This window comes from Mobula hypostoma, chromosome X1 (assembly GCF_963921235.1).
Source record: "Mobula hypostoma chromosome X1, sMobHyp1.1, whole genome shotgun sequence".
NCBI classification, from domain to species: domain Eukaryota; kingdom Metazoa; phylum Chordata; class Chondrichthyes; order Myliobatiformes; family Myliobatidae; genus Mobula; species Mobula hypostoma.
The window spans coordinates 13,202,376-13,319,730 of NC_086128.1; the positions used below are offsets into that span (position 1 = coordinate 13,202,376).

At 40.7% G+C, this 117,355-nt stretch overlaps 4 protein-coding genes across 8 annotated transcripts; 1 reads left to right on the top strand and 3 right to left on the bottom strand.

Moving 5' to 3' along the window:
- Positions 1 to 3,682: 3,682 nt before the first annotated feature.
- LOC134340367 (zinc finger CCCH domain-containing protein 10-like) lies at positions 3,683 to 24,121 on the bottom strand. The gene is made up of 4 exons (XM_063037533.1): positions 24,045 to 24,121; positions 23,121 to 23,181; positions 21,810 to 21,977; positions 3,683 to 17,033 (listed from the first exon to the last, which is right to left on the bottom strand). The coding sequence occupies exon 4, from the start codon at positions 16,983 to 16,985 to the stop codon at positions 15,339 to 15,341; it is 1,647 nt and encodes a 548-aa protein (XP_062893603.1). The 5' UTR covers positions 16,986 to 17,033; positions 21,810 to 21,977; positions 23,121 to 23,181; positions 24,045 to 24,121; the 3' UTR covers positions 3,683 to 15,338.
- Positions 24,122 to 46,047, top strand: zc3h10 (zinc finger CCCH-type containing 10). Of its 5 annotated transcripts, XM_063037536.1 has the most exons (5): positions 24,122 to 24,431; positions 27,594 to 27,754; positions 29,024 to 29,178; positions 35,918 to 36,072; positions 38,403 to 46,047. In XM_063037536.1, exon 5 carries the CDS (start codon positions 38,448 to 38,450, stop codon positions 39,648 to 39,650), a length of 1,203 nt encoding a protein of 400 aa, XP_062893606.1. In that variant the 5' UTR covers positions 24,122 to 24,431; positions 27,594 to 27,754; positions 29,024 to 29,178; positions 35,918 to 36,072; positions 38,403 to 38,447; the 3' UTR covers positions 39,651 to 46,047. The 5 variants fall into 5 exon arrangements, with proteins under 5 accessions (XP_062893606.1, XP_062893604.1, XP_062893607.1 ...); XM_063037534.1 differs by lacking the exon at positions 27,594 to 27,754; XM_063037537.1 differs by lacking the exon at positions 27,594 to 27,754 and having other exon boundaries at positions 35,983 to 36,072.
- A 4,534-nt stretch (positions 46,048 to 50,581) lies between these two features.
- Positions 50,582 to 61,886, bottom strand: LOC134340372 (lens fiber major intrinsic protein-like). Its single transcript, XM_063037548.1, has 4 exons — positions 61,527 to 61,886; positions 54,380 to 54,544; positions 52,701 to 52,781; positions 50,582 to 50,767 (listed from the first exon to the last, which is right to left on the bottom strand). The coding sequence occupies exons 1-4, from the start codon at positions 61,884 to 61,886 to the stop codon at positions 50,582 to 50,584; spliced, it is 792 nt and encodes a 263-aa protein (XP_062893618.1).
- Positions 61,887 to 80,747: 18,861 nt separating this feature from the next.
- On the bottom strand, positions 80,748 to 92,780 carry LOC134340371 (aquaporin-4). Its single transcript, XM_063037547.1, has 5 exons — positions 92,733 to 92,780; positions 89,571 to 89,927; positions 87,566 to 87,730; positions 87,019 to 87,099; positions 80,748 to 80,966 (listed from the first exon to the last, which is right to left on the bottom strand). The coding sequence occupies exons 1-5, from the start codon at positions 92,745 to 92,747 to the stop codon at positions 80,748 to 80,750; spliced, it is 837 nt and encodes a 278-aa protein (XP_062893617.1). The 5' UTR covers positions 92,748 to 92,780.
- Between the last annotated feature and the right edge of the window lie 24,575 nt (positions 92,781 to 117,355).

Sequence of the window (117,355 nt, forward strand, 5' to 3'; positions counted from 1 at the left end):
TCCGGCGCTGATGTCATTGTGCCACCAGCCGGCCTTTTAAAAATTGAAGAACATTTAAAACATTACCTGCAGTAAAACCTTTAAAAATATTATTAGGACAAGGCTTATGCTAAGTTTGTTAAAATTAGTTTTATTAAGAAAAGCAAGACTAGATGGCATTAATAAGTGGTGACTCTTTGCTTGCTGGAATATCATCAAATGTTCCTGTTTAGGACTACTGCAGCTGAAATCCAGTCACAGCGATATTCAGTAAGTAACATCGTTACAACCAACACATCACCTGTGGATCCAAAAGAGCCAACACACTTGACCACTGTTATACCACTATCACGAACATTTACTGTGCCATCCCAGCACATTCCTGCATACAGTCAGAGACCAAAGACCACAGCGCCAGTGGTGAGGACCAAGGGAGGCAGAGGAGCGTTTACAAAGCTGCTTTGAGTCAGTGGATTGGGTGATATTCCAGGATTAAGAAAGCAGAAGCGTGGAATGAGGGCCAATTTGCATGTCCGTTTGAACTGCAGAGGCCTTGGACCATCACCCTGATTTTCCCGCTGGCGAATGTACAATTTCTGGAAAATAAAATTGAAGACCTCAGAGCAAGATTGCTGTACCAGACGGACATTATGGACTGCTGTGTACTTTGCTTCATGGAGACGTGGCTGTACCCCACCATTTTGGAGATAGCACTGCAGCTCGATGGCCTCACCATTCTGTGCAAAACCAGGACAGCTCAGTCTTATAAGGCAGAAGTGGAGTAGCTTCATGATTTACTCATTGTGGTGCACAGACGTGGTGGTTCTGTGTCAGTCCTGCTCACCCAACCTAGAACATCTAGTGGTCAAATGTCATCATTTTTATCTGCCAAGGGAGTTTTCTGCCCTCATCCTGGAAGCGGTGTACATTCCATTTTAGGCCAACGTCAGACAGGCACTGGAGGAGCTGAGCACTGCAATCATCAGTCACAAAACAGCATATCCTGATGCCTTCCCAATCATTTCAGGGGATTTCAACCATGCCAGCTTGAAGAAGTCTCTGAACAACTACCACTAACGTATCACTTGTGGAACTATAAGCGCCAACACACTTGATCACTGTTATACCACCATCAAGAACACCTATTGTTCTATCCCACACTCACACTTTGGAAAGTCCTATAACCTGGTTGTGCTCCCAGTGTATAGGGAGAGACTAAAGAATGCAGCACCAGTGGGGAAAACCAAGCAGGTCTGGTCAAGCAAGGTGGGGGAGCGGTTATGGGACTGCTTTGAGTTGGTGAACTGTACAATATTCAGGGATCCATTTTTGAATCTGAACAAATGTGCCACAGTTGTCACTGACTTCATCAAGACCAGTGTGGGTGAGTTTGTGCCTTCAAGAACATACTGGACATACTCAAACCAAAAGCCATGGATGAAACAGGAGATTTGTAGTCTGCTAAGGGCTAGATCTGTGGATTTCAAGACCAGTGATCCAGAACTGTATTATAAGTCCAGGTACAACTAATGGAAGGCTATTTTAATTGCAAAATAAACAACTCCAGTTGAAGTTAGAGTTGGAATCGGATGTACGTCAGCTCTGGTAAGGTTTGCAGGGCATTACTTCCTACAAGGTGAAACCTAACATCATGAATGGCTGTGAATGACTCCCATATAAACTCAATGCCTTTTATGCAGGCTTTGAAAAGCAGAATAAAACTACAGTTGTGCAAATCCCTGCAACATCTGGTCACCCCTGTAATCTCTGTCTCAGAGGCTAACCTCAGAACATTTTTCAAGAGTGTGAACCATTACAGGATGCCAGGCCCTGATGGTGAACCTGGTAGGGCTCTCAAAGCTTGTGTCAACAAACTGTTGGGAGTGTTCAAGGACATATTCAATCTCTCACTGCTGCAGCTGGAGGTTCCCACCTGCTCAAAAGGGCAACAATCATACCAGTGCCCAAGAGCAGGATAAGCTGCCTCAACGACTATTGCCCAGTTACACTCACATCTGTGATGAAGTGTTTTAAGAGGTTGGTCATAGCCAGAATCAACTCCTGCCTAAGCAAGGACGTGGAGTCACTGCAATTTGCCTATCAGCACGATAGATTTACAGCAGATGCAATCTCACTGGCTCTCTACTTGACCTTGGATCACCTGCGCACTAGCAATAACTACCTCAGGCTGCTGTTTATTGATTACAGCTCAGCATTCAACACCATCATACCCTCAGTTCTAATCAACAAGCTCCCAAACCGGAGCCTCAGAACCTCCCTCTGCATCTGGATCTTTGACTTCCTCCTTGGAAGATCATAGTCAGCGTGGATTGGAAATAACAAAGTTCAAAGTAAACTTATCATCAAAATACATATATGTCAGCATATACAACACTGAGGTTTATTTCATACTCAATAAATATTTGGGCATACTTAAGACATCCAATAACCATAACAGAATCAATGAAAGACCGCATTAACAGGGTGGACAACCAATGTATAAAATTAACAAACTGTGCAAATACAAAAAGAAAAATTAATACTAATAAGTAAGCAATAAATATCAAGAACATGAGAAGAATCGTCCTTGAAAGTGAGTCCATAGGCTATAGGAAGAGTTCAGTGATGCGGCAATTGAAATTAAATTAAGTTATCCCCTCAGATTCAATAGCCTGGTTGAGGGATAATAACTGTTCCTGAACCTGGTGGTGTGAGTCCTGAGGCTCCCGTACCTTCTTCCTGACAGCAGCAGTGGAAGAGAATAGCCCAGGTTTTGGAACTCGTTGATTTGAACTGAGGGTACGATGGTGTTGAACACTGAACTGTAATCAACAAACAGCAGCCTGATGTGGGTATTACTATTGTCCAGATGATCCAAGGCAGAATAGAAAGCCAGTGAGATTGCTTGACCTGGGTGACAACCAACACTGACAATTAACACCAGTGCAACTCACAGATGCATGCTTACCCCACTGGTCTACTCTCTCTAACTACACCCACAACTGTGTGGCTGGCTAGGCACAGCTCAAACACCATCTATAAATAGCCAATGACACAACTATTGTTGGCAGAATTTCATAGGGTGAAGAGGAGGCATACAGGAGTGAAATAGATCCACTGGTTGAGTGGTGATGCAACAACAACCTTGCACTCAAATGCCTACAAGACCAAGGAATTGATTGTGGACTTCAGAAAGGGGAAGTTGAGGGAACACACACCAGTCCTCATCAAAGGACTAGCAGTGGAAAGGTTGAGCAGTTTCAAGTTCCTGGGTGTCAACATCTATGAAGATCTATCCTGGCCCCAATGTATTGATGCAACTACAAAGAAGGCACGACATTGGCTATATTTCATTAAAAGTTTGAGGGGAATTGGTATGACACAAAAGACTCTCGCAAATCCCTACAGATGTACTATGGACAGCATTCTAACTAGTTGCATCACCACCTGGTATAGAAGGGTAACTACACAGGATCAGAAAAAGTTGCAGCAAGTTGCAAGCTCAGCCAACTCCATTATGGGTATGAGCCTCCTCAGCCTCGAGGACATCTTCAAAACGCAATGCTTTAAAAAGGCTGCATCCATCATTAAGGGTCCCCATCACCCAGGATATGCCTTCTTCTCATTGTTACCATCATGGTGGTGTACAGCAGCCCAAAGCCATACACTCAACATTTTAGGAACAGCTTCTTCCCCTCCGCCATCAGACTTCTGAACGGATAATGAACCAATGTACACTACCTTAATTTTTTTGCTCTTTTTGCACTACTTATTAGAATAATTAAAAATACATTTCACATTGTAATTTATAGCATTTTATTATTATTTATTACAATGCGCTGTTGTCGCAAAAAAACGAATATTACAAAATTTGCCAGTGATATTAAACCCGATTCTGGTAAGATTTAAAATGTTTTTCCAGACCATCTATTCTATGGGGTGAATCTCCTCCAGAACCATTTTCTGCCAAATGGGAGCTCGTTTTGTGGCCGTGTGACTTGCAAGCTGTTCAGGTTGCAAACAGTTCTTAGGTGCCTTAAACTGGTGAGGACCTGCGATCTGAAAATTGGGTCTTCATTCCCCAGAGGGTCAAGCCTTTGAAATTATGTCGTCAGTTTGTCTGGCCTCTTTGGATAAATTCAAGAGTCAACTGTTCTTGACTCAGAGATTACACCATGTAAAAGATTAGTTCAACAGTGACCAACATATGCAATGATCTCATAGACCGGTTTTGATCAGCAGGGTGGGAGAACAAACGGGAAAAACATGGTGGAGTTAGAGAAGTCTTCCAGAAGCTGTTTATTTATTTTGCTTTCTTGCCTTTCCCAATATATTAAATGACTTCTGGGTATGAACTTATATTGTTGTGATACTCCTGGCATCACAAGTACAAACCTGGCTTGATAAAACAACTGGCCTTTTCCCAAGTCATTTGCATAGTATCATAGATAACAAAATGGTTTGTGCTATTTTTCTCTATATGATGATCTGCTCTAGCATAATACTCCAATTGTGGCATTACAGGAAACAATTTTTCCTCTGCTTATCAAACTTCCCATGCACCAGTTTAGGCAGAACAAATTCCTTCACACAATGATATCCCATAAAAATGGTTAATATACAACATTTAGTATATTAATGAGGGCTCCTGTGATACCTCACATGGCATGATTAGGAGACTAAACAGGAATATAACTGGGAAAAGGCTTCAAAGGTCATGGTTGGGGGGGGGGAAGTGAAATGATGGTAAACATGAGGAAAACTGCAGATGCTGGAAATTCAAGTAACACACACAAAATGCTGGTGGAACGCAGCAGGCCAGGCAAAATCTATAGGAAGTACAGTCGACGTTTCGGGTTAAGACCCTTCATCAGAACTAACCGAAAAAAGAGATAGTTAGAGATTTGAAAGTGGGGGCGGGGGAGACCCGAAATGATAGAAGACAGGAGGGGGAGGGATGAAGCCAAGAGCTGGGAAGTTGATTGGCAAAAGGGATACAAGGCTGGAGAAGGGGGAGTATCATGGGACAGAAGGCCTTGGAAGAAAGGGGGAGGGGAGCACCAGAGAAAGATGGAGAACAGGCAAGGAGTTATTGTGAGAGGGAGAGAATAAATAAATAAATAAGGGATGGGGTAAGAAGGGGAGGAGGGGCATTAGCGGAAGTTAGAGAAACCAATGTTCATGCCATCAGGTTGGAGGCTACCCAGACGGAATATAAGGTGCTGTTCCTCCGACCCGAGTGTGGCTTCATCCCGACAGTAGAGGCCATGGATTGACATATCGGAATGGGAATGGGACGTGGAATTAAAATGTGTGGCCTCTGGGAGATCCTGCTTTCTCTGGCGGACAGAGCGTAGGTGTCTCCCAATTTGTGTCGGGTCTCAGCAATTTCTAGAAGGCCACATCAGGAGCACCGAACGCAGTATATCACCCCAGTTGACTCGCAGGTGAAGTGTCGCCTCACCTGGAAGGACCGTCTGCGGCCCTGGATGGTGGTAAGGGAGGAAGTGTAAGGGCATGTGTAGCACTTGTTCCGCTTACAAGGATAAGTGCCAGGAGGGAGATCGGTGGGAAGGGATGGGAGGGACGAATGGACAAGGGAGTTGCGTAGGGAGTGAAATGATGGTAATATTTTTGTTTTGAAAGAGCACTGCCACAAGGAAACAGCACCTATCTTCAAGATCCCCACCATCCAGGCCATGCTCCCTTCTCACTGCTACCATCAGAAAGGAGCTACAGGAGTCTTAGGTCTCAATTATCACCAGGTTCAGGAACAGATATTACCCTTCAACTACCAGGCTCCCATACCAGTGTGGGTAACTTCACTGACCACAAAACTGAACTAATCACTGAACATAATCTGTGGGCTCACTTTAAAGGACTCTACAAATCATGCTCTCAGTACTATTTATTATTATTATTTTGAATTTGCAGTTTGTCTTCTTTTGCACATTGGTTGCTTGTCAGTGTATGTGCATAGTTATTGCATGCTGGCAAGAAAATGGATTACAGGGCATATGCGGTGACATATGCATACTTTGATTGTAAATTTACTATGAACTTTAAAAGTGTATTTCCATTAAAAGCAAGGGTGGGCAGAGACAGCCTTGGATGGCTAATGAAATAAAGGAAGGTATCAAATTAAAAGCTCATGCATGCAGTCACCAAGAGTAGTGTGAAACTGGAAGATTTGGAAAACTTTAAAAAGCAACTTTAGGAATAACCAAGCAAACAATAAGGAAAGGGAAGATAGATTATGAAAGTAAACTAGCACAACATATAAAACAGTAAGTTATTTATAAAGCAGAAAGGGGTGGCTAAAGTGATTGTAGGTGCCTTGGAAGATGACAAGGGTAAATAAATATTTGGTAATGTGGAAATTGCTGAGGGTTTGAATGACTACTGTGTGTCAATCTTCATGGTGGAAGACACATCTAATGTGCCAAAGAGAAATGTCATGAATGCAATTGCAATCACTAAAGGGGTAGTACTGAGCAAACTAGTGGGCCTAAAGATAGACAAGTGCGCTGGTTCTGAGAGAATGGATTCCAGGGTACTGAAAAATATGGCAGAAGTTGTAGCAGAGGCATTTGTGATAATTACCAAAATTCTCTAGACCCTGGAGGATTGGAAGACAGTGAAATGTCATGTCACTGTTTAAAAGCTAACATTAAGGAAGTAATGGTGAATCACCTGGAGAGAAGTAGCTCCATCAGGCAGATACAACATGGATTCAGGAATGGCAGGTCCTGTTTGACACTTACTGGAGTTCTTTAAGGATATAATGACAGTGGATAGGGAGAAGCAGGTGAATGTTGTATACTTGGATTTCCAGAAGACATTCAATAAGGTGTCAGATGAAAGACATCCATAAAATAAGGGGGCAAGGAGTTGGGGCTAAAGTTTTAGTATTTATAATAGATTGGTTAACCAATGGAAGACAGAGTTGGGATGAATGGCTATTTTCCTCTGGCTGGCAGTCAGCAGTGAGTAGAGTGCTACAGGAGCTTGTGCTCAGCCTGCAACTGTTCATAATGTACACTAACATTTTGGAAGAGGGGACAGAGTGTAGTGCATCTAGGTTTGCTGATGACACTAAATTAAGTGGGAAAAAATTGCACAAAGGATGTGGAGAGTCTACAGAGGGATAGAGATGGGTTAAGTGAGTGGGCAAAGGTCTCGCAGATGGGAGTACAATGTTGGTAAATGACAGTTTATTCACTTTGGAAGAAAAATAGATCATATTATTTAAATGAAATACTGCAACATGCTGTTGTGTAGAGGGGCTTGTGCCTTAATTACAAAAGGTTGGTTTACTGATGCAACAGAGTTATCAAGAAGACAAATGGAATGTTGGCCTTCACTGCTTGAGGGATTGAATTTAAGAGCAGGGATGCTGCAAATGTATCGGGTACTGGTGAAGTCAAACCTGCAGTACTGCATGGAATTCTGGTCTCCTGACTTTGTAAAAGATAGAGGCCATTCACCAGGTTGATTACAGAGATGAGGGGGGTTAGCTTATGAGGAGAGATTGAGTTGCCTGGGACTGTATTCACTGGAATTCAGATGAGATCTTATTGAAACATAAAATTATGAAAGGGGTAAGATAGAGGCAGGAAAGTTGTTTCCACTGATAAGTGAAACTGGAACTAGGGAACAGAGCCGCAAGATTCAGGGGGAGTAGATTTAGGATGGAGATGAGGAGGAACTGCTTTTCCCCAGAGGGTGGTGAATCTATGGAATTCTCTACCCAATGAAGCAGTGAAGACTAACTCAGTAAATATATTTAAGACAAGGTTGGATAGATTCAAGGGTTATAGGGAAAAGGCAGATAGGTGAAGTCGAGTCCATGGCCAGATCAGCCATAAGCTTATTAAATCAATGGGCAGATGGCCTACTCCTGCTCCTATTTCTTATGTTCCTATGTCTTAAGGGGAGGGGCATGTTTAATAGAAATAGATTGGAGAGAGCAAACTGTTGAACAACCCCTTTTTCTTATGAGTCAGTAGAGAGTCAAGTCACAGCTTGGAATGTAGGCAAATTCCTATGGAAAAATGTATTTAGTACAATACTAAAGTTAATCATTTTCATTTTTAAAAGTGGCACAAACAATAACTTGCACATACACAACAACTTTCAGGATATCCTGAACACATTATAATCGATGAAATACTAATGTCATTTTTGTTGTAGAAAATGCAGATTCCCATTTGTACATAGCAGGATCCCTCAAATCATAAACAATGAACAGATGTTCTAAAAAAAAATCCAAACAGCAGTAATTTTGTACAGTACACAATAGTTTTTAAATTTAAAAAATTCAATTGCATTCAGTGGACCAGAACACATTGGAATTTATGGTGTGTATTTGGAGGCTATCAGGTATGTCAACATAAACAACCTATAGTACATTTTGCTGTCACATACTAAATTGTAATGTACAAAGCCCACACTATTCAGGTTTTAACTGGGGGGAGGGGGAGAGAAGAGAAAGGAAGCTGTGTTGGCATTGATTAAGAGGGGCCCCAAACTTATCAGGTCCACTGTTATGGATCCCAAGGCATCCAATTAAAAAAAAATCCTCTAGAGTTTCTTAAACGTTGCTTCCATCTGCAACTGTCCCCACTCATTTTACTGCCAATGTCTGCAGCCCCTGAATACTTGTCCAACAATCTTCTCTGTGCTTTCCTGTCCTGCCCCCAACCCCCTCACACTTCCTCCAGTAGCTCCACAATTACCAATAGAAGTCGAATTTCTGTTGGGAAGCCCTCAGCAAAAATGACACATCACACCATGTTGTTTTAATGTGCCTCTTCAGTGAAATACATTGTTGTGAGGTTGGCTGAGGACAGCAGGTAGATCTCCCAGCTCTTCTATGAAGAACAGTTTGGGATCATTAGAGCAGGCAAATCCCCAGTTTTACCCTTCATCCAAAAGACAACACACTTGGGAATTGCATTTGTTAACATTCAGGAGTCAGCCAAGATTGTGCACTTAATCTTTAAGAATGGCGCTTTAACTCTTACCTGATTTGAGAACATTAAGTATAGACTACATAGAAGAATATTTTGTATATACATATGTGGACATTAACCATATTGATATACAAATATCGCCAGTTAATTCCTCTGGGAAATACCCCAAGGTACTTTGTGTTGTTAAGATAACAACATAATTTGGTCAATCAAAATGAATCAGAATGAGTTATGAATGTTGGAACAGAAACATTAATGTGCATTTTTATGCATACTTGGATTTTCTATAGTTAAAGGTCACAACTAGTCAATGTTTCAGAAAATAAGGTGATTGTAGGTGTTTCTCTGCAGTTTTGTCTGAGATACTCGAGACGCAACAGCACCACAATTGGTAGCCGGATACAATGTACCAAGATTCCTATAGGAATTTATAATCAAGGAAAAAAGTTCATACAGAAAGCCAAATATGTGACAAATGTTTTGTACTAAGAAACCAGAAGAGAAACTACAAACGTTTGTATTTAACAAATTAATGAATTTCTATATGGAGGCTCTCTTTTGTTGCCGATTATACTGTAGGAAGTGCTTGGTGTTTGATTTATCTACTTTAATCATTATCCTCACAGCATTAGTTACAGGAGTTTAAAACATGCATAATTTATGGCAACAAGATTAGGAAATGGACACAAAAGGTCCCCATGGCAATATTTTAAGGAACAGAAAATTAGTCCCATCGTTCTGGCCAACATTTAAACCTCTGCCAAAATCATAAATGAAAGCAGGCTATCTGATCATTATCACATTTATTTTAGTTTACACTAAACAGGCTGCATTTACTTTTTAGAAGGAAATGCATTCTAACTTCCAGCACTGTGATGTTCCTGTGTTGCACAAGACACAATCTTTCTTAGTTGGGACAATACCTACCATGCAATACTTACTTTTATGCACATCCTCCAACTTCCAATGTACCAGTTATGGAATCCAAGTTGTACAGTAAAGTAAAACACTATTTGGTCTTTCAAAAGAGCTTGACATCTCACTCATTCCCCGCATATCTGCAATTTCTCTCCATGTATTTACCCTTCTCCCTTTTGAAAGGGATGAATGAAACTTTTTCCATTTTCACAAAAACCAGGGAATACCTTTGCTTAACCACTTATTGCACACAAAGATATTTTTCTTCCTGTCTTCTCCAGCATTATCTATGACATCTTAATTTGGTTTGATTTCCCTGCCTCCACCTCAGAAGACAAGCCACGAAGTCAGAGCACATATTCCAACAGTGGCCAAGTTTAGTTTCACACACTAATTACATTTTCTACAGAGGCAGCTATTCAAATAACCTGATTTTGCTTCAGGCATTCAGAAAAAATTTGATTCAAAATTATTTGCATTGCAGCTCCAAAATGTTGTCATCATCTACCAAGCCCACCTGTTCTGCATTCTCCTGCAAAATTGAAGGTCTTAACAGATTTGCAACTGCAGTAAATTCAAATCAACAAACAAGATAAAATCTGCAGATGCTAGAAATCCAAGCAACATACACAAATTGCTGGAGCAACTCAGCAGGCCAAGCAGCATCTATGGATAAGAGTATTGTTGACATTTTGGGCCGAGACCTTTCATCAGGACCCTTCCTCCAGCAATTTTTGTGTGTTGCTAAATTCAAGTCAATCTGCTTTAATATGTTAGCTATTGGCAACATTACACAGGTAATGCACCAATGTGCAAAGACAAAAAACAAAGTATAAACATTGCATATTCAGGTAAGTCAGGGGAAAAAAGACACCTCCTAGAGTCTTTTGTATTGGATTTACTTTATTCCAAACCGAAGTTTATTGAGCAGATATTGACATGATGTGTTACTAAATCTGTAATAAATAACAGAATTGATGTTCTCTTCTGACTTCCTACTTGACCACTTGCAAAGATTTTTTGATGCTTTGATTTCAATTCTATACACGTAGAAAGCAAAGATTATGAACAAGAGCAGGATCAGTTAAAACCTGCTCGATCATGGCTGCATTTTGCCATTCTATCTGGTCGTATATATCTGAATGCAGCTCAGAGCATAAAGCAGATGAATTCAAACAATGTTAGAAATCATCATCAAGCAAAATGGGGAAAGAGCTATAACCTTAAGCCAAGCTACAAATGGAGTCAATCCTCTGACGCTGACTCTGGCTCAAGCTACGATTCAAGCTGACCCCAGACAAGTCAGTTTAAGCAAGTTAATACAAACTAGTGGATTTCATAAGCAAAGCGGAAACCCAAAAAAATATCTAGGAACACTGCTAAATGTAGTTCATTATTTAGAACTATATCTTTTAAATCCAGTGAAAATGATGTGATTAAGAACTGAAAATGTTCAACAAAGAAACATCACAATGCACACACACAATCCAACAGTACAATTACTTCCCCCATTTGTTCAGCAAGATGCAGATATTTTCCCTCTATAACTAATTGCCCTGTGCATGACATTACCGAACCTATAGGTAACAAACTGGCTGTCCTTCACCCAGCATTATACTGCTCTGAAACTGGTGCTGCTGGCAGAACAATTCCTTCTGCGGCCCCTCCCTATGCTTTCAATGTGAGGAAGTAGTTGATTTTCTGTCCAGCTCTTTCCCTCATAGACATAGCAAGTTTGCAGCTTTATATCCCTCTTCATACAAAATACTTGTTTCCCAATTCAAATTCAAATCTTCCACAGTTGTTGGGTAAGACAATGAACCATAATAGGTGTTTCTGTTGGACGCCCACACTCCGCACAAAATCTATTGTATAAGTTATTCTGGCGAATTATGACCATCCAATATGTATGAATGACAGACAAAAGGTCTTTAAGTACTTGCTAAACTGCCTAGATTTTTCTGAGCACTTAAGACTAAAAACCCTTAGTGAATACTTAAAATAATTATTAACGTCAAGAGTTAAAACATTAACTGATGATATACGATATATACAAGTTATACACTATTGAAAAAGTGCTTTTTAAAAATTTTATCACAATATGATTTTAAAAATCTACAATTTGCACAATATATCAATTAAACAACATACAAAAGAAAACTGGGAGTTTAGGTTATATAAAAGTTAATTAGAAAATAATATTACATGCATCCCAATTGAGAAACACAAGAAAGATAAATTTTTTCCAAGTCCAGTAGCTCCTTCAAAAAGAACATGAACTCACCAGTTCTGGTCCTGAATCAGTTTTAATCCCAACAATATAAGCAACAACACTACAGAACATTCATTTTAATATATTTTGTAGTATTTACACATAGTGTTTAACCAATCGTACTAACTAGAGGGTAACCAACAGTAAACATTTACAGATTCCCAATAAATCGCAACTTCTCATAAACATCAGACAGCATTGACATTTGGTATCTACAGTAACAACTTATTAGTTAAAAAATGGACAAAATGAGCTTTCTGGGCCTTTAAAACATATCACAAATTGTTACACATTTTGGATTTTTTTTGGCTGCAATGAACAAATCTTGGAAGTTAGCTACTATGTTGTACAATCTCAGGGATTCTTAAAAGAGTAAAGTGTTAGCTGTATTTTAGGACCAAGGCTTACAGAAGACTCGTGCCAAATTTCTCACTGTTGGTGTTGGCCTTATAAATCCTTCCCCACAAAGTGCATTTTCAAACTGTTCACGATGACTCAAAAAGAAACTCCCATGTTCATTGCAGTAGGTTAGAAATCTATTGACTTCCAAACAATAGATTAAAAATTTAACGTAAAAAGTTGTAGAATTATCATTATGACACTAATATGCAGGCATAGGTTTATCTTCCAAATGTCACTAACTTTTACCTCCTCTTTACAGCTCACTCAAGATGCCCCAAGAGTGCAGGACATTTATGCATCCAATGGTGCATTTTGTTTTAAGTAAAGGAAAATGAAATCGGCACAATTATGTACCACTCATGCAAATTACATTCAGAAACACTTAAACTGTCAAGCATTGGGACTCTATGTCCTCAAGTCTTTCTTGCTGCATTTCACTTTTCTAATCTATGTATAATTGCAAAACTTCCCCTTCCTCTTTTGCCTTTGCCAATTTTTTTACTGTCATCTTTCTCACTCAAAAGGTCCAGACACAATGTGGTCAAGGTGCTATCTGATAATTAATGAGCCCATGTAGCATATTATGCTGAGTCAGACTTTATGCTTGACAGCCACAAGCATTTTCAGCAGGGATACTCAGATAATATACTTCAATGCACATTTATACTATTCATGACTAAAATGTATTTTAGTCAAATCACTTACATATATATTATGTATACAGTAGCATTTTGCATGTGTTTTTATCTTGTGCAATTGGTTTTGCAACTTAAAGCATCAGACATCCCCAAAACCCTCCGATTGAAAATGAACTAACTGCACAGTGGGGCATCTGACTGGTGAGTGCCCAGGTCAGGTGTGAAAATGGCATGGTATTATACAAGAGCTGTGCATCAACTTTCCAATAATGCAACAGCATATATATGAAACCAGCAATTTTTCCTTTACATCTTCTGCTGCAATACTTGACATGCTTATTTACAGACCAACACCCAGTTTCCATACCTAGGCACGAAATGAAATCTATATGTATTATATATTCATTTATCTTCGCTTCACAAGCTTGCATCACAATTACTTGCATGTTCTAGCTTCACTTTAATATCCTTGGTGGTTACAGCAACTGTTAATGGTGAAAGTATATTAATTTTTATTTCTAAAACACTTTTTGTATTCCATTTTCAGAGGACTTCTACAGTTTTGAAAGAAAAATATAGAACATGAACAAATGCTTTATCAGAAAAATCTGTTTTTAAGAATACAAAAGAAAACATGTTAATTGATGGCTTAAAAAAGAGGCAGAGTGCATGCTTAATTATTAAAATACTTTGAACTAAATAAAATGACTCTCAATTTTTTTCTCCATACACATTTGCTTAAAAGTGGGATGGATACAAAAATTATTTTCTCACATACCAGAATACTTATGCTTAGCAAAAAGTAGGGATATTGCTAATTAATTTCTAATAACGATCCCAAATGTAATTTCTGAATAAAAAGGAAAATTTGTGGCACAGGATCACTATTTAAAAATACACTGTAATCAACCAAAAAATGTGATAAATTAACACGTTAAGGGGATGAGGAAGTGTGCTCATTATCCCATTTAATTGTTTGTTTTGTCAGAACCCATACTCATTACTGTTCTTGCAGCAGATTTTTATATTTCATACAAGTAGAGGAAGTCTTGCCATCAACACCCCTTCTGGAAAAAACCTAATTTTTTTATTACATAATACAATTTGAACTTTTAGAGTACTCAAATCTGAGTATTTTTTGGAGTGAGACAGTTTGAAAGAGCTTAATAATCAGTAACTGCCATCATTAGCCCAAGGTGCTTCTGTGACCTTACTTCCAAATACCCTCACCCTTAAGTTAGCCCTATGTTGTTGCCCAACTCATTACTCTAAAGGAAAACGGCCATTATGTTATAGATTTGCATTGTCCTCCATTAGTGGGTGAAACTGACTAACTTATCTCACTTGTGCTACAAGAGTTTCACCAACAAGGAGAAACGGGAGCTATGGTGTCATTTTCCGCACACTCTTACTTCTGCTCTGATCACAATCAAAGCAGCAGAGGATGCTTCTTCAGATAGGTGGGGTGAAGAGAAAGAGGGTAATTTACTATACTTTCATTTTAAAAAATTCCTGGGTTTAAAAAAAAAGATAAAAAAACATCAATGACTGAAAAGGCACAAAGCTCTTTAAGCGCATACATATGTGCTTTTAGGAAGCGTTTTTAGATGTTGATTGAAACCAATTTTATATGAGCAAGCAAAGCAGCCATACTTGCAAACAAAACCTATTCCCACTGCTGCAGCAGTCGGAGAGCTCGAGTTGGTGTGGGAATTGCAATGCGCTGTCAAAGACTTTGCCTTCATTAGCACCAGAGCTTACAATGTGAGCAAATCAAAACAAAAATCAAGGTTTCTGCTGACACCAAATGTTAAAGGAATTCAAAAACATAAGTCCTATTTAACCCTTTGTCCCCCCCCCCAAAATATTTGCGACATATGTAATGGCAAATTGTTTTAACTTCCATTTGCTACTATTACTGAATTACAATTCTGCGCAGACTTCTCCTGGTGAGTTCAACAGCAATTGCTACTTGAGACAGGAAACAAAAAAAGAATTCTCATTATTTCTTTTTTTTTTTGCTTTTGCAAAAGGGTTCGTGATGGTGAGACTCCCTCTTTAAGAATCATACTTGACTCATTTTTCACAATTGCCCTAGGAAGCAATGAGAAATAGAAAACTCCTGTAAAGCTTCGAATGAAATGTCCTCTAATCTCAACTCTCCTCCGCACGACAGAGGAACCTCATACTCTGTGATGCATTTGGATAACTGACCATTTGAGTGGTGGTATAACTCATGGCAATTCCAGGAAGTGATTGCGTTACTGCCACTGGTGCAACTGAAATGGCAATTGGTGCCACTGAAACTGGTGAAGCCATCCCTTGGGCATAAGGTGTAGAGAGAGCAGCACTAAGGTGGGGTGGACTTTGGGACGTAGCTTCAGAACACAAAGCATTGTGAGCTCTCGCTTGCGCTATCAATTCTTGATGAGAAATAGGCTGTGATCTCAAGGATTGGTTGCTGAGGGTGGTATGAGTCTCCACTATGCTATGATTATAATTGGTAACACTGTGCATAGCTGGTGACTGTGTTGGGTCAGTTCCTGTGGTCAGGATTCCTAGCTTCACTTGTTTGCGGAGATCAGCATTTTGTTTCAGAAGTACCTCATTTGTAATCATTAGGCTTGATACCTGCTTCTTGAGCTCTTCATTGCGCTTTCTAAGCATATGGTTTTCCTCCTCCAGGAAACTCCTTTCAACTGGCCGCAGACTGGGTGTACTGTAATCAAATACTTCAAACCGCAAGCCCTCCATTCTTTTCCTTTTTGGATTTTGGTCATAAGCACATTTCTCAGTCTCATAAAGGTCATCCAAACGGTCATATCTGCAGATCTCAGGGGAAGCCTCTCTATTTTGCGACACTTTTTCTGTGCTTTTCTTATCATTGTCATCACGTTTCAAGTGCTGAAATTTACACTTGGATCCTCTTCGACATTTGCCTTTGAGAAAGTCACGGCAGAATGGGACTTCCTTTGTAATAAGGGGCAAATTGGAGGGCGAGAGCCCAAATGTCACAGCCACTGTCTTTTGCAAGTGGGCAGGAAGCTTACCTGTTTTATTGTAATAATTTTCTTCAGCCTTTGTCCCGTGAATGAACGTGCAGTTTTCACGGGTACACTTACTATTCTGAAAGTACTGACAAAATATAGACTCATGCCGCATATCACCTACATCATAGGCTTCAACATTGTCTGGGTGAAAGTACCTGCAATTCTTACCACGACTGCAGACATTGCGCAGAAAATCACGACAAACATTCCGTTTGTTCTTGCTAGCATCATATTTGCTATTATTGACTAAGTTATCAGCATCATCACTTAGGTCAGCATGGTTGGATACCTCAATATCATCTGGGTGAAAATATCTGCAATTCTTACCACGATTGCAGAGATTGCGCAGAAAGTCTCGGCAAATGTTCAGTTTGTTTTTGCCAGCCTCATCATTGCCAACGTTGACTAAATTATCAATGTCATTCCTTATGTCAGCAAGGTCTGAAGCCTCAATGTCATCTGGATGGAAGTACCTGCAATTCTTACCACGGCTGCAGATATTGCGCAGAAAGTCTCGGCAAATGTTCTGTTTGTTTTTACCAGCTTCATCGTTAGCAATGTTGACTATATTATCAGTGTCATTCCTTATGTCGGCGAGGTCGGAGGCCTCAATATTGTCGGGGTGGAAGTACCTGCAATTCTTACCACGGGTGCAGACATTGCGCAGAAAGTCTCGGCAAACATTCCGTTTGCTCTTGCCAGGCTCATATTTGCCGCTGTTGACTAAATTATCAGTGTCGTTCTCCGACATGCTTCCAGATTATTTCTGCGCTAATCAGCCAAGGCTCTCAATAAACAACTGTAAAAGAAAAAGAAGCCAGGTCTTTTACAATGAATAAGAGATTAATCTACAAAGTAATTTAGGTTAATCCCTTTCTCACAAAATATTGTAGATTTATGTACATTGGCAAATCACTAGAAAATACTTACTGGAAGGTATGAGCAGAACATTGAGGTTTACATTAAAATCATAAAGGGATAAGTAGTATTGTCTGTTTTTTAAAAAACTTTTACAACCACAGATACCATTGCTTTGTGTTTTTCTGAAAAAAAATACTGGCATTGTACATAAGCATGCCTTTGTGAATGTTAATACTCCAGGTAATACAGTTAGGAAAAATAGAATGCATACTGCAAACGTTTTAATAGAAATTTGTAAATGCAGTGAGATAGAATCAGCACAAGAAATAATTACTAGGGAAACAGGTTAAAGAAAGATTAGGGAGGAGGTGCTGATTTAGCTCACCAGAATCCTTCAACCACAATTAAAAGATACCATAAGTATTGGGTAAATGAATACTGAAAGCCAATCTTTGACTTTTCACAAGGAACTCCAACAAGAATAGTTAACTACTTTGGAATTTTTCTATCTGCAACAGACATGTTTTTTTAAGCCAGAATTGGTCACTTAAATTCAACCTTAAAAATAGCAACACATATTTTGTTCTGCCATCCATGTGTAAACAATACCAGAGACTGCAAGGTAAATGTTTGATATCAATTTTATCAGTAAAAGCAATAGGTATGTTTTAGACTGTATATGAATATCTCTAAATACACAAATTAGCATATTACAGACACAATCAAGACATGTCGTTGCAATATGCGTAAATAAAGAAATATTATTGAAGTTACAACCATGAATGTGAGGTTAAAATTTTCATTTGTAAAAGCCAATTTTAAAGAAAACATATGCTTAATAGTAATGTCAAGATAACTAAAATAGCAATTTTGAATGGATTTTAAAACAGACTATAGAAATAACAAAATTCCATCAACATATATTGTCAACTTCATTGCAAACTATGTAATTCTCAGGAATTAAAGCTGTGAGTTCTAATGTGGTAATGCACATTCCTTTGGCATTGTAATGTTGACTCGCATTTATTGCCTCCTTTAGCACCATTTTACATTATTGCCTCTGATCTCAAACAATACCTAACCTCTCTCTATGATTCCCAAGAAATTTCATCATTTTGAGTTCAAGTCCTTACCCCTTTTAAATCTTTAGGAAAATAACGTGTATCAAACAACTTCCAAGTATTGATCTCGTATTCCAAAACTAGCAGTTGGTTCTTTCTGCACTATTCTAAATGATGCAAAAGCTAGCTATTTAAGAGAATTGACACTCATTTACTTTTACTGAATAAACACCAAAATTTAGATTGATATAATCATCACTCTTCTAAGCAAAATCTCCTGCCTCTCCATGAGTCCCAGAGTCTTTCGATATCTTCCTTGAAATAAAGAAAAACTTATGCTATTGCTTATTTTAATTAATTCTTTCTCAGGGTCTCAAAAATTGAAGAATTTGTTACCTCACTTTCTCTGATTGAATTATCATTTCCTAGCTTTGCCGATCTTTTGATCTCCTAATTTATTTTAGTCATCCTCCAGAAAAGGACTTATTATTCAAGTTTTTCTATTATAGTTTAGAAAATTCAAATTTAAGGTGTAGGAGGTCAGCATTCAGTCCACTGTGCCCTCACTAACAAAAGGAGGACATTGGGTTAATCCTAGTTCCCAATATTTGGTCGAATTTGGTCGCGAGTCTTACTCATCAAGTGCTCATCCAGATACAATTTAAATGTGGGGAAGGTTTCTACCTCCATTACCCTTAAGATATAGTATGGTTGAATTTTCAAAACATGTTTGACGAGGTGCCATACAAAATCAGATAAGACCTTATGGCATTAGAGGTAATTTACTAGCATGGATAGAAGATTGGCTAATGAACAGGAAGCATCAAGTAGGGACCATTTTTCAGCTGGCAATCTTGAACAATTGGAGTGATATAGAACACAGTTGTTATTGATTAACAGTAGTTCAGAAACAGGCTCCTCAGCCTACCATATCCATGTTGAAAAGTACACCCACCGTAAGTAAATTTGTAAATGATAAGCAACGTGGAAAGATGAGCTGTGAGGAAGATGCAGTTAATTTACTAAGAGGTATTGATACAAAGAATAGGCAAAAGGAAGTACAATATGAGGAAGGTGCAAATTGTTCACTTTGTAAGGAAGAATAATTAAACAGATTATTCAAATGGAGAAAGCCTGAAGAAAGCTTAGAGAACGAAGGATTTTTGAACATGAAACACGGAAGATTAGTGTATAGGACAGCAGGTAAAAGGGAAGGTTAATGGAATCAACACACACAAAATGCTGGAGGAACTCAGCAGGCGAGGCAGCATCCATGGAAGTGGATAAGCAGTTGGTGTTTCGGGCCAAGACCCTTCTTCAGGATAGTTCATTCCCTTCATAATGGAATGCTAGTTTTTAATTCAGAGGCTTTAAGTATAACAGTAGAGAAATCTGACTACAATTGTACAAAGGCATCAGTGAGACCACATCTAGATTCGTGTACAGTTGGTCCCTTGACTTAAGGAATGGTACATCATTGGAGGAAGTTCAGAGGCTTCAACAAAGTGATCCTGGAAGTAGAGGGACTGTTTTATGGGGAAAAGAGTGAATAGATTGGGCCCACTCATTGGAGTTCAGAAGCATGAAAGCCAAACTTATTGAAATATCTAAGGTTCTTAGGAGACTTGAAATGATTTCCTGTTTATGAGTGTTGATGAAATTTGTTTTCAGATAAAAGGTGTGTCTATTTAAGACTGTGATGAAAAATCTCTCCAAGGGTTGCAAACTATTAAAATTCCTTATCCCAGAAAGCTGTGAAGGTTATATTGTTGAATATATTAAAAGACTAAGACAATTTAAAAAAAAAATCAGTCAGGGAATCTAGGGCTAGGGAGAAGTGGGCTTGACAGAAGTGGGATCAGCCATATTATTGAAGTAGGTGAATGATCTACTCCTATTTCTAATGGCCTTTCATGCATTGAATTCTAGACCATCACCACTCATTTAATGATTAATGAAACAAATATTCCTCAAACCTTTCTATTATCTTAAAGCCATTCTCCTGTTATTGGTCTCTCCAAGAGAAACACATCCTTCTAGTGTTTACTCTCTCTATGCCTCTCATGAGTTTAATAGATCTAAGTACTGAGCCCTATGGAGTCTGATTCTGTCAGTATATACTTTCTTGATCAACCTGCTAATTGACATTAATCTAACACCTTTCCAAAATTCATTTATATTACATCAAATGCCCTTCAAGCATCTCTGCAAAAGTTTAATTAAGTGTGTCTGATTTACGCAAATTTCCAACAACAATCCATGCTATCAAAATGACTGGCCTGTGGATATTCATCTATCTCATTCCCCCTTTTTTTCCAAAATAGTACCACATGTGTAACTTTCCAGTCCTCTGTCACCACATTCGCAGACAAAGAACAAAAGAAAATTATAGCCAAAGCTTGCACTATATCCTCTCCTGCTTCTTTTGAGAGCTTGGAATACATTTTATCTAGGCCAAAGCAATTTATCAATTTAAAAAAAAAGATGCCAGGTCTCTTTAATGCATCCTCATGTCACTTCACAATGCCAATACATATAATCATACCCCACTTCTTTAAAGACAAATACAAAATTTTCTTATAGAACTTTACACATCCCCTGGCTTCACACTCAGGCTGTTATTTGGTCTCTAATGCGACCTACTCCTTCTTTTTACCTTGAACTAGTTCTAATTTGTACTCAGGAGGAGGAGTCTGATTACATATCTAAGAGGCAAACAACAGGAATTCTGCAGATGCTGGAAATTCAAGCAACACACATCAAAGTTGCTGGTGAACGCAGCAGGCCAAGCAGCATCTATAGGAAGAGGTACAGTCGACGTTTCAGGCCGAGACCCTTCGTCAGGACTAACTGAAGGAAGAGTTAGTAAGAGATTTGAAAGTTGGAGGGGGAGGGGGAGATGCAAAATGATAGGAGAAGACAGGAGGGGGAGGGATGGAGCCGAGAGCTGGACAGGTGATTGGCAAAAGGGGATACGAGAGGATCATGGGACAGGAGGTCCGGGAAGAAAGACAGGCGGGGGGGGTGACCCAGAGGATGGGCAAGAGGTATATTCAGAGGGACAGAGGGAGAAAAAGGAGAGTGAGAGAAAGAATGTGTGCATAAAAATGAGTAACAGATGGGGTACGAGGGGGAGGTGGGGCCTAGTGGAAGTTAGAGAAGTCAATGTTCATGCCATCAGGTTGGAGGCTACCCAGACGGAATATAAGGTGTTGTTCCTCCAACCTGAGTGTGGCTTCATCTTTACAGTAGAGGAGGCCGTGGATAGACATGTCAGAATGGGAATGGGATGTGGAATTAAAATGTGTGGCCACTGGGAGATCCTGCTTTCTCTGGCGGACAGAGCGTAGATGTTCAGCAAAGCGGTCTCCCAGTCTGCGTCGGGTCTCACCAATATATAAAAGGCCACATCGGGAGCACCGGACGCAGTATATCACCCCAGTCGACTTATCTAAGAGGAATATGCTGCTCTACTTCCAACTGTCAGAGGTTTGTTACCACCAGTACCAAAAAACAGAATCTGAATTAAGTTCAATAAAATATATAAAAGTTATTGATCTATTTTCTCAAAGCAGAATACCAAAACGTGACAATTGTCAGAAAAAAATGGTTTCAAATATCATTCAGCAACCTTACAAGAGCAGTATACTTACTTGTTGAATGGTTTTGCCACAATAACTGGCAAATTGGATCATGCGATTTTAAGTTGCGTTGAGCCCTGAGTTCTGAACTTTCAGTACTTTGGTAAATAATCCTAATCAATTTCTGCTCCAATTTGTGATGCTGAACTCACGCCAGGCAGGGGAGGATCATTTTCTCACCTGAGAAATATAGATAAGAGCAGAACTTGGTACTATTGTGCTTTCTTGTTACTGGCTTTTAAAAGTAGCAATACAACCTAGTCAAAATCATACAGAAATTTCTCCTCTTCCCACCCTCATTCCTGCCAAAAACTCAAGCAATACTGTGCAACAAACAACAATGCAGAATAGCACAGTGTCAGGATCTTCCCACAGTATGCATTTTACTAACTGATCTCAACTACCTGTATGTCAGGAAGAGAAGAACAAAAACAGTCTTTGACTATTAATATCTTTAGAATGGTAGGATTCCAGTTCAAACAGGATTAAAGAATACCCTTTCAGTACCTTCCAGTTGGACAAGGTCACTCTAGAGATCCTGGGGTACATTTAATCCATCAACAAACATTCATAACTAAACTAATATCTTCAGTGGAGCTACCAAATTCATCAGATGAACGATAGCCACATTCCTAATGATATTCTGATGGTGAAATGGCTTCAGGGGTCACAGTCAGCTGGATGCCCATATTTCCAATAAACAAAGACAACTGTAAGTATGATTGAAGAAGGTGTGTTCTGGCAATTAACAAATAGTCATGAACAGTCATAATCTCTAGAGTTTGACTGTTCAGGAGGGCATTGAAGGAAAAAAACAAATTTCAACTAACAGAAGTCAGAGAAAGCAGAAATAAGCAAATTTTCACTTCCTTAGCCCATGGCATTCATCTGCAGCAAGCGTGACAGAGATATTCAGGCGAAAGAGGAATTCTAGGCCACACCAAGCAACGTCCAATGAGTGACTGACTATCAAAGAACAAATCATCACCCTATAGATTAGAAGGCTGCTATCCAGATGGACACTGGGTAACTGTAACTGTGGACCCCTACAGCAGTCAAAATTTACAGTTGGATCAAACTCCTAATTGGCTGGTGCAACCTCTAGACTACATCTCACATATCATTAGCTCTAGGAGGGTTAAGGAGACAAAACTGGGCAGGACAGAAAGGGAGGAAGACTGGAATTTTAAAAGTACGGTATTTACATCATAAATTGGTTGCAATGTTGCAATATTCAAAGTTGATTGCAAAATAAAAATTCCATAATTCCCTCACAAAATAGCAAAGAGAAAGGAAAATCTGATAATTTGGCCTCCCACATACCTGTAAATGGCCAAGTGCACCTCGCTGATTATTCCTTTTGAATGACAAAAGATGCAATGACCTAAGGAGGAAAATGTTAAATAACATAATGGCAACAGTAATTTGGAAATAAAATATTTTAAAATGCAGTCAGTATTATTTTTATAAGTCAACTAGTTAACACACTTATTTTAAAATCACACGCACACTCTTGAAATCAATTGATTTAGTAGTTGAAAGTAACCCGGTTGAGTATTGTACGACATGGCTTCAGCTTCAATCTCCAGGATAACAACGCATCCTAGATCAAACCGAACTGCGATTATCTCTTTTCCCAGACTCAGCGGCCTTTCGATACCCCCAGAACGGGCACAAAATGCTGCACACTTGGTTGAAGCTGGGCCACACCGTTGGTCCGTAATATCAAAAGAAAATCGCTTTCTGAGGCAATTAGTTTAAAATTTGAGATTTAAAATCAAGGACTTTAAAATCCCGTAGGAGCATCACGATTGAAAAAACTATAAATTCAGCTTGGACGCTCTTTTATGGTTCATTCATTTTGACATTGTGTATTTTCTTTTTGTGTATCCGGAATACACAATTCTATTCCTTCAAGACGGCCATAAGTTTTAATCTAACCACTAGATGTGACTTTCTCCACAAACAATTTTTGTTCCTCGGCCTACCGCCATGAGGAGACTCGTCGAAAACGGGCTATTGACAGTTTTGGTGGCGTCGCGGCGGAAAGTTCTCGAACTTGCTGCGAGGCTTCGACTGCGTTCCTAGGCCTCAAGTGTTTTACACAAATTGATAAAATTCCAGCACGCAAAGGAAAGCAAAACCGTTATTTGATTTCTAAAGACGTAAATAAATAATCTCACTTTGCCAGTACTGGGAATAAACTCGATAAATAAGAAACGGAAGGCAAGAAACACATTTACTTACACTATTTAGCCTTTCACCCCTCACTTGGTCCTCCAAGCACAACCAGCTTCGATTCAGGTCCTCCGAGGCAAGAGCAACCGTAGAAGACGCTGTTTGGAGCGACTCTACGAGCATCTGTCGATGAACGGCAATCTGTTCAGCTGTTGACGACGAGTGTGTAGTTCGGGACTGTTTTCTAACACAATATTTTTAGATGTTTAATTTCAAAATTTATATTTAGGCTATTCGGTTTACACAACTTTTAATTTGAAATACTGCATCTCATTGCGAATTTGATCAAAGAAATTAAGCGTTCGAACCTGTTATTTGGCTCTAATTCGCTCTTGCCTAAGAGGACCTGTTCGGTGCTCGTTGTGTTTGGAGGAGCGAGTAAGGGAGCCGAACCATGTATGTAAATAAGCCCCAATTTTCTATCAATTTTATAATAGTTCCAATCCGTTCTTTTAATTATGCCAAGAGTTTAAATATTCTTAGTCAACATTTAGTTCTGTTAATACATGGATTTGTTCCATGCAACGGAACGTTGAGGCCTACAAATCCCGTAACAGCCTTCGAAGTTTGTTACTGTATATCGCATGATTTACAGTAATAGACATTGTTTTGACATTCTTGGATTGTTTTTGGTTCTATGTCTATTATTAAGAAGTGGATTTAGACTTTGTTTCCGTGCAAAATGCTTTAATTTTCTTTTTGTTAGTACTTTAGTTTATATTTGTATAAAACCTTTTTAATGTAACAAAGTATCTGAATAAACTTGATAGATAGGGAACTAGTCTCTCAGGAAGAATTGTGTGGGTGACTGAAGATGTGATTGAAACAAAGTATTTATAGTTGATTGTACCAGTAGGATCAGTAGGCCGTGGGAAAGTTGTTTGAAGCTTAAGTATGTCAGGGTTAACAATTCTGATGTTATTTGGATAGATGTTATCATTTATTTCATACAGTTGAGTTGAACCAATCCATATAAAGTATTCTCTCAGTTACATAAAGTAAATCATATTCTTCTGCATTACATTGATAGAATCTGTCTAAGGCAGATTAGGTATCCATAGTAAAAGAGATGGATCCTTAATTTGTGTCCTGAAGTTAATAATGGAATACAATAATATCATGCTGCATATTTGTAAAGTGTTTTTGAAACTTTTGTTTTACCTTACCCTCATAGTACCATAGAACAGTGCAGCACAGGAAGATAGAATGCAGTTTATTCTCCCTTTGCCATCCCTCCAAAAATGAGCTTCTTGTTTGTTTTAATCTGTTTTTTTTCATGTTTATCGGCCTGTGGATAGTAGCATTGCAAGTGCACCTCCAGGTGCATTTTAAATGTAAAGAAATCTGTCTCTTCCACCCTTTCAGGCAGTAAGTTTTAGACTGTCAGCAATCTTTGATTTCAGAAGAATCCTTTCAGCATTACCTTGAATGTTTCTCTCTCCCTGGTTACTGTTCTTGCTGATGGGGAAATTCATGTTTTCTTATCTGGGCCTTGCACGTTATACATTTTGATTCTACCTCTTCCTGGCTTCATCTATTCTAAAGAAAATAACCCCATTTTTGACAATCTTTCTTCATAACTATCCTTGTATGGGACCCAATTCTTAAAGCAATGGATTATTTGGATATACTGTGTTCCATGGCTGGAACCTTTTAATGTCCTACCAAAAGTGACATTCTTCATCAGTGAATTGACCTTAGAATGTCAGTAAGGTTTTTGTCTTTGAACCATATTGAAGCTGCATCTGCAAATTTCTAGCAGCTTAAAAGAGTAATATTCAAGGGTAGGAACTTAGTCACACAATTCCTCCATTCTGGAAGTGGTGCTATCTATTATAGTATAAGGATTGAAACTGGGACATTATTGTCTGTGTGTTGTATCTACTTTATTTAATTTTTTAATTTTACTTATTTAGATGTACAGCACAGAATAGGCCTTTTGAGTTGCACTGTCCCACCACCCACCAACAATGCCAATTTAACCCCATACTAATTGTGGGACAATTTACAATGACCAATTAATCTACCTGGTATGTTTATGGACTAAGGGAAGACATGGGAGGACCCAGAGGAAATCCACACATTCCACAGGGAGGATGTAAAGAGGACGCTGGAATTGAACTCCGAAGCCCTGAGCTGTAATAGCGATGCACTAACTGCTACACTACTGTGGCACAAGTAGTGAAAGATATTTTCCTCTAGATCTAGGGTAATGCATACAAAATGCTGGAGGAGCTCAGCAGATCAGACAGCATCTATAGAGAGGAATAAACAGTCGATGTTTCAGGTTGAGACCCTTCATCAGGACTGGAAAAGTAGTGAGAAGCCAGAATGTGGGGTGAGGGGAAAGAAATACCAGCTGGCAGATGATAGGTAAGACCAGGTGAGGGAAGGAGTGCTGAAGTGAGAAGCTGGCAGGTGATAGATGGAAGGGATAAAGAGCTGAAGAAGAAGGAATCTGATAGGAGAGGAGAATGGGCCATAAGAGGAGCAGGAGGGGCACCAGAGGGATGTGATGGGCAGATGAAAAGAAGAGAAGGGTTAAGACGGGAGCCAGAATGGGGAATGGAAGAGAGAAGGGGGAAGAGGGAGAAATTACTAAAAGTTAGAAATTGATGTTCATGCCATCAGGTTGGAGGCCACCCAGCCGAAATGAGGTGTTGCTCCTCCAAACTGAGAATGGCCTCATTGTGGCAGTAGAGGAAACCGTGGACGGACATGTCAGAACAAGAATGGGGATGGGAATTAAAATGGTTGGCCACCAGGAAATCCCGTTTTTTGCAGATGGAGCAGAGGTGCATTGACAAAGCAATTCTCTAATCTACATCAGGTCTCACCAGTGTAGAGGAGGCCACATTGGGAGTAGATACAGTAGACAATCCCAAAAGATTTGCAGGTGAAATTTTGCCTCACTTGAAAAGACTGTTTGAGGCCCGGAATGGGAGTGAGTGAGGCGATGAATGGGCAAGTGTAGCACTTCTGCCACTTGAAGGAATAAATGCCAGGTGGGAGATTAGTGGGGAGGGATGAATGAGGGAGCGATCCCTTGAGAGAGTGAGGGGAGCTAAAGATGGGTTTGGCGGTAGGGTCCTGTTGAAGATGGCAGAGGTAGAGGTGGCCATGGACCGACATGTCAGAATGAGAATGGAAGACAAATTAAAATGGGTGGCCACCAAGAAATCCCACCTTTTCTGGTGGATGGAGGAAGGTGCTCAATGTAGCAGTCCCCCAAACTATGTTGGGTCTCACGGATGTAGAGGAAGCCACACCGTGAGCACCAGATCTCCCTTCTCTCTTTTATCATTTACCCATTCTGGCTCCCCTCTTATCCCTTTTCTTTCCTTTGCCTGCCCATCTCCTCCCTCTGGTACCCTTGCTCTTTCCCTTTCGCCCATGGTCCACTGTCCACTCCTATTGGATTCCTTCAGCCCTTTATCTCTTTCACCTATCACCTCTCAGTTTCTCAATTCATTGACTCCCCCCCCCCACCGTCACCTGCCAGCTTGTACTCCTTCCCCTCCCCCACCTTATTCTGACTGCTTTCCTCTTTCTTTCCAGTCCTGATGAAAGATCTCAGCCTGGAGTGTCGACTGTTTGTTCATTTCCATAGATGCTGCCTGACCTGCTGAGTTCCTCCAGCATTTGTGTGTGTTGCTCAAGATTTCCAGCATCTGCAGAATCTCTTGTGCATATGATTTTCCTCTTGTGCTGCTTAAAAGGTTGGCAGCTAAAATTCTATTTTGATAAAATTGCAGTTCCTGTGTGAAATTCTGTGCTTAATTCTGTCCTTTGTTCCTTGCTTCTAAAATGGTAGCTTGATGTTTTTGAAGGAATCTCATGGAAAATGTAGAGGTCTGAGGCGGAAGTGTATGTTAAATTAGTGTACAATAAAGCTATGAACACCCAAACTTTAGCAGGTTTCATTGCTTTGATGGATGTAATGATGATTTATGTCCTGAGTTTTCTTCCCCCCCACCCCTTTTCATTCTGAGGAAGACCCTGGCTTTTGCTTGGTGATACGTCAGGAAACTTGATTTTTGGAGCATTAACATTTTGAATGAGGAACTGAGTCTACATTCTGTGTTCAACCTGTTGATATTCTATATGTCCACCAGTAACTGATTTTGCCATTTTCTGAGGTCAGTTATACCAAATTTTTGTTGTTCTCCTGGCTGGGAACAGCTAACAAAGAACAAACTAGGGAGCAATCTTAAATCTTGACTGATCAGTGGATTTAGACAGATTGGAGGAGTCCTTAGTCTTTGTACCCAGCTTGTTTAATCAAAATTTCAGGCCTTTTACTTGCTGGAAATATATATTTGCTTACATGGCATATCAAAATGTAATAAATTTATTAAATAGTTACTTGGCAGAGTATTGTATATTTCTGAATTATAATGTTTTTTAATATATTCATGTGGAAGGTGTGGGTACTAGTCAAAGTTGCAAATTCACTATGTCTTGGGCATTGTGGTTGCTTCCTTGAGTGATGCTTAGGTTGGGTGATGTCTTGATGGACTTTGATCCTTTTTAGAAATCACTGCTGATATTATGGGATTTAATTGTATATGATTTCTTTCTTGGTATCAAGACATGGTCTAAAATTAAAGAGAAATTTCTTTCTGAAGTGCAAAATGTAGAATAGTTATTGTCAATTTATATATTATTTAATTGGCTTACGTGTAAGTTTAATTTTAAAGGGTGCTCATAGAATTTTCACTCACATGAACCATCAGTTCATAACCCTGATTTAGCACAGGATGACATGTATTATTTTGGATTTGTCTTCTCTCCCCCCGCCAAACAAATCTGCATAATTTAGCATTTTTAATGCAGATAAATTCATAATCAACCATTTGGTTCCATGTTTCAAGCTATTGTTACCATTGGAACTCTTCATTATAAAAACATGATTGTTAAATTTATGGGGATTGCATTTCATCACGTTGAAAGCTGACACCTTCTTTCTGCTACAATGAATCTCGCAGTGAGGGAATGAGGGCGCAGAATCACAGGCCCCGAATTTACTGACCTCTCAAGTGGCTGCACTCAAATGTTCGACTCCTCATGGAATCCAGCAGCAGAGTGCAAATTTGCTGTAAATTTCCCAGCATGGGGCTGCAAGGGACCAAGGCAGTATAAGGTAATTTATAATATTTTGAATTAATTGGGTGTGCTAAGTGTTGTGTTGTTTAATTTATTTTAATAGCTTTTGAATGTTTCTGAATGCTAGTGGCATTCAAAAGCCTTTAATTCTTGACAGATTTGACAGTCAGCCAAGCCTGGATATGTGGTTTAGCTGGCTGCCATTTCTTAGCCGTTTCGTGACTCCATGTCCTGGAAGAATATATTTTGTTTTCTGTTAGAAGGCTTCATGCACTCTATTAAGACAATAATACAGGCAAGGGAGGCAGATCAGCCCACCTTGGCCACATGACAGCATTACCTAGCTCACTGCCCTTCTGCTACATGCAAACTCATCATTTTGGATCAGGACAGTTTTGGACAACACCTTTAAATCCATGACCTCTAATACTGAAAGGGAAAAGGACAGCAGGCTAATGAGAACACCATTGACTGTAGGTTCTCTCCAATTCGCACACCATCATGACTTGTTCCTTCAAAGTTATTGGGTCTAAATCTTGGAACTCCCTACCCTAAACATTGTGGGAATATTTTCACTAGAAGAACTGCAGAAGTTCAAAAAGACTTGCTTCCTACCTTCTCAAGGACAATTAAGTATAGGCAGTAAATGTTAGTCTTGCAAGTTGCCATAAGTGATTCCAGAAGGGGTAAGTTTAATTGTGCCACAAAGGTCAGCAGTGTGCACAGTCAGCTTGTCACTGCCAGCAAGTTCTAACAGGTTTCAATTTTCAAGCAAATGCTTTTGACATTTTTGTGGATCTTGTATTCTGGTGTGCTGTTTATTTTTACAGAAATGTGGGGCTTTACAGCAACTTCTTAATTTTTTTATTTCCAAAAAATGTTGTAAATATTATTACATGATTCATTGAATTCTTAATGATTGATGTGCCAGGATTGGATATAGTTGGCTTGTTTGACTACAGTCAGCAAGGGAAGAGTACTAAATAGTGGAATACTTCTGTGTATTCTGGGAAGGCTTCTTGCAATGCACTTGGAAGTCCAGATAAGGAAGGTAGATCTTGCAGCATGTTTTGTAGAAAACCACAATTCCAGCCACTTCAGAATATCTCACCACCTCTTGAATGAATACAAAGGGGTTTGTCTTCATATCTTGAAGAACTCAATTCTTGATCTCTGTGCAAATGATTTCTGACACGAGTCCTTTTATCATTTTATAACTTTTGCTTTCCTTGTTTTTGAATCATAGCTTAATAAAGCATTGTTCAAAAGAATCTTTAACATTCCAGTTAGTGTTTTATGTCGCACCATCTTACTTGCCTCCTTTGAAAACTGACAAGTCTGTTTTTCCAACTTTTTTTGCTCATAATTTCTTCCTTCTCCTCTACATCTGTTCCTACACTCTGGTTCCCCTCCCCCCTTGTATCTACTTTAAATCCACTGGAGCCTCTCTAGCGAACCTACCTGCAAGAATATTAGTCACCTTCCAGTTCAGAAGTAAACCGTCCCGCTGGAACATGTCCCATCTTCCCTGGAAAACTGCCCAATTATCTATAAATTTGAAGCCTTCCCTCCTGCACCATGTCTACAGCCACATGTTGATCTGCGCTGTCTTACTATTTCTAAACCCGCCTGCACGTGGCACTGGTAGCAATCCTGAGATTGCTATCATAGAAACCATAGAAACTACAGCACAGAAACAGGCCTTTTGGCCCTTCTTGGCTGTGCCGAACCATTTTCTGCCTAGTCCCACTGACCCACACACGGACCATATCCTTCCATACACCTCCCATCCATGTATCTGTCCAATTTATTCTTAAATGTTAAAAAAGAACCCACATTTACCACCTCGTCTGGCAGCTCATTCCATACTCCCACCAGTCTCTGTGTGAAGAAGCCCCCCCCTAATGTTCCCTTTAAACTTTTCCCCCCTTCCCCTTAACCCATGTCCTCTGGTTTATTTCTCCCCTTGCCTCAGTGGAAAAAGCCTGCTTGCATTCACTCTATCTATACCCATCATAATTTTATATACCTCTATCAAATCTCCCCTCATTCTTCTACGCTCCAGGGAATAAAGTCCTAACTTATTCAACCTTTCTCTGTAACTGAGTTTCTCAAGTCCCGGCAACATCCTTGTAAACCTTCTCTGCACTCTTTCAACCTTATTTATATCCTTCCTGTAATTTGGTGACCAAAACTGAACACAATACTCCAGATTCGGCCTCACCAATGCCTTATACAACCTCATCATAACATTCCAGCTCTTATACTCAATACTTTGATTAATAAAGGCCAATGTACCAAAAGCTCTCTTTATGACCCTATCTACCTGTGACGCCACTTTTAGGGAATTTTGTATCTGTATTCCCAGATCCCTCTGTTCCACTGCACTCCTCAGTGCCTTACCATTAACCCTGTATGTTCTACTTTGGTTTGTCCTTCCAACGTGCAATACCTCACACTTGTCTGTATTAAACTCCATCTGCCATTTTTTAGCCCATTTTTCCAGCTGGTCCAAGTCCCTCTGCAGGCTCTGAAAACCTTCCTCACTGTCTACTACACCTCCAATCTTTGTATCATCAGCAAATTTGCTGATCCAATTTACCACATTATCATCCAGATCATTGATATAGATTGCAAATAACAATGGACCCAGCACTGATCCCTGTGGCACACCACTAGTCACAGGCCTCCACTCGGAGAAGCAATTCTCCACTACCACTCTTTGGCTTCTTCCATTGAGCCAATGTCTAATCCAATTTACTACCTCTCCATGTATACCTAGCGACTGAATTTTCCTAACTAACCTCCCATGTGGGACCTTGTCAAAGGCCTTACTGAAGTCAATGTAGACAATATCCACTGCCTTCCCTTCATCCACTTTCCTGGTAACCTCCTCGAAAAACTCCAATAGATTGGTCAAAGATGACCTACCACGCACAAAGCCATGTTGACTCTCCCTAATAAGTCCCTGTCTATCCAAATGCTTGTAGATTCTGTCTGTTAGTACTCCCTCCAATAACTAACCAACTACCGACGTTAAACTTACCGGCCTATAATTTCCCGGATTACCTTTCGATCCTTTTTTAAACAACGGAACAACATGAGCCGCTCTCCAATCCTCCGGCACCTTGCCTGTAGACAGCGACATTTTAAATATTTCTGCCAGGGCCCCTGCAGTTTCAACACTAGTCTCCTTCAAGGTCCGAGGGAACACCCTGTCAGGTCCCGGGGATTTATCCACTTTAATTTTCCTCAAGACAGCAAGGACCTCCTCCTTTTTGATCTGTACAGTTTCCATGATCTCACTACTTGTTTCCCTTAATTCCATAGACTTCATGCCAGTTTCCTTAGTAAATACAGACGCAAAAAACCTATTTAAGATCTCCCCCATTTCCTTTGGTTCTGCACATAGCCGACCACTCTGATCTTCAAGAGGACCAATTTTATCCCTTAGAATCCTTTTGCTCTTAATATACCTGTAAAAGCTCTTTGGATTATCCTTCACTTTGACTGCCAAGGCAACCTCATGTCTTCTTTTAGCCCTCCTGATTTCTTTCTTAAGTATTTTCTTGCACTTCTTATACTCCTCAAGCACCTGATTTACTCCCTGCTTCCTATACATGTCATACAACTCTCTCTTCTTCTTTATCAGAGTTGCAATATCCCTTGAGAACCAAGGTTCCTTATTCCTATTCACTTTGCCTTTAATCCTGACAGGAACATACAAATTCTGCACTCTCAGAATTTCTCCTTTGAAGGCTTCCCACCTACCGATCACATCCATGCCAGAGAACAACCTGTCCCAATCCATGCTTTTTAGATCCTTTCTCATTTCTTCAAATTTGGCCTTCTTCCAGTTAAGAACCTCAACCCTAGGACCAGATCTATCCTTGTCCATGATCAAGTTGAAACTAATGGTGTTATGATCACTGGAACCAAAGTGCTCCCCTACACAGACTTCTGTCACTTGTCCTAACTCGTTTCCTAACAGGAGATCCAATATTGCATCCCCTCTAGTTGGTCCCTCTATATATTGATTTAGAAAACTTTCCTGAACATATTTTACAAACTCTAAACCATCTAGACCCCTAACAGTATGGGAGTCCCAATCAATATATGGAAAATTAAAATCCCCTACCACCACAACTTTATGTTTCCTTCAGTTGCCCGCTATCTCTCTGCAGGTTTGCTCTTCCAATTCTCGTTGACTATTGGGTGGTCTGTAATACAATCCCACTAATGTGGCCATACCTTTCCTGTTTCTCAGCTCCACCCATAAGGACTCGGTAGACAAGCCCTCTAATCTGTCCTGCCTGAGCACTGCTGTAATATTTTCCCTAACAAGCAATGCCACTCCCCCACCTCTGCCTCGATCACATCTGAAACATTGGAACCCTGGAATATTAAGCTGCCAGTCCTGCCCCTCCTGTAGCCACGTTTCACTAATTGCTACAATGTCATAATTTCACGTGTCAATCCACGCCCTCAATTCATCCGCCTTCCCCGCAATACTCCTAGCATTGAAATATATACACCTCAGAAGATTTTTACCACCACTCACAACCTTTCTATTAGTGGATTTGCTTAAACTTTTAACATCATTATCCTGGAGGTCCTGTCCTTTAACTTGGTGCCTAACTCCCTAAACTTGCCTTTCAGGACCTCCTCACTCTTCCTACCCAGGTCTTCTTGCTTATCAAGGATCTGTCAATGTCTATCTTGGAAAAAATATTCAAAGACTGCTTTCATTGCTTTTTGTAAAAAAAAAAGTTTCAAAGATTTGTGCATGACTCTGCAAGAAAATAATTTCATTTTATCTCTGCCTTAAACGGGTGGCACCTTATTTTTAAACAGTGACCGTGATTACCATAGGAGAGAAACATTAAGGCTACTTAAGACATTATCTATTTCAAGCATTTTTTTTCCCTGTTCTAAATTGCAATGTAAGCCTAGCCTGTCCAATCTTGTAGGACAACCTGCCCAATCCGGATATTAGTCTAGTAAACCTTCTCTGTATTCACCAATTCCCCACATAACTGAAGTTAGTTTTGTGTTCAATCCTCCTCACAATACATAATGACATTCTGTTAAATTTTCCAAGGAACTTCCTATACCTGCATGTTAGCCTTTTGTAAATCATGTACCAGGACACCCAGATCCCTCTGCATTTCAAGAGCTTTGCAGTGTTTAACTATTTAAATTATATACCTTTACAAATTTTTCTTGACAAAATGGACAATTTCACATTTTCAGAATAAAGTATTTCTTACTGAAATCGTATAGATTCTCGTGAGACTGCAGTGAGAGTATTGCCTACTTAATGAAAGTATACCTGCAACAGAGCAAGTGCACCAAAGGTTCATCAGATTGATTCCTGAGATGACAGGTTCCTACTGTGAGGAGAGCTTAACTAGATTAGGCTTTTACTTGCTTTGAATTCATAAAAATGAAACATTCACATTCTTATAGGCCTTGATAGGATAAGTGCAGAATTGATGTGGCCCCTGGCTAGGATGCAACAGTCTCAAAATAAGAGGTCAGGCCTTTAGATCTGAGATGACAAGCAATTTATTCATCCATATTTTTGCCATTCTGTACCTAGAGGGCTGCAAAGCATACTCAGGATAGATAAAAGATTGATTTTTTTCGATGCTAAGGGATATGGAGTTTATGCACGATAGTGATGCCAAGGTAACAGATTAGCCATGATGTTAATGAATTACAGAGCAAGTGTAATGGTCCAAATGGGATGTACCTGCTTCTATTTTGTATGTTTCTTATGCCAGATCTAAAATAGCCCATTCCCTGAATGTACTGATTGAGAAGGTTATATTGGATGCATCCATGAACCTATCCTCCTCATCAATACTACTATTTTGGTTTGCCTAGTGCTGATGTGGACTAAAGTCCTACGTGACTTATGTGCTACCCTTGTTATGTGAGCATCTAAATTTCCTTATTTGTATCATGCTCTGCCTACTGTCTTAGGGTTATAGGCGACTATCAAAACGTCTTGCCCCTTGTGTTTCTCAGGTCCATCCAAACTGGTACTACTATTTAAAGTTCAGATCTAAGATTCTTTTTCTCCGAATTCTGACCTTATTGACCCCATGCCAAATTACATGTGACTTGGATGTTAAACAAGAATTGTTCGTGGCACTGAATATCAGCAGAGTAAAGCTACCTTCTGCACCTCCATACCTACCATCAGCCTTTTCAAAATAAAACTTTTTGATCATGTTGTTTTATGAAGCAGTGTGATTTTTTTTATTTTAAAATATTTTATTTACAAAAATCAACCCCCCAACCCCCCACACAGTACAGTTTACAAGGTGACGCATCGTGTCTGTAGATATCTGGAGAGCTACTGATGTCACACTTTATTCATCATACTAGTTTGGAATCCTCTGAGAAAGTCAGCAATTTTGTTAATAGTCCAGATTCAGTCATATTAATTATAACATTCTGGGTGTCTATAGTTAATTGGAGGGAGGAAGCTATACATTTGGTACTGAGGATGTTTTAATTACTTTGGCTTTTCAGCTATATGGGTTTGTTCAGTTGTCTGGCTGAGCAACTGGGACTTCATGTGAATTTCTTATTTAATATCAAATGTGCCCACTATTTTGAGAAATGATATACCAAAAAATCAAAGCAATGTTCAAAGGTAATTTAAAAAAATTTCTTACTGGGTTTCTGTTACTCACCATTTTAATCATTTGGCCTTTCATTGCATTTCTAGTTCTATGATGTTTTAATCTTTTCTTTTTTCTTAGGTTAATACTTCTTGATCATTATTGCAAATATTGGATCCTATTCTCAATTTTGTCTCTTCTAAAAGTGCAGACTCTTCCTGGGGTAAACTTCCGATTGTCTCATCTTTCCCAGTCGATGGGTTTCCTTGTACGCGAACCAAGATGAGTAATTATTGGTAGGTCATTTTGCAGTGGGTGGCATCACATCTGACCACAGCCTATGTATGACTATCTCTACATAGTGTTTTCCAAATTCTGTGTCATGACCCCAAATTGTTTGCCGCATGAGCTGTTGGAATCATGATTCATGGGCCACATAGAGTCCATCGTGTTCCCACGATAGTGGTCTTGGCTAATTTTGGAAGCAGTCAAACTACACCTTGTAACTCCTTGCTGAAGGACTAATGATTTACTTTGCTGACATGTTACAACTGCAGGTAATGGTTCTTTCGAAATAAAAAGAACCAACCAGTTCCCCTCCACCACCACACTCCTCCGTCTGGCAGAACTAATCCTCACCCTCAATAATTTTTCCTTTGGCTCCTCCCACTTTCTCCAGATTTGAGAGGTAGCCATGGACACGAGCATGGGCCTTAGCTATGCCTGCCTCTTTGGCTAGGTAGAACATCCAAATTCCAAGCTTTCTCTGGTAATGGTCCCCGACTCTTCCTCTGCTACATTGACGACTGCATTGGTGCTGCTTCATGCACCCATGCTGAGCTCATGGACTTCATCAACCTTGCCTCCAACAGCCACCCTGCTCTTAAATTCACTTGGTCCATTTCTGACACCTTTCTTGATCTCTCTGTTTCCATCTCTGGAGACAAGCTGTCAACCAATATCTTTTATAAACCAACCGATTCCCATAGTTATCTTGACTATACTTCTTCCCACCCTATCTCCTGTAAAAATGCTATTCTCTTTTCTCAGTTCCTTCATCTCCACCGCATCTGTTCCCAGAATGTGATTTTCCTTTCCAGGACATCAGAGGTGTCATCCTTCTTCAAAGAACGGGGTTTCCCTTCCTCCACCATTGATGCTGTCTTCACCCACATCTCCTCCATTTCCTGGACATTTGTGCTTACCCCATTTTCCCACAGCCTTAACGGTGGTAGAGTCCCTCTTCTCCTTGCTAACCACCAACACATCCTCTGCGACCTCCACTATTTCCAAAGGGATCCCACCACTAACTATATCTTTACTTAACTTCCCCGGACTAATCTCCCAACTGGCTCTTATCCCTGCAAGTGGCCTAAGTGCTACACCTGCCCAGTCATCTCCTCCCTCATCTCCATTCAGGGCCCCAAACTGTCCTTCCAGGTGAGGCAACAAATCTACTGGGGTTGTCCATTGTGCCTGGTGCTCATGATGCAGCTTCCTCTAGATTGGTGAGACCCGTCATAAATTGCTTTGTTAAGCACTTCTGCTCCATCCGCCCACAGTGGAACCTTCTGGTGGCCAAACAATTTAATTCAGATTCCCATTCCTGTTCTGACATGTTGGTCCATGGCAGCCTCTTATGCCAAGATGAAGCCACCCTCAGGAGGAGCCACACCTTATATTCCATCAGGGTAGCCCCCAGCCTGGTGGCATGAATGTCGATTTCAAGCATTAGATTGGAAATAAAGTATTCAAAAATACTTTGGGAAGCCCAAATCTGTGGAGAAACACTTTCCAGCAGGGATCATTGTGTTGAAATCAGAAATAGGAGCTCTTGTTATGTTTCCTTCCCCCTTTACTTTGGCTGAAGGGCAACTGTAATTAAATCAGTGCAAGTTGGCTTCATTTTATTTCATTATATCAGTTTTGCACCATCATTGGACTTGCTACCATTATATTAGGAAATATTTGTTGGCTGAAGATGGATTTGTTATCTCCTAAAACTGTATCAAGCCTGTATCTCCAGAGGTGTGAAGTTATGGAGGGTGGGGGTTGGTGAGTAGAAACAATGTGATTGCTGCCTGCTATGTTTGAAAGCATGCATATACATTTAGTAGTGATACATATTTAACAGTTCACACTGGAAAACTTTAACCTAAAAATTAGTCTTCCAAAAATCTTACATTGGCATTCATTTAACAGCAGTTGTATAATGTATCCCACAGTGATAAAGGGAGCACTCTTTTACTCTTTTGGTTGTAATCGCAAAACAAAATAAGTTTGGCAAATTTTCAACAGAACCTTAATGGGCCTAAGTAATTGCACAAAAATTTGAAATTTACTAGGGAGAAGCACCCAATATATTCCCAGTCTTAAGCCCTAGGGATAAATTATTGGGGAATGAAATTGTGTCACTGGTATGATGGGTCCTATTTATCTTGGGTATGATCAAGGGGAAGTGTATTACAACTAACCTTATAATATTTGATGTCAACACCAGCCAAACACTGTTCCCAGTCAACATTGTTCAGCTTGCTGAGCTCAAAATGCAGTAGTTCAAGTAACGTTTACTTTGTGGGTTAATTCCTCCTTCTCTGTAAAGACATACCTTGATTTTCTTTTTCAGATGTTTTAATGTACAGTTGCTGAGAAACAATAATAGTCTGTGAAGATGCCGGATAAAGATAATTTATTTAACAGTGGTAATGACGAGGCTGGCCACAGCTCAGATGATATTTGCCGTGACTTCCTGCGCAATGTCTGCAAACGTGGCAAGCGCTGCAAGTTCTACCACCCTGACATTAATGAGGTATCCGACTTGGGCGTTAAAAAAAATGAGTTTGTCTTTTGCCATGATTATCAGAACAAGGAGTGCACTCGTATCAACTGCAAGTTTATTCATGGGACAAAGGAAGATGAGGAACATTACAAAAAATCAGGGGAGCTTCCCCCACGTCTGCGCCTTACAGTAGCCATGGGTCTTGGCCTTTCACCATCTGACCTTTCCTTTAAAAAAGGCGAGGTTCCAATCTGCCGAGATTACCTGAAAGGGGACTGTCAAAGAGGATCTAAGTGTAAATTTCGGCACTTAAAACGTGATGAATATGAGTATGAAAACAGAACCTTAGAGAGATTGGCACGAGACCAAGTGCTTTCTCCTGTAGTGCGGCGATATGACCCATTTGATGACCTTTATGACTCTGATCGCTATACTGATTATGACCATATACTAAAGAGGAGAAGAGTGGATGGCTTACGATTTGAAAGTTATGATTTTAGTATCTCAAATTCGCGTCCAGTGGACTATAGATTTCTAGAAGAGGAGAATCTGATGCTTCGAAAACGTGTTGAGGAACTTAAAAAACAGATCTCAAATTTGATGGCAACTAATGAGGTACTTTTGGAGCAAAATGCACATTTCCGCAACCAAACTAAGGTGGTGACGCTGACTTCCACTCCCACAGCAACAGAGCAAATACTGGCAGCACCAACTGTGGCCACACTGACCAATTACAACCATGGTGTAGCACAGACTCATACTACTTTAAGCAGCCAAGCACTTCAACCACGACCCGTCACCCAGCAAGATCTAGTGGCAACTGCTGCAGCTTCTGCTGCAGCGCCTACCAATGCTGCACCAACAGCACAGCATCTTAATCCTGAAATTGCTTCTCTCCCTGCGGCACTTGCCCAGACCATTGCTCAGGGAATGGCACCTCCAGTTTCCATGGCTCCGGTGGCTGTCTCTGTTGCACCAGTGGCAGTATCAATTGCACAAGCTCTGCCAGGAATTACCATAAGCCATGCCACCACTCCAATGGTTACTTATCCAATTGCTTCGCAGAGTATGAGAATTACAGCAATTCCTCACTGAGAAGCCATGATCAAAGAAACACATAAAGGTTTTAGAAGAGATTCTGTTCCCATGTTGCTTTCCATGATGTGTGTTATATAGATATGCACGCCAAAGCCAAATTGGATTCTGACCCATAATTTATTTTTATGTCGATTAAATATTCCTCTTCAATTCATTGCATATTCTGAACACTTATTTTACTCCTCATAATTTGTGCTCACCTCATCCTCTTGTAAATCCATTGTCTAATTTAACTTAAAATGTGTGCAAATGACACAGAAGTTTTTCTATAAAGGTTTTTGTGTTAGAACAAATCACTGGGCTGCGATGCTGCGCAAATATTCCGATCTACTTTTCTCCTTTGTCTATTTGCTTTCTTGACGCAAAACTGAAGTTTAGCAGCAGATGAAATTGTAAGTTTTTCTGGCAGTAATGAGCAAAAAGAAGTAGTGGAAAACTTTTTTTGTGGCTGTTGTTGGCGCTGAATGACTGCTGAATTTCCCATATAGAGGCCATTGCACCACAGAGTAATTCTCAGTGTGAAACATTTTTGGGGCATCTTGAAGATGAGGTGGCGCTCGCTTAAATACAAATACTTTTTTGAACTTTCTGAACCATCAGATTTTACAATTTAATCTTCACAATATGAGAAAAATGCATTGCATTACCAAAGTGTCTAATTAGTTTTGAAGCTATTAGAATGACTGAACCTAAAGTGTACTTTCAGCTTTGTCATTCTTGTTGCACTGGGTGCCCAAGGTATGAAAAAGTCACAAATCCACAATAATAAGATTAAACTCTTACCTTTTTGCTAGCTGCAAGAGCAATGTGAGCTAAAAGAATTTGAATTGCTTTTTCTGCTGGACACCAGAGCCCTAAACAAAAATGTCCTTGGTTTGGCATTTTACTTGAATTAGTTTATTGGAAGAAATGGGAAGTGGATGGGGAACACACATATTCAGGAAGGATGTCATGAGGTCAAGTGTTGTAGGTAGAAAGTGACTCTGGATCTAGCCTGCAGCTGTTGTTGCTCTGGCGTCTCTTCTCTTGAGCTGTGAATGCACCAAAACCGCAGCAAAGCACATTTCTTAATGTTGACTGGTGACAATAATTGAGGATGGGACTGGATAAAGATAGTTGAGTAAAATGGATGAAAAACAAGTGTCAAAAACAGTTCCTCTGCATACAGCTTGAGTCAGCAATACAAATCTTTTTCAAATCCTTGTGTGAAAATGCATATTCTATTTAATCCAAATATTGTAATTTGTATGCAAGTTCAAGAAATGTACAAATTCTTTGATAAATTGTGTAGAGCTGATAATTTACAGTATACCGTAAAGTAATTATAAAGACAGTCTTACCTGGGGCCAGAATAGAAGTGTTTGCACACCATCTTTTAAGTTTGCTGAGCTGAACTGTTGCAGGTAGGGAATGTGCACATTCATGTTGAAAATATCTTTTCTCCCTTTCAAGCTTGTGTCCATCTCCATTAGGAGCAGGACATTCCTTTCCTGGCTAGTTGGCTTCAAACCAGATAATGCCCTTAAAGACATTTTGAACACAGTTTATCTTTTTTCTTAAACTTTGAAACTCTTGAAAATCCACAGATCATGGTAAAAATCCATTGGGATTTTATATTCAATGTTCTGACCACATGATTCATTTTCCTGAAATTTGCCAAAATGATCTTCTAATTAGTTAAATGTGAATGGCTTTTGTTTATTCACTGTTGAAATTTAACTGATGTCACTGTAACAATTCAATTTCATTGGACCAGGTGCTCAATTTTAAAGGAGTGGTTGTGACATTTTACCCAAAGTTTGATTACATTGTTGTTTAATTAGCTAGTTATTGGGGGCACTTACCCTCAATTGTTGCTTTTCTGTTAACCTTATCTTCAACTTGTATATAGTAGCTGTGTAGTCTTTTCAGATATGCACGTGATGCTTGTCAGGTTCTTGTGTGGTCGAGAAATTAGAACCAATGATCTAATCTTGCACAATTGAAAGAAACTTAAATGATCAAATTCATTTGCAATGTTCCCATTATTATTCTACTAGTTATTTGTAATAGCTCTTCAGCTGCTTTGCTGTAATTTGTATTAAGCCAGTGAGGGTGGGAAAGGAATATACATTTCTCTGGACAACTTTCTCCCACAGCTCCTTATGCTACCATTATGAACATCCAGGATTCCCTTGACTGAAACTAACACATACAATATTGTTGGTATGCTTGTAAAACATTTAAGAGCCATTCAAAACCAAGCCCTTTCCAGTTTGGTTAAGAGCTATATGGACGACAGTATAGTAAACTAAGTAAATACCATATATCATGGTGATAGCACCAATTAAAATGGTGCAAATGCTAGATATTGGACCCTTTTCAAGGAATTTTCAAACTAGTCTGTATATTCAGTTAACATAGGTGAGTGAATAAAAGCATTATTTAATGTGTCACAGAATCCTGGTGAATGTAACGTGTTTGAATATGACATATTTGCATAAAACAGGAATCTCTATCACTATTGGGTCAGGAAAAATTCAAAATTTAAGATAATTTTCTTATAGTTTTATGCATATTTATAAAATTGATTCTGAGGTGTCTTAAATTCTGTCAAAACTTAATTATTTTAATATTGTCTGTTTATGAAAAACAGTTGAGCTATCATTTTATAAAATAATCTTTGGCTCCAATATTGGCAATTTTTGTCTTTCACATTTGTTGGGTTGGGGAGGTATCAATAACTTCAGATATTTGTATAATTTTTGAAATTTTCCTTGGCATGAAGTTCACCAATAATTTGGCAATGGATGATGCACTGAACAAAAATGTGAATTACCCCTTAAAATCAGCATTGCCAAGTAAGCTAATTTTCTGCTCAAGATTTATTTAGTCTTGTGTATAAAGTGAGAGAATTCTTTTGCTAAATGGTCATTATGAACCATTAGTGTTTTGTTAGCTTACAAACATTAAGGTATCATTTCAATGAGACATAGACTTCTCTGGAATATAAAGACCAAAAACACAACACAAATGTGTAATTGATATGTAATTTGTGTGAAATTTTCAAATTAATTTCATGCTTTTTCACGTGTTTTGTTTTACAAATTTCAATGAAAGATGTGACATACTGCAACCTTGGTGAACTATGCTATAACATTGGCACCTGTAATCCTTTATCCAGTAAATTGATCTTAAAAGACCTCCTCACTAGTGTGATTCTCATGGTTAAAAAAATATTTGGATGGTCCATTTACCTGCTTGATCAGTAACCTGGGTCTCCATTCACCACCTGCATTCCCTTGCCACAGATGCTGTTCAACATGCTGAGTTTCTCCTTGCAGATTGTTGCTTCAGTTTCCAGCATCTGCAGTCTCTTGTCTCCCCACTTTATTTACTCTTTCAGGCTGAACTCTTTCACACTTTCCCCCAAATAACAGGAGTAACCAGGAGAACCCACGTGTGTTTTCACTGTGTCAGATTTTTTAAAAATTACCCATTGAATACTCCTCCAATGGTGGTCTGCCCTGATGTACTGTATCCCCAGGATTTTTCTTCTATTTCTGTCTATGCTGGAGAAATTCATAAATCAATGAATTTACCTTTACATTTTGCTTACATTTTTTGACACCGTCTATCCTTGACACTTATGTTCTCTGTCTAAATGTCTTTATCTCCAATCTGGCTAATAGTTTTCCATTGATTATTATGAGCCCAGTGACTCTCATAGCTACTTCAATTATATATTCCACTGAGTCTTTTTTTTAAAGTTGTATCCACCCAGTTGATGCCACCAGAGCTTCTGAAGTGTCTTCCCACTTTTCTCAGCAGTGATTGTGTTGTTATATACTGAATACTTAAAACCAAATCCATCTTATTTCCTGTACTTACCCACTTAGCTATCTCAGAACTATTACTGTTTATCTTGCATCCCACCACTATTTGACAGATCAGTCTTTACCACTTCTAACACGATCTCACATTCCCCCAACCCCAAATTACCAAAAATATCTTCACTTTTTTTGTCATTATCTCACCACATTCCAAAGGAACGATTTCCATTCGGCCTCTAAACCACAGTGCTTGAATTCATTTATGTTTCCATTCAACTGTAAGAAATTTGAAACCTGATCTATGGCTCAGGATTGCAAACATATTTTCAAGGGAGATGGTTAGTTTTTGTTTGCACAGTGGGTGGGGTGTTGGAAAGACTTGAACTGGGTTACAGTCATTTGTTGAAACTTCCATCTTACTCCAACTTCGATCTCTATGCGCTTGGCTTCTTGCGTTGCTCCATTGAGCTCAATACAAGCTCAAGAACATATTCTCATCTTTCTACTCCATATTTTACAGTCCTTTGCATTAAAAGTTGTCTCTTAATTTCAAAACTAAACCACTGCTTTGATTTTCTCTCAGACGGTGTGTACTGGTAATTTAGGGTGGGTATACTGGTACTTCCAAGAATGAGGTTGGCTCTGACCAGCTTCTTGGAAAAGGAATCCCTCTGTGTCTACATGACCAACGTGGGTGTCTCCCTACCTTTTTGTTCTATTATTTTTGTGAGCTACTGGAGTGCCTTTTCTGCATTGCCAGATCTTCTATTCTCTCCCTCTCTGCAATTCTGCTTTAACTTTTTATGCATACTTGGGTCCTAGAAACATCATTTTTCATTTGTTTTTTCTAATATCTTACATTGTTTTCTCTTATTGCCTTACACTTCAAGATTTTTTTTAATCAGCACCGTCTCCAGATAAATTAATCTACAGTTGATCTTTATGTATAAGGACAGTACTTTTTCTCTTCATTTCCTATTCCCTGGCTCTGTTCCTCTTCATGAGCTCTGTTCTGTGGTGCCCTTCAATTGTGATGAATGATCAGAGATGTAAAACATTAACCCTTCCTCCCTTTTTCCACTGATACTGCCTGACCTGCTGAGTGTTTCCAACATTTTCTGTTTTTTCCAAGTCCCTTGCTCTCAGGTGCCACACTGAAACTAGATACCTCCTCATAAGAAGACCGGTCATCACATTAACGTCCCTTTCAAATTCTGAAGTTCAGTCCTCAATGTTCATTTGTTCAATTATTCTACCATTTCCATGTAGTTTATTTGTAAATGTAAGAATGAAGCCACAGACTATTTTGATACGTTTATTCTTTGTTGTATTTAAGAATATTATTAAAATGATCAACCAGTGCTGCAAACGGCTTCCTTACAAGTTGATTGGATTAGTATTATGTACATATTGTTTGCTATGCTGTGTTTGGCAGTTTTTACCCTGTGATTGTCCTTGAGAAATTCTTCTAAACAGGTTAATGTTTCGATTAATACACGTTTCCTGACCATTGGAGCTTAATACTGTTCAAGTGACTATTTAATTGAAAAGGAAATAAGTCTTTGCACTTATTTGTATGGAATCCTGACAATGTAGAACAAAAAAGAACGAAGGGTCTGACGAAGTCCTGACGAAGGGTCTTGGCCCGAAACGTCGACTGTACCTCTTCCTAGAGATGCTGCCTGGCCTGCTGCGTTCACCAGCAACTTTGATGTGTGTGGCTTGAATTTCCAGCATCTGCAGAATTCCTTGTGTTTACAACAATAAAGAACATTTAACTTTAAGCTTGCACTTTCTATTGAACTCTCATTTACTTTTAAGTCCACGTTAAAAATTTGCTGGGTAAAATGGTTTAAGTAACACTACTGTTTTGTTGAAGGGTCACTTGACAGTGTGTATTGTATCTAAATACAGTTAAGCCTGACATAGTGTTAGAGTTAAGGGGAAGCTCTTCACTGGTTTGAGTCATACCCATCACATAGGGCTTTTTGAGCTGAGACCCTTCATCAGGACTGGAAAAGAAGGGGGAAGATGCTAGAATAAGGTGGTAGAGGGAAGGAGTATAAGGTGATGGAAAGTAATAGATGAAACCAGGTGGGTGGGGGAGAGGGGAATGAAGTAAGTAGGGAGGTGATGGGTGGAACAGGCAAAGGGCTGCAGAAGGAGGACTCTGATAGAGGAAAATGGACCATGGGAGATCTCACTGATAATTACCGAATGTTGAAAGGACTAGAAAAGGTGGATGTGGAGAGGATGTTTGATGGGGGGTCCAGATCTAGGGGGCACAGCCTCAAAATTGAGGGGTGACCCTTTAGAACAGAGAAGGAAGAATTTTTTTTTCAGCCAGAGAGTAGTGAATTTGGAATGCTCTGCTACAGACAGCTGTGGAGGCCAAGTATGCGGGTATATTTACAGTGAAAATTTATAGATTCCTGATTGGTCAGGGCACCAAAGGTTATGGTGAGAAGGCAGATGTATGAGGTTGAGTGGGATCCAGGATCAACCATGATGGGCTGAATGGCCTAATTCTCCTATGTCTTATGGGAGGGGTACCAAGGATAGGCAGGTGATGAGAAGAGGCAAGAGGGTGCCAGAGAAGAGGGAAAGGGGGGGGGGGGGGAACTACAGACGTTGAAGAACTGGATGTTGATACCATCAGGTTGGAGGCTACCCAGATGGAATTATAGGGTGTTGCTCCTCTAATAACCTTTGGAGGAAAACCCTTCTCTCCCCCCCCCCACCTTCTTATTCCAGCATCTTCCCCCTTCCTTTGCGGTCATGAAGGGGTTTGGCCTGAAACATTGACTTTATTTATTTCCATAGATGCTGAGTTCCTCTAACACTTTGTGTGTGTTGCCCTGGATTTCTAGCATCTGCAGAATCTCTTGTGTTTGGAATTGGTCAGATTTGTTTCAGCTCAGATCCTACCACTGCATTCCAAAATTGACAAATAGAGGTGATTCCCTTTGATTTGTACTCAAGTGGAGGTATCAGAGCCAGAGCAGCAATCTTGTAACTTGGTGTTATTGTGAAATTTTTACTATAGCAAGGTATTGGAATGATAAGTTAGTGTGGTTCTTTAGTGAATAGTAGGGCAACTGGTTCTTATTTTTTGATTATATTATCTTGAAGAGTCTCTTGGGAAAAATTAAAAACAAACCCTAAGGACATCACATCAGATACCTCCAACAGAATAAGACTAGGAGCAAGTTATTTCTTTTGCCAACAGTTATTATTTATGAAGTTGTATGCTGTGGAGAAGAGGAATAGATAGTACTGAATGAGGGTTTAAAAATCAAGGTTTTATGTGAATAAATTCCTTTTTGGTGTTTGGATAAAACTATTACAGACTTTGAATATTCTTATTATTGCAGGTTGCCACACGCTGTGGATCAAATACACAACATGACATTTGTCTATTAACATGAGAGGAAAATTGTCACAATTTCAAGTTGTGTAGGATTGTTTTTCTTTCCTCATCTCTATGGGTTACAAACACTAGTAAACATGAAGATAAATGTAACCTTTACATTATCCTTTATAGTAATCACTGAAAAATACATAAAAGTATATATTGTAAAGTCTTACAAGTACATAATTGTGTGGTGCTTATAAAGAGCTGGTATTGTGTTTCTGTAACTTGTGGAAGAGGATCCAATTTGGTTGCAACTTGCTATAGCAGTCAGATGGCATGTGTCTGAGCACATTTTATTTTAAAACAGACAATTTAAAAAACTCAATCTCATTCAATTTAAGTTGACCTTGAATTTAATAGTTTCAAATTAAAAAAAAAACTATTAAATTAACTGCAAATTTTTGTTTCCAAGTGATGGGTTGGATATGAAAATTTCATAGCAGCATCCATTCACCACCTTTAGTGTGTTGCCCTTGAAAAAATTAGTAAGTCTGTCCAGTCTGTTTTTAGTTGGCTTCTGGCTCCTTTAGCATCTTGCTTGAGAAGGCACAAAATTATTATAGTGGTATGTTTAAAAAAAAGCGTTTATTAGTTGCAACTTGATTTGTTTAATGGACATTTTTTGGAAGAATCAAATCTGCAAGTTTTCCAATAAACGTGCCCTATTAAAATACTTCCATTATCCTCCTAAAGCAATCTACAAAAGTTGTAAAAATAAAGGGAAGTTTAAGCACCAAGCAATTCAGAGTTCAAATGACTGACACACTTTAATGCTATTTCAGTGCAAAGTGTGAGCTAAGAAAGCATCCTGCATTCTTTCTTACATCTTGAATATTTTAAGAATGATCAAATTTTTACTGAACTTGCTATTTTAAGTCTACTTCCATTTGATGCACTATGAATTCACCAATACAATCACAATCAATTTAAACTTTTACTGAAATAATGCTGTGCCACTTTTCAAAATTTATTTATTCAAAATATAATGCCTTAACAATACTACAAAGATGCACTATTTTAACAATATAGCATCACTCCCAATTCAAAAAAAATCTTGGTCAAAAAGACCAAAGTGAATACACACAAGGAATTGCTCTTAGTGGGCAAAAAAGAAGTCCAAACTGTTTGCCCTTAAGTACAAGAACTAATCCTAGTAATGGTGCCAATGTTAAATGAACATTTTATTTCAGGTGACTAGGAGGGGAAGAAAATCTCCATTCCAAAACAAATAAGGACAGTATTCTTCCTTCTAAAAACCTCACCACAAAGCATAAATCTCACACAGCTTGTAAAAAAAAAATCCTTGTGTGTGGATCCAGAACTTTGTTACAGGGAAGCACATTTACAATAATACCAATTGACTAATTGTTACTGGAATATTCCCCTAATTAATTGTTTTCCAGCTACCATTCACTGTAGCCAAAGGAATTTACAATAGGGAATAAATTGACAAATCAGGTGAACATATCGTATTAGGTTTAGCACAATTCAGAGTGTGAAATAGACAATATTCTTTCAGTTCATTAATTGTTATTAAATAGCTATTTAAATTTTTTTTGTACCTTTTCCTTTCCCTTCTGCCTCATTGTGTTGTTTTTTACTGGAGTCAAGTGATTGATAAGGTCTGTACTCTTTATATGGGTGCCACCAGTGCAGTCCTAGTGATTAATTTTATGAGGTAGAAGTATTCATTCATACATCCCTTCATCTTTTAAGATGCTAATATTTGAACTATGTAACAATCTTATCTAGCAGCTTCAACAAGAAATGATAAAATTTATTCAATGTTGTATTTGTATGTTAGTGTAGATATGGAGTTGTAACGTTCAGATTTGGGAGCCCCATGCTCCATCATTCATAACAATACAGTATTAGGACCATTTGAATTTCTAAAAATGTTGAAATTTAGTTTGGAATTTACAAAATAAGGTTTAAAAGAAAACAAAAATGAGGAACAGAACTCTGCTACCCCCCCCCACCCCAAGTTGTTCATAAACTTGTGTTCTTCACACAGAGCAGAAAATCTTGAGGAATGGTTGTAACTGCGTCCGTATATATTAATAGTCTTCCTGGTGTACCAAGCAGAGTGGAATTCTTGGACAACCCTACAAATGAACAGTGAAGGACTGTAGGCAGATTTTGTGAACTTTAGTTTACATTATGTCTTCAAGAGATTATGCAGCAAAATTACCAAGTACATTGTGGTGAACATTCAGAACTTGTTCTTGTGAAATTCAAATTTTTAGATTTTGATTAGGCATTCTACAACCATTAAAGATTTAAGTCTTTCATATCCCCATAATACAAATTTTCATCCCAACCCATTAATCTTCAAAATTGTATTTCCTGCTGCCTCTTGGTTTCTCACTGACTAAATGGTGCCGAGTTACTGATAATTGTGAAAGTGTTTAAAAAATTAAAAACCAGTGTTGTGTTGTATTGTACACACAGATCAATTAGACACTTTTTATCCACTTTGAGGCAAGTTCTGCAACATGTTTTGTGAAAAAAGGCACTGGCACCTCTACTGGAAAATAAAATTGCCTATGGTCTTTATAACACTGCATCTTGAAATTTCATATTCTCTAAATTCTAAATTCAACTCTAAATTCTATGCTGGTACAACATTAGAATGCAGGGCATATACCCAAAATCAGCTTGTGAGTGGGCAAGGCAAACATAGAGGGTCAATCCAAACTATTTTAAAATTAAAATACTGAATTTTCTGGTGTTTATTTTGCAAAGTGAAAGGACTATAATGATCAGTTGTTGTATGTATAACATTTCATAAAGCAGAAGATTATACTTTGTCACAAAATCAATTTGCTCCCTTGTTTAATAATTTGAGTTAAATTGTCTTGAATGACAATCTAATCTATGTAAAAATACTTTTAAGTTGCAGGGTTTTGATAGTAAGAAAAATGTCTCTGAGGTTATGTAAATACTATAAACTACTTAGAATGGTGGGGAGGGTTTTAAGTTGCACCAAGTGACCCAATACTATCTGTGTGATAAAACCTATTGGCTACAAAAGAAATTTTCCAAAACGCTAAGTTACCAGCAAAGTTCCACTTAATGATACCTCCTTATTTGGCGATTTTTTTCCGAAGTAAACTTCAATTTTATTTTGGAGGGATGGGGTGGGCGATGTTATGGGGAGCTGTTTGCTTTTTTTTTAAACAAAAAGGAAGTTATAAGATCTATAAAAATCCATTCTACTTCAGAAAAGGTAGATTTAACCAGCTAGATTGGACTTCCACTGCTGTAAAATGTAAACTTGCCTACGTTTTTCATGAACTTAAAGAACTTAAAAATATATTTTTGTCCCATCAAAACAGCCCATTATATTATTAAAGCATGTGCAATTAGTACTTTAAAGATAGCAGGTTATAATTTCAATTTAACTTTTGTAAAATATGATTATATATAATATTTTTCCAATTAATGAAATTCAAACCCTGAACTTGAAGAATCTTAGAATGTTGAAAATATCTGAGTAATTGATCTCCATTTGTTTTTTTAATTCCTTTTTATCTGTACTGTAATTTAGATATTATAATTTCCTGCCTAGGGACATTGACAGCATTCATATTCTTTCAAGCACACCTTGAGTAAAAACACAGAAAATTTCACAATATATCTTTGTGATGATAGGATAGATCTTGTGTTGTAGACCACTTTCTTTAAAGAGAAAGCTACTTTTATAAGGCTTGTGTTTTGAGTTCAATGGGATCACTCCGAGGTTCCTGTTGTCCATCAGCTTCAAGGGGATGAGCTCCTTTAAGAATAGCCAATCTCTCTGAGATCCCTCTCATTCTGGGGAACAGGATAAAATCATACAGCAGAGCTGCAATAGAACCTCCTATCAGAGGGCCTACCCAGTATACCTGCAAAGACATAATTGACATAAATAACATAAGTGAAAAACAAAGTGGTGTTAACTAATTAGAATTGAGCATTTCCTCCTAAGGCTTGTGACTGAGACAATGCATGATTCCATAGGTCCTAATGTCCCACCTGAACCTTACCCAAGTGAATATCTTAATGTATGAATCTAAGCAACCCAGCTATTTCTTCAGGGATACATCATAGATGAGCCAGTTCCTAAAGTTATTCAACATATGTATTTTCACCAACTGTTACAAATGTTCCAGTTCATAGCAACCTTGCATCTGGACAATACAAACTCCACTGAAGAGACCGGAGTATGAAAATCTTAGTTAGTGCTCCAGTGCAGTATTTCTGGGCGTTCTACTCTGTTGAAGGTGTCTTTTGGGTGAGACATTCATCTGAAGGAACAGATGATATCAGATCTGCTCTTTCAAATCTATATCATTTTTCAAAAAAAAAGGCAGGGGTATTATCTCAGCTGTCAATATCTCTATAAGCCAGTATCTGGGTTATTATTGTGTTGATGTTTGTGTGAATTGCCTGCTTAGTTTCCTATCTTATAACTGTAATTGAACTTTGAAAGTACTTTGACTGTAAAGTGCTTTACAGCCTGAGGCCATAAATAGAGGATTTTGTATATGCCCATCTACACTTTTCTACGAGAGTCACCAGTAGTAAATATTGCACCATGGTAGTGTAGTGGTTAGCATGATGCTATCACAGCTCTGGGCGTTGCAGAGTTTGGAATTCAATTCTGGTGCTGTTCTGTAAGGAGTCTCTGTATGTCCTCCCCGTGGAATGCGTGCGTTTTCCCCGGGTGCTCCAGTTTCCTTCCACAGTCCAAAGATGTACTGGATAGGTTAATTGGTTATTGTAAATTGTCCCGTGATTAGGTTGGGGTTAAATTGGAATTGTCGGAGATTGCTGGGGCGGTGAGGCTCAAAGGGCCTACTTCGCGAAGGAAAGAAGAAAAGACTATTTTTTTGGCATCCCAAGTCTGAGGATATTTGACACCCAGTTGTGATGAGCTAATTCAACTTGAAATATGGAGCTTGGTGTTTAGAAGCAACACAATGCTCGGCATCTTAAACAGATCTTAGAAAGTTTGGCAAAATGCAGCAATGATATGTAACTGCATCAGTCTGATAGAAAATTGGACAGGAATAGCTATGGAAAGTAGGACAATACCTTGTACCTTCCCTCACCCAGAGCAAGTAAGTTTCCTGACATACACTTGCAGCATTGTTGAGTATTTGCCTGTTGCAACTTCTGCAGTAGGATCCAACCTGCTGCAATGGAACTTTATATCTATTCAAAAAAAAAGTTAGTGAGCAAATAACTACTTTAAAGCACCTTTTAGTGCTCAGTGAGTGCTTTCCAGTTCCCATCACAGACATCCTTATCTCTGTTTTTAGAGATTGATAACAAAGCCAATTTCTGCTGAATTATAAATGATACTGCTTTTTAAATATGTCAGTTCTTTAAAACCTGCAGCTTAGGACAAGGACATTTGACCTTCTAAGATAGTGTTTTGGATTACTTTAGAATCAAGGGCATGCTAAAAGATGCATGCTTTATTAAAAATGGGAAAGGCTTGCTTATAATGAGCATATACAGTCTGATAGATCCCCTTTAAGAATTATGGACAATTTTTAACCTTTTTAAAGTGCTTTACAAATAAGCAGAATGTATGATCAGACAGGAGAACTTGAACTTATTTAGCTGCATTTGAATTATCTGTTATCTACCAATTATAAAAATATCCTTGAGGTACAAAAACCCCATAGTTCCTAACTTGAAAGATTCTGTTTATGTGCGATTGAAGAAATGTTGGTGCATTTTACAAGCACCTTTAATGTTTTCATTTCTTTGTAAATGAGCTTTGTTCAGTTGCTCACTTGGTTTGCATTGAATACAGTTTGTGCTTACCCAGTGATTTCCAAAATTTCTAGTGAGTACGGCTGGTGCAAAGGACCTTGCTGGATTCATTCCACATCCAGTGTAATAAAGCTGGAGAAAACAATGTGGTATGCTATAATTCTGATCAGACATAATTGAATGCATAAAAAGTTTTAACAGATAATTTCTAAGAAGCAGTACTGATTACTACTCATCACCAATAAAGTATTCAGAGCCATGAGCTTAAAATATCTGTCAACAGTATGCATGGAAATATTAAAGAACATAAAACCTTTTGCTAATTAAGCTGAGTTCTTCATACAGGATCACAATTGACTTTTTTGACTGTGTTTCTGACTCTGGCTTCAGTTGTATTCTTGAGAACTACAAAATACCATCCCAACAATTCAGAGCCAACAAAGAAAACTTTCTACACCAGGCAGCAGGATGAGCTGGAAATGGAGAGTAATCACAGAGAGGTGGGCAGAGCCAGATGCGACTTGCAACTCTAGCACATATACATTGTTAGGATGCCTATGACTTTTGCATAGTACTACAGTAATTTTATGTATTGCACTGTACTGCTGCAGCAAAAAAAAAATTCATGGCATACATGAGTGATGATAAACCTGATTCTGAAATGGGTCTCTATTGTGTACTGAGAGTGGAAAGGGGAAGGGAGAGGGGAATTGTGGTTGGGGAGAGGGGAGGAATAGAAATCACCAGAGAGAGAGATTCTGTAATGATCAATAAACAATTGTTTGGAATCAAATGACCTTCCCTGTTGTCTTAGGACTGGCCCACACCACCCCCTGCCCCAGCACCCCTTCTCTGCCACCTGTCCCACACCCCTCCCGCAGTGCTCCACCCTTGCTATTCCCAACATCCTTTTGTCCTGCCAGATTTACAAACTTGCACTCTGCTCCACATTGACAAATACAGTACTATGCAAAAGTTTTAGGCACCCATATATAGTTTAAGTGTCTAAGGATCCCTGATCTCCACTATAAAGGGGTTCTTGCCCAGGTTTATTAGACATTAGAAGACCTATTACTCCAGACCTGATGTGTAACTCACAGAAACTTAAGAACTGACAAATTTAAGCATAGATGGAGATTCGTGCGGGCTAAAGTCATTCTGTTTAGGTTAATCAGTTCCCAGTTGTTGGTCTACAGCCTTGCTCATTAAACAGCAATGAAATTGGTTTCATACCAAGGTGACAATGATCCTTTTAATGCTGGTTGATCTGAATGAAAATCAGTCATTGCATCTTTTGTGATGATCTGGACTCAGGCTAATTATTCTGATTTTGGGTAAATTTTCCAAAGTGACAATGACATGTGGTTTGATAGGGTAAAAATAATCAATTAAAACTAGTGCCTTAAAGAGGCCAATGCACATAAAATAATCACATAGAGGTGGTGTCTGTCTTTGCTTCATGTTTATGTGTTTGTACTTTCCAGTAGGAATTGCTGAATGAAGGTTAACAATGTAAGGCTTAATTATAAACCCTTCCTGCTCTGAGGGTTCATGGCCATTTTGAGCACCTCAGCTGGACATCTTCCTAGCCTGGATGTGGCAACAACACAGAGTCACATTTTGCAAGTCAGCTGTCAGGGGAACGCTTGTTACCTTTTAGTCTGGAGCCAAGTACATTTTCCACACCAAACCTAGTCCTTTGGCAAATGAAGTGAAAATTCCAGACTTACCCCAAAGAAGTGACCTACAGTGAGTGAAAAGCCAATAATCATGGCTGCTGAACCCATGAATCCATTTCTGCGAATGTCTGTTGTGGCAAAAATACAGAGGACAAACTGAAGAGTAAGGAATATCTCCACGACTGTGCCCTGGCCAATACCCACTCCGGCATGCAGCTAAAGAATAAAAACAATATTGCTATTAGAAATGGCAACAATAGATCAGAAAGGAATCTAAAGGGTTGTATTTACAGGCACTTCTAGAGATATAATTGTCTGCTACCAAAAGTCAAAAACCAATACTATTCTTTAGATTCTACTTAATTCTAGATTTTACTATTCGTTCCTGGATCTGAGCTTATGATAGTGTTTGAATGCCATCTCAACCCACAGATTTACTGGGTACGATGTGATGTAAATGTGCACACTTTGCAATGAATGGCTAAGAGAGGGATCATTACTGTGTCATGACTTCATTATGTGTTATTACTTCAGGAACATGATAACTAATTTAATGAAACAACCCAATTTCAAAGCATTTCTTTGCTGGCTGGAGAATGGAGTTGCTCCAGTTTTGAAACCATGAAGTATCTGAGTAAAACTGATGCTATTGCTACTTTGCCTAACAGTATAATGTCTTGACCTTCAAGTGATTTTATTTCATTTTCCAAACAATAGCTTTGCATTGCAATGAAAGTGGCAAGTAATTCTTAAGTATCGTTCAGAGATGTAGAACCATATTCATGTGAAATTGTATTGAGCTGTTCTGTGTTTCAAATAGGAAAGCTAATAGCTTGCAGTCCTGCTGAAGGGTCTTGGTCCGAAATGTTGACTGTACTTTTTTCCATAGATGGTATCTTGCCCACTGAGTTCCTCCAACATTTTGTGTGTGTAGTTTGTGATAGGTCAAGATTTCAGGGAGAAGGAAGCAATATTTGGGATAAAAGTAAATATTTAAAAATATTGCTTTCACCTACCTCCCACTGGGAAATTAGTTGAATTATGACCTTTCTAAAAAAAAGTCAATATTTAAGTTTGTGAATTCAATGTTTGAATAATATATTTAATGATAAACTGGGATTTTGTTCAGCATTGAGGAAGTTTAACATCCTATAATTGAATTATATCAATGATGAAATTTAGCCAAGTAATTGCGAACTTTTACTATATCTCCCATCTGGTCTCTGAATCACCACCTCACTTCTGTTTACCTGTACATTCCACACAACACTTGAGGAAGAATTCTTTTGTTTTCTGTGCATGCGCTAAATTTTCACATTTAACAACACATAATATCCTTGTGAATCTAATTCTTCGTTTAACCATACTTAAGAATCTAATTCTTCATTTGTCTTCTGCATTTTGTATATACAGTGCATGGAAGAAATCAATGCCAAGTTGAATTGGAATTTTGAAATGATCCAAATAAATATGAAAATTATGTTTTCCTTGTTCATCATTTTACTCAAAAATATCAAACTGCAAAACATACAGTGGTGCTAGAAAGTTTGTGAGCCATCTATTTCTGCATAAATGTGATCAGATCTTCACAAAAGTCATAAGACTAGATAAAACCAAATTGAATAAACAACATTAAAAACATTATACTTTTATTTATTGAGAAAAATGATCCAATGTATTTGTTGGAAAAAGTATGTGAACCTCTAGGGTAATGCCTTCTACAAAGGCTATTTGGAGTCAGGTATTCCAATCAATGAGATGAGATTGGAGGTGTGGGTTGTAGAGCCCCTGCCTTATAAAAAAAGGCACACAAAGTCAGGTTACTGACAGAGCCTGCCCTTCTCAAGAAAGATCTGTTTATGTACACCATGCCTCGATCAAAACAAGGACCTTAGAAGAAGAATTGTAGAGATGCATGAAGCTTGAAAAGGCTACAAAAGCATTTCTAAAAACCTGAGTGTTCATCAGTCCACAGTAAGAGAAATTGTCTACAAATGGAGGAAATTCAGTAACTGTTTCTACTCTCCCTAGGAGTGGGCATCCTGCAAAGATCACACCAAGAGCACAATATGCACTGCTGAAGGAGGTGAAAAAGAACCCAAGGGTAACAGTAAAAGACCTGCAGAAATCTCTAGAACTTGCTAAAGTCTCTGTTCATGTATCCCCTATAAGAAAAACACTGAACAAGAATGGTGTTCATGGAAGGACACCATGGAAGAAACCACTGCTCTCCCCAAAAGGAACATTGCTGCACATCTCAAGTTTGCAAAAGACCACCTGGATGTACTACAATACTTCTGGGACAATGTTCTGTGGACATGAGATAAAAGTTAAACTTTTTGGCAGAAATGCACATTGCTATGTTTGGAGGAGAAGGGGCACTGCACACCAACACCAAAACCTCATTCCAACTGTGAAGCATGGTGGAAGGAGCATTATGGTTCGGGCTGCTTTTCTGATTCACGGCCTGGACGGCTTGCAACCATTGAGGGAACAAAGTTGTATCAAGACATTTTACAGGAGAATGTCAGGGTAGCAGTCTGTCACTTGAAGCTTAATAGGTCAGATAATGCAACAAGAAAATGATCCAAAAGATCAGAATAAATCAACAGCAGAATGGTTTAAAAAGAAGAAAATGTGTGTTTTCGAATGGCCGAAAAGGAGTTCTAACCTTAATGTTGTGGTGGAAGGACCTGAAGCAAGCAGTTCATGCAAGGAAGCCCACCAACATCCCAGAGTTGAAGCAATTTTGTAAGGAGGAATGGCCTAAAGTTCCTCCAAGCTAATGTGCAGGACTGATCAAGTTACCGGAAACATTTGGTTGAAGTTGTTGCTGTACAAGGAGGTCATACTAGTTACTGAAAGCAGAGGTTCACATAATTTTTCCAACAAATACATGGAATATTGGATCATTTTTCTCAATAAATAAATGAACAAATATAATGTTTTGTGTTATTTATTTAAATAGGTTCTCTTTACCTAGTTTTAGGACTTATGTGAAGATCTGATCACATTTTAGGTCACATTTATGCATAAATAGAGGAAATTCTACAGGGTTCACAAACTTTCTAGCACCACTGTATAGTGAGTTTGCACAGGAAAATCTGTACACCAGAATGCCATAGACAACAGTTGTTAATCTGGTTTTGATGAAGTTTGTCTGAGGAAGAAAGTTGATAGGTGAGTGGGACCTCTTTGTCTTTGAAGAGTGCTATGGGATTGATAGCAATATTTGAAATACCAGAACAGGTAGATGGGCCTTTTTGAGGATGTGAAACACTACAGATGCATTAGGAAATATCTTAACATGCCTTACTGTAATAATATTAATCTGAATGCATTAATATGGCACAAAATTAGAAGAGGAATTTCAAATACTGTATGCAATTGATGTGTCTACTTAGAAGGGCAAAACATATTTCTTGTGTCTGCAACTTACTGCTAAAACTAAATTGTATTTTAATTCATTACTATTATTTAATTTTAACTTTTCATATTGGAAATGATTTTGGGGGTATTGTCCCATTTGTCCTAATACCTAGTTGGTGCTGAATTGCGTGTTTGGAAAGGTCTAAAGTCTTAGTGATCTATTGAAGCATTGCTTTGCAATATACAGTAAAGTACAATACAGTAAAATACACAACTGTGCCCTGTCATGGAAATAGTGAATTTTGCCTGTAGCCCCTGGTGACTAATGGCCAACTGTATATTTAGTCTAAGGAAGGCAAGTGACAGGTATTTATTGTAGCCCTGGCTAGCTGTTCTGAACTATATTTTGGTTTTGACAGACTAGCAGAAAATTATCCATTTCTTGGAAGACTGGTGGTGATAGTATGTCACCATTAACTGAAGTTTAGGTAGTCATCTAAAGTAATAGTGATGAGTCTGTATGTGAATCCTGGGGAGGAGAAGGAAGAATTTTAGCCATTATTCCTAGTAGCCATGAAAGAGCTGTTTCAGTCACTCAATATATAAAGCTTGGATAAAATACTTATTCCTGGTTACATCTTTGCAGAGTATCATTAACAGATAGTGCTCAAAAATACATCTCAAAATGCTTTAAAATACAGTAGTCTGACTTCATTCAACATTACATAAATGCAACATCACATTTCTATTAGATTCCACAGAGGACAAGATGGTCAATGTACAAAGTCTTTTGCCAATAGTTTGAACATATAAGGATTCCTGCAAGCAGAAAAGCGTTTAATTATCTCTCAGTTGGTTTTAGTTTCACACACACAAGTCAGCAATGACTCAGTGACGAGATAATGTACTGCTAGTGATTTGCAACCCATATCCTATAGTCAAAGGTATTAGATTTGATATTCTGTTTTGGGCAAGAGAAGTTAGATCAATTACAACCTAGCCTGCTTTGGTGGTGCTTTGCTCACAGCGAGATCCCACAAGCAACAATAAGGGCAATAACCAGAAAGACTCTTTTTACGGTGGTTTTGCGCTCAGAAAGATGTAACGGAAAAAAAAACGATGGATATCCAATCCGTTTTGCGCACAGCAAAGACCCCTGTTTAAAATGTAATTAATGGCCACCTAGTCCATCTTGGCGATGTTCTGTGCTCAGCAAAGTTTCGCTAAAATTAATTAGTGGCCACCTAATTCATCTTACCGATTTTTTTTATTGCGCTCATCGAAATCCCACAAGCAGCCTTGGTAACCCTGTTTTGGTGACGTTTGCGCACAGCAGGATCCACAAAATATTTGAGCAACGGACACTTACTTTGTTGGCAATGTTTTGCGCATAACTGGACACCACTAGCAACCACAATGCCCCACCGTTCGTTTACTTTGATGTATTGCAGATAGCATGTCCCACAAACTACAAGATTCATTACCACCTTGTTTTCGTGGTGTTTTGCGCACAGCAACATCCCACAGGCAACAACATCAGTGACTAGTAAGTTTGTTTTGCTAGTTTGCACACAACAGCCATACTTAAAGAGAAACGAGATCGGTGACTTGTTCCCTCTGTTTTCGATGAGAAGTGTGGCCCAGATCATACTGAGAACTCTGCTCAATTAGCGCAGGGGATTGTTTTGCCAGTGCCATAATTGACAGCGAAACTAAGATATGCCAGCAATAAAGTCTCGGCTGCAAGCGAGGATTTTTTTTGTTGCCATTTTTATGTCATGGAATACGGTTGCAACCCTGAATCACAGACATTGGGTATATTCATATAAACCAGTCCAGTCAGAAACCGTTAAAATTTTATTCTTTACTTCACCCTAAATCAAACGCAAATTCTAAAAGCGATAGCTGCCAGCTAGGTACATATTTCTAACTGTAAAATATTATAGCACACCCATGGTATGCCTTTCATGCTTCTCCGCTTGTTTGTTCTGGAGCAAGACAAAATGTAATTCTATTTGCAACAATATGAGCTTTCCCCAAGTTATTGTGACCGAGATCGCGATCTCGACCGAGTGACTGAAGCATATAATTTGTGGTGTAAACAGTGGGCAACAACAAAAAAAAATCCCTCATAATATGGTATCTAGATTTACTAACAGATAGCTGGTCTTCGCTCTGAACTCATATTGGGAGGGGTGTTTGTACCCTTCCGTATTAAGAGTCAATTCTCAAATATAGGTTTGACACCTGTAATATTAGAGGGGCGTCCGTCTTAACGTGTTTCCCCAATCACGAAGATTATTTACCATTTTAACTGCTGGCATCCTTTCGTGCGTTGATGTCGCTGAACTTTAAAGGTCTGGGGCTGTAGTTGCACAACTTATAGCCCAAGTACAATCACTATAGCTAAGAATGCAATCAATCACACTGTGGACACGGAGCGTTTGAACCCTGGTAAGCTGTATCTGCAGGACAACCGTGAAATCACAGCTGAGTGAGCTTTGCCATTTTCCTCCTTTTAAATGTTATTCCCCAAGTTTGACACCCGCAATTTAGAAGCATAACAAAATGTTCGGAAAATCGAAAGTTTAACCCTTAACTCTCATGCAAACTGGAAGTTACATAAAGTCGCGACACATTTCGAGAAGTTTTTAAATCTCTGAAAATGTTACCACACAGAACGTTAAAATAAAATTCCTTGTTAGGTCAACACGCAAAGTAAAAGTGATAAACCAAACAAAACCTCACCTATTTAAAAATATATTGAATACGAATTGAGACAGAAAATAACTTAACACGAATTACTGCTAAAAATCCAATGAACATACCTTTAAGCTGATGGGAAACCTACCATTTTGGATTATTCGGATAAATATTCTGCTCAGAACCAGTCCAAAGCAACGAACCTTTCAAAGTCCACCAGATCTTGCACTATAAATATAAATTTTCCTACCCTTGCCACATTGGTCTGTAGATTAAATTGCAGTTGTACAGAAAGTTTTCAAAAGCACTTTTCAAAAGTAGTCGGCTATTTTCCGAAAACAATACAGAACACTAAATGAAGACTAAGTAAAACGAAAAAGATAATTTTTTCATTAACCTTACGACCCTTCATGTTTTGTTTTATCTCCTCAGTTTTCACGTTGCATACACGATCTGACTTGACATCGTTCAACAAATCTCATGGAATTAATGACCAGGAGTTCAACGCGGAAAAACTCTAGACTCCTGTTCCCCATTATTATTATTTATTAATCTTAAATTATGGTGGCGCCACAAATAAATAATTCTGGGAATAAGCCACTGAAAAGTACTTTAATAATAGCACGTTATTTCCAATTCGTCTGTCCAGCCATTTTAAAGGGTTCATTAATATGGGGAACTTAAATTCGAAATGATTTATATTCTTGGAACAATATCGTTTATTTTAATCCATTTAATTCCCAGCGAAAGTAATGTCATTTAGCTTCTCGTTTACTTAACTTTAGTAAATGTTTAAGTCCCAAAGTTTAGACACACCTTAATCATTTCCGAATAATGTAACCCATCACTTACTAAAATGTATTAATGCTGCTTCAATTCATTCTCTATTATATTTTTATCTCAAACCTATTATATAGATATCCTTTAAACGTAATTTTTATAAATCTCTACACCTTTACACTCGTTATATTTACTAATTACCTTTGTTACTATTTTTATACATGATTTTCCAAGACATTTATCATTTTGCTTCAAACTTTAATATTGGCTTTCAAAACAAGATTTTAGTTTGTACAAGATCATACTTTAACTCCCTTTATAGCGTACTATTTGCAGACATATTTACCGTGTTGAGCCCTAGGTTGCCCCGTACAGCAGGAGGGGTGACCCCGAACAACACAGCTGCCCCTGCCACTGCCCCGAGGAGCTGAGCTGCTATGTACATCACACAGCGGAACATGCTCAGTTGCGCCCCCAGCAGGTAAGCGAAGGTAACAGCCGGGTTGAGGTGCGCCCCGCTGACATGTCCCACAGCCTGTACCAGGGCAGCCAGGACAAAGCCAAACCCCAGAGAAACCAGCAGCACGTTGACGGGGCCCGGAGACCATCGCATCGTAAAGCCCAGTCCAAAAAACACGAAGAGCATGGTGGCAAAAAATTCTGCAAACACTGCCCTCCAAAAGGCGATGGATTTCAGCTCCCACATGATCCCGATCTTCCAAAGAGCAGACTATTACAAAATAACAGAAAAAAATTTAAAAAAAAGATGAAATTATCTCCCAGCTCCTCAAATGTTTCCCCAAATTTAATTGCTCAGAATGAAGTATTTATAAGGGGCTCTGGATCTGGGGGAGGGACTTGGCCAGTTGGTCATTGTATTAACTGTTTCATCCCAGGACATCAAGCATGTTCTAATAGTTTCTGTTTCCACCATCCTCGGTTTGCAATGCATTTTGAAGGCAGATGTAAGTCAAAATACGAATATACAGCCGCATAAATTTCAAGCTATTAAGATAGGGACAGGGATGTGTGTGATGAACCCACAGTAATGTCAAAGAAGTGGCAAAAAATTGGGAAGTTACTGAGTCTCAGGTTTCACCTGTGCAGTAGCAACATGGACAGGGCGTTTGAAGATGTTAAAACATTTTAGATTGAAGGGAGGGTGATACCTCAAACAAGACAAACAAAAAGAATAAAATTCCAAGATTGCAACCGTGTATACGAAAAGAAGCTGGGAAAGATACAGAGGAGGCACTGTAACAGAAGAGGGAAGTAATATTATGTAAATATTCAAAATAAGATGGAACAAATCCTGTTTTGGAAAATGGAGATTATGGATTAAAGGAGACTCCTCAGAATGTGGAAAGCAATGACCACAGAATTAATGCTACAATCACTGTTTTTCATCACTAGGCAAACAATTTAGACTTGGGATGGTTGTAATTATTGGAGGCAAATTGTATTAGATCCAGAACATTACCCCAAAATTTCCTCAGGCCCTGAGGATTATACAATGTTCAATTATATTCACAGCTCTTTGGATAACGAAAATCAGAAATGAAACAGTAAATGCCAGAAATCTGAAATAAACAAAAATGCTGGAACCACTCAGCAGATCAGGTAGCATCTGTGGAAAGAGAAAGAGTTCTGACAAAGAATCTTCAAACTGAGCCATTAGACTGCTTCTCCCTCCATAGGCACAACCTACCCTACTGAGGTATTTTCTGTTTGTATTTCCTCTGTCTTCATTTTCTCTTTGTATTTCCTATGATAATTAAGTAGTCTGACCCTGCCTATTGGAACATAAATGCTGCGGCTTCAAAAGCAGGTTGAAGGCTAGTTATTTTATGGTGAATGACACACCTGCTGAGATCCCAAAGCCTTTCCACCATCTCCAAAGCACAAGCCAGAAGTGTGATGGGACACTTTCCACTTACTTGGATGTGCGTGGCTCCAACAACACTCAAGAAGCGTGACACCATCCAGGACATAGAAGCCCACCTGACAGGAATGCCATCAACCAGCTACCAGTTTACTCACTCCACCAGCAGCACACTATGGCTGCCGTGCGTATGCTCCACAAGCTTTGTTGGATTCTCTCGCCTGGATTTTTTTCAACGGCACTTCCCAAGCCTGTTATCAATGACCAAGAAAAACAAGGCCACTAGGCACAGGGGACCATCACCATCACCTGCGGGTTCCCCTCCAAGTCACACACCATCCTGACCTGGAAATATATTGCTGGTCCTTATCATTGTTGCTGGGTATAAATGCAGGAACTCCCTTTGCAATGACACCGTGGAAGCAATGGTTCAAGGAAGTGGTTTACCCCACCACCTCAATAGTAGTTAGGGATGGGCAATAATGCTGACCTTGTCAGTGATGTCCACAGCATGTTACTGAATAAAAACAAAGATCCCTGCATACATGGCACTCCAAAAGTTATTTTATGTTTTACTTAGAGTTACAACACAGTAACAATGAGCCCATGTCACCCAATTACACATGTGTGACTAATTAACCTACTAACTCATACGTCTTTGCAATGTGGGAGGAAACTGGAGCAGCCAGAGGTCACAGGGTGAACGTGCAAACTGCTTACCGACAGTGTTTGGAATTGAAACTGGATTGCAATTATTTTAAGATGTATCCAATATATGCAGTGAGCACACTGATGGAAAGATCCTTTCCTGGATGATTCAAAGGAACATTGGTTTCAAATCTGCTGTAACTACATTCAAGCCAGATTTTTGCAATATTTTTTTGAAAACTAGAGCTGTGTATGTTAATCCATTATATTATGACCAAAAACTGTAGATGCTGGAAACCTGAAATAAAAATTGAAATAGCAGTAATGCTCAGCAGGCCAGGCAGCATCTGTACATAGGGAAACATTTGGTGAAAAAAAAACTTCTTGTGTTGAGATTCCTTTCCTCAAAGCTTTGAGAGCACCACTGAAAATATATTCCACTAGACAAGTCAGAGGACCACAGAGTCTAATCAATGACCTGCCACAATGTCTGTTTTACTGCCTGCTCTCTATATTCTCTGATCTCCTTAGTGTCCAAAATTTATCATTTGCAAGCTCAATATCCTCAATATCTGAGCATCCATAGATTTCTGAGGTAGGGAGCTTAAAGGTTTACAATCCTCTGTGTTAAGAAATTAGTCCCATCTAGTACTAAATATTTTATCCCTAATGAATTCCAGTGAGTAAAAGCCATTCTTACTGAATCTCTCCTCATGGGGAAACAATTCCTAAATTATTAAGGTTAAGGTAGTTTCAGTTTGGTTACTAGCTTTTCAAGATCTGAGCAGAATGCATTCCTAGTTCTACCTCTATCAGATGTCAGCCCTCCCCCCCACCAATGACACTCCTTAATAAAAAAGTAGCTCACTCATAACAATGCAGGTAACTAACACAAATCACTATAACCACCCACACAGATTTGTAGCAAGTGAGGTTTATGGATCTTCATGGTAAGCTCAATTTGGCCTTTGGGGTGATAGAGCAACTATTTGCATAGGCAAAGGGGAAATGAACCGCATGGGAGGCTGTAAATGTCCTCTGTCCTCAAGGCAGCTAGTCATTGCTGAGGCCAACTCATAATCTTGACATTGCATCCATAAATGGAAAGAATTGTCTCTACACCCCATTCAGTGTTGGATCCGGAGCTCATTTTATGTGGAAAGAATCATCTTGAAAAATCTAAACAGAAAACCTAATCCTATATCTCATCCTTTGTTAACAAACTTGATGCACTAATTCGGGAGTTGGTACCTGATCCCTGAAAACAATGACTGTTATAGGTGTCACTTAAATGGGTCTTCATTATGGCTGCCTTTCTTGAGCCAGATCAACTTTCTTAATATTAGGAGACTCACCTGGAGGAAATCACAGTAAATGCTGCTCATCACTACTTCCCCATAAACCATCCCCAATCTGGTAACAGGTTGAGGAACTTAAAAATATCCCCCAGACACTTTTAAAACAGTACCAAGTGCATGGACCAAGATAACCTAGCAAGTCAAAATCTTCATCTAGGACCCTACATCCAAATGCCCAGGTTATGACCTGAAATGGAAGCAAATGTCCATGTTAAGCAGGCTCTGATTTGGTCAGTGTAGGTGTAGGTCAACTAATGCACATCCGGCACACAAACAAATGCCTAAATGTGATTATGGGCATTCAATCCAATCCATGAAATACATTCCCCACCATATCTCAATGCTGTCTGTTGATGATCCAATATCTGAATTTGCTGAATGAATCCTCAATTCATTAAAATGACCGAACAACATAAATGTCAAACTTTAGTCAGTGCTGATCACCCTGCAATTCTAATGTTAAATCATTGTCGCAAATACTTCATTCCAAGATATGTTAAATAATCTTGACATATACTTTATATTGACCTCTGTTGAACAATCTCAACATAGATTTCACATTGTTAAATCAGAGACGCAGGGTTTTCTCGGGCAGGTCCTGGTTGACAGTCTGAATTACTAATGGAGATCACTCATGCAAAAGTCCAAACTTGCTGAGTGGTTCTTCCTGCAGTTATTCCCACATTGCTCCCTTGTTGGATGCCTTGTGAAGTTCAATGGAGGAGCACCAAATTCCCAATGTTTACAAGTGGGATCTGCCCATTAACGTTGTATCAATCAGGCAATTTCAGTGACTACTCACTACCATGGAGACAAACAGATTCAAGGGGGAAAGGCAAGTTTCAGTTAATGTACATTAGTTTGAATTTAAATATATTTCATTCTTAACTGCACTTAAAAAAGTGAAACATCAAAAGTGATCACTGGAAGTTCCAAGAAGCTTAGACTGAAAAAGCTATTACAATTAAATTTCCTGGGGGCATACTGGAAGTACTTTGGATTGTCAATCCTCTGCCCCTAACACAAAGTTGTGCACAATGTCACATTGATTTATATTAAATAATTCCGACATCTCATGTTCAACTCTGTTAAATAAGAATGCAAAAAAGAGCAATTTATATCTAGTGATTGTAATTTCATTAGCTTCAAGGTAATTGTGAAGAAGGACAGTTCTGTTCCTTGGGTTGAGATTCAGAAATGGAGAAAGGCCAATTCTGAGGGCATCAGAAAGGATCAGGCAAGTGTGAATAAGGATAGCTTGTTTTCTGGCAAAAGGATGCTTGGTAAGTAGAAGCATTTCAACGTGAAAATTTGAGAGTATAGAGTTTGTATGTTCCTGCTCAATTAAGAGGCAAGGTTTAGGGAACCTTGGTTTTCGAAAGATATTGAAACCCTGGTTAAGAAGGAGGCACATAGTGGGTATCGACAGCAAAGAACAAATTAGGTGCTTGACGAGAGTAAGAAATGCAAGAGAACACCAGCAGTGCTAAAAGAAGGCATGAGGTTGGGATAGCCGACAAGGTGAAGGAGAACCCCAAGGGCTTCGACAGGTACTTTAAGAACAAAGGATAGCAATGGAAGATCAGTGGTTCATCTATGCATGGAGCCAAAACAGATGAGGGAGAACTTAAGCAACACACATAAAAGTTGCTGGTGAACGCAGCAGGCCAGGCAGCATCTCTAGGAAGAGGTACAGTTGACATTTCGGGCCGAGACCCTTCGCCAGGACTCGACGTTTCGGGCCGAGACCCTTCGTCAGGACTGCTGCCTGGCCTGCTGCGTTCACCAGCAACTTTGATGTGTGTTGCTTGAATTTCCAGCATCTGCAGACTTCCTCGTGTTTGCAAGGGAGAACTTAAAATGGATTTTTGCCTCTGTATTTACTCAGGAGATGGACACAGAGTCTATAGAACTGAGACAAAGCAAGGTCATGGACGGGGGCTGATTGGGGATAGTCAGCATGGCTTTGTGTGCAGTAGGTCATGTCTAATTAATCTTATAGATTTTTTTGAGGAGGCTACCAAGAAAGTTGATGAAGGAAAGGCAGTGGATGTTGTCTACATGGACTTTACCAAGGCTTTTATCAAAGTCCTGCATGGGAGGCTGGTCCAGAAGGTTCACTCGCTTAGTAATCAGGATGAAATAGCAAATTGGATTCAATATTGGTTTAGCAGGATTATTCAGAGAGTGGTAGTAGATGGTTACTTCGCTAACTGGAGGCCTGTGACTAGTAGTGCAGGGATTGGTGCTGGTTCTCTTGTTGTTTGTCATCGAATGGACGACATCAAGATTGGGACCGTAATGGACAATGAGGAAGGCTATCAAAGCTTACAGCAGTATCTGGACCATCAGGAAAAGTGGCTGAAAATTTAATGCAGACAAGTGTGAGGTGTTGTATTTTGTGAGGACAAGCCAGGGTAGGACATATACAGTGAACGGTAGGCCACTGAGAAGTGTGGTAGAACATAGGGATCTGGGAATACAGGTACATAATTTCTTGAAAGTGGCATTGTAGGTCGATAGGGTTGTAAAGAAAGCTTTTGGCACATTGGCCTTCATAAATCAGATAAGTACATGTATGGTCTGGGTGCAGATCGATGGGAATAGGCAAAGTAACAGTTTGGCATGCATTAGATGGGCTGAAGGGCCTGTTTCTGTGCTGTAGTGCTCTATGAGTCTATGGTCTTTTGCATTAGCCATATGGTCCCTTGAGGATGATCAAGCTTTTAGCTTCAAGACCATTTACCTTCTGGATCCCCATCACTCTGAATTCCCCTGTACTCCTAATATTTATCTTCATCAGGCTCATGACCCAGCATTCATAGTCCTCTGAGGCGGACAAATTTCATCATCTCAAGTGGCGAATGTTTAATTCTCAGATCATGCCCCCTACATCTAGACTGTTTCATCAGGGCGCAAAATTCCAAAGCCTCTATCCCCTCAAGATCTCATGTTTCAGTGAGATCACTTTTCATTTTTTTTAATCTCAAGAGTTTTTACATTCATTTTGCTCAATCTTTTCTCATAGGCCAATTGTCTTATCCATTTGTGGGAGTCAGTCTAATCTATCTTTTCTGTACTACTACCCAGACAAGTATCCCCTTCTGTAAATAAGCAGCCTAAAATACTCCAGAGGTAGTCTAGCTAATATCCCAAACAGTTTTAGCAAGAGTGCCTAACTCTTGTGTTTCATTCTTTTTGTAATAAAGGCACTTCCGTGCTCTGAATATTGCCTGCATACCGTCCCATGTCTGTATGTTGTTTAAGCAGGCACCATCTGCTTCATTTGCTCCACAATAAGTTTGGTTCAATCATCTCTTTCCATACTTCAAATATACAAAAGCAAATTACTACTGATCTAGAAATCTGAAATAGAAGTAGAAAATGCTGAAAACCCGGCAGGCCAGGCAGTGCCTGTAGTGAGGAAAACCATTTCAGATTGATGAGCTTTCATCAGGACTGGGTAAAGAAAATTAAACAGGCTTTACAATGCAGACAATAGAACAAAAAGCAAAGTAGGTGACTGGGCAAATTGTTGGAATCAGAATTAGGTTTATTAACTGTCTTATATGATGTGAAATTTGTTTTGTGGTGGCAGTTCAATGAAGACATAAAATTGCTATAAATTACAAAATAAATAAATAACACAAAAATAAATTAATACTGAGGTAGTATTCATGGATTCATAGACCGTTCAGAAATCTATAGTCTTTAGTCCTCAAACTCTTAATGAAGTAGAGCAATTGGAGTGCTTTGTTCGTGTTTGCATCAATATGTTGGGTCAAGGACAAATCCTCTGACATGTTGACAGCCAGAAACTTGAAGCTGCTCACTCTTTCCACCACTGACCCCTCGATGAGGACGGGTGTGTGTTCTCCCAACTTCCCCTTCCTGAAATCCACAGTCGGTTCATAGAAACATAGAAACATAGAAAATAGGTGCAGGAGTAGGCCATTCGGCCCTTCGAGCCTGCACCGCCATTTATTATGATCATGGCTGATCATCCAACTCAGAACCCAGCCTTCCCTCCATACCCCGTGACCCCTGTAGCCACAAGGGCCATATCTAACTTCCTTTTAAACATAGCTAATGAACTGGCCTCAACAGTTTGCTGTGGCAGAGAATTCCACAGATTCACCACTCTCTGTGTGAAGAAGTTTTTCCTAACCTCGGTCCTAAAAGGCTTCCCCTCTATCCTCAAACTGTGACCCCTCGTTCTAGACCTCCCCAACATCGGGAACAATCTTCCCGCATCTAGCCTGTCCAATCCCTTTAGGATCTTATACGTTTCAATCAGATCCCCCCTCAATCTTCTAAATTCCAACGAGTACAAGCCCAGTTCATCCAGTCTTTCTTCATATGAAAGACCTGCCATCCCAGGAATCAATCTGGTGAACCTTCTTTGTACTCCCTCTATGGCAAGGATGTCTTTCCTCAGATTAGGGGACCAAAACTGCACACAATACTCCAGGTGTGGTCTCACCAAGGCCTTGTACAACTGCAGTAGTACCTCCCTGCTCCTGTACTCGAATCCTCTCGCTATAAATGCCAGCATACCGTTCGCCTTTTTCACCGCCTGCTGTACCTGCATGCCCACTTTCAATGACTGGTGTATAATGACACCCAGGTCTCGTTGCACCTCCCCTTTTCCTAATCGGCCACCATTCAGATAATAATCTGTTTTCCTATTTTTGCCACCACTGACATAATGAGCAAACGATAGAAAAAGTGTTGATAGCGCAAGGTAGAAGAGACTGCTAATGAGATAAGAAAGAGGCAAAAGGTGGACTTGGGAAGCTGTACATAAAATGTATAATTTGTGTTGTTTTTCATTTGATTAAAACTAAACTTGCCTCACTCTGATAAATGATTTTCTGCATACCCCTATCTTTTTGCAGATTGTTTAATTTTCATTTGTAGGAATATGTTTTTTAGTTTAGCAAGCTATCGCTTTGTATAATGTCTTCCATAAGATAAAAGGGATAAATTGGGTTCAGTAAACTGTCAAATGCAAATTAAGAAAGGTGCCCGCAACAACCAAGACCTGAGAAGTAACAATCAGTTCACAGATTAATGCAGGCAATAGAAACCATCAATGAGTGTTAATGCTGTGAATCTCAGTACTTTGGCCATTGTAAGATTGAGTAAGATTTGATGCATTAGCTCTCAGTAAAGTATTTTCACTTTTTGGAGTTCCAACTGCATCCATTTTGAAACCAAGGATTTGAACGTTTGCGGATAAACAAATGTTTGTTTCTTTTGATCTTGAAGAAGTGCAGAGTATTTTTTTTTTATTCAGGGACTCCTGAAATAACTGTGTGCATTACGTTCCAGGGAATTCTGATATTACTGTAGGTAGTGCATTCAGAGGGAATCATGAAATAACAATGCATATTGGATTCCAGAGAATCCTGAAATAGGAATACATCCTGCATTCTAATAATCCTGAAGTAACAGCGTATTCCATCCAGGCAAATTGCATTCTAAGGAATTCTGAAACGGCAATACATATTACACCCAAGGAATATTGAGTTTCATTGCAGAGACTATTGAAATCAAAGTGTGGTTTGCATTCCAGGGAGTCTTGAAATAAATAATAGTGTGAATTCTACCCAAGCAACTTAGAAGTGCATAATGAATTCAGGGGATGTCTTGAAGTTATGGTGTGTATTCCAATCAGGGGAGTCTAGTAACAGATGTCCATATCCATATGTCCACATGTAAAAATGATCATTCCATTTGGTAAAATCTTGTTGAGAAAGTTCACAGTTTTCTGCAATAATTCAAAGTCTTCTTTCAGTTTGTTAATTAATCAAGCAAACTTTTCATGAATTTTCCCATCAATCTTGCTATTGACACATGACTTTATGGTAAAATACATTCTTCCCATTGTAAATTGCTGACCGTTACAATTATTGAAGGGTTTTGATGATTTCCCATGCTCTGTTTGGATTTGCAGTCATTTTCATCCTGTGCTTGCTATGATGTGGCTGGTAGATTCAACTAACACAAGGAGGCACAGAACAAGACCATTTGATCTGTTTAATTTGTTATTTCCACAGAGTGAGCACAGTTTGTTCAGTTTGCCACATAACCCACATTATTCATCTTTAACCAGATTTGTTTTACTGTGAGCTGACATGGCACTTGGCCTAAGAACAACTACGTGGCAAAGATATTGTTCCTAACAAAAGAATGATAAAGCTCATCTTGTCTGCAACAGCAACAACTTATATTATCTACTTGGAGCTGCCAGAATAGTTTCTAACTAAACACTTACTATTTTATTAAAGACTTAATTTGTTTCTATCAATAATTTATTCCAATTATCTCCCATTGCATGGAAAACACTTTCAGATTCATACTGTCACTTTAACCTTGTGAATATCATTCTCATATAATTTAGTTATGTATTCACTAAGCAGGCTGCTTACATAAGCACTTATTAGTGCTTCTCCAAAGGAAAGCAAGCTTGGCTCTCAAAGTTTCTTTTTGTACAAGATAAAAAATATAACTTCCAGCTCTAAACCAAAAAGATCATTGCTATTATTTGAGTTCATATCAGTTGAACATGAGGAACCCAAGATTGCAAACATAAATTTTATATGACCTCATAAAATTGTAAAGAAATTAGAACCTACTTTGAATTATAATCAAATGGCCCCAAGCAACATCCCTTACATCATTAGTTTTAGAGATAATAGTTTCACGTTGATTTGATATATTTAATGAATGCTCAGAAATGGCATCCGGATCCATTTCTTTCACATCTTTGCAAATGCCCATCTCCCATTTTGTTTAGATTTTTATGTTTTCTGTTTAAATATTTAATTCCTTACATTTGTTATCTTACATTTGTTTATGTTATCTAGGTGCTTGCAGAATTAATTATCATATGAAGGGTGTGAAAAATTACAGATAAACAGGGCTTGATACTTTTGTTGGAGGACCTACATGAGGATCTCACAGTGAAAGCCTGAATAGCATTAGGCACTTCACTTTCTGTACAGCAATAAGACAACCCTGCCTGCCTGTTTAGTATTTGCTAATTCTATATTTCTATCTACTAATGTTAATTCAATTCTTATTCTTATTATTACCTTTTTATTCTGGCTTCTGCCTCCTACCTTTCCAGTCCTGATGAAGGGTCTCGGCCCGAAAGTCAACTGCTTATCTCCCTCCATAGATGCTACCTGTCCTGTTGAGGTTGCATGTGCAGAAGCTCTTGTGTCAATGGTAATTCAGTCACTAGTTGCACTCCCAATGGAATTAATTACTTTTACAGAAGATACCAAGCCGATAAAAGCAAAATATTTTTGATGAAATCCATCAATTCTTGATGAGGAACTACGTAGGATAAGTATAAAATACTGCAGGTGCCAGAATTCTGAATCACCGGCACCTGGAGAGTTGGTGCATTTTTGACCAAGAGACTTAAGTTTCTAAACTTGACTGGTTTGAGACCCCAATTTCTTAGTCGCACCAGTTTCCAGGATCAACTATTTCAATGAAAAAGCACCCATTGGTAAACAGTCCAACGCAGTATGACAGAACTCAACTCCAGATCTTGGATTTCAGTTGAATTTCAACAAGTGAACTATCCAAGGTTCCCTGATTTATAACTGATGACAGAAGCTGTGTTTGGACCTTTAAGAAAGAACTTTTATTACATTGTACATTTCATAGTACCTCAGAACTCGTGGATTACTTTTGTGTAGAAATTCTGAAGCACAGAATTGATGCTACGCAGGAAGCTTGCACCAGTTTCTTTCAGGGCAGCAGGACAATAAGTTACTTATACATGTGACTTGAAGTTGTGTGTTTAAGTGTTGCGAATCCTAAGCAGGCAACAGTTGAGCATGGTGTGGGAGCTCTTAAAGCAGCAGTTCTCATCAGAAGCAACACACACAAAATGCTGGAAGAACTTAGCAAGTCAGGCAGCATCTTTGGAAAGGAAAAGAAAGTTGACATTACAGGCCAAAACCCTTCATCGGGACCCTCATAGGGAGCCACAGCATCAAATAATGAGCCTCAAAGTGGCTAAAACAGAAAGATCAGAGAGAGGAAGTGGCAGCAAATGCCTTCTACAGATATTAGGGTATTGTGAAACTGGAGGTGAAGACCCAGGGGCCCAATTCTGATTCAGGGTCTGAAACATCAATTTCCAGTAAGAAGGCAGTGCATGCAAACGCAGTGGCCCCTTAGGGGCCAGCCAAATGTGCTTTTTTCTTTGTAAAATTTGTTTTTTACAATCTAAAGACAAATCTACACCAAGAACTTTGGGTACTGTAAGGCTACTCCATGAGTGAGCTGCTTGCTGATCGGAGTAGTTAACTGATGGTGGTGGAGCCAGCTGAGATTTTGAAGAGGTCGGCCGGGATGTTGGAGAAGGAGCTGGCCGAGGTGTTGAAAAGGCCGGCCAGTTTGTTGAAGGATATGGTCGGGATATCAGAGGAGCCCGTCGGGATATCAAGGGACTCTGTTGGACAGTGATAATGTAAGTTGCCGCAGGCCTGTTACTCTGAACTGGTGGAGGAGCAGACGACATGGGAGCTGTGTAGCCTTGGTTGTAGCAAAAACTAGGCCACAAGCCTTGGGCTTGCCTGCTGCTACAGACCAGGTGAGAAACGCAGAAGTGCCACAGCATGGTGTCCATGCTCGGTTGGGGCCTGGCCTCTTCCACTGTTCTGTCCTCCTGTGTTCGAGCAGTGGAATGACAGGCTGAACTGCGTGCGTCTGCACACTGCCTGAAGACCGTATCATTGATTGCTAGACATTGTCGTTCAGGGTCTTGGACTATGTATGTGTTTTTTTTGAGTGAATATGCTTCTTTGCTCACTATTTTGAATGTTTGCTTGCTATTTTGGTTTTGCACCTTGGCCCCAGAGGAATACTGTCTCCTTCAACTGTATCTATGTATCGCTTGAATGACAATTAAACTTGATATGATTTGATTTTGATTTAAGCTGCCCCTTTGCTTCTTTAGATGCTACCTGACCTGCTGAGTTCTGAGTTCCTCCAGATATTTATCTTGTTTGAAGCATTAGGATAGTCAGAGATTTGCCTTCCACTTTCAACCATGGAATAAAAGTTCCTTACTTAGAAAACAATTGGTCCAGAAAAGCTCTCAAGGTAATATTAAGTGTTGACTCCCCCATCCGTGACTGAGGTTAGGATAGACCTTCAGCTTACCTTCCCAGCCAGCTCCGTGTGTAGTTTGTGCTGCGTACGACAATGGTTTCACATTGCATGCATACAAGTAGTGGTCACATTTCACCCGACTCTCAGCTTCAAACCTATTGTGAAGTGCATAAAGACCTTGCACTGCACAATGGAATCCCGAGGCTGTCAACTTTACATGGGGAAGTACAGCAGTCAGTTTTTGCATAAGGACTGCAATGGGATAAAAGGGCAATACTTTGCTTCTGCTGGAGTTTATGGGTTATCAGCATTGGCCAAAGCATTAAGTGTCCTAATTTCCTTCATGTAAGAGATTGGGTTGTAAGGTTGGGTCCAATCTTGGCCGCATGTCTTCAACTATCTGTGATGAAATTTACATCTCTTGTACCTTGGGAAGCGTATCCTTTTTGTTACCTTCCATTAAACAGTGGATGTTGAATAATGCCAAAGAATTATGCTTAGAAACTGATGACAGCACTTTAATGGATATTACCTTTTGAGCTAAGGCAAGTTTGAACCTTTTAACTGCTGGTTAAATGGTTGTCACTCTAAGCTGGCAATTTCCCACATGAGTCATTTTGACTGAAAAATTCATCTTGAAAGGATATTTCACCAGGTGTGAGTTTTATTACTGATTATAATTACCTAAGTGTAAACTGTTTTTGACATCAACATGTAAATTTGCAACATAAAATTGTAGTTGTTCAGATGCATTGTGAGTGGGCTGATTTTAGAATAGAGTAGAGCTCCCAAATTTGATTTTTGCATCTGGGCCAAGTTAAAGAATTGCAGAGGAGATCCATTTCCTGATTTCTGTCCAGTGAAGACCCCACTGAGAAGTCTCATGCATGGCCGCTGGATGAACGCAGGACAGCGCACAGCTCTTTATGTTCCATGACTGAAAACCCTACTGACAGGTGCTGCTTGGACCAAGCCCCATCCAGGTAGCTTGGTTTTCTGGAGCTTGGAGTGCACAACATTAAACAATTTTTTTGAGAGAGGAGGGGAAAACTAAAATGAGATGATATCACTTTAAGTAGTCTACCTATAATTAAAACTCAGAACTACATATAACTTTAATCCAGCAGAGAAATTCAATAACTAAAGAGGTTTATTATTGTTTTGTTTCCGTGTAATACTCCCAACAACAATAGATTTCATTGGTAAGCACTGTTATTGAAGCAAAACAGTTGCAAGTTGCCTCACAGGAGTGCTACCAAACAAAATTTGCCACTGAGCCACAGAAGGGGACATTGGGGAAAATAACCAAAAGCTCAGGCACAGATGTAGAGTTTAATGAGTCTATTAATGGAGAAAAGGGAAGTTTAGAGTGGAAATTCCAGAACTTGGAGAATGGTTGCCAGTGGTAGAGCATTATATTTGGGGGAACAGTCACCAGGCCAGAGCTGGAGGAATGAAGGTATTATATTAGGTTTTGGAGCTAGAGGAGATGACAGAGACAGGGAGACCGTGTGGCGATTTGAAAACAAGGACAAGAATTTTAAAACCAGGGTGATGTTTAACCATGAGCCAGTGAGCACAAGGGATATAATCAAGAACAGCCTTATTCCTGTTTTGTTTGTAATGGCCTATTGTTATCAAGCTTGCTTCTCACTTTCTATGGCTGCCATCTTTGTCCTGATTTTCTGCCGATATCAGCCGGTATGAAATGCCCCTGTGAACACTCGGCAACTAATTTTCCTGACAGTGTGCAGTTACAGTCTCTGGTCTTTGGATGGCAGCGTGGAGCAATTTTCAGTAAAACACCACATTTCCATCAACAATTTATATGGAAAAATGCTTAAATTCATCAACTGCCCAGGTCAGCACCATGGGCTGTTTACTAGAGCATTGTAATGTAAATACACATGTATTCATTAGAGGGCCCCAAGTGATATTCATTGGCTAATCTGTCGAACATCTGGGCAGTCAGCAAATTAAAACAAAAGCAGCTGAAGGAATAAAAGCAGTGATTTTGCAAAATTTTGCTTTGCACTTGCTGGTTGTAATTACTTCATCTGTTCCAGAATGAACTGGACTGAGCTAGACAATGGCAACTGCCCAACATAGAACTGAAATGCAACAGTACAAAATGCATAGCTCCATGATATCACATTCAAACACAGAGGGCAGCATTTATTCTGAGATGAAATTGCAAAGGACAGTTGAAAGGAGTTAAAGTTATCTCGGTGTTCATGAACTTTAAGGCTGCTGCTACACTGTGTGCTCAATCCTTGACCTCTACCACCAAAGGCAGGAGCTTCAGGTGCATAGGGACACCACCCCCTTAGATTTCCTTCCAAGTCAAGTACTGACAGGGCTCAGAAAATTATTACAGGTTTCAAACTCAAAACCCTTTTGCCCGTTAGCACTGTGGGAATACTTTCAACACACGGGTTGCAGAAGTTGATGAAGGCAGCCCACCTTCCAAGTCTGACACCGTAAGTAAATAAAGTAAAAGCAAGACTACCTGGTCAATGATGCATGTGGGAGCTTGCAATGCAGAAACAGTGTGATTTTTATAACAGTGACTGCCTTTCAAAAACACTACATACGCAGCTGTAAAGTACTACTAAATGTTTGAAGGTTCTGAAAAGAGCTAGACAAATGCAAGAGGAACTATTATCTCTTTTAAAGGTTCAGTCCCATTTAACTTAAGTTTTTGTCAAACACTGTGAAAATTCCCATGTCAACTCATTGAATATAATATTGAAAACTTTTTTGAGTCCCTGGTATTTAAGGTAGGTGGCAGGGTGGAGATGCGCCTCTACCAAAGGAGGTGTAAGGTGCCCCTCCCCTCTGCCAGCCTGCAGGTAAGGTGTAGCACCTGCTTAGCTCCTGATCAGAGTCACGTGAAACCATGGGAGCGGGTGGTGGATGGTTGTATGAACAGGTAATGTGTGTCACAAGTCTTGGTTATGCGACTACTGATGCCAGGCAGACAATCTCTGAAGAATATTGATAATGACTGGGGTCATTATCTTGTAAAGACACTGCCCAGAAGAAGGCAATGGCAAACGACTTCTGTCGAAAGATTTGCCAAGAACAGTCATGGTCATGGAAAGATCATGATCGCCCACATCATATGACATGGCACGTAATGAACAAATGATATACAATCTTATATAATCAGACAGTGTAAATTATCCCTTAGGGTAATGACCAAAAGAAGAGGTTAATGGGCATGTGAGAGAGAATAAGCTGGAGGGCTGTTGAGAAAATAATGAGAGGGAAAAGGAGATTAACAGGAGACACCATGGACCTAATGGGACAAATGGACTCCTTCTATGTTGCATTAAGTAAATAATGTTAGCCCTTTGCTCCCTTTTGGTTGGATTGTCACATGGTAAAAGCTGAACAAACAATTTGGAATGTATCTGTTAGCTTCAGCACCTGACACAGCCCATTTACAGTAGGTGATCAGCATCTATAATATTCATTCAAATTGAATGTGGCTTGTCACTTCTCAGAACTTTCAAAGTGTTTGAGAGATAGTTTCAGTAATTATAATGATATCATAAAGACAGAAATAAGGAATCTTAACGATTTCAGTTTTAAATATTGAACAAAGAAAACTGTCATTTTCAGAAATAGAGGGAATTTCCTGATTACCATAACAAGATTCTCCATTCCTTTGGATCACACTGGATGTCGCCTATGGTTCTGGTCTACACTGAGAGATATTATTTGACTGTCTTGTTCTGTTTGGAAGCAATGAAGTACCAGTGTCTATCCTTCTTGTTACCTTTCATTAAACAGTGGATGTTGAATAATGCCAAAGAATTATGCTAAGAAACTGATGACAGCACTTTAATGGATATTACCTTTTGAGCTGAGGCAAGTTTGCAAGGGATTTGTACCTGCCGCCACCCACATGCTGAATTTGTGATCTATGAAAACAGATCTTGCTCTACTGAATGTCGACAAGCACCAGAGGTAAAGCAGTTCCTACATGAGGGAAAGAAAGAGAAGAAGCCTTGGTTGTTCTCCTGCAGTTCCTCATGGCCCAATACACAGCAGCACTGGACCCAGCCTTCTAACTCAATCAACGGTCTGCTCCCTGATGTACACTGGCTCCCTGACACTTAAGCCTCAGTTTATGATTCTCGTGCTCCTGCTTAACTTGCTCCATGTCCTTGCATCCTCCCTTCACAGTTAATGCCCAAGTTCGAAAACGCAAGGCTGCAATTGACCAGCAAACTAGATAAAATCTGTCCAAATGGCCGCACATCCCTGATCTTTTTGGCAGAGCTGTGATTGTCCACAAACAGACCCATACCCTAGAAAAAGGTAAGGAAATCACCCCAACCATTTGATATTACTATAATAAATACCAGTCTTTATGAAATGGTATTTGTTCCAAGAAGGACAGGTCATTCTTCCATGTTTAACCATTCCCAAAAAAAAAACAGGTATTCTCTAAAGTACATTTGAAAAATTTAGTCATTTTCAGGATCTGGGTGTCTCTGGAGAGGGAGTTCCAGGCTTGGACCCAATGACAGTGAAGGACCAGTGATACTTCCAAGTTAGGATGGTGTGCAACTTGGGGAGAAGTTTACAGGTGGTGGTGTTCCCCTATACCTTGCTGCCCTTGTCCTGCTGCCTTCATTCTTCTGATGAGTCCCGATGAAGCACCTTGGCCCAAAATGTTGACTATTTATTCATGTCCATAGATGCTGCCTGACCTGCTGAGTTCCTCCAGCATTTTGTGTGTGTTACCCTGGACTTCTAGCATCTGCAGAATCTCTTGTGGTTATACAGGGTTAATGGCAGGATTCATAGCAGTGTGAAGGAACGGAGGGATCGTGAGGTCCACATCCATAGATCCCTCAAAGTTGCCACACAAGTTAAGAAGGTGTATGGTGTGTTGACCTTCATTAGTCAGGGGATTGAGTTCAAGAACCGCGAGGTAATGTTGCAGATCTATAAAACCCTGGTTACACCACACTTGGAGTATTGTGTTCAGTTCTGGTTGCCTCATTATAGGAAGCATGTGGAAGCTTTAGAGAGGGTGCAGAGGAGATTTACTATGATGCTACCTGGATTAGAGAGCATCTTATGTGAATAGGTTGAGCGAACTAGGGCTTTTCTCTTTGGAGTGAAGGAGGATGAGGGGTGACTTGATAGAGGTGTATAAGATGATAAGAGGCATTGATCATGTGGACAGCCGGAGACTTTTTCAAAAAGGTAGAAATGGGTAATCTGAGAGGCTATAATTTTAAGGTGATTGGAGGGAAGTATTGGGGGGATATTAGAGGTAAGACTTTTACACAGACGTTGGTGAGAGCATAGAACACACTGCCAGGGGTGGTGGTAGAGGCAGCCCTGCCTCTACATTAGGGACATTTAAGAAATTCTTAGACAGATACATGGATGTTTATGTAGGTGGGAAGGGTAGATTGATCTTAGAATAGATGAACAAGTTGGCACAACATTGTGGGCTAAAGGGCTTGTACTGTGCTATAATGTTCTATGTTAATGCAAGGAGTAACTGAATTTCTTTTCCAAATTGGGCACAGTATTCTGCTTTCTGCACCGAAGAGTGCAGGCTAGGTTTGATATTTCCTCCGGCAATGCAGCACCTTCTTAGCACCAGTAAGATTCTCCCTAGATAGTCTGCAAATGCCAGGCACTGACTATCTCCAATAAAAAAGAGTTGACGCTTTATCCTTGATATTCAACAGCACCAACTGTTGAAATACTGTGGCTACCAACAGCAGGTTAGAGGCTGGATCTCCCACATAGGCTGTGATATGGTTTCACTCCCGGTTACTTCCTTCCCCTTCACCCCAGCAATAAGCTGCTGGTATTCCACATCTAGGTCAGGACCTTTCACTGGTCATTGTCTCCAACGCCCGACCAGCTACCTCTTCCCATCCTCAGCGAAAACCTGAAACAGCACTTCATGAGCAATATATCTGCTCATGATTGTACTTTCGATAGATCAGCGAACAGCAACAGGAGCCTAGCTGATTTTTGAAAACATAAACATTCACGGGATGTAGATGTTACTTTCTAGGCAAGACCAGGTAAGGCAGATTTTCTTTTACAAAAGACACCAGCAAACAAAATGGGGTTTGTGCCATTATAGTTGACATTAGCAATTAATTCAATTACCATGATAGTGGAAATTGAACTCACGTCTTTGGATCAGTATTTTAGGCTTCTGCATAATGACCTTAACAATTTAACTACTGTGCCATCATCTCTTATGTCTTCCCTAAACCCTGACACTAACATTATTCCCCAACTGCTGATCTGGTGAGATTATCTAAGTCAGCACTTGTCAGAGTATTTGGTTTACAATTTTCTGGTCTGTATAAATTAGTAATACACTAGCTAGTGCTCTCATCTATGGAACGTCACAGGTGCTAACTCTAATATATCTTCATAAAGTAATATTTGTGGCCAACCACATGTCTAGCACAGAGTCACAAAAACAATCCCTTTAAAGTCAGGCTACTAACATAAGTGAGAAGACAGGTGTATCATGTTAATTTTAACTGTGGTCCTGCACTTTTGCAGTTGGTTTCACTCGCATTGCGGACTGGGTGACCGTCAGCAATGATGAACGTGACACACTGGCCGTTTCCACAATCTCAATATCTTTGCAGGTGATACAGGCAATGAGCTTCTCTTGGGAGGCACTGGAGGCAAAACAGAACTCGTAAGAAATACCACCGAGAACAGCACCAAGAATGGGGCCAATCCAGTACACCTGCAAGAACAATGGTAGAAAGCTCCTATTAGCATACAGTATCATATGTGATGGCACATCAATGTAATAGACACCAGATAATCTCCATAAAGGTTTGAATTCTAGACTGGTACCTGTCACTTGTTACAAAGCTCCTGTTACCAATCAAATACATATAACACCAATCCAGTGCTAGTGTGGAGACTTGGACTCTAAAAGCACACACTTCACATTATCGAAGTTAACCTGTGTTGTGGGAATGTCGCAGTGGTGTTCGTTTGTTCCCAGGTCCTTCAAACCTCCTTCCATAACCCAACAGTATAGACAGGGCAGGACCAAAAGCCATGGTGAATCTGCTTTCTCTCTTAGTGGAACTTGCCTTATGCTTGGCACTTTTCTTAATGACGGGGCTTGAAATCTCACCACAGGAGGAAATAAGGCTAATGCTAATTATAGCTCCCCAACTGTTGGCTTGGTGCAATCGAGGAAATCAGTGAATACTGGGGGATTTGATACAACTTTCTATCCTGTATGGAGCTGTATCACACGAACCAGTGCACTCACCAATGGAAACATTTGGGGATGGAGGGGTTAACAAAAATACTTGTTCCAACCTCTAAATGTAAGTACTGCAGGCATAAAAAAAATGTCTTAAATTTTAAAGCATCAAAAGGCGACTGCAGTGTATTTTTGAAATGCGAATGAAATTTTTCAATACATAAATATTTAAGGGAAGTAATGCCATGGAAAATTCTGCAGAACATTTGTTATTTCTTTGGCAGATCCTCCTCAGACTAGGAATTGAAAACTGAAGTGAGGGAAATGACATTTTAAAAAACCCTTTGGATGAGTTGCTTACTGCTATTCAGCAATGATCATTGTTGTATGATAGGCCATCAATGCCTGACACCAGTCCTGTTGGCTGGTCACCATTTCCCTCAGTCACACCTCTCCCCAAAAGCCCAGAGTATCTTCTTGAATGGAGTTGCCTGGTAACTTATTCCACAACTTTGTGTTTTTTACTTGTTCATTTTTACTGAATCTGGGCATCACCTGGCAAGGCCAATGTTTATTGTTTAAATTCTCCCTGGGAAGGTGGTGGACAGCTGCGGCCTTCTTGAATCTGCTGGGCGCGTGTTCTGGGATTTAGATGAAGTGATAATGAAAGAATGATGACTTTTTTCCCCTCTTTTTTTCAGCACAATACAGGCTCTTTGGCCCACTATATTGCGCTGACCTTATAACCCACCTACTCCAAGATCAATCTAAACCTTCCCTCCCACATAGTCCTCCATTTTACTTTCATCCATTGTGCCTATCTAAGAGTCTCTTAAATGTCTCTAATGTATCTACTTCTACCACCACCCACGGCAGAGGGTTCCACAAACCCACCACACTCTCTGTAAAAACCTACCTCTGACATTCCCCCCTAAATTTGCCGCAACATTACCTCGTGGCTCTTGAACTCAATTCCCCGACACACCATACACCTTGTTAACCATCCTATGTGCTGATCTTTGAAGGATCTATGTATGTAAATCCCAAGACCCCTTTGCTCCTCCGCACTGTTAAGAATTCTGTCATTCTGCCTTCAAGTTGGACCTTCCAAAGTGAATCAATTCTCATTTTTCTGGATTGAACTCCATCTGCCACTTCTCAGCCCAGATCTGCAAGTTATCACTGTCCTGTTGTAACCTACGACAACCTTCTACACTACCCACACCTATTCTACGCTGTTCTCGGATCCATCAAGGTCCTCTCACTGGTGAATACTGAAGCAAAGTATTCACTATGGAACTCCCCTACCTCCTTCGATTCCAGGCACAGTTGAGAGATTTCCAAATCAGGATAGTTTGAAACTTGGAGGGGAACCTGCAGTGGTGGTGTTGTAGTGTACATGATGTCCTTGTCCTTCTTGGTGATAGAGCCTGAAGAAGCTAGGTGACTATTACAGTGCATTTAAGACCATAAGACCATAAGACATAGGAGCAGAATTAGCCCATTTGGCCCATCGAGTCTACTCCTCCATTCAATCATGGCTGATCCTTTTGCCCTCCTCAGCCCCACTCCCCGGCCATCTTCCCATAACCTTTGATGCCATGTCAAATTAAGAACCTATCAATCTCTGCCTTAAATACACCCAATGACCTGATCTCCACAGCTGCATGTGGCAACAAATTCCACAAATTCACCAACCTCTGGCTAAAGAGATTTCTCTGCATCTCTGTTTAATGGATACCCTGCTATTCTGAGGCTGTGCCCTCTTGTCCTAGACTCCTCCACCATGGGAAACATTCTTTCCACATCTACTCTGTCTAGGCCTTTCAACATTCGAAAGGTTTCAATGAGATTCCCCCCTCATCCTTCTGAATTCTAGCGAGTACAGGCCCAGAAAACGTTCCTCATATGATAACCCTTTCATTCCTGGAATCATCCTTGTGAATCTCCTCTGGACCCTCTCCAATGCCAGCACATCTTTTCTAAGATGAAGAGCCCAAAACTGTTCACAATACTCAAGGTAAGGCCTCACTAGTGCCTTATAAAGCCTCAGCATCTCATCCTTGCTCTTGTATTCTGGACCTCTTGAAATGAATGCTAACATTGCATTTGCCTTCCTCACCACTGACTCGACCTGCAAGTTAACCTTTAGGGTATTCTGCACAAGGACTCCCAAGTCCCTTTGCATCTCAGATTTTTGGATTTTCTCCCCATTTAGAAAATAGTCTGCACATTTATTTCTACTACCAAAGTGCATGACAATGCATTTTCCAACATTGTATTTCATTTGCCACTTTCTTGCCCATTCTCCTAATCTGTCTAAATCTTTCTGCAGCCTACCTGTTTCCTCAACACTGCCCGCCCCGCCACCAATTTTGGTTGAAAAGATTCAGCTTTCAAAGGATGTCACTTCTTTGAATATGTAATAAACATTGCCACCTTTAAGTGTCAATAAAATGATAGTTTTCACAGATTACTTGCAAAAAAGCCACTGTCATACTGCTTTAGAAGTAGGAAACTTCCACCATTGCTGAGCTGTGAACAAAATTCCTTCTGACTACAGCAAGCTTTTAAAATTGTGCTCACTTCATAAACAGTCACAACGGGAACTGAGACATCTTTCCATTCTCTCGCCAAAGTAACTGTCGTTGCAGATGAAGCCAGCTAGCAAATGCTGGAAGGCCCCTCTAGCACAATGCTAACATTTGCTAATTATTCCTGATCTTTGATTTAACCTGCCAAATTGATGATATGATAGTCCAATACTCCATCAAGGAGTGTTTTTACCCTTTGAGGCAAGGGCTGTTTCTCAATTGACTTTTGAAATAAACTTTAATCAATGTACAGCAGGGCTTCCCAACCTAGTTAACGGAATGGCTCATTGGCATATAAAAAGGCTGGGAACCCCTGGTTTGCAGCCTCACTCTGTTGAGCATCACTCCACTGTTATCAGTTAGCAATAGGGGCTGAGGTCAGGGACTGAAACCACAGTGTACACTGCACAGTTAGCAACACAGAACAAGAACATGACGAGATCTATTTGTGTTGCATCTGAATTTACAAACGGCCTGAAGTGTTTAGGTATAAAGAGTAGGAGAACTTCATTTAAGCCCAGGTTGCCCTGCATATAAACGTCAGTGAGTTCCTGATCTTTGCCCCAGGAAGATGCTGTGCCCTGAATTCACCATAACAAAGAGCAAGCCCCTTTTGGTCTTTGGGAAACTGAGTGCAAAGATATGTTGTTGGATGTTAACTGCAGAATTTTTATGCGCTGCGCATTGTGTTACTGCATTTTTGCTTTCTCAGTTTTCCAGTCTTGGATGTCTGCTTGCTGCATCTTGCTTTCCTGCACTCACGCATTTATGGAGGGCCGTGTAGGATGGGATGGGGGCAGGTAGGAAAGAAGACAAACCCTCTCTTGCTCAATAAGCATCCCAAAGAAATAGATACAGTAGGTTATGTTTTACTCCCATAAAATGAAGGAGTGCTTTATGTGCCCCATCATAAGCCGGTAGATTTAAAGTCTAGCGCTTGCTCTGCTTTTATGCATTCCATTTGCAGCACCTAGGCTTCTGGATTCTGCATTCCTGAACCTTTGCATTTGTGGTTATTTGCTTGCTGGACTCTTGCTTTCCTGCTGGTTAGGACATTGCTGGCAAAGATTTTTGCATTCAGCGCCTTTTGTGACCTAAGAACATCCCAAAGACAATCAATTGCATTCATTCTTGTAAACCTGAAACACAGTGGCTAATTTGCACTCAGCAACATCCACAGTGTTTGTGATAATGACCCAATAATCTTTTTGGTTTAGGAATAAGCGTTAGCTAAGACTCTGGGGAGAACCCCCTAACTCTTCTCTAAAGTAAGACCCTGGGATCTTTTACTCAAGAGAGCAAACTATTGTTTAACATCTCATTTAAACACAGCAGCTCTGATGGTGCAGCTGTCAGAGAGTGTTGGACTATTTTGTCCTCTAATTTCTCAAGCGGGGTTTAAGCACATGATCATCTGGTTCAGAGGAAAAGGTGCTACTCAGAGGCATAGTTGACACCTTTCCTAGTTACCCTTAGAAACTAGATCATGCAAGTCATTTCAGAGAACTCTAAGGTCTAGAGTCATATATACACTAGAATGGTTAAAGACACCACGATTTCCTTCCTAAATGGAACATAAGTGAACTTATTTGGTTTTCAACAGCAAACCAACAGTTTCATACCAGGACTGATGAAGGGTCTCGGCCTGAAATATCGACTGTTTATTCCCCTCCGTAGACACTGCCTGACCTGCCGAGTTCCTCCAGAATTTTGTGTGTGTTGTTCAAGATTTCCAGCATCTGTAGAATTGCTTGTGTTTCAAACTAACGAATCATTTCCAGATTTTGTAAATTGAATTAAAATTCTTAATATGCCATGTGCCATCTGAACTCCATTTCTTTAAGTTCTTAGTCCATGAATCCAGGTTCCAGTAACAAATCTTGGTAGTAGAGTACCCACTTGCTAGCAAAACCACAAGGCACATCTTCCAACTAGACACTGGGCCAGACAGCATATACCCCAGGTTACTACGGCAAGCGAGGAAAGAGATTGTTGCACCTTTGAAGATGATCTTTGTGTCCTCACTGGCCACAGGAGCAGTTCCAGATGATTGGAGGGTGGCAAATGTTATTCCTTTGTTCAAAAAAGGGAGTGGGGTTAATTCTGGGAATTATAGACCAGTGAGTCTGACATCAGTGGTGGGCATATTATTGGAGAGGATTTTTAGAGACAGGACTTACGAGCATTTGGAGAAGCATAGTCTGATTAGGGATAGCCAGCATGGCTTTGTGAGGGGCAGGTTGTGCCTCTGAAGGCATGTATCTAAGGTTTAAAAGAGATGTGTGGGGCAAGTTATTTTACACAGAGAATGGTGCGTGCTGGAATGTGCTGCCAGGGGTTGTGGTGGAGGCAGATACAATAGAGATGTTTAAGAGTCTGGTAGATTTGTACATGAATGGATGAATATGTATCATGTACAGGCCGATGGGATTAGTTTAATTCAGCATCATGTTCGGCACAGACATAGTGGGCTGTTGCCTGTTCCTGTTCTATGGTTCTTATCGGAAAATCTGTAGAAATCAAAATCACTGTATAAAATAAAGGGGTTGCCTATTGAAAGCAAAGTTGTGAGTTTTTCCTCTCTCCATGGGTCCCAAATCTCGAGCTCTCTTCCTCAAAAGGCGGAGGAAGCAGAGTCATTGAATATTTTTAAGGCATTGACAAATAGATTATTTAAGCAAAGAGTGAAAGGATACAGTGAGTAGACAGGAATGCACAACCGTCCCCAAATAAACATCTGAAATCTATTTTTCAGAGCTGAATATATTTCAGAATTAAAGACAAAGGAATATTATTTTTTACGACCTCTAGAGGGTTGTCATGGGACATTGCACAAAATTGTTTTAAACAAGAACAGAACTTTTCCTTTTACATTGAAACACATCATTGTTCACTTGTGATGTATGGGCCAAGAGGACCGCTGAAAGCATCTACAGATGATATATTGCATGTGTACTGGTCATTGAAAGCCTCTGAGTTACCCAGTGATGCTCCCAGATTCCAGTGATTACTGCTGGTCCAAGTGATCTCGCAGGATTCAGGCTGCCTCCTGAGAACTTTCCCTAGAGGACAAAAGCAGAGAGGTCAGGCAGAAGCGCATCCATTGTGGCACTTGACTGAGTGGGAACTCAGACACACATTTCCTGATCAGCTGTCCAGAATTGCCTGTCGGAATCCCTGTTTCAGACATCCTCGGTGGGAATATAAACCAGTACTGTTCCCCATCAAATCTGAGCTAATGCTAATGAAGGCCCCTGCTGTTAAAAATAGCATACATTGTCACCTTTCAAACCCTAATGTTTATCAAAGTCTAATGGTGTCATCTAATGGTGTCTTCAATCTCTCCTCACTGCCCTGTCACATGCAAGTTCGACTGGCAGACAGAAATGCCTGGCCAAATTTCCAGACATAGATCGACCCAGAAATTATTTCAGTCCCTTTCTGTAAAGGAAGCATTGTTATTTGATGTCATGAGGCTCTCTGTGCCATAAATCCGCTGATTAAGCAACGGATAATTATGGTTCTTACCGATGCCAGGATTCCAGTCGTCAGGCTGAAGGCTATTGCCAAATTTCCAGGCTCTCCCACTTCCCTGCGTCGATGATCATCCACAGCAAATATTGTGAAAACCAGCTGGAATGTGGCAAAAATCTCCATCACCAGTGCTTGGCCTGCATTTCCATCTTTGTTGATCTGCTTGGAAACATGCAAATGGTTACTCCAGCAGCACTTCCCAAGCCCATGATCTTTACCATGAAAGAGGGCCAGAACCTCAGGCACAGGGGGACACATCCACTGCAAGTTCCCCTCTGAGACACACTCCACCTGAACTTGGAAATGTAGCCCCTGTCCTTCATTGTTGCCTGCTTAAGAATGTTGAAACTGTCACCTAGGACTCCATCGCATAAGACCATAAGACATAGGAGCAGAATTAGGCCATTCAGCCCATCAAGTCTGCTCCACCATTCCATCATGGCTGATCCTGGATCCCACTCAACCCCATATACCTGCCTTCTCACCATACCCTTTGATGCCCTGACCAATCAGGAAATGATCAACTTCCACCTTAAATATACCCACGGACTTGGCCTCCATCGCAGTCTGTGGCAGAACATTCCACAGATTCACTACTCCCTGGCTAAAAAAAATTCCTCCTTACCTCTGTTCTAAAAGGACGGCCTTCAATTTTGAGGCTGTGCCCTTTAGTTCTGGATTCCCCTACCACAGGAAACATCCTCTCCACATCCATCTTATCTAGTCCTTTCAACATTCGGTAGGTTTCAATGAGATCCCCCCACATGCTTCTAAGTTCCAGTGAATACAGGCCCAAAGCAGCCAAACGCTCCTCACATGTTAACCCCTTCAGTCCCAGAATCATCCTTGTGAACCTCCTCTGGATTCTCTCCAATGACAACACATCCTTTCTGAGCTATGGGACCCAAAACTGTTGATAATACTCCAAGTGCAGCCTGACTAGTGTGTTAAAGGCTCAGCATTATCTCCTTGTTTTTATATTCTATTCCCCTTGAAATAAATGCCAACATTGCATTTGTTGCTTTTACCACAGACTCGACCTGTAAGTTAACCTTCTGGGGGTCTTGCATGAGGACTCCTAAGTCCCTCTGCACCTCTGATGTTTGAACTTTCTCCCCATTTAGATAATAGTCCGCACTATTGTTCCTTTTACCAAAATGCATTATCATACATTTTCCAACACTATATTCTATCTGCCAATTTTTTGTCCGATCTTCCAATTTGTCCAAGTCCTGCTACAATCACATTGCTTCCTCAGCACTACCTACATCTCCACCTATCTTCATGTCATAGAATCATAGAAATCTACAGCATATTACAGGCCCTTCGGCCCACAATGTTGTGCCAACCATGCAACCTACTCACCTGCAAACTTTGCCACAAAGCCATCAGTTCCATTACCCAGATCATTGACAAACAATGTGAAAAGTAGTGGTCCCAATACTGACCCCTGCAGAACACCACTAGTCACTGGCAGCCAACCAGAAAAGGCCCCCTTTTTTCCCACTCACTGTCTCCTGTCTGTCAGCCATTCCACTATCCATGCCAGTGTCTTTCCTGTAACACCATAGGATTTTACCTTGTTAAGCAGCCCGTGTCAGTAACATCAAATACATTCTACTCCAACTTCAAAATTTATTTCACTGGCTTCATTGGAATGAATTTTGGAGGTAAAGTACAATGCTCTGATGTTACTGCATATATCATTTGGCACTAGCAACCAATGATGAATATCAAGATGCATGTTTTTAGATGTTTTCATAGGTCTCTTTATCGATGTATAGAGGTAGTAAGATTACAAGAGTGTTCAGTGCCCATGTTTTTATGAGAATGCCTGTCAGCAACTCTGTGCCATTCCCCAGCTTTCCAATGTCCACCGTGAAGTGATTCGTTTACTTTTGTTTTGTTTTGGCTCCATTCTCCACTTTGGAAAAATGCACCTTTACTGTAAACCAAGAGAGAAAGCATCATAATGAACTAGCAAGGAAAATGGACTCACCATGTTGACTAAAAGTCTTGATGTTGACTTGGCCGGGAGTGACATGTAGATGATCCCTGATCCAATCACTGCGCCGAGGCACTGCGCCAGAAGGTAGAACACAAACTGGAGGAAGTCCAGCTTCCTGGTGCACAGGAAAGCGAGGGTGACAGCTGGGTTCATCTGCGCCCCACTGATTTCTCCAAAGCAGTGGATCAGGCTGAGTGCCGAAAAGCCAGCAGCCACAGCCACCTGCATCAGGTCCGAAGCTCCACCTTCCTGCCCAGGGGCAGAGGCTCCCAGGATAACTGAAACCAAGATCAGTGAACCGAGCAGCTCTGCTAAGACTGAACGCCAGAACCTGCGACTCCTCAGCTCCTAAGGCAAACACAGACAATGTCACCATGGAAATCCTTCTCTGCTTTTAGATTTTGTTTCCTTGCAATCTTCATTTATGGGATAGTCACATGTACTGGTTGGACAATTCCTACCTAATGGATTATTACAAATCAGGCCGATTTGGTCTCTGCCTGTATTTAAACTCCACAGAGTCTGCCTCACCTCATCTCATCAAGTTTGCCTCTCATTCTAATCCAGCTTCTCATTTAAAAGCAAACAGAGGTCAGATGATCTTCTCTGTGCCATTTTCCTCAGTTCCCTTAACATCCATCCTGATGGCTTTCGCACTCTTTGCTAACATCATATAGAACACTTCTGCCCCAACACTAGTTTGCCCCACCTACTCACTCACAAGTCAAACCCAACCTCTGTCTTTCCCAAAAGAATGACTTGGTTTCTGGTGAGAACAGACTTCTTCACCAAATGTGCATTTATATGTCTCAGGTGGAGTCTGCAGGTGTTACTAGAAGAACCCAGTGCTGCCTTGTGATTCCCTGTTCTGCCCTCTTCCTTTCCAGTCCCGATGAAGGGTCTTGGCCCGAAATGTCGACTGTTTCTTTCCCTCCATAGGTGCTCCCTGACCTGTTGAGTTCCTTAAGCATTTTGTTTGTTCCGTATGAATTTCCCAAAGACTCCAGCTGTTTTCCATAGATTTCCATATTGAAATATCCCTCAGACTGGTGTTTTTTGTTTACCCATTCATGGGACGTGATATTGTTGCTTCATTTTGCCCCATCTTCTTTCTATCCTGCTCTCCACAGACAGGTTTAGACTGGGTACACAGAGAGAAGCTGCTCTCATTAATGTATGGTTCCAGGGTCAGAGTTGGAGATTCAAGGTGAAGGGCAATAGAGGGGTATAGATAGGGTAGATGCAAGCAGGCTTTTCCACTGAGGTAGGGTGGGACAACAACCAGAGTTCATGGCTAAAGGGTGAAAGGTGAAAAGTTTAAGGGATCATGAGGGGAAACTTCTTCGCTCAGGGTGTGGAATGAGCCGCCAGCACAAGTGGCGCACGTGAGCTTGATTTCAACGTTTAAGAGAAATTTGGATGGGTACATGGATAGTAGGGGTATGGAGGGCTGTGGTCAATGTGGTTAGGCAGTTCAAATGGTTTTGGCATGGACTAGATGGGCTGAGGGGCCGGTTTGTGTGCTGCACTTCTCTATGACTCTATAGAGAGCACACAAGAAAGACCTTTTACAGAGAGGGCTTATATCCCGTAACTCATGACCTGTGGAAGTAGAATCAATCAAGGCTTTTGAAAGGGATTGGATGGGTAGTTGAGGGGAAATGGTCTGCAGGGCTGCAGGGAAAGGGCAGTGTGTGGGCTTGAAGAGACTGACTGTAAGGAGGTGACATAGACCCAAGGGACTGAATCGAGACTCGATTTTTTTAAACTCTGTTTTTCACCAGACAAGTTGAACACTATTCACGTAACACAGAGTCATTTCACCGGAGGTATCCACAGAGAATTAATAGATTCTCCACAATCAGAATCAGAATCTGGTTTATTATCACTCACATATGTCATGAAATTTGTTGTTATGCAGCAGCAGTACAGTGAAATAGATAAAAAAAACTATACATTACAATAAGAAATATATAATAAATAAATAAATATTGCAAAACAGGCAAAATAGTGACGTAGTGACCATGAGTTCATGGACCATTCAGAAATCTGATGGCAGAAGATTCTCAAATCGTCTTCGGGCTCCTGTACCTCCTCCTCAGGGGTAGTAATGAGAAGAGGGCATGTCCTGGATGGTGAGGGTCCTTAATGATGGATGCCACTTTCTTGAGGCACTGTCTCCTGAAGACTCACTACAGACGAGGAAGCCCCCAAACACTATAACTTACCCAGTGTGACTCTGTTCAGCTGCAATGACGGGGCTGGGCATGAACAGTGAAAAGGAAAGCCTCCAGAGCTGTCTGACAGGAGCCAAGCACCACCTGAACAGCATTTGTACAGGAGAACAGGCACCATTTACACAACAACTGCACTCATCCAACAACTTGAAAATGAATACTGGCTTCTCCATCACTAGGACATCTCTTTCAGTAATTACACAGCAATTCTGTTAAGCTGGCCAGATCAGTTAATTCATTTACAGCATCTGCCCACAGGAGGGAACACTGCATATAACATCCATTCGATCCCACACAAAGCCATGTTGTTTTGTCACAGCACAGATGGATGTGATTACAGACTTAGTAATTTATACTGTATAAAAACCCATATCTCCCAATGCATGGACTTATGAACATTGTATTTCCACCATCAACCTATCAATCACTTGTACTTCTTTCTGCCACTAAATTATTTCCATATATCCATTTCTTTAATAACCTTGTACACCATCTTAATTTATAGTTACACTTCACATTTTAACGTCCATCCATTGTCTGTCTGTTTATACCACCTTGCAGTTTTCTATCCTTGCCTCCTCTTTCAGAAGTAAACCTATCTGCTTGTGTTTATCCATCAATTGACTTCGTGCAGCAGTGGCTAATTTTCGTTCGCTTTTGATGAATCTTTACTTGTTTGCTCCATCTGTCACTGTCTCTCCACACTATTTGCCACGCTAAGGCACATCGCTAGTCAGTTCGAAAATACAAGTTTAAAGCTGTAATCTGCAGACAGTGAACACTTCAAACCACTTGTTTAAGCACACTCAAACAAAATAATTCAGAATCCCATGTCGAGCCATCTAGAAATTACCTGCAGTTGGTAAATTAATTCTCCGATTGATTGGGGAGGGGAGAATTAAACTCTTTTTCTTACCTCTCGGATGGGCATGCTGCCTGCTGATGGTTCTGTTGCCTGATTCAACTCCAGAGTATTTCTCAGAGCTGTGTCTTTCAACCACAAGGGACCCCCAAAGAGCTCAAGAGTGGGACAGACCTATTACTTATAAAAGAAACAAATTAATCCATTTAATTCAGCATCCAGACCTCCTCCTCTGTTTCCACCGCACCCACACTCCCCCACCTCGCTAACCTGCATTGATTTGAGGATTGCAGGACCCACACAGTTCAGCTCTGAATAATTCATTATTGCCTGGTTAACATCATCAGAAATGTTTTATAAAAACAACAACACTGTTTGTGATTAATTATAAATGCTGAGTAATAATTATTATTTTGACAGATTGAGATGAGAAACAATATAAGGAAAGAAGACCAGGTTCATTGAATATCCTTCTCATCCACTTGCACAAGTTCTTACTACATCTCTCTTTCCCCACCAAAAATTGACAGTCCTATCACTCTCTCAACTCGCGCCCATTCACAGCACATCACCAGAGGACCCCCAAGTATTTTTCTTCATCCCCTTTATCTCTTCCACCAATCACCTCCCAGCTTCTTAGTTTATCCCCACTCCCCCACTCACCCACAAACCCACCTTCCCCCTCACCTGGTCTCACCTATCACCTGCCATCTTGTACTCCTTCCTCTCCCCCAACCTTCTCATTCTGGCTTCTGCCCCCTTCCTTTCCAGTCTTGATGAAGGGTCTCGGCCCGAAACATCGGCTCTTTATTCCTCTCCATAGATGCTGCCTGGCCTGCTGAGTTCCTCCAGCATTTTGTGTGTGTTGCAGAGTCTCTTGCAAACTCCAAATATTGCCAAGAGTGTGTCTATGCTCTGTCATTTACATCCCATTGACTTAAACATGTCTTCTCACTGGGATCCCTATTGGTATTGGTGGATAATGCTGCAATTAGTCTCTTGGATGTTACTTGCACCTCTTACATAAGCATATTCAGAGACACCAACACCGTCCAAACAAACTTCTGCCTTCACGGTGACACCAGGCTTGATCTACTATCAGCAGGAAACAAGACTTGATGCCACCAATCAGGTAGGTGAACTCTTAGGAGAAGGTCCTCCATCCCTCATCCCTGCTTGCTTAGACATTGGAGGAGATGTTATTTTGCATATGGCCTCCAGGATACAAACCAGTGCAACACAGAGAGAAGGGAACACTAGCATAGCAGTTAGTGCAACACTAACACAGTTCTGGGTGTTGGGATTCGGAGTTCAATTTCGGTGCCGTCTGTAAGGAATTTACATCCTTCCTGTGACTGCGTGGGTTTCCTCCCGGAGTCCAAAAGCGTGCTGGTTAGTAGGTTAATTGGTCATTGTGAATTATGCTGTGATTAGGCTAGGGTTAAATAAGTGGGTTTCTGGGTAGGACAGCTCATGTGGTCAAAGGACTTGTTCCATGCTGTACCTCTACATTAAATAAAAGAAAGAATCCACATTTTGTGCACCTTTCCTGACTTCACAACACCCCAAAGCACTTCATCATCATCATTATGTTCCGTGTCTATAACGTAGGCGATCATGGTCTCATGATTGTTCTTGGCAAATTTTTCTACCGAAGTGGTTTGTCATTGCCTTGTTTCTGGGCGGTGTCTTTACTAGATGGGTGACCCCAACCATTATCAATACTCTTCAGAGATTATCTGCCTGGCGTCAGTGGTCGCATAACCATGGTCCCATGGCTTCACGTGACCCTGATCGGGGGTGGGGGATGGGTTAAGCAGGAGCTACACCTTGCCCAAGGGTGACCTGCAGGCTAGTGGAGGGAAGGAGCACCTTATATCGCCTTTGGTAGAGACGTATCTCCACCCTGTCATCCCAAAAGCACTTCATATCCCCTTTTAAAATCTATTCACTATTGCACACAGCAAGCTCCCACAGACCGTGAAACTATCATGACAAGATAGTGATGTTGGTGACAAAGTAGCTATTAGCCAAGATTCCAGGAAGAGATTCCCTGCCTTCCTTCAAAGTGGCCCAGGATCTTTTGCATTCGGCTGAGAGGATACATGGGAAGATTGGCTAAACATCTGATCAAAAGGACAATTGCGGAGCAATTTCTCCATGCTTGCACATACTAATCACACGATACCGTAGCATGTGCATGGTGTCAATCACTATTGTCAGTTATTCTGTGCTCTGCTAGTGTTAACCTCAGCAATAATGGGTTATTACCAGCCGGCTTAGCGAACAGAGCGGTGGCCACGCCTGCTGAAACCCGGAGGAAAACACACAGAGAGGGATCACAAAGCCGAGGAAAGAGAACAGAGACTTATGGAGAAGAGGAGTTCGGTGGGTAATACCGTTCCGGCTGACCGGAAGTGCACTGAGAGCGGTAAGCGTAAAGGAGTTGAGTGCTTACTGATCTGGTTAACAACGGATGGTGCAATCCGGGCCATATTATGATCGAGGAACGTGTTTGCAGACTGGATATTGAACTTTTTACTGTTGGACTTTGGCCATATTCCACCGTGATACAACACTAGGCGGCACGGGAGGTCGTTCCTGCCTGTGGCCATCGAACTTGCAGCTCCTCCTGTCGAGGGTCAGACACCCTGAGCCAATAGACTGGTCCTGGACTTATTTTCCATCTGGCATAGTTTGCATTTTGGTGTTTGATTGTTGGGGTTTTTTGTATTGCTATATTTATGCTCTATTCTTGGTTGGTGCGGCTGTAACGAAACTCAATTTCCCTCGGGATCAATAAAGTATATCTATCTATCTATCTATCTTATGAGGTTATTGAACTGAACTGTGCAAGTCCTTCAACCTTTAATATCTTTTTCAAATCAATGCAGGTTTGCGAGTTGGGTGAGGTGTGGGGTGGGGTGGGGTGGTGAGGTAGCAAAGGAGGAAGAGGTTTGGATGCTTTCAAAATTCTCCACAGTGCCAAATTTTGGAACTGCGGCACACCCAACACACGCAGCCAAGGACAAACCTTGAATGCGCTCCATCAGTTCTGTGCTGGGAGCGTCAGCTGTGATTTTCTTGCTGAGCTCTCAGGAATGGGATCTGAAGTCCAAACCCTGAGCTGAGAGTGCAGCCACATGTTGCGAGCAATCACGTGGATGGTGAGTGTACTGGCTGCCGATGTGCTTTGGTCACACACGTTAGTTTCCCAGGAGCTCTGTACGTACGGCTGGACATGCCAGAAGCCGGGCCGTTGCAGGGTCGTGGGGCGTGTCGGGTTGGACACCGGACAGATCAGACATAAAGAACTGGGACAGTCAATGTTGAGGTGGAATCTGAGCACAGATTGGACAATAGAGGTTGTTAACACAGAAGCAGACTGCTAACTGTAGCGTGTGGCATCCCACTGTGGCTGCATCAAAAAAAATATTTTTTTTTCCCCTGCCAATTGTGCCAAGGGGTGCATGGGACACTTGCCCTCATCAGCTGTGGCACAGAATACTAGAGCATTATGTTTCAACTTTATAAAGCATTATTTGGCCCACTCTTGGAGCACAATGTGCTGTTGCTCGCCACACTATAGGCAGGGCAAGATGGCACTGAAGAGGGTAGAGAAGATTCAAAAGGTTGTTGAATGGGATGGAGTGTTTTACTTAAGAGGAGAGATTGGTGATGTTGGGCCTGTTTCTCCTGAAGCAGAGGCAGCTGAGGGAGAACCTGTTAGAGAAATACAAAATCATGAAGAGACTTAGAGTCTTGGTAAGCATTGGCATGTCAAGGATTGTAAATGACAGAGTAGATAAGAATCTTTTTCCCTTGGTGGGTATGTCTAATGACTCTTTATGACATTCTTTGATCTGCTCTACTGTGGTAATCCATTTGAAGCTGGCATTGCCTTGGTGTGACTGCCCGCTCCCTCCTACCGTCTGTAATTCTGTCGTGTATGCCGAAGCGGTTCTAAGATGATTACAGCAGCAATGGTAATGTGAAGATGGAGCTGAAAGTGCAGCCTTCCACTCTCCACAAGGTTGCCATGGTCAGGTGGCTAAAAACTCATAAGTGAGAACCCTTCAACGGAGAAAATTGGACTGAAATGTAGATTTACGACTAAACCTCGAAAAGATGTACCGTTTTCCCCAGCTGAAAACAAATGACACAGGCATTTCTCTTGAAGCAAATGAACCCATGATCAGCATTTGATCCATTCTCTGCTTAAATCACGTGATGCGAAACACTGGGAGCTCACAACAAAAAGTTCTCCATTGGGAGGAGCAGTTCTTTCCAAGTGCAGGGTGCGGAGGTCAGTTTGAGCAGGAACCAGAAATGGCATTGTTGAGTGGTCAGGAATGGCTCTTTCTCCTTTCCTCTCCTGCTAGTTCAAAACTAGCTAAGCACTCCACCCAAGTAGGTGCCCTCCTACCTACCAGCCTGCTTACTCAAAGTGAGTAGGTTATTTGCCCTGGAAGTTATCAGTTTAACTCAAACCTGTCCTCAGTCTGAAGCAACATAAACTGCAGCAGGGACAGGGTTTCAGATTTCCGGATCATTGGGATCTCTTCTGGGAAAGGTTTGGCCTGTACAACAGGGACAGGCTACACCTGAACTCCAAGGGGACCAATATCCTTGTGGGCAGGTTTGCTAGAGTTGTTTGGGAGGGTTTAAACTAATTTGGCAAGGGGAGGGGAACTGGAGTGATAGGGCTGAAGATGAGGTAGTTGGTTTACAAACAGAGACGCTGTGTAGTGCGACTGCTAGCAAGGAGAGGCTGATGATAGGGCAACATTGCAGTCAACAGGATGAGTTGCAATGTAAAAGGGGGACAAAATTGAAAAGGGTGATGAACACAGGACAGTAGGTGCTATATTTGAATGCGCACAGTATACGGAATAAGATAGACAATCTTGTGGTGCTGTTAGAGATGTTGTGGGCATCATTGTGTCCTGGCTGAAAGAAGATCATAGTTGGGAGGTTAACATCCAAGGACACTGTTATGTTTTGTAACTCCAAAACATAAAAACTAATTGAAAGGAAAACAAAGGAGTCAAGAATACGAGTCTAATTTTGGTTTTACTTTAAGTGAGGTACACTCGAATCACATGGTAGCGTCATAATGTATGCAATTCACTTATTTTTACATATAATCTGTAATGAATTATTTAAATGAACAAGAATGCTTAATCAAACAACATATTTACAAGATTACTCAAATATTGAAATATTAAATACACAACACTCCTCCCTGCTTAGCTATAAACTCCAACTCAATGGAGAATGCATCTCAACAGTATACACAGTATATTATATAAAACAACTGCTGTATAGACATCCACAGCGTAGTAAATTTTAAATTGTCCCATTCAGGCCTAAAGATTTAATCACGGTGGAGGATTTTGTACTCTTGAGGGATAACATCTTTCCTGACACGGGGGTAGGGGGCACTCTGCTTGCCAGGTGGAACTTGTGGTTGTGAAACAATCTCAGGTTCTGGGGCTGCCTCCGTGCTGGTCGTAGGAGTTAGTTGACTGGAACTGCAGGAAGTGGTTCTGAAAGGTCTGGACACCTCTCTTCTCTAACAATTGACTCTGCTCTCCTCAACTGATCAATGTGTTGTCTCCAGATGACACCAGACGCAATCTCCACTGTAGGACAGTAGTCTAGTTCTGTCCTTAATCTTTCCAATACCCACTTTTGATCACCTCTGTAGTCCCTCACCAGGACTGCTTGTCCAGGAGTGAAACATTGAACCTCCTTGTTTGAGGAGCATCAATTTGTCTCAGCTGTTTGTCCTGCATACTGCTTCTGAGATTGGGTTTGGGAAGATCCAAGTGTGAGTGCAAATGATGACCAGGAACAGCATAGCTGGTGAGTTGTTGGTCATGTAGCATGCTGCATTACGATATGCAAGGAGGAAACTGGTGAGCTTCTGGTTCAGTGTTAGTGTAGTGTGTTCTGCTGACATTGTGCACAGTATGTTCTCCACACTCTGGATAAACCTTTGCACCAAGACATTTGTAAGCTGGGTGGTATGGTGCAGATGTAATCTGTCTTATTCCATTCCTTTTCAAGAATAACTGAAAATGTTCTGCAGCAAACTGTGGTCCATATTGTCACTGACTAAGTGTTCTGGAACACCAGTCCTTGAGAAGAGGCTTCTCAACACATCAACAGTGAACGAGGCTGTAGTGGAGGCTATTGAGAGCACTTCTGGCCACTTGGTAGCTGCATCCACTGCTATCAAGAAGTTTGTGCCCATGAATAGTCCAGCAAAATCCACGTGAATCCTCTGCCAGGGTAATGCAGGCCATTCCCAGAGATGGAGAGGCGCTGCTCTTGGCATCTTCTGGATGTGTTGGCATCCCGAACAGTGCGTGGCAAGTTGCTCGATCTGCTGATCTCTCCCAGGCCAACACTTGCAGGGTTTGAGTCTTGGGTTCATTGCCACTGTTGTGTTTTGCAACTCCAAAACATAAAAACCAATTAAAAGAAAAAGAAAAGAGCTGGGAATGTGAAGTCTAACTTCAGTTTTACTTTAGTGAGGCATACTCACACGGTAGCGACATGACTATGCAATTCATTTATTTTTACATATAATCCATAATGAATTATTTAAATGACCAAGAATGCTTAATCAAGCAATATATTTACAATATTACTCAAATACTACTGAAATACTAAATCCACAACAGATACACATTATATCGAAAGGAGAGGCAGGTAGGTGGGGGGGGGGGCGCGTGGCTCTGTTTGTAAAAACAAAATTTAATCTAATCCTTAGAAAGAGCTGACATAGGATCAGAAGGTATTGAATCATTGTGGATAGAGTTAAGGAACTGCAATGGTAAAAAGGCTCTGATGGGAGTTATACACAGGCCTCTGAACAGTAGCTAAAATGTGGGCTACAGATTACAGCAGGAGATAGAAAATGCATGTCAAAAGTGCAATGTTACAATAGTCATGGGAGATTTCAATATGCAGGTAGATTGGGAAAATTAGTTTGGTGTTGGTTCCCAAGAGAGAGAATTTGTAGAGCGCCTATGAGATGGCTTTTTAGAGCAGCTTGTGGTTGAGTCCACTAGGAGAACAGCAATTCCAGATAGGATGTTGTGTAATGAACCAGATTTGATTAGGAAGCTTAAAGTAAAGGAACCCTTAGGAAGCAATGATCATAATATGATAGAATTCACCCTGCAGTTTGAGAGGGAGAAGATAACGTCAGATGTATCACTATTACAGTGGAGTAAAGAGAATTACAGAGGCATGAGAGAGAAGCTGGCTAAAGTTGTTTGGAAGGGGTCACTGGCAGGGATGACGGCAGAACAGCAGTGGCTGGAGTTTCTGGGGGCAATTTGGAAAATGCAGGATATATAAATCCCAAAGATGAAGAAGTATTCTAAAGGAAGGATGTGGCAACCTTCGCTGATAAGGGAGGTCAAAGACAGCATAAAAGCAAAAGAGAGGGCATATAATATAGCAAAAATTAGTGGGAAGGTAGAGAATTTGGAAGCTTTTAAAAACTACCAGGTGGCAACTAAAAAGCCATAAAGACAGAAAAGATGGAATATGAAGGTAAGCTAGCTAATAATATTAAAAGGGATACCAAATGTTTCTTCGGATATATAAAGAGTAAAAGAGAGGCAAGAGTACTGCAAGAAAATGATGCTGGAGAAGTAGTAATGGGGACAAGGAAATGGCGGAGGATCTTCATAAATATTTTGCATCAGTCTTCACTGTGGAAGGCGCTAGCAGAATGCCAAAATGTGAGTGTCAGTGGCAGAAGTGAGTGTCACTGCTATTATTAAGGAGAAGGTGCTCGAGAAGCTGAAAGGTTTGAAGGTAGATAAGTCAGCTGGACCAGATAGATTACACCCCAGGGTTCTGAAAGAGGTAGCAGAAGAGATTGTGAAGGCATCAGAAATGATCTTTCAAGAATCACTTGATTCTGGCATGATTCCGGAGGACTGGAAAATTGCTAATGTCACTCCACTCTTCAAGAAGGGAGGGAGGCAGAAAAAGGAAATTACAGTATATAGGCCTGTTAGCCTGACGTCAGTGGTTGGGAAGATATTGAAGTCTATTATTAAGGATGAGGTTTCGGGTACTTGGAGACACATGATAAGATAGACCAAAGTCAGTATGGTTGTCTTTAGGGGAAATGTTGCCTGACAAATCTGTTGAAATTCTTTGAGGAAATAACAGGCAGGATAGACAAAATGGATGTTGTTTATTTGGATTTTCAGAAGGCCTTTGCCAAGGTGCCACACATGAGGCTGCTTAAAAAGATATGAGCCCATGGTATTACAGGAAAGATACCAGCGTGGATAGAGCATTGGCTGATTGGCAGGAGGCAAAGAGTGGGAATAAAGGGAGCCTTTTCCGGTTAGCTGGCGGTGACTAGTTGTGTGCCAAAGGGGTCGTTGTTGAGATCCTTTCTTTTCACATTGCATGTCAATGATTTGGGTGAAGGTATTGATGGCTTTGTAGCCAAGTTTACAGATGATACTAAGATAGGTGGAGGGGCAGGGAGTGTTGAAGCAGCAGGGTATCTGCAGAAGGATTTAGACAGATTAGGAGAATTGGCAAAGAAATGGCAGATGGAATACAATGCAGGGAAGTGTACGGTCATGCACTTCAGCAGAAGGAATAAAGGCATAGACTATTTTCTAAGTGGGGAGAAAAGTCAAAAGTCAGAGCTGCAGAGGGACTTGGGAGTCCTTGTGTAGAATTCCCTAAAGGTTAATTTGCAGGTTCAGTTGGTAGTAAGGAAGGCAAATGTGATGTTAGCATTCATTTCAAGAGGACTAGAATACAAAACCAAGGATGTAATGCTGAGGCTTTGTAAGGCATTGGTCAGACCACACTTAGAATATAGTGAGCCGTTTTGGGCCTCTCATCTAAGAAAAGATGTGGTGGCTTGGAGAGGGTCCAGAGGAGGTTATTAAGAAAACACTCATAACATGCTGGAGGAACTCAGCAGGTCAGGCAGCATCCGTGGAAAAGATTGGTCGATGTTTCGGGCTGGAACCCTTCGTCAGGACTGTAGAGGGAAGGGGCAGAGTCCCTATAAAGAAGGTGGGGGGAGGGTGGGAAGGATGGTAGGTTCCAGGTGAAAAACCAGTAAGGGGAAAGATAAAGGGGTGGAGGAGGGGAAGCAGGGAGGTGATAGGCAGGAAAGGTGAAGGAGGAATAGGGGAAAACACAATGGGTAGTAGAAGGAGGCGGAACCATGAGGGAGGTGGTAGGCAGCTGGGGGAGGGGCAGAGTGACATAGGGATAGGGGAAGGGAGGGGAAGGGAATTACCGGAAGTTGGAGAATTCTATGTTCATACCAAAGGGCTGGAGACTATCTAGACGGTATATGAGGTGTTGCTCCTCCAACCTGAGTTTAGCCTCATCATGGCAGTAGAGGAGGCCATGTATGGACATATCTGAATGGGAATGTGAAGCAGAGTTGAAGTGGATGGCTACTGGGAGATCCTGTCTGTTGTGGCGGACGGAGTGGAGGTGCTCGACGAAGCGGTCCCCCAACCTGCGTCGGGTTTCACCGATGTAGAGGAGGCTGCGCCTGGAGCACCGGATGCAATAGATGACCCCAACAGACTCACAAGTGAAGTGTTGCCTCACCTGGAAGTACTGTTTGGGGCCCTGAATGGTGGCAAGAGAGGAGGTGTAGGGACAGGTGTAGCACTAACGCTTACAGGGATAAGTGCCAGATGGGAGATCCATGGGGAGGGACGTGTGGACCAGGGAGTCGCGGAGGGACCGATCCCTGCGGAAGGTGGAGAGGGGTGGAGAGGGAAAGATGTGCTTAGTGGTGGGGTCCTGTTGAAGGTGGCGGAAGTTGCGGAGGATAATGTGCTAGATCCGGAGGCTGGTGGGGTGGTAGGTGAGGACAAGGGGAGCTCTGTCCCTGTTGTGGTGGCGGGAGGATGGGGTGAGAGCCGAAGTGTGGGAAATGGAGGAGATGTGGGTGAGGGCATCATTGATGACAGCAGAAGGGAAACAATGATCCCTGAAGAAAGAGGACTTTTGAGATGTCCTGGAACGGAAAACCTCATCCTCGGAGCAGATGCGGCGGAGACGGAGGAAGTGGGAATAGGGAATGGCATTTTTGCATGTGGTGGGGTGGGAAGAGGTATAGTCGAAGTAGTTATGAGAGTCAGTGGGCTTGTAGAAGATGTCAGTGGACAGTCTGTCTCCAGGGATGGAGACCGAGAGATCGAGAAAGAAGAGAGAAGTGTCCGAGATAGACTAAGTGAATTTGAGGGCTGGGTGGAAGTTAGAAGTAAAGTCGATGAAATTGACGAGCTCAGCATGGGTGCAGGAAGCAGCACCAATGTAGTCGTCAATGTAGTGAAGGAAGAGTTGGGGAGCAGTACCAGAATAGGTTTGGAGCACCGACTGTTCCACATAACCAACGAAGAGGCAGGCATAGCTAGGGCCCATGCGAGTTCCCATAGCTACACCCTTGGTCTGAAGAAAGTGGGAAGAGCCAAAAGAGAAGTTATTGAGTGTGAGAACCAGTTCCGCCAACCGGAGGAGGGTAGTGGTGGTGGGAAATTGGTGAGGTCTATTATCCAGAAAGTAGCGGAGGGCTTTGAGGCCTTCTTCATGGGGGATGAAACCCGACGCAGATTGGGGGATCGCTTCGTCGAGCACCTCCGCTCCGTCCGCCAAAACAGACAGGATCTCCCAGTAGCCACCCACTTCAACTCTGCTTCCCACTCCCATTCAGATATTTCCATACATGGCCTCCTCTACTGCCATGATGAGGCTAAACTCAGGTTGGAGGAGCAAAACCTCATATACCGTCTAGGTAGTCTCCAGCCCCTTGGTATGAACATAGAATTCTCCAACTTCCGGTAATTCCCTCCCCCTCCCTTCCCCTATCCCAGTTTCACTCTGCCCCCTCCCCCAGCTGCCTACCACCTCCCTCATGGTTCCGCCTCCTTCTACTACCCATTGTGTTTTTCCCTATTCCTTCTTCACCTTTCCTGCCTATCACCTCCCTGCTTCCCCCCCCCTCACCCCTTTATCTTTCCCCTTACTGGTTTTTCACCTGGAACCTACCAGCCTTCTCCTTCCCACCCTCCCCCCACCTTCTTTATAGGGCCTCTGCCCCTTCCCTCTACAGTCCTGATGAAGGGTTCCGGCCCAAAATATCGACTGATCGTTTCCACGGATGCTGCCCGACCTGCTGAGTTCCTCCAGCGTGTTGTGAGTGTTTGCTCTGACCCCAGCATCTGCAGATTATTTTGTGTTTGAGGTTATTAAGAATGACCCCAGGAATGAAAGGGTTAACATATGAGGTGCATTTGATAGCTCTGGGCCTGTACTCACTGGAGTTTATAAGAATGTGGGGAATCTCATTGCAACCTAGTTAATATTGAAAGGCCTCGATAAAGTGGATATGGAGAAAATGTTTCTACAGAGGGGGAGTCTAGGACCAGAGGGCACAGCCTCAGAATTGAGGGATGTCCATTTAGAACATTCTTTAGCCAGAGGGTAGTGGAAAAATTTCTTTAGCCAAAGGGTAGTGAATCTGTGGAATTCTTTGCCACAGATGGCTTTGCAGGCCAAGTTACTGGTTACATTTAAAGTGGAGGTTGATAGGTTGTTGATTAGTGAGGATGTCAAAGGTTACTGGAAGAATGCAGGAAAATGGGTTTGAGAGGGATGATAAATCAGCTATGATGAAATGACGGTGCAGACTTGATGGGCCGAATGGTCTTATGGTAAGCCATTGGTGAAGATATGAATGTTGAGCTTTGCTGCGCAGTATTATAGAGTTGTTAGGCATACTATGAGGCTACTTGGCCCATCGAGTTCATGCCAGCTCCAAGTAGAGCAACCCTACTAGTCCCATTCCTTGCCCTTTTCCCTTGACATTGCAAAGTGTCTATGCACTTCCCTTTTCAGAATCTGCTGTATTGTCACTGACATATGTCGTACAATTTGTTGTTTTGCAGCAGCAGTATAGTGCAAAGACATAGAAATTACTGCAAGTTACAATAAATAATTTGTGCAAAAGAGGAATAGTGAGTTTGTATTCATGGGTTCAGAATCAGGATCAGGTTTAACATCACCAGCATATGCCATGAAATTTGTTGTCTTAGTAGCAGTAGTACAATGCAATACATAATAATAGAGAAAAATGTGAAGTATCTATGATCCGGGTGATGGATGCTTCCTTTTTGAGGCATCATTCCTTGAAATTGTCCTGGATACCACGGAAGCCAGTGTCCATGATGGACCTGACTAACTTTATAACTCTACAGATAATTTTGAACCTGTGTAGTGCCTCCCCACCCCCATACCAGACGCTGATGCAGCCTGTTCAAATGCTCTCCATGGTACATCTGTAGAAATTGTCAAGTGTTTTTGGTGACATTCCAAATCTCCTCAAACTCCTAATGAAATATAGCCGCTGTTGTGTCTTCTTTATAGCTGTATCGATGTGTTGGGTCCATGATCGATCCTCAAGGATATTTGACACCCAGAGGAACTTAAAATGGCTTATGCTTTCCACTTCTGATTTTTCTATGAGGATTGGTGCGTGTTGTCTTGTCTTACCTTTTCTGAAGTCCACAAACAATTCTTTGAGTGCAAGGTTGTTGCTACACCACCTGACCAGCTGATACATCTCGTTCCTGTACGGTCCCTCATCACCATCTGAAATTCTGCCAATAGTTGTATTGTCAGTAAATTTATGGATAGTATTTGAGTTGTGCCTAGCCACACATTAGTGAGTGTACAGAGAATAGAGCAGTGGGCTAAGCACACACCCCTGAGGTGCACCAGTGTTGATCGTCAGTGAGGTAGTGATATCATTTCTGATCCACACAGACTGTGGTCTGATTAGGAAGTTGGGGATCCAGTTGCAGAGAGAGGTACAGAGGCCCAGATTCTGTAGCTTGTTGATCAAAACTGTGGAATGGTGTGTTAACCGCTGAGCTGTAGTCAATAAACAGCATCCTGACATAGGTATTTGTATTGTCCAGGTGATCCAGGCTGCGTGAAGAGCCAATGAGATTACACTAACAATTGGGCTAAGTACACATCCTTGAGGTGCATCCTTTATAGAGGATAGTCTTTTGAAGGCCCTGGTTGAGTCTTCCCCTGCAGGCTGAATCATAACTACGGAAGCTTTCCATACGTCCCTTTGGTATCTTTTTCCAATCTGTGCCCTTTGGGAAGAGCTTCCCTCCACTTACCCTCTCTAAACCTAATATTATCTTATACACTCCCCTCAAATCTCCTCTCACACCCAGCAATACTTTTACTCAGAGAGTGAGTGGGTAAAGGCGCGCTCTGCTTGTTGGGAATGTGAGCTGTGGTTATAGAAGTGACAGGTGACATTAAGCTGGAAACACATGGGATCCACGCACAGCCATGTTGTGTTGTTTAACACCAATCTTAAATGAAATTCATTAAAGATTCAAGACTCAAGATTATGTAATGTTATGTCCTGCACACAAGTGCAAAGAGAATGAAATAATTGATACTCCGGGTCCAATGCAGCACAAAAGACACAAAAGATAAAGAACGGAATAATAACAATAATAATAAAAACACTATAAATATAAATACATAAGATAGATTGTATACATAGATTGATTGTATGTCCATAAATTGATGCTAGACTGTACATGAGGTGACTGACAGGAAATGGTAAAGTAGTGGTGGTGGGTTAGTGGCTGGAGGTGTTGATCGGCCTTCCTGCTTGGGAGAAGTAACTGTTTTTGAGTCTGGTGGGCCTCCGCTGAATGCTATGTAGTCTCCTCCCTATTGTGAGTGGGACAAACAGTCCATGAGCAGGGTGGGTGAGATCCTATATGATGTTACCAGCCCTTTTCTGGCACTCTTCTGTATACAGGTTCTTGATGGTGGGTAGGTTGGTGCTGGTGATGAGTTGGGCAGCTTTGACTACCCACTGTCGAGCCTTCCTGTCCACCCTAGTGCAGTTTTCATACCACACTGTAATGCAGCTTGTTAGGATGTTCCCTACTGCGCATCTGTAGAATGATGTGAGTATATTTATTTATTTATTGGGATACAGCACGGAATAGACTCTTCCAGCCCTTCGAGCCACACTGCCCAGCAACCCCTGATTTAATCGTAGCCGAATCACGGGACAATTTACAATGACTAATTAACCTACTAGTGGGTATGTCTTTGAACCGTGGGAGGAAACTGGAGCACCCGGAGGAAATGCATGCAGTCGCAGGGAGAACGTACAACTCCTTGTAGGCTGTGGCAGGAATTGAACCCGGGTGATCTGTACTGTAAAGCACTGTGGTAATGTGCAGAGTTCAGTTCTTTTCAGTCTCCTCAAAAAGCAGAGGTATTCCAATGACTATTCCTTGAATTTTTGGTGTCAGTATAAATTAGGTTGCAAGTGACACCACTTTGAATCTCTCAGCTGGATTTTGGCATTGCCGATGAGACCAGCATTCATTACCTATCACTAACGATATTTGAACTGAATGGGTCAAAAAAAAAATCCACTGAAGGAACTCGGTGAGTCAGACAGCATTTTGGAGGGAAATGGACAGTCAACATTTCAGGTCAAACCCCTTTATCTAGCCTGAAAGATAAGAGAGGGAGATGGCTGAAATGTCAACAGTCCATTTCTCTCCACAGATGCTCTCTGACCTGCTGAGTTCCTCCGGTAGTTTATTTTTGCTCCAAATTCCAGCCTCTCCTGTGTCTGCATTGAACTGAATGGCTTTCTGGACCATTTCAGGAGGCAGATAAGAGTCACCGTCATTGGTGGGTGTGGAGTCACAAATAGCCCAGAAGAAAGAAGGATGGCAGGTTACCTTCCCTGAAAGACACTAGCATATCAGTTTTTTTTTTAATGATAATTAGATTAAGGCTCCTGATTATTATTACTATTATTATTATTGAGCCATGGTTACTTGAGCATAATAGGAGGAAGATATTGAACTCTGTCTTCAGTATGGAGATTGAATGGTGGCCAATTGAATCAGAATGTTTTTTCAAATGGAGACTTCTCTGTAGTCTTTTGTTTATAGTTGTACAATTCTGACAACTCGTGCCGGGTGGAAATGAGCCACCTTTATGACACTCGGAGAAAAGGATCGAATTTCCCTGCGCCCTCACTGTCCATGGGTCGGGGGGGCGGGGGGGGGGATGTCAGCAAACTGTTGGTTAAGGGCAAGGGTCAAAGGATAGGAATAGAAACACAATGTGCATAGCATCAAAAAATAACTGGGTACACAGATTTCTTTCACTCCGCAGTTTTCTGAAGTATTACTGATCGTCGCGTTGTCATGGTAACAAGGTCTTTTCATTTCAAAGCGCAGGAGTGGCTGCTTCACGCCACATGCTGCTGTTACCTTGGCAACTGTTGTCCAAAGTGTTTTGGCTGAGATTTGAGGGAGAAGCCACTTAATTTACATTGAAGGGAAAGGACTGCTTTATGAAAAGCAATGACAAGTTTATTAAATAAAGGTTTGAAGTACTCTATTAGTAACGGAGGCCAAATCCATTCGTTTAGAGGGTTAATGAGATAGAGTGCATATTGGCTGTGGCAGGATTCCCTTTATTATGCCAACATCTTGTTGTACATTACCTGTGATGTCCACAGCCCTCCTGGGGAGAAAGATTCACCAACAACATCTCCCTATCTAAGTTCTGAATGGCCAACCGCTTAGCCTGAGACTGTGACCATTGGTTCTAGACACCCCAGCCAGAGAAACACCATCTCTGTCAGGCCTTTTACCATTTTGTCTGTTTCAGTGAGATCCTCTCTCATTCATGTGAAGAGTATCTGCACAGTCCGCTTAATCACTCTTTATACAACAAACCTGCCAGCTCAGACGTCAATCTGGCCAATCTTTGCTGCACTTCCACAATCATAAGTATAGCTTTCCTTAGGGAGACAGACCAGGCCTGTGCAGAGTATTCCTGATGCAGCCTCACCAGCGTTCTCCTTTATTCCAGTAAGATGTCTTGCCTTGTCAAATCGTCTTGCAATAAAGACCAACATACTGTTTGCCTTCTTATTTCTTGCTGTATCTGCATATTAATTTCCAGTGATTTGTGTACAAGTCCCTCTGAACACCAACACGTTACAACCTCTCACTACCTTTACAATCTTGTCCAACTTTTTTCTATCAAAGATTATATCTCGACATATTTTTCTGATTATATTCCAGCTGCCATATCTTTATCCATTAACAATCTGTTCTGAAGCTTCTCTGCATCCTCCTCACAGCCCACACTGACACCCAGCTTTGTACCATCAGCAGCCCACTGGTCACAGCCCTCTAACCCGTTTCAAAGCTGCCAGTCTGGCCAAGTAACAGAGTTTGTTGTGTTTGCAATGTGGTCTCCTGCTGCTACAAATAGCTAATTCTCATGTCATCTACCCATCTACCCTGTTTCAGTAAAGATCAATGAGCAGTTTTAGACTTCATTTGTAAATGAGGGCCCACTCAGTTGCTGTTCCTTAGTGTTTCTCATCTTCTCTCTACTTCAGGCCATTTTTCTACAATTCCTTAAAGAGCAAGCCATGTTAGGACACAGCTTATGAATAGAACTACTCCCCATGAATAGAACTACTCCCCAAAAGTACAGCAGCATCTAAACACAAATGGCACCCATGGTTGTTGTACCAAGTCTATTGGAGAATAGGATAGGAAGGGGCCAGAGAGGAAACAGACAAACTTGCTTACAGAGGATGCCGGAACTGAAACATAGAAAACCCACAGCACAATACAGGCCCTTCGGCCCACAATGCTATGCCGAACATGTCCTTACTTTAGAAATTACCTTGGGTTACGCGTAGCCCTCTATTTTTCTAAGCTCCAACTCCAAACTCTGATGCCCCACGCTGTAATAATGTCATGTTACCATGGCCCCTACAGTTGTCCTGTCCTGCATTACAGGATGATACCTTAAACCTTGGCTAGATGTTAGTAACCCAAAATGCATGATGCATCATTATGAGAGATATTATTCAATATACAATCCAAACAGATCTCTGTTGTAGTCACTGACTTGGGTGGTGAGTGCTCTGGAATCCATTCTACAGCTTCTAACCCACTATTACCAGACTCTTGTACTGGAAATGCACAGTGGATGCAAATAATAAAACGCAAGATCGTATGAGGTAGATTATGAGGCCAAGAGTTCATCTTATCATACAAGAGTCCGATAGCAGTGGCATAGAAACTGTCCTTGAGCTTGGTGGTACATGCTTTCAGACTTTTGTATCTTCTGCCTGATGGGAGAGGGGGAGAAGAGAGAATATCTGGGGTGGGTGGGGTCATTGATTATGCCGGCTGCTTTACTGAGGCAGCGAGAAGCATAGTCCATAAAGGGAAGGCTGTTTTCTCTGATGTGCTGAGCTGTGTCCACAACTCTCTGTAGTTTCTCTCTTCATCCTCCTGTTGAATCATGCCAATATGGTTCTAAATTACAGAAGGAACCCCCCCCCCCAAAGCAATCCCCCGAGGTGTGGCTGTGTCTTTACTGCTAGCTGTGTTGAGGGATGGGCAAACTAACATTATGGAACTGTGACCCCCAACATCAGAACCTGAAATGCAAGGCTAACATTATGAACAATGAATTTGGCTATCATTTCCAGATCTGCTGTGCTGGCTGGACTATGGAGCTACAGCATGAACAAGTCAGCAGAATGCCACCCCTTGATCCACACAGTGTTTATCCCCCCTTTTGCACAGAGAACAAAAGAGAAAGCAAAAGAAAGCTGGCGTCACTAACTGCTGACACATCCACTCGTGCCTGAATCTGCATTGTTTACACAGCTCTACATCTCTCTTTGCTTAACATCCACTGCATTTTTTCCCCATCTAGTTTGCTGACAGCAAGTTTAAAAAAAAACAAGCAACTGATAAGCTGTGTTAAAGATATTCTAACAAAAGAAATGATTTTGAAAGAATGTTTCCAAAACCGTGCCATGTGCCACTTGTCAATTTATGTTCAATTCAACATTTAGTCGATTAAACTGATGCTTTTACAAAACCCTGTTGTCCTTCGAGAATCCCTCAGTTGTACAGACTCACTGCCAAGCTTGCTGTATTACCTGTGAGGGATAATTAAACACTGAACCATGGCTATTTCCTAGGCTTTCACTATGGAACACACACCTGGCACGAACACTTCACTTTATTCCACACCTCTCACTAATTCACAGCTGTAACAATGCTACCTCAACACTGAGATGTCAGTGAAAGTTAGACAGGTAGCCCGAGGCAGCAACAGGAGGAGTTGTTCAATACAGACCTCCCCACCCCAACCCAGTCGAACACATGGACACATGAACCATAGCTGTGTAGGTGAAATATTAAGGGGTGCTGACAGAAAAAAAAAGTCTGGTGGGGAGAAAACTGGGAGGAAAATATAACATTGAGAAGAAGGCTGGGATAGGTGGGGGTGGGAGGTGTGGAATGAAGTGATGAGTGAGTGGGGGAGAAATGCTTTGTTCCTCGGGAGCTCTCATACATTTTCAATATTATGCTTGTTCTCCAGATAATTACTCATGAATATGTTTATTTGAAGATGGTTTCCACAGAAAGCCTGTTCCCTCTCTCTATGCCTTGGTTTAATTTATTATTGGATTAACATCTGTTTCTGTCATGAACCACTTATCAGAGACAGGAAAAGCAGAAGGGAGCAGCACGTGTTCCAGACACACAGCAAATACTGATCCACTTTTCTCAACCACCTTTTCTTACTTCAGAAATCATAGAAACCCAAGCACGTTTCACAGCCTTAAAACTGAAATCAGCCTCTGTGATCTGTGTAATGTTTTTCATCCATACAACCTGTAGTTCTCTGCACAGATTTGCACTTGATAGCAAAGACCTTTGTATTTGAGCTGCTCCTTATGATCTGCATGATATCATTCTGGATTCTCTGCTGATCTCAGACCAAAACTCTCTAACAGTGCTTCCCTCCGCAGATTTGCACTGCTCACACCAACGTCTCTGTAAACTCTCCCATCCTGACAAGCTCTCTAGATGGTACAGCATTGGAACTGGTTTATTATTGTCCCATGTACCAAGATACAGTGAAAATCTTGTCCTGCAATCTGTTTCTACAAATCAAATCATTACACAGTGCATTGAGGTAGAATAAGGTAAAACAATAACAATACAGAATAAAGTGTAAAAACTACCGAAAGAGTGCAGTGCAGGTAGACAATAAAGTGCAAGATCATAACGAGGTAGATTATGAGGCAAAGAGCCCATCTTATCGTATCAGAGGTCAGTTCAAGAGTCTGATAACAGTGGGGTGGAAGCTGCCCATGAGCCTGGTGGTACATGTTTTTAGGTTTTTGTATCGTGTGCCTGGTGGGGGAGTGGAGACTAGAGAATGTCTGGGGTGTTTGAGATCTTTGATTAGGCTGGCTGCTTTACTGAGACAGTGAGTAGTACAGACTGAGTTTATAGAGGGGAGGCTGGTTCCTGCAACGTGCTGAGCTGTGTCCACATCTCTCTGCTGTTTCTTGTGGTCACAGGCAGGCCGTTATGCATCCAGATGGAATGCTTTCTATGGTGCAGGAGGTTGAGCAGCCTAGGACAGGGAGACACAGTTTGAGAATAAGGGGTAGCCATCTAGGGCTGAGATGAGGAGAAATGTATTCATTCAGCGAGAGATGAACCTTCAGAGTTCTCCACCCTGGAGGCTCAGTCATCAAGTCCTGTAATCAGCGAGCCCTGGGGTCAATCTCGAAGCCCAAAGGATGAAGATCAAAGTTGGTGTGTCTGGAAGCCAGAGGCCAGATGATTGAGACTCCTGGGAGTTGGAGACCTGAGATCTGTGAGTTTGGGCCAGAGACTGGCACTTGGAGACCTGGAGGTGGCCTGTCCTGGGTTTGGAGATGAGGGGAGGGAAGGGGAGATGGGGGGAGGGGAGACAGGGGGGGGACAGGGAGGGGGGAGATGGGGAGGGGGAAAGGAGACTTGTTTTGCTGTTGTTGTTTTGGTGTTGCTGTGTTATTCTTGCTTGAATTGTTTTACTTGATATGGGTATGCTATGTTGGTGCTGTAATGTGTGGCAACACTTGTGGGCTATCCCCAGCATATCGTTAGGTTGTGTTGGCTGTCAAAACGAATGATGTATTTCACTGCATGTTTCAATGTACATGTGATAAATAAATGAATATAAATGTTCATTCAAATCCAGAATTCAATGGATTTCTGGGCATTAAGGGAGTCAACAGATGTGGGGATAGTGCAGGAAGATGGTGCTGAGGTAGAAGATCAGCCACGATTTTAATGTACAATGAAGAAGCCTCAAAGGAACGGATGTTCTGCTCCTCTTCCTGTTTCTTATGTTTTCTTCCAATTTTAACCCTTTCACTATTACAGCCAGCTGCTTGGGACCCAAGCTTTGGAATTTTGCCCCCTATACCTCCCAAACCTCCCCACCTCATTTTCCTGCTTTAAGATGCTCTTTGAAATTGACTGACAACTAAACTTTATGTTATCAGTCTTGAAATTTAAGGGTGTTTCATGAAGTGAATTTTTTTTTGTGTGTGTGACTCTAGCCCAGTTTAATGCCTTGGGACATGTAACGTCAAAATTTAGATTGCATTCTGCCTCTTAAACAAAGTAATGTTTAAAATGGATACTCAGGGTCCCAGTCTGGGAGTTGTGGTGCAGGCTAAGCAGCTCTCACTGCCGTACACTGCAAGCAAGGTTCTCGTCAAAACACAAATTCCTGCTCACTGTGTGAGAGCTGGAATCACTTCATGACCCGATTGAAGTAAAAACTGTGTGGAAAATGCATGGATAGCGGTGTAGAAGTGGGTGGGGGGGAAGCTGGATCTTCAAGGGGGAAGAGGGAATCTGGGACTGGTACTTTTGAGCTTCAGAAGGATTGATCACCTAACAATTGTGGCAATCAAAACACACAACACCGGAAACACTCAGCAGGTCAGGCAGTATCTGGGGAGAGAATCTTACTGCCAACTGTTTCTCTCTCCACAGACGCTGCCTGGCCTGTTAAATATTCCCAGCACCCTGAAACATAATAATCTCAGCTTCTTTTCTCTGCTGCACTCTTTTCATTTCCCTCATCCTTTTCTCCACCTCGACCATCCATTCAGCCATCTCTTCCTTCCCTCGGTCACCAGTCCAAACTTCCCCTAGGTCACCTCTTTCCCTGAACCTCATCTGGTCACCTGCCTTCATCCCTTATAGCTCACCTTGGCAACAAATTCCATCTTCTGCTTCCCTGACACTAAATTAGTGATTGAGAAACTTCCTGCCATCGAACCAGCTCTCGACCCTTTTGTCCCTGTAAACTACTCCTCCTTCTCCAACCAACCTTTTCTTTCTAAAAAAATCGTGAGTAGGCTGTTGCCTCTCAGATCCGGAACTTGTTCAGGTTTCAATTTGTGCAATAATACAAACATGAACATTTTCAATGTTACAAATAATTCTTTATGTGAATGCGACAATAGTAAATATTTTGTGATGCCTTGTTATTGTCATACAGCTGGGTGGGTCTCCAATCACATGGTTCTATTTTTATCTCTTCAGTCACAGTCCAAAAATCATCTGCAAAACACAAACTGCTGGAAGAACTCAGCAGGTCAGGCAGCCTCCATGGATCTGAACAGTCAACGTTTTGGGGTGAGACCCTTCTTCAGGACATCTACAATAGCTTGTCTTTCCACACCAGAACCACTCATGTACAAATCGAACACCACTTTTCATTGCTATAACAAGGAACCTTTAGTGAATAAATTGAAGTATGCAGCATCCCAAATGTCAAGATCCCTAATGGCTAACTTGAATCCAGCCAACCATCCCAGTCTAATGCACTGTTAGGTTTAAGTAATGCTAAGTTTAAGTCTAAGTCAATGCTCTGCAACCGACCAGTAGTGGGACCAATTTATTGGCTCAAGTTATTCCTCAGCAAGGGAGGGGAAATACAGTATCACTGTATTCCCCCTCCTCCCCCAGCCTGTTCTTGGTCTCCTCTCATTTCTTATCCACACGATAACATCATTGTCCAAAAACTCAGCATCAATTTTCACGTGAAGAATGACATCTAGCTCTACCCCTCTAAAACCTGCCTTCTCCTATCCTTTATATCTGTGTTCTCACTTTGTCTCACAAACAGTACGGGATGAGAAGAAGCTTCCTCCAATTAGATATTCACAAGACTAAGGCCACTGTCTTCGGACCCCATCAGAAATTCAACCCTGCTGCCATTTGCTCAAAAGTTCTCCTGAGCGATCATCTGACAGTGACTTTAAAGTGTGGTGGATTATAAGTATGTTATCTACAACATAAAGTACAAGATATTCTGCAGTAAACTGTTCCAACATCTCAAAGTCATGAGAGAAGGTATTGTTGAAACAAATACTGGGATATTTGAACTTTTCTTCAAAGTGAATCATTGCGATGTTAACCTTTTTTTTACAATTCTAATCTCCCCAAGTGAATATAGAAAACAAGGTTTTGGATTGCTAGTTATTTGAATAATAGTTGTGCAGTTATATCAATTCTTGAACATTGTAAAACTCATTTGTTGCAGGACTTTGAAAGCATCCAATTTACTTATAACAACATAATCAGGTTAGAGGCCAGAGTTAAAAAAGTTGCAAATTGCGCCACCTCCTGGCAAACAGCATCTTATTTCATTTGAAAATTGGCTGTCATTATGATATGAAGGCAACTCCTAGGTAACATGAGTCACATGGCTATCTAGATACAAAACTTTTAACTGGCATCCTCAAGGTAGTTTATAATTATCAATCATGAGGCATCCATGTCTTGAATTTCTATAAATGCTGTACTTGGGAGGGAAAAGAATTGATTGGAAATCAAATGAAATCCTAATGTGATCTACACAGAGGGAGAAGGGATGTCGACTTTCAACTGATGGTTGATCATTAAAAAGAGGATCTTTAATCAGTTACAATTCTTAAAAACAGCCAAGGACACCCATTCTTTGAAATTCATACAATATCTTCTTGCTGGCACCACATGGCTACGCTATTACTGCTCAGTGTTCAATTTCGATGTTACCTGTGAGGAATCAGTACATCTTCCCCGTGGAATGCATGGGGTTCCTCCAGGTGCTCTGGTTTCCTCCCACCATCCAAAGACGTCCTGGTTAGTAGGTTAATGGTTCATTGTAAATTGTCCTGTGATTAGGCTAGGTTTAAAATCGAGGGTTGCTGGCAATGTGGCTTGAAGGGCCTATTCCGCATTGTATCTCAATAAATAAGTTTAGTATGGTATCTTTCCCTACTCTGAGAGAGCCTTACTGTTTTTAAAACAGACTTAAAAATACTGCATAGGCAACGTACACAAGAATTTATCCTAAAGGGGTACAGAGGCAAGAGATAAGATTTTATAGTACTTACATGCAGAAACAGGCAGTGCTCAACATCAGCCATACATTTTCTATAGGATTATAGAATGGAATACCATCTTTCAGTCAGTGCAATAACAAGGAACCTTAACTGAATTAAGCAGCATCCTTAAAGCCAAGATCCCTGATGGCTAGCTTGAATCCAGCCAACCATTCAAGTCTAATCACTGTTGCATTCAATGCTCTGTAACTCAACAGTAGTTTATTGGCTCAAGTTATTTCTCAGTAAGGGAGATTAGAATTCAGTTAGTGTTGCTGTTCCACTATTGTTATCCACTGGCTCTTGTTGGCAAGAATACCAAGTTTGGTTGAAAGTATAGCTGGGTTTGACTCGAAAATAACTTACCAGCATTTACTATTCTTATTTCAACGATCTTTTGGGTGAATGATTATGCAAAAGTCACCAACTTCTGGAGAGAAGGTTAGGAGAAAGAAAAATCATTCCCACCCTCAGCCCATTTGAGTGGGTCTAATATTAATATTTTGAGTAGAACTTACTAGTTCCCTATGAATATTTTTTTTGTGCCAGCAGACGACATGGAATGGTGTTCATTTTGATTTTAGTTTTGCAGATATTGAATGCTTTTGCTGTACTGTTGTGCTCCTGCTTTATATTAAAGTTATCTTCCTTTGTTGCCTTCTATTTAAATATAAGGAATGCCTAATGTTCTAATGAGGCAGAATGTTGTGGAAATGGTTACTGAGGCATACAAGTAATTACCTCTTCATTTCCATTCCCAATTTGTGCTTTCAGAGGGGAAAAAATGCTTACCATTTCCTTATGGGCAATTTCATTACAACCTGTATCAGAGTCAGGGAAGTCATGAGTCCAGAATCCCAAAAATCCACACTGGCAGCTACAGGACAACACTTGCATAATTTAAATTTATATTTTTCTTGTGAATATTGTATATTGGATGCTGTGTGACTTTGATACTGCTGCAAGTAACTTTATCACTTCTGCGTGCATACATGCATTTGTGTGTATGATGATAAACTCGACTTTGACTTTAAAGGAGCTCCACATTCATAGAGACATTGCCTTTGGACAAGATGTAACTTTCCCTCCTAGGTAGATATAATAAACTATTACAAAGCCCTTGAGGCTATGGGGCCCTATTCATAGATTGTAGATTGTCTTAGCACTGTCAAAATGAGAAACATCATTAATTTTATGTTATGGAAATGCATCATTAAATCCACTAAGGTGACATAGAGTCCTCCTTAATTGCGAGTTTAATCTCCAGCCAAACAGTATTATCTTTCCCCTGCTACCAGATTGAGAA

Coding starts and splice junctions, on each gene's coding strand:
- LOC134340367 (XM_063037533.1), bottom strand. CDS start 16,985: ATGTCGGAGAACGACACTGATAATTTAGTCAACAGCGGCAAATATGAG.
- zc3h10 (XM_063037536.1), top strand. CDS start 38,448: ATGCCGGATAAAGATAATTTATTTAACAGTGGTAATGACGAGGCTGGC.
- LOC134340372 (XM_063037548.1), bottom strand. CDS start 61,886: ATGTGGGAGCTGAAATCCATCGCCTTTTGGAGGGCAGTGTTTGCAGAA. Junction 54,545..61,526: donor GCAACCTAGGGCTCAACACG/GTAAATATGTCT, acceptor TTTATTCTTTAG/CTGCATGCCGGAGTGGGTAT. Junction 52,782..54,379: donor CTGTAGGTCACTTCTTTGGG/GTAAGTCTGGAA, acceptor TGTTTTCTCCAG/CTTTATTACACTGGATGTGG.
- LOC134340371 (XM_063037547.1), bottom strand. Junction 87,731..89,570: donor CAAGACTTTTAGTCAACATG/GTGAGTCCATTT, acceptor GTTTCCAAGCAG/ATCAACAAAGATGGAAATGC. Junction 80,967..87,018: donor GAATCTGGGAGCATCACTGG/GTAACTCAGAGG, acceptor TTGTTCTTGCAG/GTGTACTGGATTGGCCCCAT.